Source organism: Nerophis ophidion, linkage group LG10 (genome assembly GCF_033978795.1).
Source record: "Nerophis ophidion isolate RoL-2023_Sa linkage group LG10, RoL_Noph_v1.0, whole genome shotgun sequence".
Lineage (NCBI taxonomy): Eukaryota > Metazoa > Chordata > Actinopteri > Syngnathiformes > Syngnathidae > Nerophis > Nerophis ophidion.
This window is the reverse complement of record NC_084620.1, coordinates 38,747,667-38,881,536: the sequence shown is the minus strand read 5'-3', so window position 1 is coordinate 38,881,536 and position 133,870 is coordinate 38,747,667. Positions and strand designations below refer to the sequence as shown.

Below are 133,870 nucleotides of genomic sequence, written 5' to 3'. Positions count from 1 at the left end.
GGGCTGTCTCCGTAGAGTGATTTGCCCTGAAACCGGATTGAAAGGTTTCACATAGATTGTAAGACGCTAAGTGTTCATTTAGCTACTCTGCAACAATTTTTTCGAGGATTTTTGAAATAAAGGGAAGGTGAGACACCGGTCGGTAGTTTACCATGAGGTCAGGATCGAGGTTAGGTCTTTTAAGGAGAGGATGAATAAGCGCTTTTTTGAATGCTAGGGGAACAGTGCCAGAGGAAAGTGATACGTTTATAATATTCAGCACTGATGGACCTAATAATACAAAGAGCTCCTTGATAAGTTTCCAGGAAGTGGGTCAAGTAAACATGTTGTTTGTTTTATTCCATTTACACATTGTAACAATTCTTATAATGTTATTTCATCAAAAAGAGAGAAACTTTTTTGACAGCAGTATCCGCCGTATATACAGTCATATCTGTGTTAATAGAACCCAGTTGTAGCTAGGACGCTTTGTCTTTATTCTGTTGGGATGTCGCATGGCTGCAGTTGTGTGACCTCAAGTATGCAAAAATCCAGGAGAGCAGAAAGCAGGTAAGATGATTTTAATTTCATCAAAGTAAAAGATATAAACAGAAAGCAGTCTTGCATGGAGATGTTCCCAACATAGGTTTAACTTCGAGCACTGAGGAGTGCTCGAGTGAAACATAAATAGACCTGTTGATTGACCGCAGCTGAGGACCGCTGCCAATCAACGGCGAGTGTGACAAAAACAGTGCTCAGCGGAGTAAACAGGAAGTATGACAAAATAAGAGCACTGAACAGGAAACAAAGTACAAAACACGAAAAACTATCAGAAAGTAAGTGACAGATCGTTACAGGACCTCCCCCTCAAGGAACAGATACCAGATGTTCCCTGGAAAAGAAAAATGGAAAAAAATGTCCACAAAGTAAGGGAGGATGGAAGGAGGATTTGGTGGAAGGTCGCCAAACCTCGTGTCCCCGCAGCCAGCGAGGGAAAGTCAGGTGGCGACGGCGCGTAGAGCGCCGCTGGAACTGGCGGGGCGGGCGGCCACGGAACAGCCACATCATTGGCCGAAAAAGAGACGAGTGCATCGCGCGAGGAGGACGCCCAGGGCACGGCCACCTCCGCGGCTGACGTGGAGGCGGGCGCGCTGAAGCAGGCCCGGAGACAGCAGACAAAGCGGCGGGGGCTGCAGCCAAAACAGATACCTCTGCAGGAGGCGGCTGAGGAGCCGATGTTGGTGCCGGCGTGGAAGCGGCAGACGTCATCAACGGCGTGGAAGCGGCAGACGTCATCAACGGCGTGGAAGCGGCAGACGTCATCGGCGGCGTGGAAGCGGCAGACGTCATCGGCGGCGTGGAAGCGGCAGACGTCATCGGCGGCGTGGAAGCGGCAGACGTCATCGGCGGCGTGGAAGCGGCAGACGTCATCGGCGGCGTGGAAGCGGCAGACGTCATCGGCGGCGTGGAAGCGGCAGACGTCATCGGCGGCGTGGAAGCGGCAGACGTCATCGGCGGCGTGGAAGCGGCAGACGTCATCGGCGGCGTGAAAGCGGCAGACGTCATCGGCGGCGTGAAAGCGGCAGACGTCATCGGCGGCGTGAAAGCGGCAGACGTCATCGGCGGCGTGAAAGCGGCAGACGTCATCGGCGGCGTGAAAGCGGCAGACGTCATCGGCGGCGTGAAAGCGGCAGACGTCATCGGCGGCGTGAAAGCGGCAGACGTCATCGGCGGCGTGAAAGCGGCAGACGTCATCGGCGGCGTGAAAGCGGCAGACGTCATCGGCGGCGTTGAAGCGGCAGGCGTCATCGGAGGCGTGATTGTTGCAGATGTCATCGGCGGCGTGAAAGCGGCAGATGACGCCGGGCGAGGAGCAGCAAATGCTGGCCGAGGAATAGCGGATGCCGGCGGTGACGAAGCCCGGCGTGGTGCTGCTCTTGGCGGCGTTGGGGCTCGGCGTGGAGCCGGCGTTGGGGCTCGGCGTGGAGCCGGCGTTGGGGCTCGGCGTGGAGCCGGCGTTGGGGCTCGGCGTGGAGCCGGCGTTGGGGCTCGGCGTGGAGCCGGCGTTGGGGCTAGGCGAAAGCCCGCCAGGGACGTAGATGTCTCCGTGGAAGGAGACGCTGGCGGGGATGACAGCGGTGTGTGCCTGGCTGCACCGCAGTGTATAGTGGGCCCCCCTCCACTAGGTGGCTGCCAGACACCGTTCACACATGCGGGAAAACGTGCCTGCTCGTCGGAGTCCCCCGGTGCGAAAACCAGGGACGGGCGGGAGGGGACCAGGAGGAGGGACGAAGACACGTCCCGTGCCGAGTCCCAGCAGGAGGACAAAAGCGACCTCACTGTGGGCTCCACTGGAGCTCTCGGCGAACCAAAAAAGAGAGCGGGAGCTGGCAAAAAGAGCAGCCGGGGAGCAGCCGCTGGAAGCTGCGTAGGAGCAGGGAGAAGCAGCTCAGCAGACGACGGGAAGGATGGCGGCGGCGGACGTGCCGGTCGGAGAGCCGCAGTCGGCGACGGAGCCGCAGGAGCCGCGAGACGTGAAGGAGGAGGCGGGCGCGCCGGTCGGTGAGCCGTAGCCGGCAGTGTTGCCGAGAGGAAGGATGGCGGCGGAGGACGCGCCGGTCGGAGAGCCGTAGCCGGTAGCGTTGCCGCGGGAGCCGCGAGGCATGCAGGAAGTGGCGGACGTGCTGGTCGGAGAGCCGTAGCCAGCCGTTGAGCCGAGAGGAAAGATGGCGGCGGGGGACGCGCCGGTCGGAGAGCCGAAGCCGGTGGCGTTGCCGCGGGGAGAGGGTCCGCGTCTGTAGGCTGGGACCGCACAAACCTGGCCTTCAAGTCCTCCAGGAATTGTGCGGTCCAGAACGTCGGCTGAGGATTGCCGACAGGGATTCTCGCGAGGTCACAATTTTCTGGCTCGAAGTTACTGTTGGGATGTCGCATGGCTGCAGTTGTGTGACCTCAAGTATGCAAAAATCCAGGAGAGCAGAAAGCAGGTAAGATGATTTTAATTTCATCAAAGTAAAAGATATAAACAGAAAGCAGTCTTGCATGGAGATGTTCCCAACATAGGTTTAACTTCGAGCACTGAGGAGTGCTCGAGTGAAACATAAATAGACCTGTTGATTGACCGCAGCTGAGGACCGCTGCCAATCAACGGCGAGTGTGACAAAAACAGTGCTCAGCGGAGTAAACAGGAAGTATGACAAAATAAGAGCACTGAACAGGAAACAAAGTACAAAACACGAAAAACTATCAGAAAGTAAGTGACAGATCGTTACATATTCTCCTTTTTAATGAGTTCAAGTTTCTTATTAAAGAAATTTATAAAGTCATCTGCCGAGTGGGTGAAGCTCCTGGAAGGAGTCACTTGTTGGGTTAGCGATGCTACTGTACTAAACAAAAATTTAGGATCATTTTTATTAAGGTGGATGAGATTTGAGTAATATTTAGCTTTAGCTAAGGTAAGCATGCGTTTATAAGTTATTAAACTATCACTCCATGCTTGATGGAAAACCTCAAGTTTAGTCGCGCGCTATTTGCGATCCAGCTTTCTACATGATAATTTATGAGCTCTAGTTTCTTCTATAAACCATGGGGTACTCCTTTTTGGAGCCTTTTTTTAACTTCAGTGGTGCTATATTATCAATGGTTTCGCGCAGGGCGTCGTTAAAGTTGTTAGTGAGGCTATCAATAGAGCCCACATACTTTGGGAATGGTGCCATTACCGAGGGGAGTAGGTCAGCAAGAGTTGTCGTTGTGGCCGTATTAATGTTGCGGCTGCTATAGCAGTTATTATTATTATTAGCCTCGAATTTTATAAGGTAATGATCGGACATTACTTAAATATACGGGAGTATCATAACTTTAGAAACGGTGATAGCCCTGAAAAGCACTAGGTCTATCGTATTACCGTTGCGATGCGTGGGTTCATTTATTATTTGTGTAAGACCACAGCTATCAAATATAGTCTGGAGCGCCACGCACAGTGGGTCTGATGAGGTATTCATATGGATATTAAAGTCCACCATTATAATTATATTATCGGCTTGTGTCACTAGATCAGTAACAAACTCTGAGAATTCACTGATAAAGCCAAATAGGGCCCTGGGGGTCGGTGGATAACAGCAAGGTATAGAGACAGCGGTGTGACAGACCTCATAGTAAGCACCTCAAAACGATTTATATTTATTATTTAGGTTAGGACTAAGGTCAAAGTTTTCGTTGTAAATTAGAGCGACCCCTCCACTTCTTTTAAGGGGACGGGCAATATGTATAGAGGTATAGAGACAGCGGTGTGACAGACCTCATAGTAAGCACCTCAAACGATTTATATTTATTATTTAGGTTAGGACTAAGGTTAAAGTTTTCGTTGTAAATTAGAGCGACCCCTCCACTTCTTTTAAGGGGACGGGCAATATGTGCATTGGTATAGTTAGGAGGAGATGCCTCATTTAGGGCAAAAAAATCGTCTGGTCTAAGCCAGGTTTTGCTGAGACCGATGACGTTAAGATTGTTGTCTCTAATGACCTCATTAACTAATGACATTTTGGGAGACAATGATCTTATGTTTAAAAAGCCCATATTATAGGTAGTGGGCTGTTTTAAGGAGTTTTTGATAAAATTATCCGTAGTAGCAATATTAATAATGTTGCATTTATTATGCGTAGTGCACTTAAAATAATTACGACCATATTGAGGAATTGATATGACGTGAATATTCAGATTGTTTGCTTGGTGCTGCGATAAACTGAATGCATCAATATTTGCCACCTCAGTAGAATGCATGTCCAACTCTGACACAGTCATAGCAGAAAAAACACTATGTGAGTTGTGTATTGTTCTATAAAAATTGCTATGTGTGCAGGGATTATCCAGCCTGGCGCTGGCTAGTTCTAACTTAACTGACTCCTCACCCATACTAGCAGGCTATGTAATTGCCTGTGACCAGGCTTGCTCTAGTGCAGTTAGTCCAGGGGTCGCGAACCTTTTTGGCTGAGAGACCCATACAAGCCAAGTATTTTTAAAAGTATTTCCGTGAGAGCCATATAATTTATTTATTTTTAACACTGAATACAACTATAAGCGTGCATTTTTAAGAAAGACCAACATTTTTAGAGTATAATAAGTCTCTTATTCTTTTTAATAACACTGTTTTTCTGAGGCTAACCAAAAATAAATAAAATACTTCTTACCATTAATGCGACTTCTTGAACAGGTGCGGTAGAACCGGATGGATGGATGAAAATGCATGACAATGTTTTATATTTTGAACGTTATTTTTGACACTGTGATTACCAGCGGAATTATTCATTACTTATCGTGTTAAGCAATGTCAGCTAAGATTTATCTGAGAGCCAGGTGCAGTCATCTAAAGAGCCACATCTGGCTCTAGAGCCATAGGTTCCCTACCCCTGAGTTAGTCAACTGTGACTCAAACAGAAATCTATGTTCCTAGGCGAGATGATAGAGCCTTCCTGGTTAGGGTGAAGGCCGTCTCTCATCAGCAAGCCAGGTTTGCCCATGAAAGAAAGCCAATTATTAATATACGTTAGTCCCTGTTGTCTACAGAAGCTAGCCAGCCATCTATTAAGCGAGACTAATCTGCTATATCTTTCAAAATTGCCTCTCGCAGGCATGGGGCCAGAGACAATTACTTGATGCCTGGACATCTTTCTAGCGAGATCACAAGTCCTGGCTATGTTTCTCTTTGTAATCTCTGACTGTCTCATCCTAGCGTCGTTGGATCCAACGTGTATAACTATGTTCGCATAACTAGTGGTGCGTGATGTGTGTGTGATGTGATTTGAAATGTGAGTTATTTTACATTCAGAGCTGCATTCAAGACATGTACTGCTGTGCTAAATTAAACATAGCTCAGCTAAACTAAGTTATGCTCCAGTGCCATGATATGCTGGTGTGGGTTGCAGCGTGATCACTAAGCTGATTTGGTCTTATATGTCTCTCCTGATTCGAATTCGGTACTTTTAAAAGGTACCGACCCAAGTCCGTCTATACTACCGGGTACTGATTCACGTACAATCAAATGGTGCCATACTTCAATACCTTTGTTGCACGTGATGTCACATCCGGTTGCAGACTCGGTCAAGCATTTGGCCGGGAAATAACCAATCAAGCACTAAAATCTGACTCAGCCGTACTGCATATAAGTACCGTAAATTCTGAACGACTTTTTTCCTACATTTCCTCTGCGGTTTATAAAATTGTGCGGCTTATTTTATTGTTGTTTTCTTCTCTGATGGCCATAATGCAAATAGTTTTCATTAACCACATGCAAAACACTGGACTGGTGTGTTGTTATTAGTGCTATGGCGCCATCTTTTGGCTGAGTTTGCTCACTTCAGGTTCTGCTGAGTGAACGCCTATAGTATTTCCTCTGCCTGCTGCTTAAAGCTTTGAACCAGCAGTACAAGTACCGTTCCATCTTTTTGATCGTCCAAAGCATTTCCACTCGTATGGAGTCTTCATTCATCACTCCAAGCAATGTAAGTACGTTTTATAGTATACCTAAAACAATTCTTACTTACTGAACCGTCCCATGTTTGATGTCTGTAGGAGTGTTTCCGTGCCATCATAATGTAATAAATGTAGCGTCTTTAGCCTTAGCTAATATGATAATACGTGTGTCCGCCCTGAGATCGGTAGGTTGTGAGTTTGAACCCCGGCTGAGTCATATTGAAGACTATAAAAATGGGACCCATTACCTCCCTGTTTGGCACTTAGCATCAAGGGTTGGAATCGGGGGTTAAATCACCTAAAATGATTCCCGGGCGTGGCACCGCTGGTGCCCACTGCTCCCCTCACCTCCCAGGGGATAATCAAGGGGATGGGTCGAATGCAGAAGACTGATTTCACCACACCTAGTGTGTTTGTGACAATCATTGTTACTTTAACTTTAAACTTTTTACGAGTGTCTGTTAGTATTACCAACTTACAATGGCATTTTTTTGTATTGTTTCAGTTTCACAAATTCCTCAGTAAATCCACCAAAATGTCACTGTAAAGTTATTGAGTCTGTTTAGCTGATTAGAGAACAGCTACGTTGTGTTTGATCAGCTGTTTTACCTCATTGTTACAGACACCTTTTGGAAATAATTATGGTAAATATGTAAATAAACATTTAGAAATTATTTTTGTGTAAATAATTCATTTCAACAACGTTTACATCTGGGCTACCCTGCTTTGGCTGTTGCCCCCGCGACCCAACCTCGGATAAGCGAAATAAGATGGTTAGATGGATGATTATATCGCGGTTTGTAGTCCGGTGCGGCTAAAATATGCTTTTTGTTGTTGTTGTTGTTGTTTTTAAAGTTAGTGGGTGCGGCCGATATACCGGTTCATTCTATAGCAGGGGTAGGGAACCTATGGCTCTAGAGCCAGATGTAGCTCTTTTGATGAGTGCGTCTGGCTCTCAGCTAAATCGGAGCTGTCATTGCTTAACACGATAAGTAATGAATAATTACACTTGTAATCACAGTGTTAAATATAATGTTCAAAATATAAAACATTCTCATGCATTTTTAATCCATCCATCCGTTTTCTACTGCACTTGTTTAAGAAGTTGCGTTAATGGTAGGAAGTTATTTATTTACTATTGGTTAGTGTGGGGCTTGCCCTCCTGGGGGTTCTTCAGACCACCAAGCACCAACATGAGAGCCTGTTTCAGGGTTACAATATTGTTTTATTTTTCAATAAGTCTCTCAGTTGCTTACAAGCAATTGTTTTTTTGTCCTTCGTCCTCGCTTGTGCTTTGGCTCCAGCTCCAACCCCGTCTCTCCTCCTGGCTGTTGCTTATAACCGAGCGGCAGGTGATTAGATAACAAGGCCCAGATGGGCCATCTACGCACCTGTCGCTGATTTCGAGGCTGATCCTGGCAACACCCCGCTTCGCTGCAGGCCCGCAGGCCACGCCCCCCTCCACAGTTAGCTTCAGAATAACAATGTTATTACAAAAAATATTGTATGGCTCTTACAGAAATACATTTTAAAATATTTGGCTTCTTGGCTCTCTCAGCCAAAAAGGTTCCCGACCCCTGTTCTATAGTCTGGAAGATACCTAATTTTACAATGTTAAATGCCAAAAAAGTAAGAAGGCGCTCAAAAGACTCCACTTTTCAAAATGCACTGGCTCAGTGTGAATTTACATTGAACATGCCATAGACATGCTACCGATTAGCAACAGCGATCTAAAATGTCGATTTCAACCCCTCCATATTTGGTAATAAAAACTACGTTTGTACAACTAAGCTGCACAATACAATCAAACAGCTGGTGTGCGATAAATACAATTTTTTACAGTTTAAACACTCAACTCACTCAATTGAAGGATAGACTCGTACATTCAACCTATTGGCAAAGACTACTTCCTAAATATGGCAAAACACCTTAGTCTATAAACTAACGTCTTGGAAATTGCAACTGCATGCAAAATCTACTAAATAGTACTTGCAAATGAGACACAGAAGTTTCGGAAAAGATAATTGACCAGCCCAGCTCAGTGTTGAATGTTTTAAAAAAAATTTAAACATAACAATTAACATGTAATAACATATTTGGAAATAGACAATCCCTACTCCTGATTGTGTGCTCCGGAATGTAGAAAACAACTTATTGCGCATCGAAGGGCGACCACTGTGTGCCAAACCAGTCTGAAAATTTTCCACAATGCACTCTAGATACAAGAGAATAAAATGTGAAATATTGTATCTGTACAAGCTTGTAAAGAAATATCAGAACATCATTGTTGACAGTAGAGAACATCCTCAGCACATTTTTGTGAAAAGCTTATCAACTCTTTTCACTGGCAATTACTAGAAGATTCTATCAGTTTAATTGGATCGTCATGCTGGTGTGACCCAGAAGGGCATCCATACATGGAATGTATTAAACAAAAGTCATGCGTCCGATTATGTCATTAGACTCTAGTCTTGAGTAAGCTGCGGTCAGTGTTTTTAATTCCAAAAAGTTATTGAAGTAGTAATGACATTACTCCTTAAAGGAGAACTGTACTTATTATGGAATTTTTTTGTCACGGCGCGGATTTCAAACCCAAGATTCTCCTGCAGCAAGATCTCACACTCTGTCTGGCAGCATGCCAGGACACGCCCCCGCACGCTTCGAGCGCCTCATGCCCACCCTTCGCCACAGCTGCAGGCTGTCAGTTATTAGCGCACATGGCAGAAATCAGGAGGACAGCAGAAGAAGCAGTCACTCTTTGGAACTTACGCCGGAACGTCGTCAACTCTCGTAGTAAGCATTCAAGTCTCTAGCTTCTCTCTCGTTGTCCTCGCCTCTTTGTTCTTTGTGCCCCGTTTTTGTCTTGTTGACTCATGTCCCTTGTCCTCCATGCTGCGCCCGTTTTGTCCCTTGTGTTCGAGCATTGTAACTCGACCTCCATCCGGATTTTGGACTGCCTCCCTCAATCCTCGATCTCTTGCCTGGACTCGGCCTTTGCTGCTTGCCTTCTGCCCTCGACCTCCTGCTGTCACCTGACTTCCCTTGTGCCTATCCTCTTGGTCTGACGAAGATTTCATCCACAACGTATATACAACATCCTCTTGTATTGTTTACAAGTTTAATTTTACACTTAATCCTGCATCCAAAACAGTGTAGCATACACATCCCACACTATCATCAAAGGTTACAATAAACCCGGTAACCTGAGTTCCTTCGTGGTGTCGTTTCCTTTGACAAGAACACAAATGTCTTTCTTTTTTCATGCATTCTAACAATTCTAGCAATAGCAGCTAACAATGCAGGTAATCGGGATTCGATCTTGTCCACCTATAAAGCGCTTTGTAAAACATCCAAAATCCATCAACATTTTATATGCATACTATCGGTAAATATGTAATGCAGTAACAGGCAAATTCCTAATACCATATAGTCCACCGCTTGTCCCTTTCGTGGTCGCGTGGGGGGGTGCTGGAGCCTATCTCAGCTGCATTTGGGCGGAAGGCGGTGTACACCTTGGACAAGTCGCCACCTCATCACAGGGCCAACACAGATAGACAGACAACATTCACACTCACATTCACGCACTAGGGCCAAATGAGTGTTGCCAATCAACCTATCCCCAGGTGCATGTTTTTGGTGGTGGGAGGAAGCCAGAGTACCCGAAGGGAACCTACGCAGTCACGGGGAAAACGTGCAAACTCCATACAGAAAGATCCTGAGCCCGGGATTGAACCGAGGACTACTCAGGACCTTCGTATTGTAGTATTTACGTAATTTGCTTATTTTAAGCATTAAAATCATCGCAGACTTCATGTGAGAAAACAATGACTACTTTGGGATAAAGTGTGATCCAGAACCATATATATATGAATATACAGTGGACAAGATACAAGTTTTAGAAGCTAAATGATAAGCAGATCCAGTAAGTACCACTATTGCCATGTGCTGAACAAGAAGTACAAACTAGGAACATAACCAATCACCTAATGTACAATGTCTACTCTCTTTGGGTTAGGGTTAGGGTTAGACTGATGGGATGTTTATATTTGTCACCCCGATTAGATGATCATCATAATCCTCATCATTTTCTTGGTGTAACTCTAATGTTTTGATTTATTGCCACAACATTCTACTACACAGGTGAAAGGCACGATTTATGATCTAGTACAAACTTTTACCAACTCAGAGGTGATGCAGCAGCTCACCGGCTCAGTATGGCAGTAGCCGCAGTCGCTAGTTAGTTACTTCTGTGATCAAGGCTATGCTAAAAGTAGTTCCTTGGCTTTAGAATACGATAGAATAGAATAGAATAAAATAGAATAGAATAGAATAGAATGTACTTTACTGATCCCTGGGGGAAATTCAGCAACTCAGTTTGCTCACAATAAACAATGATAATAATAAATAATATAATATATTATATACATAATATATAATATATCAATAATGTAAATATATTCGGCATATATTCTACATTTAAGTGCAGTCAAGAAGGAACATATGCATTATACAGTCCCTACAAAATCAAAATGTTGCTAATATTTGGTTAACATGTAAGTCACGACATGTAAATGGAGTATTGTGGTGGTTTGCCATAGAAAAACTACCAAACAGCGTGACGATTTAAACATCTCCATATTTGGTCATCAGAATGAAATTTATTGGCCAAATAATGTTTAAAGGGAAACTGTACTTTTTTGGAATTTTGCCTATCAATCAATGAGGGACAAGAACTCACACATCCTTAATCTTTTTAGGATTCTAGAGATGATTAAAAACAATGCCTTTCAAAATGCGGCTAATGGGAGTCACCGTTGTAAAACAACTTCAAAACCCTCCAACACTGTTTTATATATACAATGCAAGTATATATATATATATAGTACTAACAGACATGTTCATGACAATATTATTATAACCAACAGTTCATCCTCTGTATATTCATGTTCAAAAAGATAAGGTTGTAAATCCTGTTCAATATTTATCGTATTTTGGTCATTTTATATTAACGGAACTTCTTTCAGCACATTTCTGGCTTCCGGCAACAAATGTGTGTTCCTACTTCCGGAAACAAACGAGAATGTGTTGTAATCTTGCAGACTTAAGGATAAGGAAAAATTACTATCCATCCAGGGCGGAAGGCGGGGCACACCCTGGATATATTTGTGGACAAATGAGGATTTACAACCTTATTTTTTTTAACATGAATGTACAGAGGATGAACTGTTTGTTATAAAAGCTAGCACAAAGAGAGAGTGGAAAATGGAGCAGACGAAAGCCGAGAAAATGAGGTCGTCCTGACCTGCTGCTAGTGCTGGGCGATATGGATGAAAAGGTATATCTCGATATGTTTTTGGTTAAACTCTATATTCAATATATATCTCTAAATATTTTTCCGTGAAAGTATACGTATAAAGATATTCATTTTTGAACGAGATTCACTGAAATTGAAGTGAATGACAACTGTACTGTAAACAGTCAGTGGCACTTTTATTAACCCAGTTTGTCAAGATGGGTATTAACACACACACTTTAGTTGCAAAGATAAAACAGTTCTGTGTTGTAACCAGTTGGGTGTTATAACAATGCTGAAAGATGATTACTGTGACAGGGGGAAACTCACCAATTGCAAGATGCAGACAATGGCCAAAACACAGTAGACGTGTCCACTGGTTGAGGTTCACAGCTTTGACAATGTTAGCTCCATTATCCGTGGTGATGCACACCTGGAAAGCTTCCTTTTAAGTTCCATGACATCAGAGCATCTTGCAGGCCTTTGTGAGATGATGCCGCCTGTGTTGTCCTCGGGAAGAAAGCTCGTCTGAAGGCACTTGTTTTTCAACTCCCAATTGTTGATGTAGTGAACCGTCAAACTGAGGTGTGGCTCACACGTTAGGCTGCTCCGTATGTCGTTTTTCTGTTCAACATCTTCCCGCTTGAAGCCAAACCACCACCAGACGATGGACCCAATGCTGTTTTTCTCGGGAATAAATTCTTCTTCCTCCATTTGTTAAGAGATTTGCACCTTCTCTCTCTCTACTTGGTGAGTGACGTCAAGACAAACACAAGATGGCGGCAACTCTGTCAAATACAAAGGAAAGGCGTGGGAAGCATCGACGCACTTTTTGTCATGCCTCCTCCAAAAAAGAGCGCACAGATGGAGAATGATATTGAGGAAATACGCAAGTCGTTGAACTTCATTTCAGGTGACCTGGCTAGCGTCTCCCAACAGCTAAGCAAGCTAACAGAGCTTGTAGATGAAGTGATGAAACTCAAATAAATAATTCGACAAAAAGACAAGACAATAACTGATCTTGAAAGGAGAGTTGAAAACTTGGAGCAGTACACGAGGTCTGGAGATGTCATCATTATGGGACTAAACATCAGACCGCGCTCATATGCCCGAACTGCTGCAGCGGGCAGGAATGTTGCAGAGGACGCAGAGACAGAGGATCTGCAAACTCTGGAGGACCAAATTTTGCACTTTTTTAAAGGAAAAGACATACGCGCAGATGCAAACAACATCTCCGTGTGTCATACGCTGCCTTTCAGAGACAAAGCAAAGCCTGCAGTTCTTGTGCGCTTTGTAAACTGGAGACACAAAACGGAACTTCTGAGACAAGGAAGAAAGTTGAAGGGATCTGCGTTGTATGTCAATGACCATCTGACCAAAAAAATATCAAACATAGCACGGGAAGCACGGATCCTGAGGAAAAACAACAAGATTGGAGCCACATGTACAAGAAACTGCAAGGTTTTCATTCAAGCAAAGGTGATACTGGTAAGAGAACTTGCAGACCTTGAAGAGTTCAGATAATGTCCATTGTTCCATTTTTTGGACAGTTACAATTGCACTCTTGTCGAGGTCATTTTTCGATCGTTCCATTTTTGATGAGGACAGCTACAGTGAGATTTTTGATGAGCTTATTTTTGGAATGCTCAGACCATTTTTGTTTTTTTTTAACTTTTTCTTACCTTGGATCATAAAGACATATGCTCATCACCACGTATAAACTCTGACTTAATACCAGATAAAAACTTGTTTTCTCTTGTACTGCTTTGGGACACTCATAAAAGAGTAAAAGTCTTGTCAATTGTGTGTGTGTGTGTGTGTGTGTGTGTGTGTGTGTGTGTGTGTGTGTGTGTGTGTGCGTTTCACTGGAGGTGGACAAAAATGTGTTATCTGTACAAAGAAAAAAGAAAAAACTAAAATATTACTTATCACCAATGTTGGTGATAAGGAATTAGAATATCAAACTACTGATAATAATAATAGTGGTAAACTGTATACTAATTCTAATCACATCCAACTAGACTGCAATGACAACATCAATTACAACTGCAATTCAAATGAGTTTGGCAGTGACATAGATCCGGATGATATTACCAGAACCTGTGAGTACGACACGGTTGAACAATTTAAATGTTTGAATGCGGACAAATCATTTACCGTAATACATTTTCATAGCCTAAGCCTGTATAAAAGTAATGAAAATATAAGAGAATATTTGAGCCAGTTCAACAAATTTAGTGTTGTTGCAGTCTCAGAGACTTGGCTCGATGAGAACAAGTCTTGTGAAATGAGATTGGAAGGTTATGAATTATTCACCACAAACAGAGTTGGAAAAAGGGGAGGAGGAGTAGCAATTTTTTTGTTAATCGAGATTTAAACTGTTGGAAGATTGACAGCAAATCAACTGCTATAACTGGACTTTTTGAATGTATACCTGTAGAAATTGAAGTAGAAAAATCCCCCAAAATAAATGTCAGATGTGTTTATAGAACGCCTGGATCATGTCTTGACACATTCAATCAAAAATGGGATTATTTGTTTAGTGGGTCAAACAAGATCCATATTGTGTGCGGTGATTTTAATATTACTCTTCTGAACCCCATGGACAGTACCGAAACAACAGGATTGTACAGCAATAATTTATTTCCCCTTGTCACAAAACCAACCAGAATAACAGTAGACTTTGCCAGACTGATAGATAACATTTTTACCAATCCACCGGAGAATCAAATAACAGCAGGACTACTATTCAATGACATATGTGATCATCTACCTGTATTCAGCATTTTCCACAATTTCTTTGATAAGAAAAAAAACAAAAAAGCAGTTCAATATAGATTTGTCAGACACCAAACACCAGAAACTATGGCAGCATTCAAGTCTGAGTTATGTGCTCAAGTGGGAGGTTTATACCTCCACAGACTTGAATGAGGAATATGACACTTTTCTTAATATTTTCATGAAACTGTAGGATAAGCACTGTCCAATTCAAAAACATCACATTTAGGACAGCACCGTTAAGGACAAACCGTGGATCACAAAGGGAATATTGAAGTCCTGCAAAAAGAAAAATTATCTTTACAGAAAACTTTTAAAGCACAGAACCAGAGAAACTGCACACAAATATAAAACGTACAAAAATAAGTTAACACAAATAATAAAGCACAGCAAAAGAACATATTTCTATAACCTATTAAAACAACAAAAATAGGATCCAGGGTACGTGGAAAGTTTTAAATGGTATCATTAAAAAAAAACCATGAAAAATAAGGAACATCCAAGCTATTTCATAGAAAATAATCAAACAATAAATGACCCTAAGGAGAAAACGGACACCTTCTTTGTGAATGTTGACCCAATTTAGCAAATTAAATTGTACAACCCGAAAACAGTGTCACATTTAATAAACAAACCATTCAAAGCAACTTAGAAAGGTTTTTGTTTTTTCTCCCGTTCATGAAAGCCTAATCGCAGAAATTGTAAATTTTCAGAAAAACAAGAAGTCAACAGACTGCTGTGACTTGGACATTTCTCTGATTAAAGAAATTGTTGATTTTTTAGCTGTTCCCTTTACTTATAAATGTAATATTTCTTTTATAAAAGGTGTCTTCCCATTGAAAATGAAAACGGCAAAAGTTATTCCCATCTTCAAAAGTGGAGAAGAGCAACAGTTCACCAACTATAGGCCTATTTCTTTACTCTCACAATTTTCAAAAGTCCTTAAAAAAATTATTTTTATCAAGATTAGACAGTTTTATGGATTGCATCACTTGCTAAGTGAACACCAATACGGTTTCCGATCAAACAGATCCACTCCGATGGCAGTGGTGGAATTAGTTAATTCATAAGGGGGAGTTTACAGTTGCCGTTTTTATTGACCTAAGCAAGGCCTTTGACACCATCGATCACACATTACTTTTAAACAAAATCTATCTTGGTGGCAGAGAACAGTATGTGCATAAGAACAATGTAGATTCATATAAAAAGATTATAACGCATGGGGTATACCAAGGTTCTCTACTGGGACCAAAATTGTTTTTTATTTTATATTAATGATATCTGTAAAATCTTAAAAAAACTCAACTGTAATCTCTTTGCTGATGATACAAGCCTGTACTGTTATGGACAAGACCTTGGTCAGCTCCTAGAGACTGTAGACTAGAGAGTGAACTCCACATACTAAAGCAATGGTTTTGTCATGTCCTGGTGATCATGTTTAGTTTGGCTATGTTCTGTTTGATTTTTGGATTTTGTCAGTTCCTGCCTTTTCACTCCCTGTTGTTTCTTTTTCATGACAACCCATGAAAACCCTGTTCTCATGTCACGCACCCGATTCGTTTGGACTCATGCATCTGTTGTTAATCACGTCACCACTATTTAAGCCTGTAGTTGCCAGGCAATCAGCCTGGCGACACCATATTCATGCTCTGCACTCTTGACACTCTGAGTACCCTGTCCAGGTCCTAATTCATGCTGCTCTTTTCTTGCCACATAAGTTTTTTTTTGTTTACTCAAGCCACAATTTAGTGAGTTTTTTAGTTCATGTTTTCATGTCCATAGTTTACATTATAGTATTGTTTTTTGTTTTCTTAGCCAAGTTTTGTAGTTTTGCTGTGAGCGCCTTTTGTTTTCACTTTTTGATAAATTAATTAAAAGATGTCATTACCTTCACGTCGTGTCTGGTTCAGTTGCTTTGCACCACGGGAAAACAAACCGCACCACAGTCCACGTCATGACAGGTTGGATGCCAATAAACTATCAATCAACCTAAATAAAACAAAATATATCCATCCATCCATTTTCTACCGCTTATTCCCTTTCGGGGTCGCGGGGGGCGCTGGCGCCTATCTCAGCTACAATCGGGCGGAAGGCAGGGTACACCCTGGACAAGTCGCCACTTCATCACAGGGCCAACACAGATAGACAGACAACATTCACACTCACATTCACACACTAGGGCCAATTTAGTGTTGCCAATCAACCTATCCCCAGGTGCATGTCTTTGGAAGTGGGAGGAAGCCGGAGTACCCGGAGGGAACCCACGCATTCAACGGGAGAACATGCAAACTCCACACAGAAAGATCCCGAGCCTGGATTTGAACTAACCCCTCTGCCACCGTGAAGCCTATATTTGGAAATAGGAAAAATAATATACAGTGTCATATGACAATTGATGATATGGAGATAGAAAGGGTGTATTCAACAAAATGTTTGGGAATCTAAACAGATGATAAATTAAATTGGAATTGTATATAAATATACTCAGGACAAATATGGCAAAAAATTATTGCTATGTTACATGAAATTAAAAAGTCTGTAAATCAAAAGGCTCTTAACACTTTATAGAATTATTTCGTACTCCCATATTTTAATTATTGTGTTAAAATCTGGGGCCGTACTCTGTCTCCCACGCACACTGGGAGTCAAATACATTTGTCATGATCCACGTCTTGGATCATGGCATATTCTGGTTTTGGTTCTGTCTATCACATTCTGTCTAGTATTTTTCTTCCTCAGTTCTTTGTGGCACATCCTGGTTTTGTTTCCGTTGTCATAGTTACCCATTTAGTGTCACCTGTCTCTGCTTTGATTACGCACACCTGCCCTTGATTATTTATCTCCCTATATATGCCCGCCTTTGTTTGACATTCAGTCTTGGACTCTTGTTTGCTCCCACGCAACAGATGACGTCGCATTCCAGAATTGTGGTAACTATTAGCGCTCGATTAGCTTCCACGCTATTTTGTTTGTTCTTTTCCCTAATTCTCACGCTAGCGCTTTCTGTTCTTTCTAGCTTCCACGCTAGTTCTGTTGTTTTGTTTGTTATTGCCTTCATGCAAAGTGTTTTGTTTCCTAGTCTGTTTTATAGTGTTCTTTAGTGTGTAAATAAATCATTATCCTTACCCTCACGCTGTGTTCCATCTTTGCTGCACCCACGAGAGAACAACTCGTCACCACAATGCCACCGAGACGTCACAGAAGAGTCCAAGCATGTAAACGTTCTCTCGCAGCCGAAATAGAGGCTTTTGATGAGTTCACTGGGCGGATAGCCCAAGCAATGGAGGCCGGGACTTTTCAGCACACGCCAGACTGGATCTGGAAGCCCGGACGTCTCCAGGCTTCTCCTGACACCTCTCGACTCGATGTGGTCCCGCCTCGCCCGGCTCGCACGCGTCATCAAGGGCGGAAGTCTAGAGGAAAGGCTTTTCGCCATCACTGCCTCATGGACACAGCCAGTTCCAACCCGTCTAGGACTCACCCTACATGTCTGGTAATCCTTTTTTTGTCCTTCCTTTCAATCCTCCGGCTGGCCTGTCAGTCACAGTTACTCCAGCCGTGACGTCACTCCTCCAACGTCTCCTGAGGTTAGTGGAGATGAGGAATTTTTTTTTAAACATGCACTCCCTCAGTCGTCCACAGGGGATGTAAATGAAGCCATCACACTTCTTAAGGACATTTGTTTTGAGTCCCAATATAAATCTTTATTTTCTGGAACCCCACCACCTGTGACTTGGCCCCCTCCCCCAGTGACTGTTCCTTCCTCCCTGTCTACCTCTTTCTGTTCCTCCCCCCACCGACCCCTAGGGGTAGTTTTAGACCATAGGGAGCGCGTCTGGCATCCTCTTGTGGAAGGGGGGCTCGTGCTGGTAGCTGTGCTACGGAGGTAGCACAGCAGCGTTCAGCCAAGCCTCTTCCTCCACAAAGACCTCCTCCACCGGTCTTTCGTCCCGCCAGGCCGCAACCTCCTGTACGTCCTCCTCCACCGGTATGCCGGTTAGCTCCTCCTAGGCCGCCTCCACTGGCACCACGGCTAGCTGTAGTTAGCCATAGCCCTAGTCCTTGCCCAAGCCCTAGTATGAATGTTAGTCCTAGTCCTTGCCCAAGCCCTAGTATGACTGTTAGCCCCAGTCCTAGCCCAAGTCCTAGCCCAAGTCACAGTCACAATTCTAGCCATAGTTCGAGTCCTGGTCCCTGTCCCTGTTCTAGTCATAGTCATAGTTATAGTCTTAGTATTAGTCATAGTCCCAGTTCTAGTCATAGTCCCACTTCTAGTCATAGTCTTAGTCTTAGTCATAGTCATCATCCGAGTCTGTGTCATAGTCCTAGTCCAGGTCTGGATCCCACTCCAGCACCTAACTTTTTGCTGGATTCCACTCCAGCACCGGACTCTGTGCTGGATCCCATTCCAGCACCAGACACTGTGCTGGATCCCACTCCAGCACTGGACTCAGTGCTGGATTCCGCTCCAGTACCTACTCCTTGGCTGGCGTCAGTGCCAGCACCGCGGCGGATACCAGTGGCAGCACCGTGGCGGATACCAGTGCCAGCACCGCGGCGGATACCAGTGCCAGCACCGCGGCTGAGACCACTGCCTGCTCCTCGGCTGACGCTCCAAGCTCCAGCGCTGGTTTCGTCTGCTGTTTCAGCGCCCGTCTCCTCGACGACGCCGCCCGTCTCCTCGACGACGCCGCCCGTCTCCATGACGACGCCGCCGACGCCACCTGCTTCAGCTGCAGCAACTGCACCGTCTTCGCCTGCTGCACTCGGGCCTGCTTTGGCTACAGTACCCGCACCCTCGTCTGCAGTTTCCAAGCTCGCCATGACGACATCTCTCTTCCCTTTCATCTTTCGGTATTCCTTTTTTTCTTTTTTCTTTTTTTAATTTATTTTTGTAGTGATCATTATGTATACGTATTGTTGCATTTGAACAACTGTATTGTTGATAATAGAGGTAAACTATTGGTATTGTTCATGATCAATAGCCCTTTTTCTATTGTTATTTGTATTGCTCCAGTTGTAGTGTAAAAATGCTCATTGTCATTTCTATATTATTATTTATTTCACTAACTGCTTCTTTGCTTTTACTTTTATGATCATATTTGTACATATCGTATGTGCTGGTGTTTTTCTGTTGTTGTTTTTGTTGTTATTATTGTGTTTACTGTTGTTGTTTTTGTCTCTCTGTCTAATCCCCCTCTTATCCCCACAATTCCCCCCTCTGTCTTCCTTTTTTTCTCTTTCTATCCCCTCCTGCTCCGGCCCGGCTGCATCAAATGATAATATAAATACATTTAATAAAGTCAAATTCAAATAAGGCAACAAGAAAAGTATCCTACACTTCTCTTTTGTAAAGTAAATCTGAACAGCCGATATGGGCATCTACATCAACTATATGATTTGCCTGAGAAGTTGGACAGGACAAAAATAAATTAAAAATAATAATCTGGGGTAACACTTACAAATCAAACATCAACTCTGTTCTTACTTCAAAAGAAAGCAATTAGAATTGTAAATTATGCGGCTTATCATGACCATACCAATGTTCTGTTTATTAAATTAAAAACATTAAAACTGCACAATCTTGTTGACCTCAACACTGCTATTGTGACGTACAAAGCTCATAACCACATGCTGCCTGGGTGTCTACATGAGATGTTCAAACCTAGGAAGAGTCCCTATGACGTCAGAGGTTCAGCTGTCTTTAAGAAAGCAAACATAAGAACGAGCTTAAAAAGTAGATGTATTTCTGTCAGGGGGTTCATCTGTAGAACAGCTTGGATGATCCCTTAAAATGTTCCAGTTCCATTCACACATTTAAAAACACTTTAAGACCAATGTCTTAATACAATATATCACTCTTGAATCAACACAGTAGTTAATACTATGATCAATGTTAATTAAAAACTAAATGTGGTATATCTATAATAGAAGTATAAATGTTTGTATATACAAACGTAGTATATAATTGGTTTAACACGTGTACAAGGATATTTCACATGCTTTTAGTGCGTATGTAATTGAACAGTTTTTTTGTTGTGTACAAGGTGCATTTATAATATGTTGTGCAAAGGAAATGTCATAATTTTTGGAAGCTCATCTTGTGTTTGACATTGTTTATAGGGTTAGGCGCAATAAGTGTTCAACTTCAGCCTAAACCCTTTCGGTTTGCAACATTTTCAATTCATGAATGTACAACTGTTTGTTCACGGAAAACTTTTAGTTTATTTTGTTGACCACTGACCGAAAAAATAATGAACTAAACTATTACCACTCGCACCGCTTCAATTGCAACCCCTGCCACTGCTAACCTTACCCATGCCGCTACCTCTCTGATCAGCGAGGGCGTATGACGTAGCAAGGTGCGCCTGTTTTATCTCCCTGTGAGAAGGAGGGACAAGAAAGAGTGAGAAAAGCCTGTAGTGTAATGCCCGCAGCTAAAAGCAACTGCATGAGAACGTATACTTGAATACTCACTTAATAGTAATTTCATACATCGCACAGAGACAAACCCTGTGATACATCAAGTATATTTGATACATCAAGTATATTTGATGTATCGCCCAGTCCTACTTGCCGCTGTGAATGTGAAAATTGGAGCCAAGCTATGGAGTCATAAATGGAGTGCTTACCCAAAATCAACTTGAAAACATTTCCCTGGCCAGCTGGACCAAACAGACAACTGTCAATCGAGTGAGTAGCAATAATATTGATCATGACATATGCAGTGCACCATGCCTGTTATTTCAATTACATATGCTGTCGAGCGAGCTGTGTAAACAAAACATGAAATATGGGCTAATACTTTACAGATACTGTAATATGAATGTTCTTTATTTTCGTCAGTACAGATTGTTGTTCTGTCGCATTGTGTTGTGCATTACAAACTCAAAAGCCATTCAGCTGCTGATGCAAAATCTAGCTTACCTCTTACCGTATCTTGCTTACAGATAGTTGCCGTCTCTAGATAAGCAGTTTCTTCAGTGTTCACTCTTACAAAAACAATGTCCCTACTGCTTGTTTACTATACAGGTTACGAAACGTAAATTAAGTATTGTTGGCGGTTTTTTAATGCATTTTTAAGGTGATTTCGAGGCAGACTGGATTAGCTGCATTGCCGGCCACCAAGAATGAGATGATTTTTACAAATTAGAATGCAAAAAAAAACAACAAAAAACTGTTGTCTTCTTGTCTCTCAATAATATTGAGAACAATAAACAAAATACATTTAAAAAAGTAAAGTTCTTTTTTAACACACAAGATATTTGACATGGTAGACGGCTCTCTTTAATCAATGCATAAAATAAGGAAATACTAACAACTTTGATTGAGTCACAGTACTTTACTCTCTCGTAGTTCTAAATGCATATAACAAAGGAAGGACATTGTACCAAGTCAAATTCCATGTGTGTTAAACATACCTGGTCAATAAGTCTGATTCTTATTCTGATTCTCAAAATTACAACTAACATTATAATCAAACAGCTGGTTTTAGGTATCGTGATGCACGGACCCCAAATGCAAGGCAGATAGGTTGACCAATGTGATTGACAGTTTATTCCACAGCAGCAGAAAAGACAATAATTAGCAACAGAAACAAAAACCAAAAACTAGAAACAAAATAGATGGCGGCGCCCGGACGGGCTGCGGCGTGGAGGAGCTCTTGGTAGAAATGGAACATTTGGCAAAAATACCGGACAATTTTGCAAATTTCATGGCTGGCTTACAGCGTGGTCACTTACGACCGCCAGACAATTCTGGATGTGGATAGATCGGGCCGTTTTGGACTGAAAGACGCGTGTTTGTTTGACCTACTAACCAGCATGGGAATACTTTGCCGGCTACATCCAGCGGCCTGTGAAGCAGCGGAGTATAGTACCAGCAGGGGCCGTCGACGAAAGACACGCAAGCGGTGTGATCGAAAGCAGAAACGCGGATGTCGAGCGGGGCTAACAACAAAGCAAAAGGCTATTCCCCACAGACACCGCTTCCCTCCATCCTGAATCCGGATTGAAATGGAAGACAAGAACCTACTGGTCTAGGTAAGGAGTCAGTTAAGTTAGAACAAGTTTTTTCTGCTATGACTGTTTCAGAGTTGGACATGCGTTCTACTGAGGTGGCAAATTATGATGGGTTCAGTTTATCAAAGCACCAGGCAAACAATTGGAAAATTCCCGTCATATAAATTCCTAGATATGGTCGTAATTATTTTAAGTGCACTACGCATAATAAACGCAACATTATTAATATTGCTACTACGGATAATTTGATCAAAAACTCCTTAAAACAGCCCACTACCTATAATATGGGCTTTTTAAACATAAGATCATTGTCTCCCAAAACATTTTTAGTTAATGAGGTCATCCGAGACAGCACTCTTAACGGCATCGGTCTCAGCGAAACCTGGCTTAAACCAGACAACTTTTTTGCGCTGAATGAGGCATCTCCTCGTAACCATACGAATGCGCATATTGCCCGTCCCCTTAAAAGGGGGTGGGGGGGTTGCACTAATATACAACGAAAACTTTAACCTTAGTCCTAACATAAATAATAAATATAAATCGTTTGAGGTGCTTACTTTGAGGTCTAATACACCGGTGCCTCTATACCGGGCTGTTATCTACCGTCCCCCAGGGCCCTATTCGGACTTTCTCAATGAATCCTCAGAGTTCGTTGCTGAACTACTGACTCACGCCGATAAAATAATTATAGTGGTGGACTTTAATATCCATATGAATACCCCATCAGACCCACCGTGCGTGCCGCTCCAGACTATAATTGATAGTGGTGGTCTTACACAAATAATAAATGAACCCACACATCGCAACGGTAATACGATAGACCTAGTCCTTGTCAGGGGTATGACCGTTTTCAAAGTTATGATACTCCCGTATACTAAAGTAATGTCCGATCATTACCTTATAAAATTCGAGGTTCAGACTCATGTTCGGCAAGCTAATGTTAATAATAACTGCTATAGCAGCCGCAAAATTGATGCTGCCACAACGAAAACTCTTGCTGACCTACTGCCCTCGTTAATGGCACCATACCCAAAGTATGTGGGCTCTATTGATAACCTCACTAACAACTTTAACGACGCCCTGCGCGAAACCATTGATAGTATAGCACCGCTGAAGTTAAAAAAGGCTCCAAAAACGAATACCCCATTGTTTACAGAAGAAACTAGAGCCCAGAAATGATTATGTAGAAAGCTGGAACGCAAATGGCGCATGACTAAACTTGAGGTGCACCATCAAGCATGGAGTGATAGTTAAATAACTTATAAACGCATGCTTACCTTAGCTAAAGCTGAATATTACTCATATCTCATACACCTAAATAAAAACGATCCTAAATTTTTGTTTAGTATAGTAGCATCGCTAACCCAACAAGGGACTCCTTCCAGTGGCTCCATCCATTCAGCAGAGGATTTTATGAAATTATTTATTAAGAAAATTGAACTCATTAGAAAGGAGATTAAAGACAATGCGTCCCAGCTACAACCGGGTTCTATTAACACTGATACGACTGTGTGTACGGCGGATACTGCCCTCCAAAATAGTTTCTCTCGTTTTGAGGAAATAACATTAGAAGAATTGTTACAACGTGTAAATGGAATAAAACAAACATGTTTACTTGACCCACTTCCCGGGAAACATATCAAGGAGCTATTTGTATTATTAGGTCCATTAGTGCTAAATATCATAAACTTATCACTTTCCTCTGGCACTGTTCCCCTAGTATTCAAAAAAGCGGTTATTCAACCTCTCCTTAAAAGACCTAACCTCGATCCTGTCCTCATGGTAAACTACAGACCGGTGTCTCACCTTCCCTTTATTTCAAAAATCCTCGAAAAATTGTTGCTGAGCAGCTAAATGAACACTTAGCGTCTAACAATCTATGTGAAACCTTTCAATCCGGTTTAAGGGCAAATCACTCTACGGAGACAGCCCTCGCAAAAATTACTAATGATCTATTGCTAACGATGGATTCTGATGCGTCATCTATATTCTGCTCCTCGATATCAGTGCTGCTTTCAATACCGTCGATCATAATATTTTATTACAGCGTATCAAAACACGAATTGGTATGTCAGACCTAGCCCTGTCTTGGTTTAACGCCTATCTTACTGACAGGATGCAGTGCGTCTCCTATAACAATGTGACCTCGGACTATGTTAAGGTAACGCGTGGCGTTCCCCAGGGTTCGGTCCTTGGCCCTGCACTCTTCAGCATCTACATGCTGCCGCTAGGTGACATCATACGCAAATACGGTGTTAGCTTTCACTGTTATGCTGAAGACACCCAACTCTACATGCCCCTAAAGCTGACCAACACGCCGGATTGTAGTCAGCTGGAGGCATGTCTTAATGAAATTAAACAATGGATGTCCGCTAACTTTTTGCAACTCAACGCCAAAAAAACGGAAATGCTGATTATCTGTCCAACTAGACACCGAACTCTATTTAATAATACAACTTTAACATTTGACAACCAAACAATTAAACAAGGTGACTCGGTAAAGAATCTGGGTATTATCTTCGACCAACTCTCTCCTTTGAGTCACACATTAAAAGCATTACTAAAACGACCTTCTCTCATCCCTGTAATATCGCTAAAATTCACTCCATTTTGTCCACTAACGAGGCTGAGATCATTATCCATGTGTTTGTTACGTCTCGCCTCGATTACTGTAACGTATTATTTTCGGGTCTACCCATGTCTAGCATTAAAATATTACAGTTGGTACAAAATGCGGCTGCTAGACTTTTGACGAGAACAAGAAAGTTGGATCATGTTACGCCTGTACTGGCTCACCTGCACTGGCTTCCTGTGCACTTAAGATGTGACTTTAAGGTTTTACTACTTACGTATAAAATACTACACGGTCTAGTTCCAACCTATCTTGCCGATTGTATTGTACCATATGTCCCGGCAAGAAATCTGCGTTCAAATGATTCCGGCTTATTAGTGATTCCCAAAGCCCAAAAAATGTCTGTGGGCTATAGAGTGTTTTCCGTTCGGACTCCAGTACTCTGGAATGCCCTCCCGGTAACAGTTCGAGATGCCACCTCAGTAGAAGCATTTAAGTCTCACCTGAAAACTCATTTTTATACTCTAGCCCCCTTTTGAGACCAGTTGAATTGCCGTTTCTTTTCTTTTTCTCCTCTGTCCCACTCTCCCTTGTGGAGGGGTCCGGTCTGATGGGCATGAATGAAGTACTGTCTCGTCCAGAGTCGGGACCCAGGATGGACCGCTGGCCTGTGTATCGGCTGGGGACATCTCTGTGCTGCTGATCCGCCTCCGCTTGGGATGGTTTCCTGTTGGCTCCACTGTGGACGGGATTCTCGCTGCTGTGTTGGATCCGCTTTGGACTGGACTCTCGCGGCTGTGTTGGATCCACTATGGATTAAACGTTCACAATATCTTGTTAGACCCGCTCGACATCCATTGCTTTCGACCCCCTGGGGGGGTTGCCCACATATGCGGTCCTCTCCAAGGTTTCTCATAGTCTTCATTTTCACCGACGTCCCACTGGGTGTGAGTTTTCCTTGCCTTTATGTGGGCCCTACCAAGGATGTCGTAGTGGTTTGTGTTGTGGTTTGTGCAGCCCTTTGAGACACTAGTGATTTAGGGCTATATAAATAATCATTGATTGATTGATTGATTGATAGATGTGGGCGCAAGTTGCCAGGAGTAAAAAGACATCTAACTCAAATATGCAAATCCAGCAGGAAATGCGTGTGAATGCCTTATGTGAGCAAGTCGCTGATGCCCAAAAGTGGAACTGAAATGTTTGATTGGCGAGGATGGAGTGGAGTGTGTGAAGTGTGTGGGTGTTGGAACGGTTTGAATGGGACGAGAAATGTGTGATATGAAGAGGTTTGTATATTGCAGTTCTTTTTCAATGAGGGATAATTCCTGGAAATTATTGGTATTTGGGTACATTTTGGAACCTGGAGACTATTTAGCTTGAATCTCGAGGGTGAGTGGAGTGTGTGGAGGGTGGAGCCGATCAAAGTAAGTGAGAAATCTGGGGGCTGTGCAAGTTTGAAAGTTGGCCCAAAACATTTCCTGGAAAACACGGAAGTCTAGAAAATTAGGGATTTTTAGGAAGATGAAATTTTGGTTGCCAATGATTCCCGGTTCAATACCTGAATGGTAGGTGTCAGATTCTTGTGTGCAGACAAAGTTTTCTGTGAGAGATGTCTCTTAGCTTCTAACAGACACTGGCTCTCTCTTTTTCTCTCGCTCGCTTTCTCTCTCTTGCATAGTTTTTCCTATTGCCCATGCCCATCCTCATTGTTCATGAACCCGGATCGCCAGCATAAGAGGCAAGCTTGCTAAAATCCTGGCATGTTGTCAGGGAGTGAGGTTTACCCTGCCACACTGGCATGCCTACGTTACACTAGCTTTCAGGTGTGAAGTGTCTTAAAAACCACTGACCAGACCGAGAGACTTTCAAATAAAGTTCCTGTTATGTACGTGAGGGGTGGAAGAAGACGACACCAGGAAGAAACTCAGGTTACCAAGTTTATTGTAACCTTTGATGATTGTGTGGGAGGTGTATGCTACTCTGCGTGTTGGTTGCAGGACTAAGTGTGGAATTAACCATGTAAATAAGACGGTGCGTGATGAATGAATTCTTAGGCAGTCCAAGAGGGCGAGGCACAAAGGAAGGTGGTTGAGGGCAGGAGAGAAGCGACAAGGTCCGTGTCCAGGCAAGAATCTGGATGGAAGTCAAGGTACAGAGCCCGAGCACACGGTACAAGACGGGTACTGCAAGGGAGACAACGGACATGAGTCAAAAAGACAAAAGGACAAAGAGAACAAGGACGAGGACAACAATAGGGAAGCCAGAGACGTAATGCTTGCTACTGAGAATTAACAACGTTTCGGCGTAGATTCCAAGGAGTGACTGGTCTTTATGCTGTCCTCCCGATTTCCTTCAGGTGCGCTGATTGCTGACAGTCTGCAGCTGCGGCGAAGCGTGGGCGTGAAGGGATCGGCGCGTACGGGGGCAAGTCCTGGCATGCTGCCAGACAGAGTGTTGGATCTTGCTGCGGTAGAATTGTGGGCTCGAAGCCGTGCCTTGACAGTTCTCTGACCAGGCTATATCTGTTCACCGCCCTGGTGTCGCCGATGAATGACAGCGTCCCAGAAAAAACTTTGTCTGCACAAAAGAATCTTACACCTAACTATTACAGAAGACATGACGAACGCAATTGATTTATTTTTAGTTTTTGTGCATGTGGAAGCACGTACACGGCCAAATTGGAGAGGCAAGAAACCCTACGCCTGTTCCTGTTTACGCAGACATTACAGGTCACCACTTCTCACTGCTATAGCCCGTTTCATTTGACGCCCTTTACAAGTTCTTCTTTTGCTGAGCAGTAACACAGTGCCCCGCTAACCAACTAGTTTTTGCAGTATGTCCTTAAAAACAGCAGAGCGCTCCATTTGTATAGACAGGGCTTTTTGGTGTGAATTTAGTAACAGAGACAACAAAAATACACAAAAATAACATTTTCACTGCAGAGGATACTGGTTGTTAGGAATATACAAAAAATACTATTAAAGAAAGGAGTCCAGTCCCTTGTCCTTATTTTTCTTGAAATGTGGCCCCCAAACAATTTAGGGTACCAGCGTCTTTTTTCTTTTATAAACCAGCCCCGACTCGTCATGGTGATCTGAGCACAACAGCTTTTATTGTCTGATTATCAAAAATAGAGATGTCCGATAATATCGGACTTTATCGGCCGATAAATGCTTTAAAATGTAATATCATAAATTATCGGTATTGGTTTCAAAATTATCAGTATTGTTTTCAAAATTATCGGTATCGATATGACTTTTTACAACGCCGCTGTACGTAGGTACACGGACGTAGAATGTAGTACAGAGTGCCAATAAACTTTAAGGGCACTGCCTTTGCGTGCCGGTCCAATCACATAATATCTTCGGCTTTTCACTCACACAAGTAAGTGCAATTGCATACTTGGTCAACAGCCATACAGGTCACACTGCGGGTGGCCGTACAAACAACTTTAACAGTGTTACAAATACGGGCCACACTGTGAACCCACACCAAACACATTTCGGGGGAACATCCGCACCGTAACACAACATGCACACAACAGAACAAATTCCCAGAACTTCTTGTAGAACTAACTCTTCCGGGACGCTACAATATACACCCCCCTGGACTCTTTGGTTGGTCCAATCTAAGTCTTAGACTACATCCGACCAATCCAAGTCTATAAGCATGACCTCATGAAGCCCACTTGGAAGAGAGGCGAAATGTTGTCTAGGGCAAACCAAACAGTCCAGATGGGATCGATTGAATGCCCTGACACTATTATTTTGTAACAGTGTTATTCCTAACACTGGTTGTGGTTAAGGGGTTACAAATGTGGCCTTTGACCAAAACTCTAAGGTATGATGTTTAGGTTAGGCCCTGAATTACTGTACTTGTTTTTGACCCAGAAATGATACGGCATCACCTGGCTTGGAGGTTATCAGGTCTGCACAGGAAAGATGAGCTGGGACAATGGGACTGCACCTGGAGACATGAGTCATTGACTTCTTTGGAGCTAGCACCTGTGATTGAGTGGTTCGAAATGGAGGCTTTTGACCAGAAGACCCACGGTTTAAGTTATAGTTACAGCACCTCATTCCAGGTTTTTGACCTTCAAGTGATCTCTTAGCCGCCCAGCCTGGCCGGTTGACAAACCCATGAGTAGGTGAGATTTAAGTGGGCTGCATTCCAGCCACAGCGGGGCCTCCATTTGGAGGGCAAAATTGTTAAACGTTTTTTATCAGCTGAGGTTAAGTGGCGCCAAACGTAGCCTTTGACCAGAAAGGTTGAAGGTTTGAGTTCCAGGTTATTGTGTATTTGGTACACATTGTCACGAGACCTAATACAGTAGCTGTGTCACAATCTCCCATTTCAAAGACATTCTCCCGCAGAAGTAGAAAAGTATATAGGGGATTAAAAGGAAGGAGAGGGTAGAAGCATGTGGGGGATTGAAAAGGAGAAGACGTGACATGCTTAGTTTAGACAGGGAACGTATGTGCACTGAGGGCAAAGCGAGAGTGAGACATCATCCTCATCACTTTGTGGCTATCATTAGCCAGTGTGCATGGACTTTTGCCCTGTAACAATTACACAGCATCCAGGCCGGGGGTCAGTCAGCAACCCGCGGCTCTAGAGCTGCATCTTTATTGGCTCCCTGGAGCTTTTTCAAAAATGAATGGAAATGGAAGAAGCTGATATGGGTGTTTTGATGTGGTTTCTCTAGGACAGGGGTCGGCAACCCGCGGCTCGTTAGCGCCGCCCTTCTGGCTCCCTGGAGCTTTTTCAAAAATATAAAAAGATGGGGGGAAAATATATTTGTTGTTTTAATAATGTTTATGTCGGAGGACACACAACACAAACCTTCCTAATTGTTAGAAAGGCCACTGTTTAGTATGTTTGTGTTTATGCTTCACTGATAACAGTATTCGGCCAGCGCCGTTTTGTCCTAGTAATTTTGGCGAACTCACCGTTGTTTGTTTATAGCTACAACTTTCTCCGTCACTGCCACAGAAAGACGTGTTTCATGCCACTCCTTCTTTGTCTCATTTTGTCCACCAAAGGTTTTATGCTGTAAACAGAGCTGAGCTTTGTTGATGTTATTGACTTGCGTGGAATGCTGATAATCCATGCTAACATGCTATTTAGGCTAGCTGTGTGTACACATTGTATCATTATGCCTCGTTTGTAGGTATATTTGAGCTCATTTACTTTCCTTTACTTACGTCCTCTGTGGATTTAGTTTATATTTGCATGTGTCATGAGACATTATCTGTATGCGATATTGGTTGCATTTCTGATCGTGTGCCATGTTGTTCCAGACCACAGCAAACATTACCCAGTTTGCAAAGTTGTCATAAATCCATTAAAAGAAGACAGTTCATTCCTTTACTTTGGGCACACACATCTATACCTTTGGCAGTTTTAAAGGCCTACTGAAACCTACTACTACCCACCACGCAGTCTGATAGTTTATATATCAATGATGAAATATTAACATTGCAACACATACCAATACGGCCTTTTTAGTTTACTAAATTGCAATTTTAAATTTCCCGGGACTTTTTTCTTGAAAACATCGCGTAATGATGATGTGTACGCTTGACGTCACGGGCTGTTGTGAAAAGGAGCACTGCACACACACACAGCTAAAAGTCGTCTCCTTTAACGGCATAATTACACAGTATTTTGGACATCTGTGTTGCTGAATCTTTTGCAATTTGTTCAATTAATATTGGAGAAGTCAAAGTAGAAAAATGGAGTTGGGAATCTTTAGCCTTTAGCCACACAAACACACGGTGATTCCTTGTTTAAAATTCACGGAGTTGAAACTTTACTATGGATCACAGCGGACATGGATCCCGACCACTTGTCAACCAGCAGGTTTGGAATGGAGAAAATTGTGGTTAAAAAGTCGCCACTTACCGGATATCAGCTGAGCTTGCGCCTACCGTACAGCTGCCGTCGACTTCCCCGAGACACTGCGCGTCACCATACGGGCCGTGGACGTACACTTCCGACTATCAGGTACTGTTAAACTCACTAAAACATTAGCAACACAATAGAAAGATAAGGGATTTCCCAGAATTATCCTAGTAAATGTCTCTAAAAACATATGAATCTGGCTCAATGCAACGCGATTGCAATCGCGTTTTTTTTTTTTATTGTTTTATTTGTTTTGTTTCTTTTCTAGTCCGTCGCTATCAATATCCTCAAACACAAATCTTTCATCCTCGCTCAAATTAATGGGAAAATTGTCGTTTTCTCGGTCCGAATAGCTATTTTTGTTGGAGGCTTCCATTAAAATCAATGTGAATATATGAGGAGCCATCAACATGTGACGTCATCTTCTGCGACTTCCGGTAGAGGCAGGGCTTTTCTCTTAGCACCGAAAGTTGCGAACTTTATCGTCAGCAAAAATAGGGCAATATCGAGAAATGATCAAGTATGACACATAGAATGGACCTGCTATCCCCGTTTAAATAAGAAAATCTAATTTCAGTAGCCAGTCATCTAACCCTCTGAGACACTTAATTAATGTGTTGCCTTCATTATAACACTTACAGTACATTAGGCTCTTAACTTTTTGCGGCTCCAGACAGATTAGTTTTTTGTATTTTTGGTCATGTTGGGTTGCCGACCCCTGCTCTAGGAAAAACATGACCCAAACTTTCAAAGGTGTTTGAAATCCCACCGTTTATATCAGACCTTGGCAAATTAAGGTCCAAGGGCTACATATGGCCCGTTAAGCTTTTCTCTCTGGCCCGCCGGACATTTCCAAATCCTTTTTTGGATCTTTAAGATGGTAACTGTAGCTGCCATTATGATGTGCAGTCATGTTTTCTATTGACCGTAGAACCGTCTTGAACTATGCAAAGTATTTCAATGGTTGGAATCTGCGCTTTTGCATGACATACTAGTTACTATGGTATTCTAACGAGTTAGTATGGTTTGATTGATTGACTGATTGATTGAGAAGTTTATTGACATCTTAAATAATGTAATCTATGTAATGCTTTAAAAAGGCAAAGGGATGGCATTGTGGTCCATGGCAGGGGCGTCGCCAGACAGATTTCACTGGGGCACATGCCCCAGTGTTGATCTGCAGTGCCCCAGTAAAAATTTCACCAATAAAAAAAAAACGCTTCAGAGTTTTAAGTCTACATAACATAGACAACAGCGCACATACTACTTAGTATGGTAGTTGATTGCTACGGTATTCACTCATCATAACAATGAGCACATGGCTAATTAATATGGTAATTTATTCACGTGTGGATCGAGACTTCAGTTGAGAGAGAGCGAGAGAGAGAGAGAGAGAGAGAGAGAGAGAGAGAGAGAGAGAGAGAGAGAGAGAAAGAGAGAGAGCGAGAGAGAAAGAGAGAGAGGGAGGATGCAAATCACTGCTGAGGTAGGTAACGTTAGCCAAAAACAATTTGTTAATTATATTATTTTGATTTGGATTTGACTCAAACTGTAACTCCTAGATGGATATCAGAAAGTTATTCGCCCGCAGCAGGGAAGAAGCAGCAGGAATGAGAAATGTAAGTGAAGTCCAAGCTAGCTAGGCAACATCATTGTCTTAAGTTGATGCTAAGTTAGCTAACGTTATTCCTTGTATGAAGACAAACATATTCATTTGCTGTACGAGCTGTCTGGGGAATTTCCAATGAACATGAAACATAATGTTAGTTATTGTCTGCTGGTTCTGCATCAATGATGATTTGGAGTAAGCATGTGTGAGTTGAGTGCTTCTCAAATGGTTTATCTTCAGGAAGAAAAACATTTTTCCATATCATCAAGTCGTGAGCCAAATTTTTGAATCATTCAAGTTTATTTCACAAAAAATAGCACAGTAGACTTGTCTTGTTAATCGGTGTGACTTTGACTAAAATAATCTTGTTTTGTCACCAGAAAAATGGCTACAGCTAAAGCATCTGGTTTTGTTTCCAGAAAAAATGGTAACATTTCTGTATTTGTTTTCAGAAAGATGGCTGAAAATATCGGGTTTTGTTGCCCCATTTAGATTAAAAAAAAATATATTTCCATGTCTGTCCTGAGTCCTCCTCCAACTTGTTAGTTGGTTTGCCTTTTGCTAAAATACTCACTAATAGTCACTAGAAAAATGGCTAAAAATATCTGGTTTTGTTGCCACAATTTGATTTTTTTCTCCCTAAACTTTTATTTTTTCATGCACACGTCTGACTGCGACACACTGAAAATGACACACAATCCACTTTTATGTCACGACCCACCAGTTGGGAACCACTGGTCAACTGTATAACAGTTACTGTAATATTTCCATGTCTGTCCAGAGTGATTGACCACTTTGCAAAAATGAAAAGGAGACGTTATAGTTTACTTCTCAGAAAATGATTCCCTGAACAGACACACAACAGTTGTTCATTTATTCTACTACTGTGGTTTTTTTGTTTTGTGTATATTTTATAGTTTTGTGTATCTGAAATAGGATTAGCCACTTTGCCATAAATGGAAATTAAATAATATAAAAGAGATGTAGGGGTGCTTTATTTTTTGTTTTACTTTTGTAGATGTTACATTTGCAGATGATTACTCCAATATATATTTCAAAAAGATTCATTGCTCTTCCTTTTTGCTTTTACCAGTAGCAGTTTAGAAGTCTGGAGTAAAAAAGTGCACAAGTAGGTCAAATGCATTAGTTAATTTCAGGTGGTTAATCAAAGATCCATACAACATAATCTGATATGATTTCATAGTTTAAAGCACTATTTATGTATTTTTTATGATAAATAAGTGCTAAAAATGTTTTTGCTTGCGCGCTTTGCACGCTCACATGAATTATTTGTGCCCCAGGTGTGCCCCAGTACAGTATTAGGTCTAGTGACGCCCCTGGTCCATGGTAATCTAAGTCACAGCAACTCAGACGAGGCACCAAGCAGTGTGGGTGGGGAGCGTTTCCACAGAGTGTTTACAGAGCGGCCAGCCTGAAATGCGGGTGTCAGGGACAGACGAGGAAGGACATTTTTACAACAAAGTTTTAAAGCTTAGTGATATATCACATATATCAGATTATAGGTGGGGATTAAAGCCCTTCGCTTTGATGTGTTTGTTGCATTTTTGTTGCATTTCGCTTGATTGTAAAATACTGTATGTCAATGGAGAGGGTGTGTGACGTTCATATGTTGTCAATATCCACTGTTTTATCGTTCATAGTTAATATTGTAAATCCCACATATTTTTTTTGCACGTATATTCTGGGTGTCTCATTCAGTAAAAAAAATTTAAAACTCCATTCCGTTTTTATAAGGCGGTCTGTCATAATGTTTTTAGCATTCAATCAGACATTATTGGGAGTTTTTGTACTAGTGTTCCTAAAAATCAGATATACCGGCCCCAGACACATTTTTTTCTCTAAATTTGGCCCCCGAGTCAAAATAATTGCCCAGGCCTGGTTTATATTAAATATGCTTCGGCGAGCGGCGTTTTGTCCAACAAATTTAGGCCATCCTTGGTTGTTTGGATGGATAACTTTTTCCGATGCTGCCACAGAAAGATGTGTTGTATGCCATTCCTGTTTTGTCTCATTTTGTACACCAAACTTTGATGCTCTGTGTAAATGCACAGTAGTGAGCTTTGTTCATGTTGTTGACTTGTGTGGAGTGCTAATCAGGCATATTTGGTCAGTGCATTACTGCAGGCTAATCGATGCTAACATGCTATTTAGGCTTTAGGCTAGCTGTGTGTATATATATTATCATTATGTCTTGTTTGTAGCCATATTTTTGCTCATTTAATTTACTTGACTTATTTCCTCTGTGTATTTAATTTATATTTGCATGTGTGGATGTTTCTCCCTCCCAGGTTCTTGGGACCACCAAGCACGGACATTCCTTTCAGGGTTGAGAACACTGTTTTATTTTGCAATAAATTGTCTCTAGTGTGCTTTTCAGCTATTGTCTCTGCGATGGTCTGTCTCGCTCTCGCTCATGCTCCAACTCCACCTCCTCTCTCCTCCCCGGCTGCTGCCTTTTAACAGAGGGACAGGTGGTTAGATAAGCAGGCCCAGGTGGACCCTCTACGCACCTGTCGCTGATCTCGAAGCCGGTCCTGGCACACACCGCTGTGCTGCAGGTCCGCAGGCCACGCCTCCCCTCCACAGCATGTCTCATGACACATTATCATTATGTAATATTGGCTGAATTTCTGATAGTTGCTTGTGTGCCATGTTGTTCCAGACCAGAGCAAACATTACCCAGCTTGCAAAGATTTTAATAAATCCATTAGAAGAAGACAGCTGGCCGTTTTCTATAACGTGAACGCACACAATTTTATACTTTTGACCATATTAAGCCAGTAATTTCCACAAGTTATCTCACCCTCTAAGAAGCTTGTAAACATGTGTAGAATAAATATTACATTTCAACATCTCTGTCAACAACGATTTTCGTCAGCCTGCGACACATAGTCATTTTGACAGTAGGCTAATATAGACACTTACACCATGTGTTGCCTTCATTATAACACCTACATACCGCTTTTAATTTTTTGCAGCTCCAGGTAGATTGGCTTTTTGTATTTTTGGTCCAATATGGATGGCTCTTTCAACATTTTGGTTCGCCAACCCCTGATCTAGTCTCTCTCTCTCTCTCTCTCTGTCTCTGTCTCTGTCTCTGTCTCTCTCTCTCTCTTTCTCTCTCTCTCTCTCTCTCTCTCTCCCTCTCTCTCTCTCTCTCTCTCTCTCTCTCTCTCTCTCTCTCTCTCTCTCTCTCTCTCTCTCCTTTTCATCAGTCCATGACCTCACCAGCCTTTCTTACTCTACCTCACTGCTTGAGAAGGTTTGTTTCGTTCTACCAAAAACATCACCTGCGTGAGGTGAGATGCACCTCCGGGGGCTTCAAAGCAATTTAATTCCTAAAGTACTTCTTATGAAATGCCATTTTAAGCTATTTACTTCACATATTCCCAGTTCGCTTGCTTTAATCTACGAACTTTATACTTTCAGAGGTGGAAAAAGCAAATATTTCATTAAAAAATATTTTTCTTGCCTGGTTTGATAATTTGTATTTTATATTTATTATTATTTGAGTGTGCTTTATTCAGTATTTGCAACATGAACTCAAGAGCCACACTCCAGTTGTGAGGTTTTTTGTGTTTTCATTGAAGAAGCACATTACCACCTAGTGGCTTCTGAAGGAGTTACCGCTTCGGCTCATGTGCAGTTTAAGAGGTTTTATGGTATTAATAATTACAATTATTCCATCATTCATCCATCCATTTACTACCGCTTGTCCCTTGCGGGGTCTGGGTTTGGAGCCTATCCCAGCTGCAATGAAAAGCCCCTGGCTGCAGCCTGCGTATCGGGGTGTGCCTTTACGTTGATCCACACCCACATTGAGCCACACCCACAACCGAGAAACCGATACAAACTTGTGTGTTTACTCCCTTTTACATACAGTTTATGACAGGCCTGGTGGGGCAAATTTTGAGAAAAAAATGTGTCTGGGGCCCGGTATAGCTATCTATCGATGTAGAGATATACACTATATTTCCAAAAGTATTTGGCCACCTGCCTTTACTCACATATGAACTTGAAGTGCCATCCCATGGAATTGTCCAAAATGTTTTGGTATCCTTGAGCTTTCAAAGTTCATTTCACTGGAACTAAAAGACCAAGCCCAACCCATAAAAAAACTACTCCACACAATAATAAGCCGGCAGACCGTCAGCCATCCTGTTCTGTCTCCCTGTAATGTTCTTGTTGCCTCTTTCTTGCACTGCTCTCCAAATCTAAACATTGGAACTATTTAACTGGCCTCAACAAAATTGACGAGATCTTGGGTCTGGGGGAACCTGCTGTCGTGACGAAGAGGTTGTTGCTGGACACACGAGAGACTCTTGGGAGAAGGAGGAGTGCCGCGTGCCTGGCGACCTTTTTCTGTCAACGACGTGAAGATACCCACCTATTCGGAATTATGACAACAACATCTGCTGTTTGGAGTAAGCGTTGCTCTGGTTTGTCGACAAATTGTAAGTTGCTGGCAGTCTTCAAAGTACTCCAAAGCTGCCACAAATGATTGGAGGATGCGGGAAGAACTGTTGATTACATCGGACTCTCTACCCCCTAGTTTTGAGGACCAGTCATAGACAATTTTAGAGTGAAAAGCCAATTTTATTTTCATCCATCCATCTTCTTCCGCTTATCCGAGGTCGGGTCGCGGGGGCAACAACCTAAGTAGGGAAACCCAGACTTCCCTTTCCCCAGCCACTTCGTCCAGCTCTTCCCGGGGGATCCCGAGGCGTTCCCAGGCCAGCCGGGAGACATAGTCTTCCCAACGTGTCCTGGGTCTTCCCCGTGGCCTCCTACCGGTTGGACGCGCCCTAAACACCTCCCTAAGGAGGCGTTCGGGTGGCATCCTGACAAGATGCCTGAACCACCTCATCTGGCTCCTCTCGATGTGAAGGGGCAGCGGCTTTACTTTGAGTTCCTCCCGGATGGCAGAGCTTCTCACCCTATCTCTAAGGGAGAGCCCCGCCACACGGCGGAGGAAACTCATTTCGGCCGCTTGTACCCGTGATCTTATCCTTTCGGTCATGACCCAAAGCTCATGACCATAGGTGAGGATGGGAACATAGATCGACCGGTAAATTGAGAGCTTTGCCTTCCGGCTCAGCTCCTTCTTCACCACAACGGATCGGTACAACGTCCCCATTACTGAAGACGCCGCACCGATCCGCCTGTCGATCTCAGTATCCACTCTTCCCTCACTCGTGAACAAGACTGCTAGGTACTTGAACTCCTCCACTTGGGGCAGGGTCTCCTCCCCAACCCGGAGATGGCATTCCACCCTTTTGCGGGCGAGAACCATGGACTCGGACTTGGAGGTGCTGATTCTCATTCCGGTCGCTTCACACTCGGCTGCAAACCGATCAAGTAAGAGCTGAAGATCCCGGTCAGATGAAGCCATCAGGACCACATCATCTGCAAAAAGCAGAGACCTAATCCTGCGGTCACCAAACCGGAACCCCTCAACGCCTTGACTGCGCCTAGAAATTCTGTCCATAAAAATTATGAACAGAATCGGTGACAAAGGACAGCCTTGGCGAAGTTCAACTCTCACTGGAAATGTGTTCGACTTACTGCCGGCAATGCGGACCAAGCTCTAGCACTGATCGTACAGGGAGCGGACCGCCACAATAAGACAGTCCGATACCCCATACTCTCTGAGCACACCCCACAGGACTTCCCGAGGGACACGGTCGAATGCCTTCTCCAAGTCCACAAAGCACATGTAGACTGGTTGGGCAAACTCCCATGCACCCTCAAGAACCCTGCCGAGAGTATAGAGCTGGTCCACAGTTCCACGACCAGGACGAAAACCACACTGTTCCTCCTGAATCCGAGGTTCGACTATCCGGCGTAGCCTCCTCTCCAGTACACCTGAATAAACCTTACCGGGAAGGCTGAGGAGTGTGATCCCACGATAGTTGGAACACACCCTCCGGTCCCCCTTCTTAAAGAGAGGAACCACCACCCCGGTCTGCCAATCCAGAGGTACCGCCCCCGCTGTCCACGCGATGCTGCAGAGTCTTGTCAACCAAGACAGCCCCAGAGCATCCAGAGCCTTAAGGAACTCCGGGCGGGTCTCGTCCACCCCCGGGGCATTGCCACCGAGGAGCTTTTTAACTACTTCAGCGACCTCAGCCCCAGAAATAGGAGAGTCCACCACAGATTCCCCAGGCACTGCTTCCTCATAGGAAGACATGTTGGTGGGATTGAGGAAATCTTCGAAGTATTCCTTCCACCTATCCACAACATCTGCAGTTGAGGTCAGCAGAACACCATCCGCACCATACACGGTGTTGATAGTGCACTGCTTCCCCTTCCTGAGGCGGCGGACGGTGGTCCAGAATCGCTTCTAAGCCGTCCGGAAGTCGTTTTCCATGGCTTCCCCGAACTCCTCCCATGTCCGAGATTTTGCCTCAGCGACCGCTGAAGCCGCACACCGCTTGGCCTGTCGGTACCTGTCCACTGCCTCCGGAGTGTCCTATGAGCCAAAAGGACCCGATAGGACTCCTTCTTCAGCTTGACGGCATCCCTCACCGCTCGTGTCCACCAAGGGGTTTTAGGATTGCCGCCTCGACAGGCACCAACTACCTTGCGGCCACAGCTCCGATCAGCCGCCTCGACAATAGACTCAATGTCCAGCACCTGCCTCGTGACATGTTCGAAGTTCTTCCGGAGGTGGGAATTGAAACTTTCTCTGACAGGAGACTCTGCCAGACGTTCCCAGCAGACCCTCACAATGCGTTTGGGCCTGCCAGGTCTGTCCGGCATCCTCCCCCACCATCGCAGCCAACTCACCACCAGGTGATGATCGGTAGAAAGCTCCGCCCCTCTCTTCACCCGAGTGTCCAAAACATAAGGCCGCAAATCTGATGACACAACTACAAAGTCGATCATGGAACTGCGGCCTAGGGCGTCCTGGTGCCAAGTGCACATATGGACACCCTTATGTTTGAACATGGTGTTTGTAATGGACAAACTGTGACGAGCACAAAAGTCCAATAACAAAACACCACTCGGGTTCAGATCCGGGCGGCCATTCTTCCCAATCACGCCTCTCCAGGTTTCACTGTCGTTGCCAACATGAGCGTTGAAGTCCCCCAGTAGGACAAGGTAATCACCCGGGGGAGCACTTTCCAGTACTCCCTCGAGTGTACCCAAAAAGGGTGGGTACTCTGAACTGCTGTTTGGTGCGTAAGCACAAACAACAGTCAGGACCCGTGCCCCCACCCGAAGGCGGAGGGAGGCTACCCTTTCGTCCACTGGGTTGAACTCCAACGTGCAGGCTTTAAGCCGGGGGGCAACCAGAATTGCCACCCCAGCCCGTCGCCTCTCACTGTCGGCAACGCCAGAGTGGAAGAGGGTCCAGTCCCTCTCGAGAGAAGTGGTTGCAGAGCCCTTGCTGTGCGTCGAAGTGAGTCCGACTATATCCAGCCGGAACTTCTCCACTTCGCGCACTAGCTCAGGCTCTTTCCCCCCCAGTGAGGTGACGTTCCACGTCCCAAGAGCTAGCTTCTGTAGCCGAGGATCGGACCGCCAAGTGCCCTGCCTTCGGCTACCGCCCAGCTCACATTGCACCCGACCTCTATGGCCCCTGCTATGGGTGGTGAGCCCATTGGAGGGGTGACCCACTTTGCCTCTTCGGGCTGTGCCCAGCCGAAACCCATGGGAACAGGCCCGGCCACCAGGCGCTCGCCATCGTGCCCCACCTCCGGGCCTGGCTCCAGAAGGGGGCCCCGGTGACCCGCGTCCGGGCGAGGGAAATCTGGGTCCATGTTTTGTCTTCTTCATAGAGGTCTTCGAGCTGCTCTTTGTCTGATCCCTCACCTAGAACCTGTTTGCCTTGGGAGACCCTACCAGGGGGCATAAAGCCCCCGGACAACATAGCTCCTAGGATCATTGGGACACGCAAACTCCTCTACCACGATAAGGTGGCAGCTGTTTATTTTCACTCGCATACAAATCATTTTAACATGGATTGTTTCCCTGGTTTCGAGATTCTCCCGAAGATCGCTGCAGCGAAGACACAACAAACTCCCTTTTTTGTTTTTCATGGACACACACCTGTTGTTGTGAACTTTGGACTAGCGACGGCAAATACATCAATGCCGCGGAACAGAGACACACTATGGGCTTATATACACACACACACACACACACACACATCCACAAAAAATATATACGCCACACATACACCCCCCTGTCCCCTTAATCCAATGCCCTCGACGCAAATCCCGAAGGGATGATGAATGGATGGTCAGTGCCTGAGAACTGCGACCTACCACCATGACCTTGAACTACCTTCCCTCTGTTGCTAGATATCTCGAGATGTATGTTGTAATATGTATATGTGCTTTGCTATGGATGTTTTTTCTCACTCCAAACTGGGCCCCCTTAGGAGCCCAGTCTGGATTGTATTTTTTTACTCATCCTTCCCCAGCGTTTACCTTTTTCCCATCTTTTACGGGGCGCCTTATGGCGACCCATCAGCGTTCTTGTTCTGTAACCCTGTCCACTGTTTGTTTGTCTAATCTTGAATAAGTTTGTGCTGAAAACAAAGTTTCGTTGTACTTGTTGCAATGACAATAAAGACCTACCTACTTACCTACCTACCTATCTTGAATGGGATTGTGCTGAAACTTTTAATTTTCCTGAAGGAACACTCCTGACGGAATAAATAAAGTACTATTTTATCTAATCTAATCCATCTAATTCCTCCTCCACCAAATTTCACACTCGGCACAATGCAGTCCGAAATGTAGCGTTCTCCGGGCAACCTCCAAGCCAAGACTAGTCCATCAGATTGCCAGATGGAAAAGTGTGATTCATCAGTCCAGAGAACGTGTCTCCGCTGCTCTAGAATCCAGTGGCGACATGCTTTAACCACTGCATCCGACGCTTTGCATTGGACTTGGTGATGTATTGCTTAGATGCAGCAGTTCGGCCATGGGAACCCAATCCATGAAGCTCGCTGCCTACTGTACGTGGGCTAATTGGAAGGGCACATGAAGTTTGGACCTCTGTAGCAACTGACTCTGCAGAAAGTCTTTGCACTCTGCTCTTCAGCATCGGCTGACCCCTGTCTGTCAGTTTACGTGGCCTACCACTTTGTGGCTGAGTTGCTGTTGTTCCCAAACTCTTCACTTTTCTTATAATAAAGTTGACTTTGGAATACTTAGGAGCAAGGACATTTTACAACTGGATTTGTTGCACAGGTGGTCTCCTATGACAGCTCCAAGCTGGAAATCACTGAGAGCGGCCCATTCTTTCACAAATGTTTGTAGAAACAGTCTCCATTCCTAAGCGCTTGATTTTATACACTGGGCCAATTAGGACACCTGATTCTCATCATTTGGATGGGTGGCCAAATACTTTTGGCAATATAGTGTAGATATATATATATATATGTATTTATATGTAAGCTGTGAGAATCTGTTGTACAGTATATGTGCTTGGGTCCTATTTTTAGGAACACTAATACAAAACCTCACAATAATGTCTGATTGAAAGCTAAAAACGTTATGACAGACCACCTTAAAAAACAAAATGGAATTTAATTTTTTTTTTACTGAATGAGATATATTTTACAATATTAACTACGAACGATAAATCACTGAATATTGACAACATATGAACATCACACCTCTTCTCAATCGACATATTTTACAATCAAGCAAAACTGTTATGATCTGCTGCCCGGACCATAGTTTATTTATGTTCACTTGTGTTTTCAGCACTTTTTGAGTTTGTGTGTCTCGGTTGTAATGACGGCAAATTACATTCACCTGCCTCTCGTTAGTGTTTGGGACGCACACCGGTTGCCCGGGCACTAATCAGAGGGCTATTTAGTCCTTGCCCTGGCCTCACTCGGTCTGGCTTCCTAGTTTGTTTCATACAACAGATGACGACGTTGGTTTCCTGCTCTGTACTTGCTAGCTTCCACGCTGGGTTCTTTTTACCTTTTAGCTCCCACGCTAACTCCTTTAGTTTTTGCCGTAAGTGCAATGAGCACCTTTTCTTTGTTACCGTCTGGTTTATTTTTAAATAAATAATTTGTTTCTACCTGCACGCTATGTCCGAAGCCCGATCTGCATTCCTGGAAAAACGAACCCCGCATCACGATGCGACCCGGTCGTCACAAAAACGCAACAAAAATGCAAGAAACACAGCAAAATACAAATGCGAAGGGTAAAAAAAAAACTCACCTACAATCTGATATACTATTACTTTTCTTGCAGAACTTTGTTGTAAAAATATTTTCCGCCTTTTCCCTGACATCCACAATTAAGACTGGCCAATCTAGAAACACTCTGTGGAAACAAACCACGCCCACACTGATTGGTGCCTAGTCTGAGCTGCTGTGACTTAGATTACCATAGTAACTAGTACATCATGCAAAAGCGCAGATTCCAACCATCTAAATACTTTATATAGTTCAAGACTTACGGTCATTTGAAAACATCACTGCACATCATAATGGCAGCTACACTTTCCATCTTAAAGATCTAAAAAAATTATTTGGGAATGTCCAGCGGGCCAGCTTGAAAAGCTTAACGGGCCTTATTTTGTCCAGGTCTGGTCTGTGGTTTACTTGCCGGCCTCCTCACCATGAAAATCACAACTACCACAACAGACATTTTAAACGTTGAATATGTGCTCCAAATTATACAAACGTTTCCATATGAGTTGGGAAATTGTGTTAGATGTAAATATAAACAGAATACAAGTTGAGGAATGCTCATCAAACACTTATTTGGAACATCCCACAGGTGTGCAGGCTAATTGGGAACAGATGGGTGCCATGATTGGGTATAAAAACAGCTTCCCAAAACATGCTCAGTCTTTCACAGGAAAAGATGGGGCGAGGTACACCCCTTTGTCCACAACTGCGTGAGCAAATAGTCAAACAGTTTAAGAACAACGTTTCTCAGAGTGCAATTGCAAGAAATTTAAGGATTTCAACATCTACGATCCATAATATCATCAAAAGGTTGGAAAAGTCATTCCACGTAAGCGGCATGGCCTGAAACCAACATTGAATGACCGTGACCTTCGATCCCTCAGACGGCACTGTATCAAAAACCGACATCAATCTCTAAAGGATATCACCACATGGGCTCAGGAACACTTCAGAAAACCACTGTCCCTAAATACAGTTGGTCGCTACATCTGTAAGTGCAAGTTAAAGCTCTACTATACAAAGCAAAAGTCATTTATCAACAACACCCAGAAACGCCGCCAGCTTCGCTGGGCCTAAGCTCATCTAAGATGGACTGATGCAAAGTGAAAAAGTGTTCTGTGGTCTGACGAGTCCACATTTCAATTTTAGGGGGAAAACTGTGGATGTTGTGTCCTCCGGATTGAAGAGGAAAAGAACCATCCGGATTGTTCTAGGAATAAAAAGGTAAAGGTAAAAGGTGCAAAGATGAAAAGCCAGCATGTGTGATGGAATGGGGGTGTATTAGTGGCCAAAGCATGGATAACTTAGACATCTGTGAAGGCACCATTAATGCTGGAAGGTACATACAGGTTTTGGAGCAACATATGTTGTCATCCAAGCAACGTTATCAGGGACGCCCCTGCTTATTTCAGCATGAAAATACCAAGCTACGTGTTACAACAGTGTGGCTTCGTAGTAAAAGAGTGCGGGTACTAAACTAGCCTGCCTGCAGTCCAGACCTGTCTCCCATCGAAAATGTGTGGCACATTATGAAGCGTAAAATACGACAGCCGAGACTGTTGAACGACTGAAGCTCTACATAAAAAAAGAATGGGAATGAATTCCACTTTCAATGCTTCAACAATTAGTTTCCTCAGTTCCCAAACGTTAATTGAGTGTTGTTAAAAGAAAAGGTGATGCAACACAGTGGTAAACATGCCCTTGCCCAACTACTTTGGCACGTGTTGCAGCTATGAAATTTGTAGTTAATTATTATTTGCAAAAAAAAATAAAGTTTATGAGTTTGAACATCAAATATGTTGTCTTTGTAGTGCATTCAACTGAATATGGGTTGAAAATGATTTGCAAATCATTGTATTCCGTTTATATTTACATCTAACGCAATTACCCAACTCATATGGAAATGGGATCTGTAATATGATGGTAAATGGTTGTATTTGTATAGCGCTTTTCTACCCCTGGGAGCTGCAATGCAAGGCGTTAACCAGGGCCCATCAGGAGCAAGGGTGAAGTGGCTTGCTCAAGGGCACAACGGACGTGACTAAGATGGTAGAAGATGGGGATTGAACCAGTAACCCTCAGATTGCTGGCACAGCCACTCTGCCAACTTCGCCCTGCCACCCCTAATGATACAATGAATGATCAAGTTGCTAATCCCCCTCAGGACTGCAGCAAATTGAGGCTTGCTGTTCCTTTTTCTCCTCCTGCGGCTATTATAAGACAATTAGTATTTGCCAACGTTTCTTCTAATCGTTTTACCATGACAGCATTGTTCCCTAATGCACCTTTTGTTTTTTTGTTCCAGCCTATCATGCTGCAGCATGCAAATTGAGATAAAACAAAAGTATGAATATTTAATGTGATTGAAGCCCGACAATGTTGGTGGTGAAAAACAAACATGTTGCAGTGAAAGTGAAAACGTGGACGTGAACAATTGTCGTCCAAAGTAATGTCAAACTGACGATAAGGATGATGATGATGACGATGGAGCTGCCTTTTGTAGCTGCATGTGGGCATGCCTTAGAACAGGGGTGTCAAATGTACGGCCCGTGGGCCGGATCAGGCCCGCGAACAGTTTTTATCCGTCCCGCGGGATGAGTTTGCTGAGTATACAAATTAACCTGAAATTTTTGTATGAAAGAAACAGCTCTTCTACATGTGTCTACTGGATGTTGCAATAGCAATTCTTTGTATCTCTGTAGATCAGGGGTCGGCAACCCGCGGCTCCAGAGCCTGGATCACTGTGATGTGGCTCAGCTGCATACTTGCCGACCCCCCTATTTTACTGGGAGGTTTTCCAAATTTCATTGCCTCTCTCAGAAGTCTCCCCAGGATAATACTCTCAGATTTTCACCCAGACAACAATATTGGGGGCGTGCCGTGATGGCAATGCCTCAATCGTCCTTTCGACCATGTCGTAACATTCGCTTTAATACTATGCTATCTGAGTGCCGGCTGGCCACATCTAGTGTGCAGCTGCTGATTCAATGCACAAGCGACTGCAAGGCATACTTGTTTAACAGCCATACAGGTTACACTGAGGGTTGTGAGATAAACAACTTTAGCACTCTTACTAATATGCGCCACACTGTGAACCCACAGCAAACAAGAATGACAAACACATTTTGGGCGAACATCCGCACTGTAACACATTATAAACGCAACATAACAAATACCCAGAATCCCATGCATCCCTGACTATTCCGGGCACAATTATACAGCCCCCCACCCTCTCCATGCGTCAGTTGAGGTGGGCGGGGTGTATAATGGAGCCTGAAAGAGTCAGGGATGCATGGGATTCCAGGTATTTGTTATGTTGCGTTTATAATGTGTTACAGTGTAGATGTTCTCCCGAAACGTGTTTGTCATTCTTGTTTGGTGTGGGTTCACAGTGTGGCGCATATTAGTAAGAATGTCAAAGTTGTTTATATCACAACTCTCAGTGTAACCTGTATGGCTGTTGAGTAAGTATGCGTTGCAGTCACTTATGTGTGTCTGCAGAAGCCTCATACAACATGCGAAAGGGCTGGTAAGCTGTTCGTTACGGTTGTAGAGGGCGCTAAATGCATTGTCATCATAGCACGCCCTTATTATTATTATTTGGGTGAAAACTAACAGACAGTCGAGAGAAAGGTTGCTCTGAAACTCGGGTGTCTCACGGAAAAATTGAGATGGTTGGTAAATGTGCTGTTGTCAAGCGGCATTCAAATAAAACTCGCACTAATATAAAATGTTCATATTAAGGTGCGGGCCGTGTGTCTGAGAACCCTGAGTAATACATAGCACAAAGCAAAACAAAACTTTGTACACTGTGTTATTTCATTTTTAATTTCAAACGAGTCTTGTGGCTCCCATAGTTTTCTTTATATTGTGATACGGGTCAAAATGGCTCTTTGAGTGGTAAAGGTTGGCGACCCCTGCTGTAGATGATGGTACATATGTACAAAATAAACCACTTGATATTAGTACATCAATCGAGGAAAATGATCAAACTACATACATAGCATACTGTTATTTGATTTTGATATTTTTTTATCTTGATAGATTGAAAATGAACACCATTGAGTTGACTGATGAACATTATCACATCATTCATTCAGAAAATATAAATAACGACGAATAAAAATAGAATACTATTAACCGCATCATGTAAGTGTAAAAAAACAACAACATTATGATTTATACATTTTCAGAATGTCCATCCATCCATCCATCTTCTTCCGCTTATCCGAGGTCGGGTCGCGGGGCCAGCAGCCTAAGCAGGGAAGGCCAGACCTTCCTCTCCCCAGCCACTTCGTCCAGCTCCTCCCGGGGGATCCCGAGGCGTTCCCAGGCCAGCCGGGAGACATAGTCTTCCCAACATGTCCTGGGTCTTCCCCGTGGCCTCCTACCGGTCGGACGTGCCCGAAACACCTCCCTCGGGAGGCGTTCGGGTGGCATCCTGACTAGATGCCCGAACCACCTCATCTGGCTCCTCTTGATGTGGAGGAGCAGCGGCTTTACTTTGAGCTCCTCTTCTATTTTCAAACACAGAAAACAATCTGAAGGTGTCTTTATTTTTAAGTTACTGTGCAGGGATTTTACCAGTCCGGCCCACTTGGGAGTAGATTTTTCCGTACGTGGCCCCCGATCTAAAATGAGTTTGACACCCCTGCCTTAGAATATTTTGAATGTCTCAGGATATACCCATATTACAAAACCCAAAACAAGTGTAATTCATCAATAAAAACAGAATACAATGATTTGCAAATCCTTTTTCAAACTGAGAAAGTTTTTTTTTTTTTTTTTTTTGCAAATAATCATTAACTTGGAATTTAATGGCAGGAACACATTGCAAGAAAAGTATGCACAGAGGAATGTTTACCACTGTTACATGGCCTTTCCTTTTAACAACACTATGTAAACGTTTGGGAACTGAGGAGACCATTTTTTTAAGCTTTTCAGATGGAATTCTTTCCCATTCTTGCTTAATGTACAGCTTAAGTTGATCAACATCTCCGTTGTGGTATTTTAGGCGTCATATTGCGGCACACATTTTCAATGGGAGACAGGTCTGGACTACAGACAGGCCAGTCTAGTACCCGCATTCTTTTACTATGAAGCCACACTGTTGTAACACGTAGCTTGGCATTGTTTTGATTAAATAAGCCATGGCGTCCATGATAACGTTGCTTGGATGACAACATATGTTGCTCCAAAACCTGTATGCACCTTTCAGCATTAATGGTGCCTTCACGGATGTGTAAGTTATCCATGTATTGGGCACCAATACACCCCCATACCATCACAGATGCTGGCTTTTTAACTTTGCGCTTAAAACAATCGGGATGGTTCTTTTCCTCTTTGGTCCGGAGGACAAGACGTCCAGGATTCCCAAAAACTATTTGAAATGTGGACTCGTCAGACCACAGAACACTTTTCCACTTTGCATCAGTTGATCTTAGATGAGCTCAGCCCCAGCGAAGCTGGCTGCATTTCTGGGTGTCTTTGATAAATGGCTTTTGCTTTGCATACTCGAGTTTCAGCTTGCACTTACAGATGTAGCGGCCAAGTGTAGTTACTGACAGTGATTTTCTGAAGAGTTCCTGAGACCATGTGGTGATATCCTTTACACGCTGATGTCGCTTTTGGATGAGGGATCCAAGGTCGATTATATAATCTCTTACGTGCAGTGATTTCTCCAGATTCTCTGAACCTTTTGATGATAGTACGGACCGTAGATGGAGAAATCTCTAAATTCCTTGCAGTAGCTCATATAGAACTGTTGTTCTTTACTGTTGGGACAATTTGCTCACACATTTGTTCACAAAGTGGTGACCCTCGCGCCATCATTGTTTGTGAATGACCGAGCATTTTATTGAAGCTGCTTTTATACCTAATCATGGTACCCACCTGTTCCCAAATAAGTGCTGGAAGAGCATTCCTCAACTTTCTCAGTCTTTTTTGTCACTTGTGCCAGCTTTTTTTCAACATGTTGCAGGCATCAAAATGAGATAATATTACCAAAAAATAACAGGGTTTTCCCTTTCTGTCACGCCTGTAAGTTTGTTTTGGGTTTTGGTCAGGTTATGTTTAGTTTTTTGGACATTTGAGTTCTGTCTTGGCACTTCCTGGTTTGTTTTCGTCTCCATGCAAACTCATTAGTTTTCACCTGTCATGTCATGTCCCTGTCCTCAGCCTCACACCTGTTTTCACTAATTATCATAGCTACTTAGTCATTCTTTTTTTTGTCTTCATTCTGGGATCTTCACAGACGCTACCCATGCTGCACCTCCTTCATGCCATCGTCCATAGTTCCATGCCGTGTAAGTTTTTGTATTTATGCCATTGTGCTAGTTTTGTTTATAGTTTATTAATATTCATGCCAATCGAGCAAGTGTTTTTGTTTCATGTTTGTAGTTTGCAGCATTTATGCTAGTCTGTTGTTTGTTCATAGCCAAGTGTCTGTACCTCCTTGTGAGCGCCCTTAGTTTGTTTATTTTTTATTATAGTGTTTAAATAAACAACGATGTACTCACAGTCACGTCTCGCCCGTGCAAATCATTCTCTGCATCGAAGAAACAACTTTAATCCAAGCCCAGTTGTGACGATTTCAAACGTTACATATATTTTCTTTCCAGTCTATTTAATTGAATATAGGTTGAAAAGGATTTGCAAACCATTGTATTTTGTTTTTATTTACTATATACACAACGGGCCAACTTCACTGGTTTTGGGGTTTGTATTTCTCGCGCATGCTGTAAAAACACATAATTTACATGATGTGCATAGGCACATGATTATTTGTCTACTTAGAGGCAACTGAAGAATTATAGTTAGCCTACAGCACTATTTTATTTTACAATTGCAAGCAAAGTGAAATACATTCAGCTTTATAAAGACAGAATTGTTTGCACATAACAATGAAATATAACAACTCTACTGAATCATTACAACAATTATTAAGGTTATAATAAAACATTAGATAGTCATTAACAGTATGGATATTGCCAGTCATCCAGGTCACTGTATTCTCAGGGCTTTCTATTGATCATAACTGCACTGTTCAGTATTACAATAAATTTAAAAAAAACATCAAAAAGATACAAATAATATTAATACATATTACATACAATAAAAAACAAAATACATATGTATACACACACACACACACACACATATATATATATATATATATATATATATATATATATATATATATATATATATATATATATATATATTTTATGAAATAGAAGAAAGTAGGAACACCCAAGGTTGGTTTACGAAGCAGATTGACTTTATTTGCATTTTTCACAACTGTCATCATCATCACTCGACAAACAGCATTATGTGACCACCTGCGCTGCTTCTTAATGAACCAAACAAGCCCTGAAAACTGACAGTGAGTATCTGCTAAAATACTTAAGTGGCATATTATGTAGTCATCGTGTGTCACAGATGACAAAATCCATTCAGACTGTAAAGATGAAGTGATGCTGAGGATTCTTGTTGCCATGGCGACCATACAGATTAGTACTTTTATATTGCTGTCGCCCTCCGGTCGGTTAAAAACAGGGTTTGTCCTTGCATCAGTCACATGGCGGCATCAACAGTGGACAGTCTCATTCAGTAGTACAAAATAAAAGAAACAAAGCTGCATCATGTGACTGTTTTCATTCCTTTTTTTTTTTTTTTACAATACTTTAGCTGCAGATGGTGTTTTTTTTTTTCATTTGAAAGACAAGGTAGCTTGTATTGAGCACACAGAAAAGGTAATATATTTAGTCAATGGAGGCTAATTGTCTTCACTTATTGCCTGTTCATTCAGAAAGTCGCCCGGCATTACACCGGGGCACATTATTCTAAGTTATTCTGCAGTTATGTCACTAAATTTTTATGTTAATCAGCATCCTGGTAAATAAGTCATCACTTCTAAGCAGATGGTTTGGATGCTTTCTACCCTGTCCCTCTGTGGGCTTCCCCTACAAAGTGCTTTGCTGCCATCTGGCGGCCAAAAGGTTAACTCAGCTTGTGCGCTATTTATTCAACCATACTTTTCCCCGGGTGAGCTGGAGCCTATCCCAGCTAACTTCGGGCAAGAGGCACCCTGGAGTGCATGGTCACCAGCTTGTGCACATCGACAAATATTTGTATTATTTGTCCCCATGTCAATGTTTGTGTGTGTGTGCTGTTGTTTTTTTTAGAAGATGCTCATGCATGCGAGTGTGTACACTTGGCTTTAAGCGTGTCAACAATTGAAGCAGATGTTGCAAAAAGTTTTCAACTCAAAATCCTGAGATACAAGAGTGGACGGACACGAAGGCAACGTATGGAGGACATTTCCATGCTTATTGGACAGTGCATGTGTGAAGGCCTACTTTGTGTTCTACATTTTTTTTGGCCACACCATTGGTTGACACTAGGGGTGTAACGGTACGTGCATTTGTATTGAACCTTTTTGGTACGGGGGTTTTGGTTCGGTTTGGAGGTGTACCGAACGAGTTTCCACACGGACATATTAGGTAGCGCACCGCAGGATGTGTAAACAATGCAGAGCGAGGCACAACACACGGCAGGCTAGCAGCGACCGGGCTAGGACAACATGCAGAAGCCAGAGCTGGAAGACCCTCCTGCCTCGTTAACGTCTCCCGTTTGGGAACACTTTGGCTGCGCGGTGCGATACAACAATGGAGGACGGAGGTTTGCCGACATTGTTCAGCAGCAGTAGGGTATGCTTCTGCCAACACGTCAAACATGCTAACTCCTTTGAAGCGTCACCACCGCATTCAAGCAGCCTCTCCTCGGCGAGTCTGGCCGGGCTGAAGCAATAACAATTTTTTTTATAATAGCAGATTTAAAACCATCCATCCATACATTTTCTACCGCTTGTCCCGTTCGGGGTCGCAGGGGTTGCTGTATTGCATTAAAAACTAGATTTTGACCCACTTCTATGGTGGATGAACAATAAGCCCATATATCCTCTTACTGCCAGGTTAGCCAGGCTGGGGTCGGAGGGGTTGATCAATGTGGACCCTGACTCAAACAAGTTGAAAAACTTATTGAGGTGTTTGCATTCAGTGGTCCTTTGTACGGAGTATGTACTGTACTGTGCAATGTACTAATAACAGTCTCAATCAGTCAATCAAAAAAAGCTATTTATATAATAATGATAATAATGGATTAGATTTATATCGCGCTTTTCTATTGTTAGATACTCAAAGCGCTCACAGAGAAGTGGGAACCCATCATTCATTCACACCTGGTGGTGGTAAGCTACATCTGTAGCCACAGCTGCCCTGGGGTAGACTGACGGAAGTGTGGCTGCCAGTTTGCGCCTACGGCCCCTCCGACCACCACCAATCATTCATTCATCATTCATTCACCAGTGTGAGCGGCACCGGGGGCAAGGGAGAAGTGTCCTGCCAGAGGACACAACGGCAGAGATTTGGATGTTAATAGGTGGGAAGCGAACCTGCAACCCTCAGGTTTCTGGCACGGCCGCTCTACCCACTACACCATTCCGCCATGTTTGTAAAAAGGTTTTGTTAAGAAACTATTCTGAGCCTTATCTTATTTAGTTTTTATTTTATTTATGTTGACCACATTAACCTTGGCAATGGACACTGTGTGTATTGTATGTTATGCCGTTGTTTACAAATGTGTTAAATAAATAACCAAAAAATTTATATTTTGTTGTTTTCTTACTGTACCGAAAATTAACCGAACCGTGATCTCTAATTTGAGGTATGTACCGAACCGAAATTTTTGTGTACCATTACACCCCTAGTTGACACACGTAAAAACATTTGTGACGCCGACTAAAGGCATTTTGAACTTCGTTCAAAACTGCAAACAAACACAAAAGCTGAAATGTTGCATGTTTTGTAGCTTTTGCAAGCGTTCAAGTGGCTATAGCACACGATTGACATATACTGAAAGTGCGTCCCATCGTTACAATCCAAACAAATCATAACATAGAATGACACAAATGTGTGTTCAGTGCGCATTAGTGCTTGATTTTGCTCATACGAGGACTATCTGAGTCATGATTAACAGCATAAAAAATCTCTATAAATGTTCTCTATTGTATGTCTTTGAGAGTTTCTATACAGAATGTGTGTGTGTGTGTGTGTGTGTGTGTGTGTGTGTGTGTGTGTGTGTGTGTGTCTGTGTGTGTGTGTGTGTGTGTGTGTGTGTGTGTGTGTGTGTGTGTGTCTGTGTGTCTGTGTGTGTGTGTGTGCTTTCCATACTTGTGGAGCACGGGGAGAACCAGGCTTTCATCGTCTCGAGGGAGCCTGTGTCATGTTCAAATGTGCAAGGAAGGAAGGCCAAGACGTGTTCATCCAAAGTGTGCTTTGGAAAGTGTTGCTGCTGTAGGACTTGAAACTTCTGCCGCTCCCTCAGTGTGTATCCTCATCCAATTTTTAGGAAGTGGGCCAGAGAGTCCAAACCTGACTCTCGCCAGATCCTTGTAGTTCGCTGAGCTCCACACAAGGATCTGGGCTCGAGGGCAATGCAAACTCCTTCAAGATAGCAAGAAAGAATGAACCAATCAGGATCGCCAGGCAGGATTTCATAGATGTGACGTAGCGCCGAAGCGACTGTTTCGCTCAGTCGTTATCCAATATGTCGGCTGTTCTGTTTTGGATTTCCCAGCGTCGCTCTCATCAGCGTCACGGCTTGATTTCGATGTGAGTGGTTGACATAGCACGTCATTCGAGATAACGGACAAGTGGTTTATCCAATCACATGCAATGATTTTTTTTACATGAAAATACATCTCCTATTGAAAAGTCCCAGATCCTTGTGAGGAGCTCAGCGAACTACAAGGATCTGGCGAGAGTCAGGTGAAGAGAGTCCAGGTTGAGTTCTAGTAGGACTCTTCCACGTTTAAATTTTAGTTGATGGATTATGAAATACTTCGATGGGGGCAAAGCCTGCTCCGGATGAGCCACTTTTTTTGTGCGTCTAAAATATCTGGCAGATGGCTTACCTTCAGAAGGAGGGGGGGGAGCAGCTCTTTAGCGTTGTTTTGTTTTGCGCAAAAGCTCTCGAAAAGTCTCCTCAACATGTTTCTGAAAGAAATCCATCCATCCGCTTTCAACCGCATGTCCCTTTCGGGGTTACGGGGGGTGCTGGAGCCTATCTCAGCTGCAGTCGGGGGGAAGGCGGTGTACACCCTGGACAAGTCGCTACCTCATCGCAGGCCCAACACAGATAGACAGACAACATTCATACTCACATTCACACACTAGGGCCAATTTAGTGTTGTCAATCAACCTATCCCCAGGTCTGAATCAAATTGTACTTTCTGGTGAACAAAATGTGCCATCACTTGTCATCACTTATTGTGTTTTACGACTGAATGTCCATGAAGACGTCTTCTATGTTGTTTTTGAGGGCCGCATGACTAATACCGGTGTGAGCGTGAGTGCATCACTAATGGCGAGGAGAGGACCGCGTCAGCACGGAGGAAACGGCAAGCGAATCGATGTTCCTCCTCCTTTGCTGGCACCGTGTCGGCTCGTGGTCAGCTGCTGATCCAATTCTCCTTCCGGAAGGCATGAACAAAGGTCCTGGGTCACACTTTTTCATCTTAATGAACATGTGCTTCCAACTTTGTGCAACGACAGTTTGTTCCATCAGCAAGGTTCTTAAATACTTGCTTGGATCAGTTTAGAGTGGAAGACCTTGACCGGGTGTGCCAGTACTTTTGTCTAATAGTCTTTGTGTTCTTAGACTGGTTCTCCGCCTGCTCCTGCTCTTGCATAGATTTATGTTTTCTTGTCCCTCCAGCATGACCAACCACTAATGGTTTGCCTCTTGTCATAGTGGAGACGTTCAGAGGCGGTCTCCAGCATGGCAACTCTCATCTCCGTGTATTATGAGGACAGGGAAGAAGAAGGCATCCTGGTAAGATGGTGGACGTTCCCTCTCGCCCTCCCTCCTACTTCCTCCTCCTCCTCCATCCTGCTCCGCCTCTTCATCCCTGTCTCTCCCCACATCCTCCCGCCTCCTCTCCTCCTCCTCCATCACCTCGTGCCCCTCTTCCTCTTCATCCCCCTCTCCCTCCAGCACACCTCTGGTCTCCTCATTGTCCTGCCTGGAGCCTAAGCCCAGGAATCCTGCTCCCCCTCCTCCACTTCCTGCTCCATCTTCTCGACTCCCTCCCAGCTCTCCCCCCATGCTGCGTGAATGGAACAGGCTGTTCTGCCTCCCGCCGCTCAGCCTTCCCAATGAGAATCCGCTTCGACTGAGAACCAGCCTGCCTCCGATCCCCCCTCCGCTGTGCCCAGCCGCCCTCAAGCCCGCCACGGTGGCATTAAGCAGGGCGGTGGTTCCCATGGGTGCCCTCAGACGAGAGGGCAGGCTGGAGCTAGATGTGGTTCGCCGGCATCGGGGGCAGCTCTGGAGGAGGTACGTGGAGTTGAACACCACAGGCAGGGCCAAAGGAGGCCGGGTCCCCTCCAGGTTGGGGGTGGTGCCTGGGGGCCCGGAGATGGGCGTGGAAGCAGTGGGGTTCGTCCCACTGCTACTGTCCAATTCCATGAGGAGAGCCTCAGAGTAGCTGGGAACCATTTGTTGGTTGCAGCGAATGTGCCACTCTAGCTCTGTCATGTCCACTGTGTTGAGTCGCGAGATGGCTCTATAGCTCGACCCGTTAGGACCCATTCCGATTCCTCCCGGATGGATGCCGTTTTCAGTCCCACCCTCGCCCCCGCTGCCTCTTCCAACCCCTCCCGGCCCGCCTACCCCGCTGACATCCTCATCTTCGCCAAACAGCTTTTCCACGTGGTAGTGCACGTAGGCCGTACGGTACTCAGACACCACCCTCAGCGGCCATGACAGAAGGAAAGCGGAGGCCAGCCAGAAGACTCTGTGCCTGGAAAACCACGGCTGGTGAGCGGGATCCGGGAACGCCAGGATGTGTTCGCGGAAATCCACGTTCTTCAGGTGCATGCCCTCCCTGGCCTCCATGTAGTCGTCCAGGCCCTCGTTCTCACCGAAGAAGCGAGCTCGCTGGGCAGAGGAAACGCACAATGAGTAGAATCGTCGATCTTACGTTAGATGCGTCACTGGATGACTTACTTGGGTGAGGTAGGCTGCTTCAGCACGTGCACTGGAGAAGCTAAGGATGACAAAAGTAGATCCATTTAAACAATGTTGCTAGTTGACATCACAGCAATTTCGAATAGCATCTGAGTGCGGCCTTGAGTAGCCCACCTGAAGCACTTGGTGAAGCGGAGGCGAACTGCAGACTGCAGCTGGAGGTCAAACAGCTCCTTAGACACATCTTTTACACCGTAGCGAGCATAGTCAAACTCTGAGCTGGAGGCGTGTGTGTTGACACGCTCGTGGTAGACCTGTGCAGGCACATGAGCAACATTTTTAGGTCCAAAATGAATGGAGCCCTATTCAATCAGGTTTCTAACTTGGTGTTTTTCCACATTGACCCTGGCCATAAAGTCCAACCTCTAATGTACAAACCCCGTTTCCATATGAGTTGGGAAATTGAATTAGAGGTAAATAAAAACAGAATACAATGAATTGCAAATCCTTTTCAACCCATATTCAATTGAATGCACGACAAAGACAAGATATTTGATGTTAAAACTCATAAACTTTTTTTTTTTTTTGGAAATAATAATTAACTGCAACACTTGCCAAAGTAGTTGGGAAAGGGTATGTTCACCACAGTGTTACATCACCTTTTCTTTTAACAACACTCAATAAACATTTGGGAACTGAGGAAACTAATTGTTGAAGCTTTGAAAGTGGAATTCTTTCCCATTCTTGTTTTATGTAGAGCTTTAGTCGTTCAACAGTCCGAGGTCTCCACTGTCGTATTTTACGCTTCATAATGCGCCACACATTTTCGATGGAAGACAGGTCTGGACTGCAGGCGGGCCAGGAAAGTACCCGCATTCTTTTTTTACGAAGCCACGCTGTTCTAACACGTGCTGAATGTGGCTTGGCATTGTCTTGCTGAAATAAGCAGGGGCGTCCATGAAAAAGACGGCGCTTAGATGGCAGCATATGTTGTTCCAAAACCTGTATGTACCTTTTAGCATTAATGGTGCCTTCACAGATGTGTAAGTTACCCATGCCTTGGGAACTAATGCACCCCCATACCATCACAGATGCTGACTTTTGAACTTTGCGTCGATAACAGTCCGGAGGGTTCGCTTCCCCTTTGGTCCGGATGACAAGATGTCGAATATTTCCCAAAAATAATTTCAAATGTGGACTCGTCAGACCACAGAACAATTTTCCACTTTGCATCAGTCCATCTTAGATGATCTCGGGCCCAAAGAAGCCGGCGGCGTTTCTGGATGTTGTTGATAGATGGCTTTCCCTTAGCATAGTAGAGCTTTAACTTGCACTTACAGATGTAGCGACGAACTGTATTTAGTGACAGTGGTTTTCTGAAGTGTTCCTGAGCCCATCTGGTGAAATCATTTAGAGTTTGATGTCGGTTTTTCATACAGTGCCGTTTGAGGGATCGAAGTTCATGGTCATTCAATGTTGGTTTCTGGCCGTGCCGCTTACGTGGAGTGATTTACGTAGAGCTTCAGTCGTTCAACAGTCTCCGCTATCGTATTTTACGCTTCATAATGGGGCACACATTTTCGATGGGAGACAGTCCAGTCTAGTACCCGCACTCTTTTACTACGAAGCCCACTATTGTAACACGTAGCTTGGTGTTTTCGTGCTGAAATAAGCAGGGGCGTCCATAATAACGTTGCTTGGATGGCAACATATGTTGCTCCAAAGCCTGTATGTACCTTTCAGCATTAATGGTGCCTTCACAGATGTGTAAGTTATCCATGCCTTGGCCACTAATACACCCCCATTCCATCACACATGCTGGCTTCTCATCTTTGCGCCTTTTAGCTTTACCATTTACACCTAGAACAATCCGGATGGTTCTTTTCCTCTTCAATCCGGAGGACACAACGTCCATGATTTCCCCAAAAAAATGTAAATGTGGACTCGTCAGACCACATAACACTTTTCCACTTTGCATCAGTCCATTTTAGATGAGCTTAGGCCCAGCGAAGCTGGCGGCATTTCTAGGTGTTGTTGATAAATTACTTTTGCTTTGTATAGTAGAGCTTTAACTTGCAGTTACAGATGTAGCGACCAACTGTATTTAGTGACAATGGTTTTCTGAAGTGTTCCTGAGCCCATGTGGTGATATCCTTTAGAGATTGATGTCAGTTTTTGACACAGTGCCGTCTGAGGGATCGAAGGTTATGGTCATTCAATGTTGGTTGGACCGTAGATGTTGAAATCCCTAAATATCTTGCAATTGCACTTTGAGAAACGTTCTTAAACTGTTTGAGTATTTGCTCACGCAGTTGTGGACAAAGGGGTGTACCTCGCCCCATCTTTTCTTGTGAAAGACTGAGCATTTTTTGGGAAGCTGTTTTCATACCCAATCATGGCACCCACCTGTTCCCAATTAGCCTGCATACCTGTGGGATTTTCCAAATAAGTGTTTAATGAGCATTCCTCAACTCTGTCAGTATTTATTACCACCTTTCCCAACTTCTTTGTCACGTGTCGCTGGCATCAAATCCTAAAGTTAATGATTATTTGCCCAAAAAAATTGTTATCATTTTGAACATCAAATATGTTGTCTTTGTAGCATATTCAAATGAATATGGGTTGAAAATGATTTGCAAATCATTGTATTGCGTTTATATTTACATATAACACAATTTCCCAACTCATATGGTAACGGGGTTTGTACTTAACCCAAGTCCAGGTGCCAATGCACTCTTAATGAAGATAAGGTCGCCTGTTAGAAATTGACAGTGGTTTCTCTCACCTGTGTTGTTGTGTATGCGTCTCCATTGCGGTATCTTGTCACCTGCCTGGTCCTCCTCACGTAATGGTAGCTGATGGCCTTCCACCAAATACAGGGTGTGGCCTGTTGGAGCCTCTGCACGCGCTCGTACACTTCCTGAGAAGACACCAACTCGGTTAGTCAAAGTACATAATCTGCTGCAAGATACAACGATTACGCCATTGAGTGAAAACAGCCCTGATATTTCAGCAGGCAAAGTAAACTTGTATACTTTAGAGTAGTCTGTGTACAGCTTGCATAGCAGTACAGACCCAATTAAAATGAGTCAACACACATTTAATATTGTCTCAATAGCTGGCAGCACATGTTAGTTCACCTCACATTGAACGTATCAAAGTTGTGTCCTTGGTCTGAATATTTTCTGTGATCACACTGCAAAAACTGAAATCTAAGTAAGATGAAATATCTCAAATAAGGGCGATATATGCTTATTTTTTGTCTGATAAGTTCATTTTTCTCACTAAGCAGATTTTATGTTCGAGTGTTTTACTTGTTTTAAGGGCTTTGGTCCTAAATGATTTCAGTAAGATCTTACTGCTTGTTGCTCAGTTTTTATGACCTATATTGAGTAAAACATGCTTGAAACTAGAATATCAACTGTTGCAAAGCTGTGTCATCAACACTCAAAAGTATAAAACTACTTTTTTAAAGTAATAATTTCTTATTTCAAGCATGATAAAAAAAAAAATCATGAATTCGACACAATTGTGTCTCATATTGAAACAGACGACAGCCAAATGGACTTTGCTGTTTTATTTTCAATGAAACAATAGAAAATACGTCCTCGTATAGTAGTACAGTTGTTATTAATGATAATATACTTATTTTGAGGTATTTTTGGGTTCATTGAGGTTAGCTAATTTTTACTTGTTTTGAAAAGTCTTGACAAGCCACATATTCTCGTTCTATTGGGAGATAATTTTGCTTAGTTCAAATAAAGTACCCCTCATTTTTGTATTTTTTTTTTTCTTGTTTTTGAACACTGACTTTTTGCAGTGCACCATTGTTATTTAGCGCTTGACTCACCAGAACTGCACATTTTGTAACTGGAATCTTCTTTCACTCCACCGTAACGACAGCACTGGGGAATGTTAGACCCCTTGCATTGCGCTACCTTTTTACATTCTGCTTAAGTGTTCAGGTCTGGTGGAGTCATACTTGTCCACCCCATCATCTTTATCTTCCTCCACATAGCACTTGTCATCTTGGAAGTGTGTTAGTGCTCCTGTTGGACCACGGCTGTGTGTTGTGGGGAAGAAGGAGCTGAGCCGGAAGGCAAAGCTCTCAATTTAGTGGTCGATCTACGTTCCCATCCTCACCTATGGTCATGAGCCTTGGGTTACGACTGAAAGGACAAGATCACTGGTACAAGCGGCCGAAATTAGTTACCTCGGCCGGGTGGCAGGGCTCTCCCTTAGAGATAGGGTGAGAAGCGCTGCCATCCGGGAGGAGCTTAAAGTAAAGCCGCTGCTCCTCCGATCGAGAGGAGCCAGATGAGATGGTTCGGTCATTTGGTCAGGATGCCACCCGAACGCCTCCCTAGGGAGGTGTTTAGGGCACTTCCAACCGGTAGGAGGCCACGGGGAAGACCCAGGACACGTTGGGAAGACTATGTCTCCCGGCTGGCCTGGGAACGCCTCAGGATCCCCCGGGAGGAGCTGGACGAAGTGGCTGTGGAGGGGAAAGTCTGGGCCTCTCCCATGTTTCCCCTCCGACTGCACACACATGATTTTACCACACGCAGTCTGCATTTCCCTCCTCTGCGGGACCATCCCGAGGATCCGCTGACAGCGCGTTCAGACACGCCCCTGCCTCGCATTGGGAACAGCACGCCCAAGCAGCTACAAGCCTGGAGACGATCAGACAATCTGCACACCTGTGACTGATGAGGGCGAGCTAAATAAAGGACCAGTGGACCCAAGGATCGGCGCGGAAACTTAGTAGTTTTCATGGTGTACCGTAAGCAACTGCTTTATGCTCTATTCTTGTTTTCCTCTCCGTGACTTGACTTGTCCCCTTGTCTTCTCCCGTGTACCAGCAGTACCCTCCGTCGCCTGGTAAGTGAGCTGTGCGTCTCACTTTTCCCTGAATCTCCTTCTGTCCTCTGACTGCCTCCCACGTTCCTCGACTTCTCGCTCGCCCCTGGACTCGGACGCCTCTCTCTCGCCCCTGATCATCTGCCTGCCCCATAGACTGCTTCGTTCCTTCGCTCTCGTCAACACTTGGTAACACACACTTCAGTTAATCTACACACATAGTAACACACATAGGCACTTGGGTTTGACACACTCCAATTCCTTAGTTTATTTAGTAGTATTGTTGGGTATTATTATATATACATTGACTTTATATATAATACATTTTACTTTACCGCTCTCTGGTGTCAGTCTGCCGCCATCTCCCCTAGTCAAAACATAACAACGTGCTTGTATTGCTATCGACTTGTATTGCCAAATATTAAAAGAGTAATTCATTTATTTTCAGTGGATAGGAAATCTATACTGCCATACAGTACCAACTGTACACTGACTGACTACTTTATGTTGTATTGTCCTATGACAAAAATGATTCCTCTGTGAGGGCTGTTGTCAATTTATTAGATGGACAGTGTTCCCACCTGGAACTCGGCGTGAGCCAACATGGCTGTCTTGGAGAAGCAGTGCCAGCACTCCACCAGGTAGACCACGTAGAGCATGGCCAGGAAAGCCAGCGGAATGTAGAGGTAGCCGCTGGAGCACGGACTCTCCAAGCGCTGCACGTCATTGTAGTAGGCCGCCGAGGTGGCGTTGTCGCCGGCGGCCACGCGCACGGGCGAAGAGCTTAGCACGGGCACGCGGCACAGGGCGCACCAGGTGAGCGTGGCGAAGCAGCCATACATGAGGAGAGTCAGGAGTAGGCACTTCCAGTGGGACTCCCGGCACAGGGACGAGGCTAGAGACTGCTGGACCGGCCGTTGCTGAGGAGGTGAGGAGATAACGTTATAATATCTTTATTCGTATTTCACTTGACTAGGTCACAACATTAGGAACAGCTCTTGGTATAGGGGTGTAACGGTATGAGTATTTGTATCGAACCGTTTCGGTACGAGGGTTTCGGTTCGGTACGGGGGGTACCGAACGAGTTTCTAAGCTAAAGTCTTAACAAGCTGCTTTGCTTCTTCTGCCTCTGTCAGCACCCAGCATTGTCTCACCCACACAACTATCTGATTGGTTACATATATAGCGGTAACAGCCAATCAGCAGTGCGTATTCAGAGCGCATGTAGTAAATGCTTCAGCGTCGAGTAGATAGGTGTTTAGCAGGTGAGCATAAGGCAGCGTACTCTCCCCAAATGATAAGAAAACACCTCCCAGTCAACTATTACTAACATCTCTATGAGCCCATTGACCTTCTAGAAACTTAAACTGCAGCTCAGCTCGCTCGCCTGCGTGCGTTCGTGCGTGCGTGGGTGTGTGCGTGTGTGTGTGCATGTGTGTGTGTGTGCGTGTGTGCATGCGTGTGTGCGTGTGAATATGTGTTTTACGGACAGAAAAGCTTTGAATGGCAGGGTCCCTGCTATCACATGTTGATAAAAATATAACATTCCATAACAAAAATCAACTACAGGCTTCCCAAATGCTGTGATAAATTAAGCATGATGAGTTGACCTGAAAATGTTTAATGTTGCACTTTTTATATGTAGAAGAAAGGTTGTGTCATCTTATTAAATGTGGGTTAACGTGGGCAGAATTATTATAGTGGCTTAGTGGTTAGAGTGTCCGCCCTGAGATCGGTAGGTCGTGAGTTCAAATCCCGGCGGAGTCATACCAAAGACTATAAAAATGGGACCCATTACCTCCCTGCTTGGCAGTCAGCATTAAGGGTTGGAATTGGGGGTTAAAGCACCATAAATGATTCCCGGGCGCGGCACCGTTGCTGCCTACTGCTTCCCTCACCTCCCAGGGGGTGATCAAGGTTGATGGGTCAAATGCAGAGAATAATTTCGCCACATCTAGCATGTGTGTGACAATCATTGGTACTTTAACTTTAACTTTATAGTGTTCCCAATGTTAAAAGGATAAAGCCATTGTTTACAAATTTGGTAAATAAATAACCCAAAAAGTTATATTGTTGTTTTTTTACTGTGCCGAAAATGAACCGAACCGTGACCTCTAAACCGAGGTACGTACCGAACCGAAATTTTTGTGTACCCTTACACTCAGTATGATAACAAAACAACCATTTTAAGATTGTGACCTACCTGCTTGTTAAAGGGTGGCATGTGTAAGTTTGTGGTCATGACCAACCGAGATGCATTACCACCGTGAATGCATCACACACACACACACACACACACACACACACACACAGTTAATGCCCGAGTTAAGTGCATGCAGCCTCACTTGCACTGTGAGGACATCATATTACAGCCCGCCGCCATGCCCCCTTCCTTAGTCTGTCTCTCAGACTGCCGGTACGCACATTCAAGCCCAGCCTTGCAATGTAGCCAACGGAGGCTAACATTTCAATAATTTAGTTGTTAAGGATACTTCTCATCTCAAGCATCATATCAACGTGAGCGGATGCCAGACTGTCATCATGTCAGATGACCAGCGCAGTCCTCTTTCTCTCTCCGCTGGCATCTGTGGATGGATGGGGCTGCATTTTACGATTGCACTTGAAGGGCACATTGTGAAAGAGAAGGACACCTTCCCTTCACCCATCTATCATGTCCCTGCAAAGGCCCATAAAAAAACATTGAGCAGGACTCCTGAGGCCTAAAGATCCAGCTATCATGTCGCGTATCTCCACATCCTCCTACCTTTGCTTATGTAATCATTCTTCTTCTCCTTCCCTGAATCCTCCATCCTGCTCCCTCGCCGACGCCGCCCCCCACCCAATGTCTCCACTGTTACATCCTGAAAGTCTATCTCTAAGTGTGTTGATTGCACTAAAAGAGCAAAGTGGGAGTTTCACAGACGGGGAACACACAAGAATGTTCATGTACTTTTCATGAGGAGACGTTCACAATACTAAATGCAAATAAATTCTTTAACCCCAATTATTCAAGGATGCATTGGAAGATCTCAGGTCTATCACTGAAACCTCAAAACGAGACATAAAAAGCTTAAGGGTTCCCGGATCACATCTCTAGTCTATGTTTGAATCCCTTTTTGTGTTTTGATTATTTCTGGTCTCTTCCGATCCCTTTGTTTGAGCACTTCCTTGTTTTTATTTGTCACCATGGCGACTTAATTTGCTCCTCCTGCACTGGCTCCTGTCGCACACCTCTTTGTGATTATTGTTTTAGTATTTAAACCGGCCTGCTACCTGAGTTCTGTCTGGATGTTTTGTTTGCTCTATGCAACAGTTGTGTAGGTTATTCTACATTGTATTTAATCTGCTAAATCTCGCCTTAGCTTCGCGTGCGCTCTGCACGTCGTTCCCTATTTGACACTCTGAACTCGACTCTTGCTAACATTAGCATTTAGCTTCCTGTGCATTGGCACAACGTTTCTTTACCTTTTGTCAAGTGTTATTTTATCATTTTTGTATATTAAAACAAGCTCCTACCTGCAATCCTGCCTGATCCAAATCCTGTAGCATCTGGGGTTGACAACTCGCGCATTTAAAATGCGTCCAAAACGCAACAAAGGGTGCTTTATATAACAGGGGTAGCTGAAGCTTGTATGCTAAAGTAATGTGTAATTTACCAAACTTTCATACCATATTATTTTGAATTATATTAATCATTGCTTTGATTCAATACAAGGACACAATACAGAACAATAATTTGAATTATCTTCTTTTTCATACCACCACTTTGCAGTATGACAAATACAATGCAATATATAAGTGGAATTCATTCATGTCAATGTGTGATGGGGCGGTATAGCTCGGTTGCTTCTGCCAACCTAGTCACTGCCGTTGTGTCCTTGGGCAACAAACTTTACCCACCTGCTCCCAGTGCCACCCACACTGGTTTAAAAATGTAACTTAGATGCGTGGGTTCCCTCCGGGTACTCCGGCTTCCTCACACTTCCAAAGACATGCACCTGGGGATAGGTTGATTGGCAACACTAAATTGGCCCTAGTGTGTGAATGTGAGTGTGAATGTTGTCTGTCTATCTGTGTTGGCCCTGTGATGAGGTGGCGACTTGTCCAGGGTGTACACCGCCTTCCGCCCGAATGCAGCTTAGATAGGCTCCAGCGACACCCCGCGTGACCCAGAATGGGACAAGCGGTAGAAAATGGGTGGATATTGGGTATCACAATGTAAAGCACTTTGAGTCACTAGAGCAGGGGTCGGGAACGTTTTTGGCTGAGAGAGCCATGAAAGCCAAATATTTTAAAATGTATTTCCGTGAGAGCCATATCATATTTTTTAACACTGAATACAACTAAATGCGTGCATTTTTTAAGTCAGACCAATATTTTTAGAGTATAATAATATAGAGTATAATAAGGGACGGCGTGGCGCAGTGGGAGAGTGGCCGTGCGCAATCCCCACCTAGTACCAACCTCGTCACGTCCGTTGTGTCCTTGAGCAAGACACTTCACCCTTACTCCTGATGGGTGCTGGTTAGCGCCTTGCATGGCAGCTCCCTCCATCAGTGTGTGAATGTGTGTGTGAATGGGTAAATGTGGAAGTAGTGTCAAAGCGCTTTGAGTACCTTGAAGGTAGAAAAGCGCTATACAAGTACAACCCATTTATCATTTATTATTATAATAAGTCTCTAATTCTTTTTAACAGCATTATTTCTTGAACAGGTGCGGTATAAAACGGATGGATGGATTAAAATGCATGAGAATGTTTTATATTTTGAACGTTATTTTTAACATCGTGATTACCAACGGAATTATTCATTACTTATCGAGTTAAGCAATGTCATTTATCTGAGAGCCAGATGCAGTCATAAAAAGAGCCCCATCTGGCTCGAGAGCCATAGGTTCCCTACCCATGCACTAGAGAAAAGCGCTCTCTCTCTCTCTCTCTCTCTCTCTCTCTATATATATATATATATATATATATATTGCTATATATATATATATATATATATATATATATTGATATATATATATCAATATACATATATATATATAGTATATATATATATATAATTCACTTCACTTCACAATGAAGTCACCAAAAAAAACTGGCTCAAAAACATTTTTTAATAATAATACACAGCCTATAAGTAAGAATGATGTAGGGCACCACCTTAACATTTGACAACCAATCACACAAAGCGTCTCGGTAAAGAATCTGGGTTCTCTCTCCGTCCCAACTACCTTGTTTGAGTCACACATTAGGAGTGATACTAAAACAGCCTTCTTACATCTCCGTAATATCGCAAAAATGTGTCCCATTTCATCCGTTACCGACGCTGAGAGCATTTTACCTGCGTCCTTTCCCAGACTTATGCTGTCTTCTAATTAAAGCGGAGTTGTAGTTAGTTTGATGATGCAATAAATTGAATGATTCAGACATGTTTTTAGTGGATGTGTTTTAATGCACTTCAGCCTTGGAGACTTTGTAAGCAATACGCAACTATAGTTATTTGATACATGTTTATATTGACAGATGTCATGTATATTTTTTGTATATTATTTCACTAAAATACAAGAAAAGACACAGCTTGTGAGTTCATTAGAGGACATTTTGTTATGATCCGCTGCCCGGATCATATTATGGTTTAGATTTTTGAGTCTTTTTGTGTTTTCTGTTGGTTTTGGACTCATTCGGTTCCGGTTTGTGCACCTCTCAGTTTTTTTCCATGGTAACTCATTATTTTTCACCTGCCGCTTGCTCCTGACACGCACCTGTTTTGTGATTACTGTCATTATTTAGCCTAACTTCTCCTGTCAGTGTGTCTTTCTTTCTAATTTTCTACATGCAACAAGTGACAACTTTGGTTCCCAGTTCTGTTTATGCTAGCTTCCATGCTAAGGCCATTTGTGTTTTCTAGCTCCCATGCTAGCACTTTTGTTTTTTGTCAAAGTCTGTTTTATTCTGAAATAGATCATTTTCTACCTGCAGCCTGTGTCCGAAGCCCGTCTGCATCCTTGGGAGAACGAAACCGGCATCACCGTGCGTCCAACGCGTTCCACATTTAGCGAAATGTGGTATGTGGTATAAAGCGCTGCAGGACTGCTGGTATTGGTGCTTATAATGAAGTTTTGTTCTTTGCTGACGATGGACAGATATCAATTTTGGATCGGAACAGCCCTCCTTTTTGTGTCTGCTGGCTCCAAATCAGCCGTTAAGTCATTCATCAGCTCAAAGATGGAATTGAAATATTATAGCTAATATTTCAATACTGAGAGAAATATGTCGTGCACAGAATACTTTTCTGACTCATCACACTGATCAACGCCTCCTGACTGTTCAGTTCAGTTTAGTTCAGTTTCAGTTTGTTTCGAACATGCATACGATACAATGTAATGCATCCCACAATTCCGGTTGTTTCATTACAGCACGTCCGAAAAGGGAGTAGGAAGAAGCAGAGCTTATTTGATCCTATCCCTTTTCATATCATAGCAATTTTATCCAATTTCTTTGTTCTCTGTAACAGAATAGTGAACAAATAAATAATAAATAAATATTATACCAAAGTAAGCAAAAAAATATTAAATACATAAATAATATTTGTCTTAATTCAAAAAAAGTAATGTGGCGAGGCAATTTGTGGGTAACTTGTGCTAAATATACATGCAAAACAGCGGCCACTAAAATTTGTCAGTGTTGATAAATCACATTGCGTGCCCTAAACGATTACTTTTGCGTAGCCTCCCCTTCCTATTGTGTTATAATCATCTGCATATATTCTGCTTACGGCAAAAATGGTCCTGGGATCCATTCCAGGGCCCGGGGTCTTTGTGCGTGGAGTTTGCATGTTCTCCCCATGACTGCGTGGGTTCCCTAGGGGTACTCCGGCTTCCTTCCACCTCCAAAGACATGCACCTGTTGATAAGTTGATTGGCAACACTAAATAGTCCCTAATGTGTGAATGTGAGTGTGAATGTTGTCTGTCTATCTGTGTTGGCCCTGCGATGAAGTGGCGACTTGTCCAGGGTGTACCCCGAATGCAGCTGGGATAGGCTTCAGCACCCGCGCGACCTCGAGAGGATGGATGGAAAAAGAAAATATGCTTTGTGTGCTCTAATGTGTCGACAAGTGTGTGCTGCCACCTATTGACAGAGTGTGGCCATACTTTAAAACAGGTGTATCAAACCTACGGCCCGCGTGATGAGTTTGCCAAGTATTTAAATGAGCTGCTACACAAAAGCAACTGCTGTTTTAAATGTGTCCACTGGATGTCACAATAGCAATTCTGTTAGGCAAGCAAACGGTTTATACCGTACACAGAGACACAGTAAAGAGTGACTGTGGCTCCTCCTCCTCCTCAACCCACATGAAACTTAAAAACTGCCGTTTTATGTCTTCTGCTTCAAACACATCGCCATATCAAGCAGGAGAAAATTAACTTAACCCTTTTAAATAGTTTTTACCTCTGTTTCTTACAGTTTGTTGGGTTGCTTCTGGATTGAAACGTGGACATGATAAAGGAAGTAGTTGTTACCTAGAAGAGTTTACATGTTGTGTGTGGGGAGGCGTGGCAGATAGACCGACAGCGAGGTGATGGCGGCGAGGAGGCGTGGCCGTCGGGCCAGCAGCGAGGCTGTGCGCACCGGGATCGACGCCGTAAACAAGATCAGGTGCGTGGATCGCCCAGCTGGACACAATCATCTAATCTCGCAATGTGTAAAAGGGCAGTAGCAGAGAACGGGGTGAGGAGAGCTGGAGAGGCCGAAGCACATGCAGCACACGAGAGACAGAGAGCAAGAAGCAGACGAAAACGCGGCCAACTGAAAAGCGGACCGAAGAGCGAGCAGTGAAGAAGGAAGGAGCTGAAAAGCGACCCGACCTGCACGAAAGTTTATTTGAAAAAATACACAAAAGTCACAAACCGCTCGAAGTCATGTCCCTATTTGGTGGTCAGTGGAACCCGGACAGCTTGAGTCTGTCACATTGTGTTTTTTGTTCAATCCCAGAAAGACTGTGACTCAAAGTTTAATCCTGGCTTTGTAGACACACTGAGACCAAGTCTAAGCTCATTGTGTTTTTGAAACTGCACCAATTTTCCTTTGCAATTTTCAACAAACTTGATTATTTGGATTATTTGTGATTTGTACGTTTTCATCATGTGCTTGTTCTATTTTTGGCCAAAGTGAAACAAAATAATCAACCTGGAGTTGTCTTTATTTTTAAGTTATCATGCCATGATTTCACCATTCCGGCCCACTTGGGAATCGATTTTCCTCCATGTGGCCCCTGAGCTAAAATTAGTTTGACACCCCTGACTTTAAAATGACGGTAAAGCCGACACGCTACTTGTCTCCTGATAAAGGTTTTCTAAGTGAGTCATCAAAAATACTCTACACATAGTAGCCAGTGTCCCAATAATATATGATTAAAATGTGGCACGCTATGTTTTTTACTCTGCAATTGTAATTACCTCATAGAAAACATCCCCCTCTCCATCAACTCGGTGTGGGCTGCTTATTAGGTGTGACTGGAGCCGCTATAATTAGCAATGGTGGCATGTGGGTGGATGTGAAGATTGGATAAATGGGCTGATGCTGAGGAAGCCCGCGCAGCATGGCGGCTGACGCTCAGTCAAACACTGCTTCTTTTTATACTTCTTGTTAAACACCGTGTTGTAGGCACCTGCATGTGTTTGACCGTTTATACTGAATGCTGTCTTTTGAATGCTTTTATACTAATGCTCCAAACTACAGTTGCAAAATGTTAAATTAATGACTCCACTGTACTTCCTGGACCCGGTTGACAAAAGTGAAACGGGATACCGTATGCTGTAAGTGGCTGAGTAGGAGGTTGGAAAGATGAAGCCGTGTATACGCCACGGTGGGCCGATCTAAAACAGGAAGGCCACAGTAATAGTGAGTGAGCGTAATGGTGGCACTCTCAATACAATGCATTACTCCTGCAGCCATAAAGAGCCAGGAGTGCTGGTATTGAGTGAGAAGTAGCATTTAACAGGCTTTGCACTGATATGTGTTCCAAATTAAGACTAGGAACAGGACGTGCAAGATATCATAATTTCATGGCCGTGCAGGCAGTATCTCTTGAAAGACTTTAAATGAAACAGGCCATCTTAATGGGAAATATCATAGAATTGTTGAAATGTAGCAATCAATTGGGTTTCCCCGCCCTTCCTCTAGGACAGTGGTTCTCAAACTTTTAAGCAACACCTCGGAAAAAACCTTACCACCATTATGACCAACGTCAAAATACTGTAGCTTAGTAGGCCTAAGTATTTATTAAAACAAAGCTGTTTTTTCGTTTAACATGTATATTTAATAATTTTAGCCACTGTAACATTACACACAGTGTAAACAGTAACACTGTATTTGAATATAGCATATCAAAACAGTATACTTTAATCAAGTCATTATTTGGCGTTGGTATAGATCAAGACTGGGCAATTATTTTGACTCGAGGGGCCAAACTAAGAGAAGAAAATGTGTCCGGGGGCCTGTATATCTATTTTTAGGAACATTAATACAAAACCTTACAAAAATGTCTGATTTAATCCTAAAAACGTTATGACAGACCGTCTTAAACGGAATGGAATCTTACATTTTTTTTATTGAATGAGACACCCACAATATGTACATGAAAATAAAGAGTGAGGGATTTACAATATTAGCTACATATGAACGTCACACCACCTCTCGATCGACATTGTCACGACGTGGTTTTCGCAGCTTACTGCGAGGTTTGTTTTCCCGGGATGCAAACGGACTATTCCGGACAAGGCTTGCAGATAGGAACATATTTAATAATCTTCACTCAAAAAAAAGGTACAAAAACAGAAAACAAGGCTGTTCGCACTTGGAGTTGAAGCAAATACTTGGCATAGACTATGAACATAAAGAACTTATAAAACTGTGGCATGAAACAAACGCGACTTACATAGTCCAGGCATGAGACAAAAAAAACTTACAGAGACACGGCATAAAGCGAATAACTATCATAAATTATGGCAAGGAGAGAAACAAACAGCATGAACTATGGTATTGCATGAAACAAGCATGAAACGGTGGCATGAAACAACTAGCATAAACTATGGCATAGCAAGACACAAACATGAAACTGTGGCATGAAACAACTAGCAGAAACTATGGAATCAGACCTGAAACAAGCAATAACGCCAGGCTAACTGACTGGCATAGGCGATTTGAATAGTCTCTTGATTAGAGCCACGTGAGCGTCCGAACACCAGCGGCAGGTGAAAATCATATGCAACCATGGCAACCAAAACAAACAAAAGTGCACAAAAAACAGGAACTAATGGAGTTAAACTAACAGAACATAGCAAAAAAATGATCTGGACCACAGATCATGACAGACATATTTGTTACAATCAAGTGAAACACAACCAAAATGCAACAAACACAGCGAAATATGAACGCAAAAGGTAATCTGATATACTTATAAGCTTTATAACTTTGTTGTAAAAATCTCCTTCCGTTTCTGTCCCTGACACCCGCATTTCAGGCATACCACTCTGGAAACACTCTGTGGAAACACTCCCCACCCACACTGATTGTTGCCCCATCTGAGCTGCTGTGACTTAGATTACCCTAGTAACTAGTACATCATGCAAGAGCGCAGATTCCAACCATTGAAATACTTTGTATAGTTCAAGACTTACGGTCATTTGAAAACATCACTGCACATCATATTGGCGGCGACAGTTTCGATCTTAAACATCTAAAAAAAATATTTGGGAAAGTCGGGCGGGCCAGATTGAAAAGCTTGATGGGTCTTAATTTGCCTAGGTCTGGTATAGATGAAACCCGTGTACCACTAGACCACAGTTTAAGAATCACTGCTCTTGTCATGTCTTTGTGATCATGTTTTGTTTAGTTGTGTTAGATTACTTCAAGACTCCAGTTCCTGTTTTTTCACTCCATTGTTTTGTTTCCGTGCCTACCAATCAGTTCACCTGTCCTCACGACTCACGCACCTGATTCATTTGAACTCACGCGCCTGTTTTCAAGCACCACACCACTATTTAAGCCTGTAGTTGCCAGGCAGTCAGCCTGGAGACATCACCTCCTACACACCCATGTTATCCATGCCGATGATCCATGCTCTTTCTGTGTCACAGTAAATGTTTTCGTTTTGGTTGTTCATAGTTCTGCCATTGTGAATTTTTTTGTTTTCAGAGCCAAGTTTTGGTACCTTTTTTGAGTTATTAATCAAAAGATGTCATTACCTTCACGCCATGTCCGGTCCAGTCGCTTTGCACCACGGGAAAACAAACCGCACCATAGTCCAAGTCATGACAGCTCTAGGAGGTTCTAGTTCAGTCGACAGTCACTACGTTTCCATGCACTAAATCAGTCTGAATTCTCAAATAGTTAGTTTTTTTGTATTTCCGACTCCCTACTACAAATGGGACGCACCATAAAAGTCCAGACGGCAAATGATTTGCGTCAGAGTCTCCAAAACACAAAAAGTCTTCAAGACACAAAAAAGTCTCCGATATTATCGAGGAAAAGTCACTGGATTTGTTGCTAGAAGCTGTTCACAAGAAAATGTCGCCAAGATGATTGGAATGTCGCCAGATTTAGCGACAAAGACCCCAAGAGGGGCTACACTAAAAAAAACAGCTCTGTTGAAACCCTCAAAGACGTCACTATGCAACAGGCCTTGCCTTTTAAAAGCACTTTGGTCTTATATCAAACATCTCTCGAATGCATAGTTTTTTTAAGGTGCCATTACGTAGTTATATGGCCAGAAAAACTATTGCAATCATGGTCAAAATTCTGTAGTCCACCCACTCTCCATAACTGAGGTTGCCAGATATGCAGTCGAATCCCAATCCTACTCTAAGGATCTTCAAATGGCAATCGACGAGTCCTACGCTGAAGGTTTCTCTTGTTTATGCTTCTTGCAAGATGGTTTACTAAGTAATGATTCCACATTTTACCGATGTCGATTAGCCAAATCTATTTGTAAATTTACGCAGCAATATTTTTGGCAGGAGACGAGACAGATTGTTGGCATTACCCTGCTAAAATGTCTGGTTTGACCGCACGGACCACCATCGAAATAATTACATATAATAATATATAACATTATATATCGCATAGGCCTGCTTTGATATCAAGCCAAGGCCAACACTAAAATTATCCAATCCAATCCAATCCACTTTATTTATACAGCACATTTAAACAACAACATGTTTACAAAGTGCTGCACAACAATATTAAAAACAACATTCAAATAATATCCTGAGCTCCACCAATGACTGAATAAAAACAAAAAATTTAAATAAATACATATAAAACCATTATAAAAAAATATAAAATAAATATGATTAAAAAAGACTTTAAGGGTGAAACACATTAAAAAAGTAAATAGAAATCTAAATTTTCAAACACAGAGGGCAACAGAGGACCACACAACTCACGTAGTGTTAAAAGCCAGAATGGGTCTTAAGACGAGACTTAAAACACTCCACTGTGGGAGCAGTTCGAATATGGAGGGGCAGAGTGTTCCAGAGCTTAGGGCCGACCACAGAGAAGGCCCTGTTTCCCCTAGTTTTAAGTCTGGTCTTGGGCACCATAAGCTGGAGCTGGCTCTCGGACCTCAGAGCGCGCGCAGGATTGTAAGTATGGATGAGGTCCGAGATATAATGAGGTGCCAGTCCATGTACAGCTTTAAACACAAAGAGCATGGTTTTAAAATCAATTCTAAAATGCACAGGGAGTCAGTGCAAACTCTCAAGGATTGGGGTTATATGCTGGCGTTTTCTAGCCCCTGTCTAAAGTTGTGCTGCCGCGTTCTGGAGAGAGCTTTTTGGCTAATGCCAGCATAAAGTGCATTGCAGTAGTCCAGGCGACTTGAAATAAAAGCATGCACGAATTGTTAAAAAAAGTTAAAAGATAAAAACGGTTTTACCTTTGCTAAAAGACGAAGATGATAAAAACACGATTTTAAAACGCCATTGACTTGTTTGTCAAGTTTAAAATCACTGTCTATAGTGAGGCCAAGGCTGGTGACCTTGGGACGCACAGAATTTTGCAATGGTCACAAGTCAGTGAGGGCTGAACCGAAAACTAAAATTTCAGTTTTTCCCTCATACATTATTAAAAAATTATGGGCTAACCAAGCCCAGACAGTATAGACAGTTGAGATGGGGTGTCAGGGGGCCGTGGCCTTTTGAAATCGGCATATAAATTTGGCAGTCATCCGCATAAAAGTGATAAGACACTCCATGCCTTTTAAAAATCTCTCCTAGAGGGAGGAGATATAGAGCGAACAGGATGGTGCCTAGAATAGATCCCTGGGGGACACCACAGTAAAACGGAGCAGAAGAAGAGGTGGCGTCCCCCAGCCTGACAGGGAAGGATCTTTCTGGCAGGTAGGATCTGAACCACTCTAATGCAGTCCCCCTAATGCCCACACAGTCTCTCAAGCACTCTAAAAGAATTGTGTGGTCGACCGTGTCAAAGGCAGCTGTAAGATCTAAAAGTACTAAAATGGCAGAGCTGCCAGAATCAGACATTAAAAGCAAATCATTAAAAACCTTTAAAAGTGCAGATTCAGTACTAAGCAAAGCTTTGTATCCAGTTTGTATTCAAATTACCGACACATTTCATCCATCCATCCATTTCTACAGCTTGTCCCTTTCGAGGCCGCAGGGGGTGCTGGAGCCTATCTCGCTGCATTCGGGCGGAAGGCCACCTCATCACAGGGCCCAACACAGATAGACAGACAACATCCACACTCACATTCACACACTAGGGCCAATTTAGTGTTGCCAATCAACCTATTCCCAGGTGCATGTCTTTGGAAGTGGGAGGAAGCCGGAGTACCCGGAGGGAACCCACACAGTCACGGGGAGAACATGCAAACTCCACACAGAAAGATCCTGAGCCTGGGATTGAACTCAGGACTACTCAGGACCTTAGTATTGTGAGGCACATGCACTAACCCCTGTCCCACCTGACTGAGAGGACTTACTTGAATACGAATGGTGTGATGGAGGTGTGTGGACGGAGGGGACTTACTTAGACATAAATGGTGTCGAAGTACATTTTGTTCAGCATAATGCCATGTTGCATCCAACCTGACGCACTGCATTCTCTCCCATGGACGGACATCACCATCTTTCAGTGCGGAGTGCAATTCAATGAGCCAGCCCACGTTACGCAAAAACCATGTTACGCATAAGTCATATAATCTATTACCATGTCAATACACAAATAAGAAAATAATTACATGTAATGCATTATTATGTGCCAAGCAAATACCACCACATTTGTGCCTGATGCACATACAGTACCATTAGCCGTGCTAATACTGGAACACATTTCCTCAGTGTATCGGCATATTGGGAACAAAATAGGCACTGACACTACCCATACCTACAAAGGTTTTATTTGTCAAAAATTGGTGTTGCCCTGTCAGTTGGATGACACATCGACATACTGGCTGGCGGGCATATATTTCCCCCGTTAGCTTATATGTTGATGTGTCATTGAGCGGGCTAGCATGCTAATAAGCATTACACTAGTGTGATGGTGCTTTGCTCCTAAACATTCGTTGTACGAACATACTAGCTTTGTGACATAAAGTGGGAGTTTCCACAGCTTACTGCAGGGTTTGTTCTCCCAGGATACAAACGGACTATTCCGGACCAGGCGTGAAGGTAAGAACATATTTATTTTCTCAAGAAAAGCGTGCCGTTCACACGAGAAGCTAACAAACTAAAAAACCCAACATCGAAACATTAAAGCTAAACACTTAACATGGACTGTGGCATGGAACAAACAAGACTTACTGAGGCATGGAAACGAGCAGCATGAACTATGGCACGAAACAATCAATACAGAGCAGCGTAAACTAAGCATGAAAGGAGCAGCAAAAACTATTGTATCGTATGAAAACTAGCAATTTAGCCAGGACGATTAACTGGCAAAACAGGCTTAAATAATAGTCTCTGATAAGAGCAGGTGCATGATCCCAACACGTGAGGCAGGTGGAACTAATGAGTCTTCATGGTAACTAAACAAGGGAGCGTAAACAGGAACTAAAAGAGTCCAAAACTAACAGAAAAAAAACAAACAACATGATCCAGGCCACAGATCATGACACTTTGTTAGACAAGACTGTATTGGACAATATAGTTTACATACGAAATCTTCATTTCCATTTATTACAAGTAATAAGAAAAAGGTAAATGCCTTACATACCTATCTAGGAGGAAATTAACAAGTTTGTCGTCAGAAGAAAAATTATTCTCCGCTTTCAATTGTCTCCCTCTTTCAAAAGGCATCCCCGATGCAAATCCTCGTTTTGTTCCTGGCTTTGTCATGAATAAGTTGAGAATGGTAACGACGCCTTTTAGATTTACTAAGGTCTGACATGTTTAGTAACTTTAGCAGTGGCAGTAGCCAGACGAAGGTGGCGTCGCTTAACTGGCAACCTGGATGTGACACACTCACAGACTTTCTAATTGGTCAAACGGTGGAGGGCGGGGCATCGAAATGAAAACAACTTTGAAATTTTGAAATGATCTACTGTTATCAGTTATAGAGGTATCTGAAAAGAACATGATTTATTAATGCCTTTTGACATATCAGGGTCATTTAATGATGACTTGACATGAAATTATTACATATGGCACCTTTATGTAACGTATAAATGACTTTCTCTAGTAAATAATTACATTTATTAAAGAGTAATTCCGTTAATAATTCAACCCCCGACCCCGTCCCTGAAAGGGACAAGCGGTAGAAAATGGATGGAATGGAAATTAAAGGATGTTATTTATGTAGTTTGCTCATTTTCCTCCAGTGGTCCAGGGTGTACCCCATCTCCCGCCCGAATGCAGCTGAGATAGGCTCCAGCGACCCCAAAAAGGGACAAGATGGATGGATAGATGGATGGATGGATGGATGGATGGATGGATGGATGGATGGATGGATGGATGGATGATCCTATAAGGCTTGGATGTCAGCTGACAAATTAAAGGCCTACTGAAATGAAATGTTCTTATTCAAACAGGGACAGCTGGTCCATTCTGTGTCATACTTGATCGTTTCACAATATTGCCATATTTTTGCTGAAAGGATTTAGTAGAGAACATCGACAAAAAAGTTTGCAACTTTTGGTGCTGATAAAAAAGCCTTGCCTTTATCGGAAGTCGCAGAAAATGACGCCACAAGGGTGAGGGCTCCTCACGTCCTCACATTGTTTATAATGGGAACCTCCAGCAGCAAGAGCTATTCGGACCGAAAAAACGACAATTTCCCCATTAATTTGAGCGAGAATGAAAGATTTGTGGATGATGATATTGATAGCGAAGGACTAGAAACATTTTTTTATTTTTTTTAAAACAAAGTTAAAAAAAAGGCGATTGCATTGGGACGGATTAGGATGTTTTTGGACACATTTACTAGGATAATACTGGGAAATCCCTTATCTTTCTATTGTGTTGCTAGTGTTTTAGTGAGATTAAATAGTACCTGATAGTCGGAGGGGTGTGTCCACGGGTGTCTTGAGGCCAGTGTCTGAGGGAAGTCACGGCAGATAAAAGGACGGCCCAAACTCCACAAATCTCCGGGTAGAGGCGACTTTTTAACACAATTTTCTCACCGAAACCTGCCTATGTTCGCTTGACCGCTATGATCCATAGTAAAGCTTCACCTCCGGGAATTTTAAACAAGGAATCACCGTGTGTTTGTGTGGCTAAAGGCTAAAGCTTCCCAACTCCATCTTTCTACTTTGACTTCTAACTTATTATTTGAACATATTGCAAAAGGTTCAACAACACAGATGTCCAGAATACTGTTTAATTGCGCGATGAAAAGAGACGACTTTTAGCCGTAAGTGCTGCTGCGCTAAAATTTCCTGACGGTCCGTGACGTCACGCGCACGCGTCATCATTCCGCGACGTTTTCAACAAGAAACTCCGCGGGAAATTTAAAATTGCAATTTAGTAAACTAAAAAGGCCGTATTGGCATGTGTTGCAATGTTAATATTTCATCATTGATATATAAACTATCAGACTGCGTGGTCGGTAGTAGTGGGTTTCAGTAGGCCTTTAATAATTCAACCCCTGGCCCGACTCTGAAAGGGACAAGATAGGCTCCAGCGACCCCAAAAAGGGACAAGCGGTAGAAGATGGACAGATGAATACAAGCGGTAGAAAATTGATAGATGGATGGATGATTCTATAAGGCTTGGATGTCAGGTGACAAAGTAATAAACACACACAATGCATGTTGCAGTACACAGGATGACAAATCAAAATAGGATATGTTCAAACACACACATTGCGCGCGCAATGCATGACGCAGTATAGACACAACCTGTAGTTTTTAGTGTTGTTTACTCATAGACTGCGTCCTCAAACATTCAGCCAGTAGTGTCCAATGTGTCCTTGGTCTGCACTCAACCCTCGACCAAGTCATGACAGCGTCTTTTTTTTTTGTTTCCTTATGAACTACTTCCGAACGCCTCAATGACATAATGTCCACTGCAGACGTTCGGCGAGGACAGATTTAGTGCGCGCAACTTTACGCAGAGCAGTCCCCGCCGCGTCCTTACCTGCTCTCGTCCTGACCCTTCGTCCAAAATGGGCTCTTCTGCGGCGGCCCTCTCCTCCTCCGTCCGCATCTTCCTTCCTGCCTCCTCCCCCCTCTACAACCGGGCGCAGGCGGCTCCTACCCCGGCAACGTCCGAAGCGAGGGACCTCCCCGGCGGAGCAGCGCGCTCGGTCACCCCATCCGCCGCACGTCGGTGTCCGGTTTCACAATGACGGGGCCTGCGGCAAATGCGCATCCTCTCGTCCAGCTAGAAGAGCATCTTCCCAGCTCCTTGGCGGCTCTCTCCCCATGCCGCGCTGTGTTCTTCCGCCGGCGGAGCTAAAAATAAAACTAGAGCCAGCTTCCAAAGTCAAGCAGCATCGGCCGCGCCGTTGTTGTTGGAGACGGTGAAGATGCAGAGCTCCTTGCGTGACGTCATTGCCGACACCTATTTACACACGGAGGGGGACGGCACCGCGTGATTTGCCTGCACGTGTAGTGATATGGTAATGACCTCTGCAAAGGTTACCTCACTGGAGGCCAGTTTTAGACTTCCTAAGCCCCCCTATAATATAAAATATATTTTCCATGTAAGAAATGAGTTGAAGCATGATGCACCATAATGGGGAAATTCACTGTTTCATCATCGATTGTGGCATACTTGCCAACCCTCCTGGATTTTCCGGGAGACTCCCGAAATTCCGCGCCTCTCCCGAAAACCTCCCGTGACAAATTTTCTCCCGAAAATCTCCCTGAATTCAGGCGAAGCTGTAGGCCACGCCCCCCTAGCTCCATGAGGACCTGAGTGACGTTATAACTGTAGAACAGTGGTTCTTAACCTGGGTTCGATCGAACCCTAGGGGTTCAGTGAGTCGGGCTCAGGGGTTCGGCACACCCGACTCATTGTGTAAATAAAAATTTTTCCCTATCGGCGTATTACAGATACGGCAACAGCAGAAGTCACACTGATTTGCAGGTGTGTAATTTGTTGTGAGTTTATGCACTGTGTTGGTTTTGTTCTTTGAACAATGTGATGTTCATGCACGGTCAGAGGTGGGTAGTAACGCGCTACATTTACTCCGTTACCTTTACTTGAGTAACTTTTGGGATGAATTGTACTTCTACGAGTAGTTTTTATGCAACATACTTTTACTTTTAGTTGAGTATATTTATAGAGAAGAAACGCTACTTTTACTCCGCTCCATTTATCTACATTCAGCTTGCTACTCGCTACTTTTTTTTTATCGATCTGTTAATGTTTGTTTTGGTTTTTCAAGGTAGGATCTACGCATGCCTGCGTTTCACCAATCACATGCAGTCACTGGTGACGTTGGACCAATCAAACAGAGCCAGGCGGTCACATGACCCGACTTAAACAAGTTGAAAAACTTATTGGTGCTTTACCATTTAGTGGTCAATTGTACGGAATATGTACTGTACTGTGCAATCTAATAATAAAAGTTTCAATCAATCAATCAATCAAAAGTGTAAAGGAAAAAAGACACTTTTTATTTCAACCGTATTTCCCGTCAAAAGCCTAAAGACTGATCACACAGTTCCTGTCTTCACAATAAAAGTGCCGCTCCATCGCGCCTGCGTTAACAAAATAAGAGTCTCCGAAAGCCAGCGCAAACAAGCTAGCAAGATACGGAGTTTGCCGCCAATGTGTTTCTTGTAAAGTGTTTAAAAACGAATATGGAGGCTGGACAAATAAGATGCCAAAAACCAATGACTTTCATGTGGTATTAGACGGAAAAGAGGAACTTTTTTCTCCTCCATTTGAAAACGTGGACGTTATCAGCACTGTCTGATTCCAATCAATGCAAGTCATCAGAATCAGGTAATACACCAACTTATATTCCTGTCTTCATGAAAGATAGGAATCTATATGTTAAACATGCATGTATATTCATTAAAACACCTTTTCCATGTCAACAAAAACGGCAAAATAAATAAATATAAATTATATACTGTACATATAAATGTATGTATGTATATGTATATATATATACATATATAATATATATATATATATATATATATATATATATATATATATATATATACATATGATATGTGTGTGTATGTATATGTATATATGAGGTAGATCACCTCGACTAGGTCATTTATTAAGTAATTGATAAACGTTGAAAAACTTATTGGGGTGTTACCATTTAGTGGTCAATTGTACGGAATATGTACTGTACTGTGCAATCTACTATTACATGTTTCAATCAATCAATCAATCAATCAATCAATCAATCAATCAATCAATCAATGCCTACTGAGCCTATGGTGCTTTTAATTTATTGTGGCTAAATGTGCCTTATTTTAATGTACTATTATTTAATATATATCATTGTTTTAGTTAGTTAAGAGATATTCCTGGCTCTGAATTTGCTCATTGCTATTTTTATGTTTTCTTACATTATTTGTTGCCGTAATCATTAAACAATCAAGTTACTCGTCAGTTACTCAGTACTTGAGTAGTTTTTTAACAACATACTTTTTACTTTTACTCAAGTAAATATTTGGGTGACTACTCCTTACTTTTACTTGAGTAATAAATCTCTAAAGTAACAGTACTCTTACTTGAGTACAATTTCTGGCTACTCTACCCACCTCTGTGCACGGTTCATTTTGTGCACCAGTAAAAAAACATGGTAACACTTAAGTATGGGGAACATATTCACCATTAATTAGTTGCTTATTAACATGCAAATTAGTAACATATTGGCTCTTAACTAGTCATTATAGAGTACTTATTAATGCCTTATTCGACATGGGCTTATTATAACCCTAGCCCTCTAACCCTAACCCTAACCAAATAACTCTAAATTAAGTTCTTGTTACTTACAATATGTTCCCTTCGTGTCGTAAAAACTCTAAATTAAGTCTTTGTTACTTAAAATATGTTCCCCATACTAAAGTGTTACCAAAAACATACAACTTTGTCTTGTAATTGAATTCAAATCCAACATTTTATTTTTCACTTAAGAATGGTTCGGTGAATGCGCATATGAAACTGGTGGGGTTCGGTACCTCCAATAAGGTTAAAAAACACTGCTGTAGAATGATCGAGGGCGAGTTCTTTGTTTCTTATGTGGGTTTATTGTTAGGCAGTTTCATTAACGTCCACCCAGCGCAGTAACAACACACAACAACAGCAGTCACGTTTACGTCTAACACGCTACCGTAAGGCAGTTCGTCTGCCGTAAACAGCATTTGACACTCTTAAACAGGACAATACTGCCATCTACTGTACATGCACCACAACACCTCCAGGCAACTTCAACCCTTTAATCCTCCTCCATTCACATCCCATCTCCCCGGATTGTAAATAACCTAATGTAAATAATCGATTGTATTTCTAATGTATATACTTGTTCTTATGCTATCTGAACTCACTATGTTCTCTGCTGGCTGTATATATCCTACTAAGTAAGACCTACACTGTTTCAATGTCCATTTCTCTGTTGATGCAATTGTTGATGACTGAAGTACTGATATCAACCAAAGCTCCTCATCCCACCCCCGGATTTTAAATAATTCACTGTATATACTATGATGATTAACTTGTGTGGTGACTGTATTATGCTGATAGTATATATTTGTACCATGATTTGAGTAACGTGGACCCCGACTTAAACTAGTTGAAAAACTTATTGCGGTGTTACCATTTAGTGGTCAATTGTACGGAATATGTACTGTACTGTGCAATCTGCTAATAAAAGTTTCAATCAATCAATCATGCATTTGTGACAATAACTTCTACTTTAGAAAGTGCAGTGCACAACTGCACACAACAGCTGTAAATATACTACTCCCCTCTTAACCACGCCCGGCCGTGACTGTACACCTACTTTGAGACAAGAGCTATGGTGATGCATGCTTGGTTATGGTTGGAATTTATATCCAACAATTGCCAGAACAACTTTTTACTGTCAATATCGACTGCTGAGTTTAATTTGTTTATGTTATCTGCCAGTGGTGTGCCTCGGGATTTTTCCAATGAAAAAAATGTGCCTTTGTTTAAAAAAGGTTGAAAAACACTGGTGTAGCAAGCAGCCCGCAAACTTTCTGAGTATGCAAGGGGCCTAGATCTTCCTGCAGAAAGTAGATAAAATAAAAAAAAATGTAACTATGCGATGGAAAAGATCCCCGTACTTCATTAAAAAAAAAGAGATTTGTCGAGTGACATCAAGGATTATTATCAAAGTGTATATGTCGTACAAGATATTGTGCACCAGACCTCTACACTACAAAACAGGGGGAAACTTTTTCTGTGTCTGGGTAGAGGAAATTGGTATAAAGACTCTCCCTGATAAATATGCATCGTTTTTGCAGAGGTAAGGTTTCATTTCCTGATTCAACTTTGCGTCTGTCATGACGTGGACTATGGTGAGGTTTGTTTTCCCCGTGGTGCAAAGCGACTGGACCGGACATGGCGTGAAGGTAATGACATCTTTTAATTTTAACACTCAAAAGTACTACAAAAACAAAGGGTATAAACAAAAACTTGCACAAAGGCAGAACTATGGACATAAAACAAAACTTTCAAACTATGGCTACTCAGTGACCTAGTCGGTAGAGTGTCCATCCTGAGATCGGTAGGTTGGGAGTTCAAACCCCTGCCGAGTCATACAAAAGACTATAAAAATGTGACCCATTACTTCTCTGCTTGGCACTCAGCATCAAGGGTTGGAATTGGGGGTTGAATCACCAAATTTCGCCACACCTAGTGTGTGTGTGACAATCATTGGTACTTTAACTTTAACTTTAATGAATAAAGAAAACTTACTTGGAACGAGAAAAGAGCATAAAAAAGAGCAGCATGTATCATCAGCATGAATAACAAGGGTGTATAGAGGGTGATGTCCCCTGGCTTAAATAGTGATGTGGTGATTAATAGGTGCATGAGTCCAAATGAATCAGGTGCGTGACATGAGGACAGGTGAAAACTAATGGGCTGGCATGGAAACAAAGCAGGGAGTGAAAAAACAGGAACTGACAGAGTGCAAAAACCAAACAGAACATAGCCAAACTAAACATGATCAAGACATGACAGCGTCTTGCGTACTGTGACAACAAGCACAAATGGGTGCTAAACGTGAAATTTTAGTCCCACTTTTCGAGCAGATTAATTTTTTTCACGATTAACTTTTCTCACATTTAACACACTTTTCTCACGTTTAGCTCATTTGTATTACATTTAAGATTAAACTAAATGTTGACTCTAAATGTAAATCTAAATGTCAAATGTAAACCTATATTTAAATCTGAGAGTTAAGTCTAAACCTAAATGGTAAATCTAAACCTGAATGATAAATCAGCTGCATTCGAGCGGAAGAAGGGGTACACCCTTGACAAGTCTCCACCTCATCACAGGGCCAACACAGATAGACAGACAACATTCACACTCACATTCAGACACTAGGGACCATTCGGTGTTGCCAATCCACCTATCCCCAGGTGCATGTCTTTGGAGGAAGCCGTAGTACCCAAGCAGTAACAGGGAGAACATGCAAACTCCACACAGAAAGACCCCGAGGCCAGGGATCGAACCCAGGACCTTCTTATTGTGAGGCACCAGCAATAACCCTTTCCACCCTGCTGTCTGTTCTAAAGAATAGTGTGTTAATTGTGAGCTAAATGGTAAAAACATGACCATTTTGAGTGTGAAGTCGTGCTTTGGTCAGGGGTTCGTATCCGGTGCCGCCAGGACTACACAAAAGACAGCACCGCTGTTTGAGTGGTGGGCGTGTCCATTACATTCAGCGCCCGCATAGGGTTGTACGGTACACCGGTATTAGTACAGTACCACAACACTAATGAATCATATTCGGTACTATACCGCCTCTGAAAAGTATCGATTGATACCCAAATTGGTGGTATCATCCAAAACTAATGTAAAGCATCCAAACAGAAGAATAAGTGATTATAACATTTTAACAGAAGTGTAGATAGAACATGTTAAAAGAGAAAGTAAGCAGATATTAACAGTAAATGAACAAGTATATTAATATTTCATTTTCTACCACTTGTCCTTAATGTTTTGGACACAATAATAGAATGGAAAATGACACAATATGTTACTGCATATGTCAGCAGACTAATTAGGATCCTTTGTTTGTTTACTTACGACTAAAAGACAAGTTGTCTTGTATGTTCACTATTTTATTTAAGGACAAACTGCAATAAGAAACATACTGTATGTTTAATGTACCGTAACATTTTTTGTTAAAATAAAGCCAATAATGCAATTTTTTATGGTCCCCTTTTATTTAGAAAAGTACCGAAAAATATAAAAAAAATGTTGGTACCGGTACCAAATTATTGGTATCGGGACAAAACTGTCCAAAGACATGCACCTGGGGATAGGTTGATTGACAACACTAAATGGTCCCTAGTGTGTGAATGTGAGTGTGAATGTTGTCTGTCTTTCTGTGTTGGCCCTGGGATGAGGTGGCGACTTGTCCAGGGTGTACCCCGCCTTCCGCCCGATTGTAGCTGAGATAGGCGCCAGCGCCCCCCGCGACCCCGAAAGGGAATAAGCGGTAGAAAATGGATGGATGGATGGATGTTGGTACCGGTACCAAATTATTGGTATCGGGACAAAACTGTCCAAAGACATGCACCTGGGGATAGGTTGATTGACAACACTAAATGGTCCCTAGTGTGTGAATGTGAGTGTGAATGTTGTCTGTCTATCTGTGTTGGCCCTGCGATGAGTTGGCGACTTGTCCAGGGATTACCCCGCCTTCCGCCCGATTGTAGCTGAGATAGTTGCCAGCGCCCCCCGCAACCCCAAAAGGGAATAAGCAGTAGAAAATGGATGGATGGATGGATGGAACACAACTGGAGCTTCACGGTGGAAGAGGGGTTAGTGCGTTTGGCTCACAATACGAAGGTCCTGAAGAGGTTGGGGTTCAATCCCGGCCTCGGGATCTTTCTGTGTGGAGTTTGTATGTCCTCCCCGTGAATGCGTGGGTTCCCTCCGGGTACTCCGGCTTCCTCCCAAAAAAGACATTCACCTGAGGATAGGTTGATTGGCAACAGTAAATTGGGTCTAGTGTGTGAATGTGAGTGTGAATGTTGTCCGTCTATCTGTGTTGGCCCTGCAATGAGGTGGTGACTTGTCCAGGGTGTACACCGCCTTCCGCCCGATTATAGCTGAGATAGGCACCAGCGAGCCCCGCTACCCCAAAGGGAATAAGTGGTCGAAAATGGATGGAGAAAACTGGTGCATATCCGTTTAACAAACTAACAACTATTGAATCATCTCCATATTTGATTGTTGTCCTGTTGTAATATGTACTCTGACACATTTGTGTACAAAATCAACAAGAGGGGAAACGTAGAGCTACATTTCCTGACAAAATATCATTGACCCTGACTTTCTGGTTTCTGTTTGTTAAAAATGAAAATACAAACAATATCAAGATAATACTTCAATGGGAAATACTACATGAGTAAAGTACATAAAAAATATATCAAACAAACCTTTCACAAAGTGGTTTTAGCAAAGCCGTGCGTTCTTTGACTTTGCTCTCGAAGTGTGCTATTTTTCGTAAAATGTTGCACTCCTGCATCTTCTTGATTACTTCTCAAGGAACCCTGAAGAAGCATTTATCCTTTCCGCAATTTGAACGATTCGTGCTGCCGAAAACAACGCAAGCAAAGGGCAATTTTCTTTGGAAAGTCTAAATGAGCAAGTCAGCATATTTTTAGTTTTTTGTGCGGCAGTGATTTTGCCACCATCCTCAAAGTCATTAAGTGCCAGTGAAAGTGATACAAGTCTGGGCTTCCCTGCTTAGGCTGCTGCCCCCGCGACCCGACCTCGGATAAGCGGGAGAAGATGGATGGATGGATGGAACCTGGTGGAGTTTCATTTTTTTTTAACATTTTCTGCTGGTGGTGTGCCTCCATATTTTTGTTATGAAAAAAATGTGCCTTGACTCAAAAAAGGTAGAAAAACACTGCTCTAGCATCCTTCTTCTTTCTGCTGCTCAAAGAAGAGTAGATGACCGGTTCAAGATGGCGGCCAAATTTCCTGCGCCCCATCACCCACTGCGGCGTCTATTCATGTACGACATCCGAAGCGTTGAACAAGACACACCGGAAGTGTTCCACGTCGGACACTTCAGTCACGGACCAGTCCATGGCCAACTAGTAATTCTTCGCAGAAAAACAACAATAAGTATACTCTATTTCGAAGATGTATGCGTGTTTTCTGCATAGAAGACATGCTCTCAGGTGCGTAACTTGGTCACGTTGGAGGTCGAGCTTGTCCGCAAACACCAAGCGTGTCACGGACGACTGTGGCGGGACAAAGTCGGTCCGGATCGGCTGCGCCTCCGGGTTCTGGGGAGACACGACCACTTCAGGTACACACTGCCACCCACACAAATTCTAAGGTAGTGTCACGCCAAATTTCTTATTGATGTATGCTGTATATTGATGTATGCGCAGTGCCTCAGCTGATCCACGGCGGGAGACTGGACTTCTTGGTGTTTGACTACCTGAGTGAGATCACAATGTCTCTGCTCACAGCTGCCAAGGCCAAGATGCCTGCAAGTTAAATATGGATGTATGTGCGTGCCTCCACGTGTTCGTCAATCATGCCTTCTCTCATAGAATCTGGGTTATGCTCCAGACTTCGTCCAGGCAGCCATGGCCCCATTTATCCACGACATCCACAGGAAAGGTGAGTGGGCTGTTACATCGGTGGCGTGCCCCTGTTCCCATGACAACATTGGTCCTCCTAGGTGTCCGCGTGGTCAGCAACGCAGGCGGCGTCAACCCGCTCGCTTGCGCCGCAGCCATACAGGAAGTCATCAAAAAGGCTGGCCTGGACCTCAAGGTCGCAGTGGTGACCGGTGACGACCTCATGCCCCATGTGAGGACCCTCCTCTTAAAGGCCTACTGAAATGAGATTTTCTTATTTAAACGGGAATAGCAGGTCCATTATATGTGTCATACTTGATCATATCGCGATATTGCCATATTTTTGCTGAAAGGATTTAGTAGAGAACATCCACGATAAAGTTTGCAACTTCCGGTGCTAAGAGAAAAACCCTGCCTCTACCGGAAGTCGCAGACGATGACGTCACATGTTTGATGGCTCCTCACATATTCACATTGTTTTTAATGGGAGCCTCCACCAAAAACAGCTAATCGGACGGAGAAAACGACAATTTCCCCATTAATTTGAGCGAGGATGAAAGATTCGTGTTTGAGGATATTGATAGCGACGGACTAGGGAAAAAAAAAAACGCGATTGCATTGGGACGGATTCCGATGTTTTTAGACACATTTACTAGGTTAATTCTGGGAAATCCCTTATCTTTCTATTGTGTTGCTGGTGTTTTAGTGAGTTTAATATTACCTGATAGTCGGAAGGGTGTCTCCACGGGTGTCTTGACGCGCAGTGTCTCAGGGGAGTCGACGGCAGCTATGGGCGGCACAAGCTCAGCTTTTCTCCGGTAAGAACTGACTTTTTAAACACAATTTTCTCACCGAAACCTGCTGGTTGACATGTGGTCGGGATCCATGTTCTCTTGACCGCGCTCTGATCTATAGGAAGGTTTCACCTCCAGGAATTTTAAACAAGGAATCACCGTGTGTTTGTGTGGCTAAAGGCTAAAGCTTCCCAACTCCATCTTTCTACTGTGACTTCTCCAATATTAATTGAACAAATTGCAAAAGATTCAGCAACACAGATGTCCAAAAAACTGTGTAATTATGCCATTAAAGCAGACAACATTTAGCTGTGTGTGTGCGCAGCGCTCATACTTCCTAAAAACCTGTGACGTCTTGCGTACACGTCATCATTACACGACGTTTCGAAGACGAAACTCCCGGGAAAATCAAAATTGTAATTCAGTTAACTAAAAAGGCCGCATTGGCATGTGTTGCAATGTTAATATTTCATCGTTGATATATAAACTATCAGACTGTGTGATGGGTAGTACTGGGTTTCAGTAGGCCTTTAAAGGCCTACTGAGATGAGATTTTCTTATTTAAACGGGAATAGCAGGTCCATTCTATGTGTCATACTTGATCATTTCGCGATATCGCCATATTTTTGCTGAAAGGATTTAGTAGAGAACATCGACGATAAAGTTTGCAACTTATGGTCGCTAATCGAAAAGCCCTGCCTTTACCGGAAGTATGTGGGCGTGACGTCACGAGTTGCAGGGCTCCACATATATTCACATTGTTTATAATGGGAGCCACCAGCAGTAAGAGCAATTCGGACCGAGAAAGCGACAATTTTCCCATTAATTTGAGCGAGGATGAAAGATTCGTGAATAAGAATATTGATAGCAAGATGGCGGCGCCCGGACGGGCTGCGACACTGCGGTGCTCTTGCTAAAGATGGAACATTTGGCGGAAATGCCGGACAGTTCTGCAGACTTCATGGCTGGCTCGCATCGTGGTCACTCCGTGATCACGTACGACCGCCAGACACTTCTGGATATGGACATATCGGGCCGTTTTGGACTGATAGACGCGTGCGTGCTAAACATGCTAACTAGCATGGGAATACGTCGGCGGCTACATCCAGCGGCCTGTGAAGCAGGGGAGTCTAGTAGCAGCGGGGGCCGTCTACGGAGCAGACGCCAGCGGTGTGATCGGAAACGCGGATGTCGAGCGGGGCTTAAAACAAAGCAGAAGGCTAATCCCCACAGAACACCACTTCCCTCCATCCTGAAGACGGATTTAGATGAAAGATGCGAGACTACTGGTCTGGGTAAGGAGTCTGTTAAATTAGAACAAGTTTTTTCTGCTTTGAGTGTTTCAGAGTTGGACATGTGTTTTACCGAGGTGGCAAACTATGATGTGTGCAGTTTATCAAAGCAACAAACAAACAATCGAAAAATCCCCGTTACTGAGGTGGCTAACTATGATGCGTGCAGTTTATCAAAGCAACAAACAAACAATCGGAAAATCCCCGTTACTGAGGAGGCTAACCATGATGCGTGCAGTTTATCAAAGCAACAATCAAACAATCGGAACATCCCCGTCGTATCAATTCCTAGATATGGTCGTAATTATACTGAATGCACTGGGCATAATAAACACAACATTATTAATATTGCTACTACGGATAATTTGATCAAAAATTCCCTAAAACAGCCCACTACCTATAATATAGGTTTTTTAAACATAAGATCATTGTCTCCCAAAACGTTGTTAGTTAATGATATCATCAGAGACAACAATCTTAACGTCATCGGTCTCAGTGAAACCTGGCTTAAACCAAACGACTTTTTTGCGCTAAATGAGGCATGTCCTCCTAACTTTACACATGCGCATATTGCCCGTCCGCTTAAAAGGGGTGGGGAGGTCGCACTAATATACAACGAAAACTTTAACCTTAGTCCTAACATAAATAATAAATATAAATCGTTTGAGGTGCTTACTATGAGGTCTGTCACACCGCTGCCTCTACACCTGGCTGTTATCTACCGCCCCCCAGGGCCCTATTCGGACTTTATCAATGAATTCTCAGAGTTCGTTGCTGATCTAGTGACACACGCCGATAATATAATCATAATGGGGGACTTTAATATCCATATGAATACCCCATCGGACCCACTGTGCGTAGCGCTCCAGACTATAATTGATAGCTGTGGTCTCACACAAATAATAAATGAACCCACGCATCGCAACGGTAATACGATAGACCTAGTGCTTGTCAGGGGTATCACCGCTTCCAAAGTTACGATACTCCCGTATACTAAAGTATTGTCCGATCATTACCTTATAAAATTCGAGGTTCAGACGCATGTTCATCAAACTAATAATAATAATAACTGCTAAAGCAGCCGCAACATTAATACGGCCACAACGACAACTCTTGCTGACCTACTGCCCTCGGTAATGGCACCATTCCCAAAATATGTGGGCTCTATTGATAACCTCACTAACAACTTTAACGACGCATTGCGCGAAACCATTGATAACATAGCACCGCTAAAGTTAAAAAAGGCTCCAAAAAAGCGCACCCCGTGGTTTACAGAAGAAACTAGAGCTCAGAAATTATTATGCAGAAAGCTGGAACGCAAATGGCGCACGACTAAACTTGAGGTGCACCATCAAGCATGGAGTGATGGTTTAATAACTTATAAACGCATGCTTACCTTAGCTAAAGCTAATTATTACTCAAATCTCATCCACCGTAATAAAAACGATCCTAAATTTTTGTTTAGTACGGTAGCATCGCTAACCCAACAAGGGACTCCTTCCAGTAGCTCCACCCACTCAGCTGATGACTTTATGCAATTCTTTAGTAAGAAAATTGAAGTCATTAGAAAGGAGATTAAAGACAATGCGTCCCAGCTACAACGGGGTTCTATTAACACTGACACGATTGTATATACGGCGGATACTGCCCTCCAAAATAGTTTCTCTCGTTTTGAGGAAATAACATTAGAGGAATTGTTACAACGTGTAAATGGAATAAAACAAACAACATGTTTACTTGACCCTCTTCCTGGGAAACTGATCAAGGAGCTCTTTGTATTATTAGGTCCATCAGTGCTAAATATTATAAACTTATCACTTTCCTCGGGCACTGTTCCCCTAGCATTCAAAAAAGCGGTTATTCATCCTCTTCTTAAAAGACCTAACCTCGATCCTGACCTCATGGTAAACTACCGACCGGTGTCTCACCTTCCCTTTATTTCAAAAATCCTCGAAAAAATTGTTGCGGAGCAGTTAAATGAACACTTAGCGTCTAACAATCTATGTGAAACCTTTCAATCCGGTTTCAGGGCAAATCACTCGACGGAGACAGCCCTCGCAAAAATGACTAATGATCTATTGCTAACGATGGATTCTGATGCGTCATCTATGTTGCTGCTCCTCGATCTTAGCGCTGCTTTCGATACTGTCGATCATAATATTTTATTAGAACGTATCAAAACACGAATTGGTATGTCAGACTTAGCCCTGTCTTGGTTTAACTCTTATCTTACTGATAGGATGCAGTGTGTCTCCCATAACAATGTGACCTCGGACTACGTTAAGGTAACGTGTGGAGTTCCCCAGGGTTCGGTCCTTGGCCCTGCACTCTTCAGCATCTACATGCTGCCGCTAGGTGACATCATACGCAAATACGGTGTTAGCTTTCACTGTTATGCTGATGACACCCAACTCTACATGCCCCTAAAGCTGACCAACATGCCGGATTGTAGTCAGCTGGAGGCGTGTCTTAATGAAATTAAACAATGGATGTCCGCTAACTTTTTGCAACTCAACGCCAAAAAAACGGAAATGCTGATTATCGGTCCTGCTAGACACCGAACTCTATTTAATAATACAACTCTAACATTTGACAACCAAACAATTAAACAAGGCGACACGGTAAAGAATCTGGGTATTATCTTCGACCCAACTCTCTCCTTTGAGGCACACATTAAAAGCGTTACTAAAACGGCCTTCTTTCATCTCCGCAATATCGCTAAAATTCGCTCCATTCTGTCCACTAAAGACGCTGAGATCATTATCCATGCGTTTGTTACGTCTCGCCTCGACTACTGTAACGTATTATTTTCGGGTCTCCCCATGTCTAGCATTAAAAGTACAAAATGCGGCTGCTAGACTTTTGACAAGAACAAGAAAGTTTGATCACATTACGCCTGTACTGGCTCACCTGCACTGGCTTCCTGTGCACTTAAGATGTGACTTTAAGGTTTTACTACTTACGTATAAAATACTACACGGTCTAGTTCCATCCTATCTTGCCGATTGTATTGTACCATATGTCCCGGGAAGAAATCTGCGTTCAAAGGACTCCGGCTTATTAGTGATCCCCAAAGCCCAAAAAAAGTCTGCGGGCAGTAGAGCTTTTTCATTTCGGGCTCCAGTACTCTGGAATGCCCTCCCGGTAACAGTTCGAGATGCCACCTCAGTAGAAGCATTTAAGTCTCACCTTAAAACTCATTTGTATACTCTAGCCTTTAAATAGACTCCCTTTTTAGACCAGTTGATCTGCCGTTTCTCTTCTTTTTCTTCTATGTCCCACTCTCCTTTGTGGAGGGAGTCCGGTCCGATCCGGTGGCCATGTACTGCTCGCCTGTGTATCGGCTGGGGACATCTCTGCGCTGCTGATCAGCCTCCGCTTGGGATGGTTTCCTACTGGCTCCGCTGGGAACGGGACTCTCGCTGCTGTGTTGGATCCGCTTTGGACTGGACTCTCGCGACTGTGTTGGATCCATTATGGATTGATCTTTCACAGTATCATGTTCTCATATGTTCTCATAGTCATCAGTATCACAGTATCATGTTCTCATAGTCATCATTGTCACCGACGTCCCACTGGGTCATTATTGTCACCGATGTCCCACTGGGTGTGAGTTTTCCTTGCCCTTATGTGGGCCTACTGAGGATGTCGTAGTGGTTTGTGCAGCCCTTTGAGACACTAGTGATTTAGGGCTATATAAGTAAACATTGATTGATTGATTGATTGATTGATGATTGATAGTGAAGGACTAGAAAAAAAAAAAAAAAAAAGCGACAGCTCCGGGCGGCGACAGTGTGAGCGTTTCAGATGTAATTAGACACTTTTACTAGGATAATTCTGGTAGATCCCTTATCAGCTTGTTGTTTTAATAGTGTTTTAGTGAGATTTTAAAGATTGTAAAGACATACCTCGAGGTCGGATGGCTGCGATGAACACGCAGTGTCTCAGAGAGAAGCCGAGGAGCCAAGCTCACAACTGCTGCAGGACGAAAAATAATCCACTGATGTCTCCGGTATAATATAAATCACAATGTCCCCATCCAAAAACATGCTGGTTGACGTAGAAAACATGTTCGCTTGACCGCTCTGTGTTAAAGCTTCACAACAAACAAAGAAACACCGGCTGTATCTTGGTGCTAAAGACAGCTGCAGTGCACCGCTTTCCACCAACAGCATTGTTCTTTATAGTCTCCATTAATAAATGAACAAATTGCAAAAGATTCAGCAACACAGATGTCCAAAATACTGTAATTATGCGGTTAAAGCAGACGACTTTTAGCCGCGAGTGGTGCAGCATTAATATTTCCTAACAGTCCGTGACGTCACGCGTACGTGTCATCATTCCGCGACGTTTTCAACAAGAAACTCGCGGGAATTTTAAAATTGCAATTTAGTAAACTAAAAAGGCCATATTGGCATGTGTTGCAATGTTAATATTTCATCATTATTAATAAACAATCAGACTGCGTGGTCGGTAGTAGTGGGTTTCAGTAGGCCTTTAATTCCTCCTTTGTGCCCTGTTGACGTCTCTCGTCGTCTCTCCTCAGAGAAACATTTTCGGTGAGGTCAAATTGGCGGCCGACAGCAGCAAAAACGTGTTACCCCAAACGCTGCACAGTATGAACGCCTACCTCGGGTACGTGGACACTGACCAACATATCTTGGCTCGAGGCACGCTAACAGATGTGTGTCTGCAGGGCACTGCCCATCCGCCGCTGTCTGGATCTGGGTGCAGATGTGGTGGTGACGGGACGATGCGTGGACAGCGCCCTTGCTCTTGGCCCGCTTATGCATTCTGTATGTCTTACATTTCCATTTCTTTTTTTTTTCCATATATCCATTGATAGCCTAACTTTATACAACTATCAATACTGCTACCTATAAATGATCTAAATCTCTCTCTCTATAGAGTTTTGTAGATCTGTGGTTCTCAAATGGGCGTACGCGTACCCCTGGGGGTACTTGAAGGTATGCCAAGGGGTACGTGAGATTTTTTAAAAATAACAAAAATTCTAAAATCTTTATAAATATAATTATTGAATAATACTTCAACAAAATATGAATGTAAATTCATAAATTGTGAAAAGAAAATGCAACAATGCCATATTTTGTGTTGACAGCTAGATTTTTTGTAAACATATTCCATAAATATTGATGTTAAAGATTTCTTTTTTTTGTGAAGAAATGTTTAGAATTAAGTTCATGAATCCAGATGGATCTGTATTACAATCTCCAAAGAGGGCACTTTAAGTTGATGATTACTTCTTTGTGTAGAAATCTTTATTTAAAATTGAATCACTTGTTTATTTTTCAACAAGTTTTTAGTTATTTTTATATATTTTTTTCCAAATAGTTCAAGAAAGACCACTACAAATGAGCAATATTTTGCACTGTTATACAATTTAATAAATCAGAAACTGATGACATAGTGCTGTATTTTACGTTATCTCTTTTTTTTCAACCAAAAATGTTTTGCTCTGATTAGGGGGTACTTGAATTAAAAAAATGTTCACAGGGGGTACATTACTGAAAAAATGTTGACAACCACTAATGTAGATGATATCTTTATTATGTATGTACTGTATATGTGTACAATATGTATGAATACAAATATGTATGTATATATATTTATATGTACAGTACAGACCAACAGTTTGGACATACCTCATTCAATGGGTTTTCTTTATTTTCATGACCATTTACTTTGTAGATTGTCACTGAAGTCATCACAACTATGAATGAACACATGTGAAGTTATGTACTCAACAAAAAATTGTGAAATTTCTGAATTTTTTTTTTATATTCTAGTTTCTTCCAAATAGCCACGCTTTGCTCTGATTACTGTTTTGCACACTCTTGGCATTTTCTCAAACCTGAAATTTTTTTTTATATTCTAGTTTCTTCCAAATAGCCACGCTTTGCTCTGATTACTGTTTTGCACACTCTTGGCATTTTCTCAAACCTGAAAGGGTTTTCACTTCACAGGTGTCAAAGTTTGATGTCTTTAATGACAAACTACAATGTAAATAGTCATGAAAATAAAAAAAATGCATTGAAATGAGAAGGACTGTCCAAAGTTTTGGCCTGTGTGTGTGTGTGTGTGTGTGTGTGTGTGTGTGTGTGTGTGTGTGTGTGTGTGTGTGTGTGTGTGTGTGTGTGTGTGTGTGTGTGTGTGTGTGTGTGTGTGTGTGTGTGTGTGTGTGTGTGTGCGTGTGTATATATATATGTGTATATATTAGGGGTGGGCAAATTAGTGCGTTAATTATGAGTTAACTCATCAATCTATTAACGCCTTTTATTTTGTTAACGCCTTTTCTTAACAAGATGGCATCGCCCGGCGTCGAGGGGCTCTTGGTAAAGATGGAACATTTGGCAAAAATACCGGACAATTCTGCAAATTTCATGGCTGGCTTACAGCGTGGTCACTCCGGGATCACTTACCCGCCAGACAATTTTGAATGTGTATAGATCGGGCCGTTTTGGACTGAATGACGCGTGCTTGCTAGACCGGCTAGCTAGCATGGGAATACTTTGCCGGCTACATCCAGCGGCCTGTGAAGCAGCGGAGTATATGTGTTGTCTGTCTATTTATGAATAATGCAGACGAGGCGTATTGGCTGAGTTCTTAACGTTTACTTTCAGAGCGTGCATATCACAACATACAAGATGCCGTCATGGCGACACAACCTATACCGGGCTACCGCGTATGCTCGTCACTCCTGTTGCATGCTGGGTAGGGTAGTTCTTTTATTCCCTGGCTCATAACATCACAAATAGTACCATGTACATGCGTTCAGTTTTATCAAAGCACCAAGCAAACAATTGGAAAATTCCCATCATATCAATTCCTAGATATGGTCATAATTATTTTAAGTGCACTACGCAGAATAAACACAACATTATTAATATTGCTACTACGGATAATTTGATCAAAAATTCCCTAAAACAGCCCATTACCTATAATATAGGTTTTTTAAACATAAGATCCCTGATAAAAAAAAATGTTTCTGCTGTTACCTCAGAAATTGCCTGTTCAGATGTTATGATTGTGGCTCAGAGATTTGTATGTAGATTATATTTATTTTCCAAAACAAACAGGATAACTTAAATACCCTGGCAGTGGTAGTAATAAGCTTAAATGTTTGTATATAAATTTTTTGAGTTGATTTTCATAAAATATGCTATTAAACTGCTACTGTTTAACAAGGACTGATTTAAATTGTCTTTGCACAACAAATGTTTTGGCGCTTTTGTTCATGTGGGAGAATATTCCAATAAAGGTGCACTACACACTACTTTTGAATTCATTATTGGGCTTTGCGTATACAATGCAGTTAATCACGATTAATCAGAGAAATAGTGCGATTAACTTCGATTAAAATTTTTAATCGTTGCCCAGCCCTAGTATATATATATATATATATATATATATATATTGTGTGTGTGTATATATATATATGTATGTGTGTGTGCGTATATATATATATATATGTATGTGTGTATATATATGTATGTGTGTATATATATATGTATGTGTGTATGTATATATATATGTGTGTGTATGTATTTATATGTATATATATATATGTATGTGTGTCTGTATATATATATGTATATATACATGTATATGTGTATAATATGTGTTTGTGAGTGTATATATATATGTATAATGTGCGTTTGTACACACACACACACACACATATATATATATATATATATATATATATAATGACGCATAGGTGGTTAGTGCTGGTGCCTCACAATATGAAGGTCCTGGGTTCAGGGTCTTTTTGTGTGAAGTTTGCAAGTTCTCCTTGTGACTTAGTGGGTTCCCTCCAGGTACTCCATATACAAATATATATATATATGTAAATGTACATACATTATATAAAAATGTACATATACATAGGCAGTACGGTGGAACAGGGGTTAGTGCATGCGCCTCACTATACGAAGGTCCTGGGTTCGGAGTTGTTATCCCCGTGACTGAGTGGGTTCCCTCCGGGTACTCCGGCTTCCTCCCAGGAAAGACATGCACTTAGGGATAGATTGATTGGCAACACTAAATGGTCCCCAGTGTGTGAATGTGAGTGTGAATGTTGTCTGTCTATCTGTGTTGGCCCTGTTATGAGGTGGCGACTTGTCCAGTGTATACCCCGCCTTCCGACCGAATGCAGCTGGGATAGGCCCCAGCCACCCTCGTTACCCCGAGAGGGACAAGAAAATGGATGTGTGGTATATAAATATCTTTTTATACCTGTGTGCATCTTGTGTTGCAGTTTGGATGGGGTAAGTGTGACTTGGACCTTCTGGCAGCCGGCAGGTAAGAAATCGTTGTCTCACTGACTCGTTGAGAATTTGACTCGTAGGTTGTGCTTTTAAGTCTGGCAGGTCACCTGATTGAGTGCGGCGCTCAGAGCACCGGAGGTATCTTCACAGACTGGCACCACGTCCCCGACTGGTAGAAACAAATAACCTCTTCCGACCTTCTCTCACCTTTACTGATCCCTGCTGATGTCTGGCAGGGACAACATTGGCTTCCCGGTGGTGGAGTGTTCCGCTGATGGCTCCTTCATTCTCTCCAAACCGCCCAAAACGGGCGGCTTGGTCTCTTTCGGCACGGCGGCCGAGCAGCTGGTTTATGAACTTGGCGATCCGCAGCGTTATATGCTGCCTGACGTTGTCTGCGACTTCAGCCATGTGCACATCCAAGAAGTTTCTGGTAGGTGCACAAGCAAAAAGTGCCAATGATTCCCAGTCATGTGCACGTGCGTTTGCAGGTGTCGAGGGCGGCGCCGTCAGGGTCAGCGGCGCCAAAGGCTCGGCTCCATCAGGTGATTACAAGGTGAGGAACATTTGGGCCCGGGTGGGGGAGTGGTTGTTTGGGGCTGCACGAGTCCAAACCATTCCTGTTGCATGTGCAGGTGTGCGCCACCTACATGGATGGCTTCCGTGCCACTGCTGTGTGCCCGCTCGCTGGTCCGAGAGCATCAGAAAAAGCCCGCAGGACCGGCGACAGCGTTATCAAAAGGTGAGCATGTAAAAAAAAAAAAAAAAGACAGAATGTATCACTAGAATGTGTGTGCATGTGCAGGACACGCCGCATGTTTAAGCATTTGGGTATGGACGACTTCACATCCATCAACATCCAAGTCCTGGGAGCAGAGGACACGTACGGCGCCAATGCTTGCAACAAAGTGAGGCATTGACTTTTCACGTAATACTGCTAACAACTTGGACTGTCTTCAAATTGTCAGAAGATTTGATGGATAGTAACCCCATTATCCCCTTATAAATGGGGGGAGGTGAGTTGAGTACCTGCTTAGGCCCCCCATCGTACAGTTAGTCTGCCTGGAGGAGAGACCGATTGCTTTCATGATTTCTTCTTTAAAGGCCTACTGAAAGGAGATTTTCTTATTTAAACGGGGATAGCAGGTCCATTCTATGTGTACTACTTGATCATTTCGCGATATTGCCATATTTTTGCTGAAAGGATTTAGTAGAGAACATCGATGATAAAGTTCGCAACTTTTGGTTGCTAATAAAAAAGCCTTGCCTGTACCGGAAGTAGCAGACGATGTTCGCGTGATGTCACCGGTGTGAGGGCTCCTCACATCCTCACATTGTTTATAATGTGAGCCACCAGCAGTAAGAGCAATTCGGACCGAGAAAGCGACGATTTCCCCATTAATTTGAGCAAGGATGAAAGATCCGTGGATAAGGAAAGTTAATAAATAAATGATAAATGGGTTGTACTTGTATAGCGCTTTTCTACCTTCAAGGTACTCAAAGCGCTTTGACACTACTTCCACATTTACCCATTCACACACACATTCACACACTGATGGAGGGAGCTGCCATGCAAGGCGCCAACCAGGACCCATCAGGAGCAAGGGTGAAGTGTCTTGCTCAGAACACAACGGACGTGACGAGGTTGGTACTAGGTGGGATTTGAACCAGGGACCCTCGGGTTGCGCACGGCCACTCTCCCACTGCGCCACGCCGTCCCTGGTCCAAGTTAGAGTGAAGCACAAAAAAAAAGGCGAAGGCTCCAGGCGGCGGAAGTGGGAGAGTTTCAGATGTAATTAGACACATTTACTGGGATAATTCTGGAAAATCCCTTATCTGCTTATTGTGTTAATAGCATTTTAGTGAGATTATGAAGTCATACCTGAAAGTCGGATGGCTTCTGAGCGAAGCCGAGAAGCCAAGATCACAGCGGCCTTTTTGAGCTGCAGGATGAGGTCGCGTAATCCACTGAAGTCTCCGGTAAGAGACGACTTAATGTCACAATTTTGCCATCCAAAAATTTCCTGGTTGACGTTGAGAAACATGTTCGCTTGACCGCTCTGTGTTAAAGCTTCACAACAAACAAAGGAACACCGGCTGTTTTTCGGTGCTAAAGGCAGCTGCAATCCACCCCTTTCCACCAACAGCATTCTTATTTGACGTCTCCATTATTAATTGAACAAATTGCAAAAGATTCAGCAACACAGATGTCCAAAATACTGTGTAATTGCGAGATGAAAAGAGACGACTTTTAGCCGTAAGTGGTGCTGGGCTAATATGTCCCCTACAACCAATAACTTCACAAACACGCGTCATCATTCCGCGACGTTTTCAACAGGAAACTCCGCGGTAAATTTAAAATTGTAATTTAGTAAACTAAACCGGCTGTATTAGCATGTGTTGCAATGTTAATATTTCATCATTGATAAATACACTATCAGACTGCGTGGTCGGTAGTAGTGGGTTTCAGTAGGCCTTTAAATATTAGCTAAAGATGCTTGTGTCCAGACAAATACTTTTTAACGAGTGAGGCAGGTGGGAACTTAGCAAGTCTAAAATCCAATGATTTAAATTTAAGATCTTAAAGTGTCTGAAATACAACCTTGACAGGTCTTAAAATGCTACAAACACCTGCACAACTGTACAAGGATTGACGTAGGTGAATGTCAACTTGTCATGCTAAAGTAATGACTGTCCATCCTTCAGTACATTTACTACCACTTGTCCCTTTTTGGGTTTGCGGAGGTTGTTGGAGCCTATCTCAGCTGCATTCGGGCGGAAGGCGTCGTACACACTGGACAAGTCGCCACCTCATCACATGGCCAACAAAGATAAACAATCAACATTCACATACTAGGGCCAATTTAGTGTTGTCAACCTATCCCCAGGTGCATGTCTTTGGAGTGGGAGGAAGCCGGAGTACCCGGAGAGAACCCACGCAGTCACGAGAGAACATGCAATCTCCACACAGAAAGATCCCGAGCCCAGGATCGAACTAGTCTTTGTTTATTATAATTGTATTTGCAAACGATTCACTAAAAGCAGGGGGAAAAGGCACTCTTTTTTTTTTTTCCCACAACTTTGTGCAGACAGTATTATTGTAAATGTCTTACTCTTTTTGCTCAATTCTGCCAGCTGTTAACACTGTAAAAGTTAGCCATTAAGCTTTTTCAGGTATGGTATTTTTCACAGACAATTGTACTTTCCTCCATCGTGGCCGACTTGCAGGTGGTTGTTGCTCCATGAAAACCCTAAATATGAAGCACACTGGACCTTTTGCAAGAAAACACATTTTTAGCAAATCTGTAAAATGGCCGTTGCAATATTTTTCCAATTAGTTTACAATAGAAAGGCTTCTGCTGTTTTTAGTTTGTTTAACCATTTTGTTTTCCAGCAGTAAATTAATTTACATTGAGGAGTTACAATTAATTCTAGGCCTCTGATTTTCCTTCAGGTCTTTGTACTTTTATGTCTGTATGGATGTGAAACGGCCATAAATTGTAGTCATCATGGTCTTAAAGTCTTTAAAAGTCTTGAAATTGTTTGTCTGCTTCTTGTGTCTGAAAACCGCTGACCATGTTTTGACCTCCCCCATCTCTTACTCCATAAAATGTATTTGTCTGCACAAAAGAATCTTTATTGAAAGTATTGGGTGGATATTCGAAGCGCCGCTTCAGACATGGAGCTCACCGTTCCATCGCACGCCTCCAAATTCCGTTTTCATATGTGACAATACCAACATATCTGTTTATTTCTGTCTTTAAAAATAAAGGTGGAAAAAAAAACTGCATAGATTTGACTGATCAGCAACTATCGGCAAAATCTAACAAATCACATTTGAATATGAAAATCCTTTTTTTGAAGACAGCCCTACTAACAATGCTAACTGTGCAGGACGCCAGGGAGGCGGTTTTGTGGATGGCGGTCCACCACAAAAACAAGAAGGCGCTGGAAGTATTCTCGAGAGAGGTCGCTCCCGCTGGGACCGGCATGGGTATGACACACACACCTCTATTTTCATCTCCATTTTATTACAGGAGTGAACCGGCTCCCCCAAAGACGGTCACATTTATTTTAATTTAATAATTTATTAATTTAAATCATTTGCAACGGTATATATAAATACATTTTACTAAACAAGTAAAATACTCCTATTCCCTGTTATATCCTTATCTTGTTTACATGAATGCCATTTCTGTCTTCATGGTTTACGATTTTTCATCTCTCCTGTTCCTTTTGTCTTTGCTATATTGCTTTCTATAATGAAAGTCTGTGCTATGTGGAGGAGCAATTGGAATGCAGTCTGCTTTAGGTTTTGTGCGTGCATGTAAGCTTGTGTATCCGTTTGTCAGCAGCAACAATGTATACTGTTTAAAGGGCCTCTGCTAGAAGCTTGTTATTGATAAGGTGCCTAAACCAGGGGTCGGGAACCTTTTTGGCTGAGAGAGCCATGAAAGCCAAATATTTTAAAAACGTATTTCCGTGAGAGCTATATTATATTTTGGTAATACTTTGATATGGGGAACATATTCACCATTAATTAGTTGCTTATTAACATGCAAATTCGTAACATATTGGCTCTTAATTAGTCATTTTTAAGTACTTATTAATGCCTTTTTCTGCATGGCCTTATTTTACAAGCAGTAAGCCATTAACTAAGAGTCTTCCCTTATAACCTCAGAATTATTGCTTGTTAGTAACCCTAACCCTTATAAGGTCCCCTAGTGTCCAAATAACTCTTAATTAAGTCTTTGTTACTTAGAATATGTTCGTCATACTAAAGTGTTACCAATATTTTTTAACACTGAATACAACTAAATGTGCGCAATTTTAAGTTAGACTAACAGTTTTAGAGGATGATAAGTCTCTTATTCTTTTTAATAACATTGTTATTCCGAAACTAACAAATAATAAATGAAATACTTCTTACCATTAATGCGACTTCTTGGATTGATGGAATAAAATGCATGAGAATGTTTTTAATTTTGAACGTTATTTTTAACCCTGTGATTACCAGCGGAATCATTTATTACTTATCGTGTTAAGCAATGTCAGCTAAGATTTATCTGAGAGCCAGATGCAGTCATCAAAAGAGGCACAGGTTCCCTACCCCTGGCCTAAACCATAATTTATGGGTTATACAGGCATGTGATTTTTCCGTCTAAAGTCGGAATTCCGTCTTTTTTGATCTCGGGGGGGAAAAAAGTGTGGACCAATCAACTACGGCGTGGTATAATATTACGCCGTAGTTGATTGGTCGATATGTTCCTTGTGACCAATCAGGACATCTGTTATGAATGATGACGTTATTACCGCCATTTATCAAATATAAACAATGTCGGTTCTCGAGAGAAAGGATGCTTCATGAGTAAAATAAATTGATAAACATGTCAAAAATAAGTTTTGAGGGGACTGGATGGAAAGGAAAATCACTGATATTGTTGGGAAGAAGGAAGTTACGACTTTGTTCGGCGATTTTATTCGGAAAATCGATCGTCCCGGCAAAGTTTTGTGCATGTGGTGTTATGATAATATTGACTATGGATCACAAGGTTTCAAGGCTTTGGAAGTACATGCGAAACGTGAAAACGTATGAAACAACTTGAAGCAAGGAAAACAAACTTTTCACTAGCTGGTACTTTTGGATGTCAACCGAAAGTGAGCAAACCTTACGGACTTCATCCTTTGTTTACATCGACAACTGCCGTAGACATCGAGAGGAAAGATCCACCCAAACAACCCACTTCAGTAGCAGACAGGGTAGTTAATAATGAGGTAAGCTAAAAAATATTTGCTTGCGAAATACACATGTTTGTTTTAAATATTATCCAATTATTGCTTTGCGAAATATAAATGGGTTTTTCTAAAAATAAAAAGCCACGTGAAAATATATTATGAAATTACAGAAATTCAAAGAGTCGCATTATTGATTCCTGTTAACAATTTATTTCAAATAAATTTGCATATAATACTAGAGGCAGAAGTTGGCAGTGAAATCCAAAAAAGAAGCTACAAAAGCAGAGACCCAAATGAAAATGCAGGCTGTTTAGAAATTTGCAAGGAAAGCTCATGTTAGGGCTCTCTGAGCAAGTAAATGTGTGAAGTGAACTGAAGTAACGTGGTATTACTGTAAATAAACCGTGGATAATAACACTGATATATGTGACACCTGTGGATGTGAAATGAACACAAGATGTAAATATTAGTGACGAAATACTGTTGGGACTGAACCATATACAGTGATTCATTAGGATAATTGGGGTATGTATGTTCTATTAATGATGTTTTCACGTCTTTAAACACTAAAATATTTTCTCCAAATGCTGCTGTCTGGACCTGGCTGGGGGCCTTCGTCCCCCAGTCCTCCGGAAATTGCTTCAGTCTGTTTCATTGTGGTCAAATCCCATGCCTGGTAATAGAATATATGCCCGAGTACAATTTACAATTTGCTGTTTTTTCACTGCTCTTTAAAAACAAGATCTATAAGATGGTGGGGTGTCATGTGACTCATGTCCTAACTTGCAGCTCCTGGACTGTGCGGCATCGTAGGCGGGCGTCCTCGAGTGTGAGTGTGACCGACACTGTGGCGCCTCCATATTGTCTGCATTTTAGCCTCGCGTGACCTTGTCATTTGCTCCCGGTCAAGTTCACCTGTGCTGAAGCCGCTCTTCTTCTTCCACCCCAAATGTCAAGTCAAGGTGAGACAGCCTGACCCCTGACCTGCCTGTCAACACCATAATTTCTAAATATTCCCTCAAGGTGGACATCCACCTGGATGGACAACTGATGGAGTCCTTCTTGGAGACGGGGCCCGAGGCCGGCGAGCTTGAAGCCCCTCCCACCTGGACAGAAGACACACCTCCTACAGGTTTGATTGATGTGTCATCATTTTCCTTTTTGAACCTGAATATTCGTTTTGTGATTTGCAGAGCTGCCTGCTGGCTCTCACTGCTACAGACTGGAAGAACTGGCCTTCGCCAGAAGCGGAGACAAAGGAGACTCCGCCAACATCGGTGAGCAACTGGCCACTTGCTAATTAACTTAGCATCCAACATCCTGTGCTATCTTTTCATCTTTGTGTAGGAGTCATCGCTCGCCACGGCCTCATCTTCCCCTACCTGAAGAAACACCTGACTTCTTTTGTAGTGGAGGAGTACCTGGCCCATGTCTTCCCGCCTGGCCTCAGCGGCGCCGTCACACGGTGATCATGCTTATATAACACAATGTGGTTGGTGTTGAAGCCACGCCCCCCGCGGTCATTAGGGAGAGAAAACCATCAATACTAAGTGCGTTATGACTCCGACAAAGCTTTCTGGCAGCCTAAGTAGTCCAAAAATTCTTTACTGCCGCACACAACCTCTGAGCGCCGCCAAAATCCTGTGCTAGGTATCGAGTCACATGTTAGCTGGTCGCTTAATAAAAGGACTGTTTAACACAGGGGTCAATTGTGACCCCTGTGTTAAGTTAATTAAAGTTAATCTCCAATGATTGTCACACACACACACTAGGTGTGGCGAAATTATTCTCTGCATTTGACCCATCACCCTTGATCACCCACTGGGAGGTGAGGGGAACAGTAAGCAGCAGTGGTGGCTGCGCCCGGGAATAGTTTTTGGTGATATTACCCCCAATTCCAACTGAGGGCCAAGCATGCCTTCGTCCTGGCTCCCTTTGGCTTTGGGGCATTGACTATTTAGGACAAGCGATAGGAAATGGATGGATGAATAGCTTATTTTAATGTAACAGTTGTTATTTTGGAGAGTTTGCTAATCTTTTGATATATAATTACAAAACCCAACACCAGTGAAGTTGGCACGTTGTTTAAATCGTAAATAAAAACAGAACATAATGATTTGCAAATCCTTTTCAACTTATATTCAATTGAATAGACTGCAAAGACAAGATATTTAATGTTCGAACTGAGAAACTTCTTTTATATTTTTTTGCAAATAATCATTAACTCAGAACATAACGGCAGCAACACGTTGCAATACAGTTGGCACAGGGGCATTTTTACCACTGTGTTACATGGTCTTTCCTTTGAACAGCACTATGTAAACGTTTGGGAACTGAGGAGACCAATTTTTGAAGCTTTTCAGGTAGAATTATTTCCCATTTTTGCTTGATGTACAGCTTAAGTTGCTCAACAGTCCGAGTTTGCCATTGTGGTATTTTAGGATTAATATTGCGCCACACATTTTCAATGGGAGACAAGTCTGGACTAAAGGCAGGCCAGTCTAGTACCCGCACTCTTTTACTACAAAGCCACGCAGTTATAGCTTGTGGCTTGGCATTGTCTTGCTGAAATAAGCAGGGGCGTCCATGATACAGTAACATTGCTTGGATGGCAACATATGTTGCTCCAAAAGATGAATGTACCTTTCAGCATTAATGGTGCCTTCACAGATGTGTAAGTTACCCATACCTTGGGAACTAATACACCCCTATACCATCACAGATGCTGGCTTTTCAACTTTGCGCCTATAACAATCTGGATGATTCTTTTCCTCTTTGTTCCGGAGGACACGACGTACACCGTATCCAAAAACAATTTGAAATGTGGAGTCGTCAGACCACCGAACACTTTTCCACTTTGCATCAAATTCCAATTACCTAATATTTGCATAATGTATCAATGATTCCAGTTTGAACGTTAAATAACTTGTCTTTGCAGTCTATTCCATTAAATATAGGTTGAAAAGGATTAGCAAATCATTGTATTCTATTTTTTATCTACGATTTACATAACGTGCCAACTTTACTGGTTTTGGGTCTTGTATTTAGTTAGCTTATTTTAATGTAACAGTTGTTATTTTGGAGAGTTTACTGATCTTCTGATATATAATTCAAATGTATTTTAATGGCTTGCATCATCTTTTGCTGCCAAGCAATGGTATTGTTTTTAGCGGTCAACACCTGGTAAGCTAGCAAAGGACAGGTTAAAAAAAGAAACATTTCTAATGAAAATATAACATTTATTTCTTCATGGATAGATTAATCTGCTTTCACTGTTGAGGATGTTGGTTCACCTGTGTGCTTAATAAGTGCAGAGAAAAAAGCAAACGGCAAAACAAAAATCAAATGATGAAAGACATTTCTAGAACATCCACACAGCATTCGTGCAAAACTACCCAGCTGGAAATGACCCAAAAAGGGCAATTTTGGAACTGCTGCGGAAATCAGATCAGAGCAAAAATATTTTTAAGAGGTAAATGACGTTTACAAATTCAAGTTTGTGAGCCAGTTTATAGCAGCTCAGGAGCATGGGAAAATGTGAGTCGTTTTCTGTCTAGTGTTTGATTTCATAAATGCTATAGAACAGGGGTGTCAAACGTAGGGACAGAACAGTTTGCGGCTCTAGGTGGGTTTTATTTGTTGGGAAATGGCCTCAAACGGCTTGTTGCATGCTCAAGGATGCCCATAATACAGTGTGTGTGTGTGTGTGTGTGTGTGTGTGTGTGTGTGTGTGTGTGTGTGTGTGTGTGTGTGTGTGTGTGTGTGTGTGTGTGTGTGTGTGTGTGTGTGTGTGTGTGTGTGTGTGTGTGTGTGTGCGTGCGTGCGTGCGTGCGTGCGTGCGTGCGTGCGTGCGTGCGTGCGTGCGTGCGTGCGTGCGTGCGTGCGTGCGTGCGTGCGTGCGTGCGTGCGTGCGTGCGTGCGTGCGTGCGTGCGTGCGTGCGTGCGTGCGTGCGTGCGTGCGTGCGTGCGTGCGTGCGTGCGTGCGTGCGTGCGTGCGTGCGTGCGTGCGTGCGTGCGTGCGTGCGTGCGTGCGTGCGTGCGTGCGTGCGTGCGTGCGTGCGTGCGTGCGTGCGTGCGTGCGTGCGTGCGTGCGTGCGTGCGTGCGTGCGTGCGTGCGTGCGTGCGTGCGTGCGTGCGTGCGTGCGTGCGTGCGTGCGTGCGTGCGTGCGTGCGTGCGTGCGTGCGTGCGTGCGTGCGTGCGTGCGTGCGTGCGTGCGTGCGTGCGTGCGTGCGTGCGTGCGTGCGTGCGTGCGTGCGTGCGTGCGTGCGTGCGTGCGTGCGTGCGTGCGTGCGTGCGTGCGTGCGTGCGTGCGTGCGTGCGTGCGTGCGTGCGTGCGTGCGTGCGTGCGTGCGTGCGTGCGTGCGTGCGTGCGTGCGTGCGTGCGTGCGTGCGTGACATAGATACACTCTGCCAGGCATCAACGCTCTCAACTTTGTCCTTAAAAATTCTCTTGGCGGGGGAGGAGTGGCATCCCTGCGCAGTGATCCCCAGGTAAAGTGCACACACACACACACACACAAGGTGATTGTCATGTGTGTGGACCTCCTGCAGGGAAAAGCCTTTGCTCAGATGTTGCTGGACTTAAAACTCAGTGGACTTCCTGACTTCAAGTCCCTGCTCTGCTGACAACACACACGGCTCTAATTGACTCGTTTAAAAAAATAAAAAAAATAAAAAACTAGAGCGAAGAGCTTACAAGGAAGACCCACAACCCCCATAATGTGACTTAATTGAAAGAAGGGTGTCACCATGTCAAACACCTTTATGTTGGTCTCCTGTGTGTGAGAACGCAGAATGTTATCAAACATGTCCTCACTTATTGGGAGGAAGTAGATGACTGTTATACGTCTTTGATGATGGTGTATCAACTTGATATGAAGTCCCTTTATTGTGAAAGGACAAGGCTGCTAGCACAGCATGTTGGCATCCACACACCTGGCCAGCTTTAGTGCCTTTGTGTACTACTTATGTGTTCAAATGTGGTTGAAATTTTACAGAAATAAACAAAGCGCTGTTTTATTGACATGTCTTTTTTTTCTTTGTTTTTGCGATGTAATTCACTTTGTGGACGAACTCAGAGAAGCTCTCTACTGAATTTTGAAGTTTTGGATTGCTTTAGCCCTTTTCTTGACCACAGGTTTTGACCAAATTTATAGACATGTTTACTCATCACTGGCTTGAGTGCCAACTGGTGTGAAGATCTACAAAACCTAAAACTAGTGAAGTTGGCGCCTCGTGTAAATTGTAAATAAAAATAAAAATACAATGATGAAGTTGAAATTCCTTTTCAGTTTATATTCAATTGAATAGACTGCAAAAACAAGATATTTAATGTTCGTACTGAGAAACGTAATTTTTTTTGGCAAATAATCATTAACTTAGAATTTAATGGCAGCAACACGTGGCAAAAAAGTTGGCAGGGGCATTTTTACCACTGTGTTACATGGCCTTTCCTTTTAACAACAACACTCAGTAGTTGCAGGTATACCGCTCAGTGGCCTAGTGGTTAGAGTTTCCGCCCTGAGATCGGTAGGTTGGGAGTTCAAACCCCGGCCGAGTCGTACCAAAGACTATAAATTTGGGACCCATTTCCTCCCTGCTTGGCACTCAGCATCAAGAGTTGGAATTGGGGGTTAAATCATAAATGATTCCCGGGTGTGGCACCGCTGCTGCTCACTGCTCCCCTCACCTCCCAGGGGGTGATCAAGGGGATGGGTTAAATGCAGAGGATAAATTTCACCACACCTAGTGTGTGTGTGACAATCATTGGTACTTTAACTTTAACTTTAAACATTTGGGAACTGAGGATACCAATTTTTAAAGCTTTTTAGGTGGATTTTTTTCCCCATTCTTGCTTGATGTACAGCTTAAGTTGTTCAACAGTCCAGTCTCAGTGGTCGTATTTTAGGCTTCATATTGCGCCACACATTTTCAATGGTAGACAGGTCTGGACTACAGGCAGGCCAGACCAGTACCCACACTTTTACTATGAAGCCACGCTGCTGTAACACGTGGCTTGGCATTGTCTTGCTGAAATAAGCAGGGGCGTCCATGATAACGTTGCTTGGATGGCAACATATCTTGCTCCAAAACCTGTATGTACAGTCAAGAAAATAAGTATTTGAACACCCTGCTATTTTGCAAGTTCTCCCACTTAGAAATCATGGTGTCTGAAATTTTCACAGTAGGTGCATCTCCACTGTATGAGAGATAACCTAAAAAGAAAAATCCAGAAATCACAATATATGATTTTTCAACAATTTATTCGTGTGATACAGCTGAAAATACGTATTTGAACACCTGTCTTTCAGCTAGAATTCTGACCCTCAAAAACCTGTTAGTCCGCCTTTAAAAGTCCTCCATTCCACTGTATTATCGTGAATCATATGAACCTGTGTGAGGTCGTTAGCTGCATAAAGGCACCTGTCCACCTCATAAAATCAGTAAGACCCAAACATTCAGCATGGCTAAGAGCAAAGAGCTGTCCAAAGACACCAGAGACAAAATTGTACAACTCCACAAGGATGGAAAGGGCTCTGGAGAAATTGCCAAGCAGCTTGAGGAAAAAAGGTCCACTGTTGGAGCAATCATTAGAAAATGGAAGAAGCTAATCATGACGTTCAATCTCAACGGGAGTGGAGCCTCATGCAAGATATCACCTGGTGGGGTCTCAATGATGCTAAGAAAGGTGAGGAATCAGCCCAGGACTACACGGCAGGACTTTGTCAATGACCTGAAAAGAGCTGGGACCACTGTTTCCATGGTGACTGTTGGTAATACACTAATACGTCATGGTTTGAAATCATGCATGGCACGGAAAGTTCCCCTACTTAAACCAGCACATGTTAAGGCCCGTCTTAAGTTTGCCAATGACCATTTGGATGATCCAGAGGAGTCATGGGAGAAAGCCATGTGGACAGATGAGACCAAAATTGACCTTTTTGGTCATGAATCCACTATGCGTGTTTGGAGGAAGAAGAATGATGCGTACCATCCCAAGAACACCATCCTACTGTGAAGCATGGGGGTGGTAGCATCATGCTTTGGGGTTGTTTTTCTGCTCATGGGACAGGATGACTGTACTGTATTAAGGAGAGGATGACTGCAGCCATGTATTATGAGATTTTGGCCAAAAACCTCCTTCCCTCAGTCAGATCATTGAAGATGAGTCGTGGCTGGATCTTCCAACATGATAATGACCCAAAGCACACAGCCAGGAAAACCAAGAAGTGCCTTCATAAGAACCATATCAAGGTTACGGAGTGGCCTAGCCAGTCTCCAGACCTAAATCCAATTGAAAATCTTTGAAGGGAGCTGAAAGTCTGTGTTACTCAGAGACAGCCCAGAAACCTGACTGATCTAGAAAAGATCTGTGTGGAGGAGTGGGCAAAAATCCCTCCTGCAGTCTGTGCAAACCTGGTACAGAATTACAGGAAACCTTTGACCTCTGTAATTGCAAACAAAGGCTACTCTACCAAATATTAATGTTGGTGTTCAAATACTTATTTTCATCTTCATCACACAAATAAATTGTTAAAAAATCATAGATTGTGATTTCTGGATTTTTCTTTTTAGGTTATCTCTCATACAGTAGACATGCACCTACCGTGAACATTTCAGACCCTCCATGATTTATAAGTGGGAGAATTTGCAGAATAGCAGGGTGTTCAAATACTTATTTTCTTGACTGTACCTTTCAGCATTAATAGTGCCTTCACAGATGTGTAAGTTACCCATGTTTTAGGCCAGGGGTGTCCAAACTTTTTCCGCTGAGGGCCGCACACGGAAAAATAAACCATGCAGGGGCCATTTTGATATTTTTCATTTCGAAACCATGACAAAATATACGGATTTTTTTATTTTTACTTTTAAGGCTCCCGGGCACCATAAAGGGTCTCAGTCAGATTAAATGTTAAAAACAAGTCAAATTATATTTTTCTTTTAATTTAATGTTTACACTAAATCTCTATATCAACTTCAGGTGGATATAAAGTAAAAAAAAAAAAAAAAAGCCTTTTCTGTCAAAGACAACTTTGTTTTTTATAGTAAAACTTAAATATGCAGTATTTCCCCCACCGCCCAAAACGTACAAAAAGCAATGTTTGATGTGAGGTAATAGGAGCCCTAAAAAAATCAATAATGCAAGACACCATCGTTTTTAATTAATTATTATTTTTGAGTAATAACAGAGAAAAGATAAATAAAATCCCACTAAATATTTTTGGGATCCAAATGGTCCCCCACTCATGAATTGATACATTTTTCAATCAATAAATCAATCAATGTTTACTTATATAGCCCTAAATCACTAGTGTCTCAAAGGGCTGCACAAACCACAACACAAACCACTACGACATCCTCGGTAGGCCCACATAAGGACAAGGAAAACTCACACCCAGTGGGACGTCGGTGACAATGATGACTATGAGAACCTTGGAGAGGACCACATATGTGGATCCAACACAGCAGCCGATACAAATTATTATTATTATTATTTTATATATATATATATATATATATATATATACTGTATATAAAAAATGGGTATTTCTGTCATTCCGTCGTACATTTTTTTTCCTTTACAGAAGGTTTTTTGTAGAGAATAATGATGAAAAAAACACTTAATTGAACAGTTTAAAAGAGGAGAAAACAGGAAAAAAAATGAAAATTTAATTTTGAAACATAGTTTATCTTCAATTTTGACTCTTTAAAATTCAAAATTCAACCGAAAAAAATTAAGAGAAAAACTAGCTAATTTGAATCTTTCTGAAAAAATAAAAAAAAGAATTTATGAGCATCATTAGTAATTTTTCCTGATTAAGATTATTTTTTAGAATTTTGATGTCATGTTTTAAATAGGTTGAAATCCAATCTGCACTTTGTTAGAATATATAACAAATTGGACCAAGCTATATTTCTAACAAAGACAAATCATTATTTCTATTAGATTTTCCAGAACAAAAATTTTAAAAGAAATTCAAAGGACTTGGAAATAAGATTTAAATTTGATTCTACAGATTTTCTAGATTTGCCAGAATAATTTTTTTGAATGTTAATCATAATAAGGTTGAAGAAATATTTCACAAATATTATTCGTTGAAAAAACAGAACCTAAAATGAAGAATTAAATAAAAATTTATTTATTATTCATTACAATAAAAAAAAAATATTTCAACATTGATTTAAATTATCAGGAAAGAAGAGGAAATAATTTAAAAGGTAAAAAGGTATATGTGTATAAAAATCCTGGAATCATTTTTAAGGTTGTATTTTTTCTCTAAAATTGTCTTTCTGAAAGTTATAAGAAGCAAAGTAAAAAAGAATAAATTAATTTATTCAAACAAGTAAAAACCAAGTCTTTAAAATATTTTCTTGGATTTTCAAATTCTATTTGAGTTTTGTGTCTCTTAGAATTAAAAATGTCGAGCAAAGCGAGACCAGCTTGCTAGTAAATAAATAAAATGTAAAAAATAGAGGCAGCTCACTGGTAAGTGCTGCTATTTGAGCTATTTTTAGAAAAGGCCAGCGGGCGACTCATCTGGTCCTTACGGCAGGGGCGTCACTAGACCTAATACTGTACTGGGGCACAAATAATTTATGTGAGCGTGCAAAGCGCGCAAGTAAAAACATTTTTAGAACTTATTTGTCATAAAAAAATACATAAATAGTGCTTTAAACTATGAAATCATATCAGATTATGTTGTATGGATCTTTGATTAACCACCTGAAATTAACTAATGCATTTGACCTACTAGTGCACTTTTTTTACTCCAGACTTCTAAACTGCTACTGGTAAAAGCAAAAAGGAAGAGCAATGAATATTTTTGAAATATATATTGCAGTAATCATCTGCAAATTTAACATCTACAAAAGTAAAACAAAAAATAAAGCACCCCTACATCTCTGAGTTCTTTTATATTATTTAATTTCCATTTATGGCAATGTGGCTAATCCTATTTCAGATACACAAAACTATAAAATATACACAAAACAATAAAGCCACAGTAGTAGAATAAATGAACAACTGTTGTGTGTCTGTTCAGGGAATCATTTTCTGAGAAGTAAACTGTAACGTCTCCTTTTCATTTTTGCAAAGTGGTCAATCACTCTGGACAGACATGGAAATATTACAGTAACTGTTATACAGTTGACCAGGGGTTCCCAACTGCTGGGTCGTGACATAAAAGTGGATTGTGTGTCATTTTCAGTGAGTCGCAGTCAGATATGTGCATGAAAAAAAAAAGTTTAGGGAGAAAAAAATCAAATTGTGGCAACAAAAACAGATATTTTTAGCCATTTTTCTTGTGACTTTTAGTGAGTATTTTAGCAAAAGGCAAACCGACTAACAAGTTGGAGGAGGACTCAGGACAGACATGGAAATATATATTTTTTTAAATCTAAATGGGGCAACAAAACCCGATATTTTCAGCCATCTTTCTGAAAACAAATACAGAAATGTTACAATTTTTTCTGGAAACAAAACCAGATGCTTTGGCTGTAGCCATTTTTCTGGTGACAAAACAAGATTATTTTAGTCAAAGTCACACCCATTAACAAGACAAGTCTACTATGCTATCTTTTGTGAAATAAACTTGAATGATTTAAAAATTTGGCTCACGACTTGATGATATGGAAAAATGTTTTTCTTCCTGAAGATAAGCCATTTGAGAAGCACTCAACTCACACATGCTTACTCCAAATCATCATTGATGCAGAACCAGCAGACAATAACCAACATTATGTTTCATGTTCGTTGGAAATTCCCCCGACAGCTCGTACAGCAAATTAATATGTTTGTCTTCATACAAGGAATAACGTTAGCTAACTTAGCATCAACTTAAGACAATGATGTTGCCTAGCTAGCTAGGACTTCACTTACGTCTCTCATTCCTGCTGCTTCTTCTCTGCTGCGGGCGAATAACTTTCTTAAATCCAGTTTGAGTCAAATCAAAATCAAAATAATGTAATTCACAAATTGTTGTTGGCTAACGTTACCTTCCTCTATCAGTGATTCTCATCCTCTCGCTCTCTCTCTCTCTCTCTCTCTCTCTCTCTCTCTCTCTCTCTCTCTCTCTCTCAATCGAAGTCTCGATCCACACGTGAATAAATTACCATATTAATTAGCCATGTGCTCATTGTTACGTGGAGTGAATACATCCATTTCCATCCATTTCCTACCGCTTATTCCCTTTTGGGGTCGCGGGGGGCGCTGGCGCCTATCACAGCTACAATCGGGCGGAAGGAGCAATCAATTACCATACTAAGTAGTATGTGCGCTGTTGTCTATGTTATGTAGACTTAAAACTCTGAAGTGTTTTTTTTTTATTGGTGAAATTTTTACTGGGGCACTGCAGATCAACAGTGGGGCACGTGCCCCAGTGAAATCTGTCTGGCGACGCCCCTGCCTTACGGGCTACCTAGTGCCCGCGGGCACCGCGTTGGTGACCCCTGCCTTACGACATTTTAGTGGGAAAAAGTTTTGGAAGACTTCAGCTCCAGAATTCTTCTGTTTGAGATTGTGAATGTGAGTGTGAATGTTGTCTGTGTTGGCCCTGTGATGAGGGGGCGACTTGTCCAGAGTGTATTCCGCCTTCCACCCGAATGCAGCTGAGATAGGCTCCATAACCCTCCGCACCCCCAAAAGGGACAAGCGGTAAAAAATGGATGGAATCGATGGATGGTCGTTACTGCCACAAGTGGTGGGAAAGTGTATTACAACTAAGTAGCGCTGCGGCCCATACAGACCTCAGCTAGGAAACAGATATTTTTGGGCGGCTCTCTCGTAGGCGCTCTGGGCCCTATAGTTAAGAATCACTGAGGCCCCTTAATGACGTCACCAGGCTGCCTCAAGTAGTGCACAATGCTCATGTTCCAAAATGTGTAACAATGTGTTTGCGTGACTAATAAACTGGATTTCAATGTGGGGGTGTGCGTCCCGGCAGGGATGTTGCAATGTTGCAATGTTGAAAAGGTCACATGACTCCACGGCCTCACATTTACCGTCAGTGTCCCCAGGACAGGCCGGCGTGTGTTGATGTTTGAGTTCAAAGTGCAGGTTGGCGCCCCATCAGCCAGCCGGGTTTACTCAACTCCGCAGGACTTGAAAAGCAACGACCTCCTCCTCCGACGGAACATTCAACAACGATCAAGATGGAAAGAGTCAGCTTGCTGGTGTTCGTATGCGCCGCCGCCTCATTGGTGAGTACCGGTCTTTCTGTACATACATCTTCTGTTCTCACTTATGACAAGACCCTATTCAGGCTAGCGCGCTGGACCCCAGAGGAACACGGCCCATGGAGCCAAGTACCCGCTCCGACAAGTGCGCCACCCAGAAGGAGTGGCCGTTCTGCACTGACGACGACTGGGTACGCTAAGCTCACATGCGTAATATCGGCCTTTTGAGCAAACCTATTTCTTTCACCAGGGTCCCAAGTGCCCGTCGGGCTGCAGGATCCAAGGACTGATGGACTACCGAGACCACAGCCTGCTGAAGAAGATCGAGAAGATCCGCAGCCTGCTGGAGAACAACCAACAAAGGCAGAGGTCAGCGGATCAAGTGACGAAGCAGACATACGAATACCTGAAGGAAAGACTGAACCTCAACACCGGTCAGTCCCCTTACACCTTGTCCCCTGCTGTCCAGCACTTGGTGGTGCCACTCATCACCTGATATGTCCTCTTCCCACAGGTCACGACGGCCGCTACTACGACTTGGCGCAGAACCTTCGCCAGAGGATCGGGGACATGAAGGTGAAGATCGACAGGCAGCTCAGGGTGCTAGCGGCACTCAGGGATCGGGTCGCTGACCAGGCCGCCGCCATGCAGATGTTAGAGGTGAGCATGATTGCGCAATACCATAACTAAAACCAGGAAGCAGGTTTGAGGGTTTCGGCCTCCTCCCGCCAGGTGGACATCGACATCAAGCTGCGATCTTGCAAAGGTTCCTGTAAAACTTACTCCGAGTACCAGGTGGACCGCGACAGCTACGTGACGCTGGACAAACAGGTCAGCCGGCTTCTGAGGAACAGAGACAACAGCAACATCGCATTCTTTTTTGAAAATGTGCCTTCCCCAGGTCAACCAACTTCAGTCGCAAGAGTTGCAGCGCGTCGATTCCGTGAGAACGCTGAAAGTGTTGAAGAGCACGGAGCTGCACAACATACTTCAGGATAACGTGTTCAAGTCCAAAGACCTCGGGGACCACAGTGGACAGCAGAGACAAGACATGTTCCGTGAGGTCAGAATGTGCCTTGCTAGCTATCTGTAATCTGAAGCTATTATGCCACTAACATGTAGGCTTCAGAGCACTCACATTACGCATTCAGGCTATCACGCAGCTACATATAGCATTTAAACACTACTCGCTATTATGTTGCCACCATGTTGCAATCAGAACAATAATGTAATAATTAGGCATTAGCATGTGGCTAACATGTAGCATTCGGAGCACTAACATAGAATTTAGGCATTAAAAAATGTGGCTAACATGTAGCATTCAGAGCAATAAAATAATATTTAGACATTAGCATGTGGGTAACATGTAACATTTAGAGCTCTAACGTAGTATTCAGGCGTTAGCCTGTGGTTAAAATGTAGCATTTAGAGCACTAACATAGTATTTAGGCATTAGATTGTGGTTAAAATGTAGCATTTAGAGCTTTAATGTAGTATTTAGGTGTTAGCATGTGGTTAAAATGTAGCATTTAGAGCACTAACCTAGTATTTAGGCATTAGAATGTGGTTAAAATTGAGCATTTAGAGCAATAATGTAGAATTTAGGTGGTATCATGCGGTTGAAATGTAGCATTTAGAGCACTAATAGGCATTAGAATGTGGTTAAAATTCAGCATTTAGAGAACTAATGTAAAATTTAGACATTAGCATGTGGTTAAAATGTAGCATTTAGAGCACTAATATAGTATTTAGGCATTAGAATGTTGTTAAAATTTAGCATTTAGAGCACTAATGTAGTATTTAGGCGTTAGCATGTGGTTAAAATGTAGCATTTAGAGCACTAACCTAGTATTTAGGCATTAGAATGTTGTTCAAATGCAGACTTTAGAGCACTAATGTAGTATTTAGACGTTAGCATGTGGTTAAAATGTAGTATTTAGAGCACTAATATAGTATTTAGGCATTAGAATGTGGTTAAAATTCAGCATTTAGAGCACTAATGCAGTATTTAGGCATTAGCATGTGCTTAAAATGTAGCATTTAGAGCACTAATGTAGTATTTAGGCATTAGCATGTGCTTAAAATGTAGCATTTAGAGCACTTATGTAGTATTTAGGCATTAGCATGTGCTTAAAATGTAGCATTTAGAGCACTAACGTAGTATTTAGGCATTAGAATGTGGTTAAAATGTAGCATTTTAAGCACTAATATATCATTAGGCATTAGAATGTGGTTAAAATGTAGCTTTTAAAGCTCTAATGTAGTATTTAGGCATTAGCATGCGGTTAAAATGTAGCATTTAAAGCACTAATATATCATTAAGGCATTAGAATGTGGTTAAAATGTAGCGTTTAAAGCTCTAATGTAGTATTTAGGCATTAGCATGCGGTTATAATGTAGCATTTAGAGCACTACTGTAGGATTTAGGCATTACAATGTGGTTAAAAGTCAGCATTTAGAGCATTAATGTAGTATTTAGGCGTTAGCATGTGGTTAAAATGGAGCATTTAGAGCACTAACCTAATATTTAGGCATTAGAATGTTGTTAAAATGCAGACTTTAGAGCACTAATGTAGTATTTAGGCATTAGCATGTGCTTAAAATGTAGCATTTAGAGCACTTATGTAGTATTTAGGCATTAGCATGTGCTTAAAATGTAGCATTTAGAGCACTAACGTAGTATTTAGGCATTAGAATGTGGTTAAAATGTAGCATTTTAAGCACTAATATATCATTAGGCATTAGAATGTGGTTAAAATGTAGCTTTTAAAGCTCTAATGTAGTATTTAGGCATTAGCATGCGGTTAAAATGTAGCATTTAAAGCACTAATATATCATTAAGGCATTAGAATGTGGTTAAAATGTAGCTTTTAAAGCTCTAATGTAGTATTTAGGCATTAGCATGCGGTTATAATGTAGCATTTAGAGCACTACTGTAGGATTTAGGCATTACAATGTGGTTAAAAGTCAGCATTTAGAGCATTAATGTAGTATTTAGGCGTTAGCATGTGGTTAAAATGGAGCATTTAGAGCACTAACCTAATATTTAGGCATTAGAATGTTGTTAAAATGCAGACTTTAGAGCACTAATGTAGTATTTAGACATTAGCATGTGGTTAAAATGTAGTATTTAGAGCACTAATATAGTATTTAGGCATTAGAATGTGGTTAAAATTCAGCATTTAGAGCACTAATGTAGTATTTAGGCATTAGCATGTGCTTATAATGTAGCATTTAGAGCACTAATGTAGTATTTAGGCATTAGAATGTGGTTAAAATATAGCATTTTAAGCACTAATATATCATTAGGCATTAGAATGTGGTTAAAATGTAGCTTTTAAAGCTCTAATGTAGTATTTAGGCATTAGCATTTGGTTAAAATGTAGCATTTAAATCACTAATATCATTAAGGCATTAGAATGTGGTTAAATGTAGCTTTTAAAGCTCTAATGTAGTGTTTAGGCATTAGCATGCGGTTAAAATGTAGCATTTAGAGCACTACTGTAGTACTTAGGCATTACAATGTGGTTAAAATTCAGCATTTAGCGCACTAATGTAGTATTTAGACATTAGCACGTGGTTAAAATTCAGCATTTAGAGCACTAACATAGTATTTAGGCATTAGATTGTGGTTAAAATGTAGCATTTAGAGCACTAACATAGTATTTAGGCATTACAATGTGGTTAAAATTCAGCATTTAGCGCACTAATGTAGTATTTAGACATTAGCACGTGGTTAAAATTCAGCATTTAAAGCACTAACATAGTATTTTGGCATTAGATTGTGGTTAAAATGTAGCATTTAGAGCACTAACGTAGTATTTAGGCATTAGAATGTGGTTAAAATATAGCAATTCAAGCACTAATATAGTATTAAGGCATTAGAATGTGGTTAAAATGTAGCATTTAAAGCTCTAATGTAGTATTTAGGCATTAGTATGTGGTTAAAATGTAGCATTTAGAGCACTAATGTAGTATTTAGGCATTAGTATGTGCTTAAAATGTAGCATTTAGAGCACTAACATAGTATTTAGGCGTTAGAATGTAGTTAAAATGCTTATTTAGAGCCCTAGTGTAGTATTTAGGCATTAGCATGTGGCTAACACATAGCTTTCAGAGAACTAACATACTACTTAGGCATTAGAATGTGGTTAACGAAAAGCATTTGGAGCACTAACATAATATTTAGGCTGTCAGCATGTGACTAACATGTCGCATTCAGAGCACTAACTTGGTTTTTAAGCTTCTAGCATGTCGATAACATCTAGTATTCAGTGTACAAACTTTGAGCATTCAGATGGAGGGCCTTTAGCTAACATATCGCATTAACATGTAGCTGTCAGATGTGTATACTCATCTCGATCCCCACTTGTCAGGTAAAAACTCTCCAGTTGACACTGGAGGAGGAAGGTTCCAGCTCCTACCCGGCAACCATCTCCAAAGTTCCAAGTACTTCGTCCTCCTCCTCTGGTTCCTCCACTGGCTCCTCCACGACGTCAAAGTCCATAACTGAGCTCGTAGGAAGCAGCAATGGTGACTTTGGGACGACGTTTGGTGGCGGTGGTGTGGACAAGGTGTATCACACCACGACCGACACAAGCCGCTGCGTTAAGACCGTCAAGCGCACCACGGTGATGACTGCGGACGGCCCAGTGGAAAAAGTAGTGGAGACAACTGAGGACGGCTGTCACGACATCAAGGGAGGGCTGGACTCCTTCTTCCCCGGTGTAAGCCACGCCTCCTCCACCATCAAGACCGTTCATATGGGCGGGGCCAAAGATGGCCACTCGAGCGTCAAAATGAGCACGTCACCCCTGTTCCCAGATGTGGGCTATGACCTGGGAAAGTTCTTTGGTGACCACACGGAAGACGACGTTCCTGACGTGGATGCTCGCAGCGTAAAGACCACACACGTTGCACGCCAAAGTGATTACACAGGAAAAGGTACCGCCACCTCTGATCTGGAATAGCACCGCCCACCTGTGCCCGCGCCAGCATTGGCATTAGCATTAGTATTAGATTGCCAGCTATACCAGCAAAAGTAGAAAGTGATTATGTTTAGCTTTGTTAGCGTCGTGTTGAATTTCCTGGAAATAAATGTGGACTGTGAAACAACTGATGTGTTGCAGATTGTGTCGAAATCTTCCACAAGCACACCCAGGGGGAAACCAGCGGCGTGTTTAACGTCAAACCTGCCGCTGCCGCCGCCACTGTGGCAGTCTACTGCCAGCAGGAGGGGCTGATGCCGGGCTGGTTGTTAGTCCAGCAGCGAGAGAGCGGTGGGCTCAACTTCAACCGAACTTGGGACGAGTACCGCCGCGGCTTTGGCGGTGTGGACGCACAGGGGAGGGGGGAGGTATGGCTGGGCAACCAAAACCTCCACTTGTTGACCAATCAGGGTGAGAACCTGCTGAGGGTGGAGCTGCAGGACGAGGATGGCGGCGTGACCAGTGCGGAATACGTTGTGAGCGTGGGTCCCGAGGAGGAGGGTTACCGCTTAAGCCTTTCTGGCTACAGTGGTGATGCCGGCGACGCATTGACGGCCGCTCACCACGGGGCGAAGTTCAGCACATGGGACACGGACAACGACAGCACGGCGCTAAATTGTGCAGCAACACGTGGCGGCGGCTGGTGGTACGACCAGTGCCAGTCGGCCAACCTCAACGCCATTTACCAAGGGGGCGTGGTGTGGTCCAATCGCAGCCTCAAGAGAGTACGCATGTTTGTTCGACCTGCAACCTTCTGATGTCACCATCTCCTTTCGTTTCCAGAACTTTCTGCACTGATGTCAATAAAGTCATGTTCACCTAAATTACTGTGTTGTGTGTGTTTGTGTGTGTGTGTGTGTGTGTGTGTGTGTGTGTGTGTGTGTGTGTGTGTGTGTGTGTGTGTGTGTGTGTGTGTGTGTGTGCGCGCGCGTGTGTGTGTGTGTGGAGGGGGGGGGGGGGGGTATATGGCCGACTCACAGAAATTATTACCATGTGTGTGTACTGTCAAATCTACCTCGCGACAGCGGTCGGTCCTCACAACTACCGAAGTATTTTTTTTTACTTTGGGTGTTTTGCTTTCTGGAGTGAGGTTGCAACTCTCTACTCCCATCTAGTGTTGGATGTATTTTTTTTTATCATTCTAGCTATAGTGGAAAGGGGGGTCCTCACAACCGACTGACCAAACGTGGGTCCACACAAAGTAGGCAAAACATGCATGTGTATGTGTGTGTTCTTGTAATTCTACCCTTCTTGAAACATCAACAAGGAAAAGTGCTGTCCATATGAGGACCAGTGAACATGTTTGGACATCAAGCATGGTCCCAATATGGAAAACCATTGCATCTAATAGAGAATGTCTCATTTGCACCCCTGCTGGTGAAATCTATCAAAATGAGGATGGTCCCAAAAATCAATCAATCAATCAATGTTTACTTATATAGCCCTAAATCACTAGTGTCTCAAAGGGCTGCACAAACCACAACACAATATATATGTATATAAAAGGAGGGATTTTTCAAATGGACTGTGTGTCGGTTTTAAAAGTGCACCCCTCTGGCCAACATATGAAATAACAAATGTGTGTAAAAATTTAAATTCGTCCCCTTTTAGCCAAAATGTATTTAAAAAAAAATCTATAAATAGTAAATAGAGACGTATTGTAATAACTTGAAGTATACAACGAAGATTAAAAAACAATTAAAAACAAAAAATTACCCAAGAAATAAATTAACTAAAAACTTTTTCTCACAATGTGTCAACTTTTTTGTTTATAAAATTGGGAACTATTTCTCATATTCTTTCTGTTTCTGTAATATTGCAATATTTTCTCGTAAAATTATAACTTTTTTAATGTAAAATTATTAGTTATTAATGCAAAATTCTGACTCATCACAACATTGTCAATTTTTTTTGTTGTTCTTGTAAAATTGTGACATTTTGTGTGTAAAATTATGATTTTTGTCGTGATTTTGCCAAGCAAAATTACGATTATTATTACAATGTTGCCAAAATGTTTAAGTTTTGTTATAAAATTGTGACTGTTACTGAGTGAAATTCCAATGTTTATCACAATATTGCACCAATGTTCCGTTTTTCTTGTAAAATTTTGACTCACGTTGGGTAAAATGACGACTTTTATTACAATACTGCCGAAGTTCAAAGTTTTTCTTGTGAAATTGTGACCTTTTTTTGTGAAATTCGAACTCATTTTTCACAAAAAGTTTTTTCTATTTGCATAGTATGTATATGTTTTTAAAGTTGTCAATGCAAATGTTTATATATCTGGAAAGAGTGGTCCTAAAGAGGTAGGGCATTTTTCGGAAGTCCTAAAAAGGCAAAAAAATTTGTGTGCGTGTGTGTACAGGAAGGTCAAGGGTTGATAAACACGAGTGCTTTGCGGGACAAAGTCAACAAACACGGTGTCCTTGGACATAACTACCACAGTATGCTCCCTTTAGGCCTTAAAAAGTTGCACAATTACGCAGAGTCTAGCAGCGCAGCATTCCCATACTGGACTTTAGTGCGTCACTGCGCACCTTCATCCACGATGAAGATTTTGGATGGAGCAACCCTCAAATGTTCAAATCTGTCACTCTGCTATTCTCCCATCGATTTATGTACTTTAATTCTGACACACCATTGACGCTGGAGTAAGTCCAACGCCCCTGGAAAGTGAAACATTATATTGCATTTGAGGTTTTGGATGTATACTACACGTGATAAAATGATAAAAGAATCTTTCAGAAAACTATCAGATCTATTCTGATCACTTCAAATGAGACACCTGCCAGCATCCATTGAAATGTTTCAACTATCAAGAATCCAAATGCACATCGTTTAAATTGGACATCCTGTTTGGGCACTCTTGTTTAATGATGACTTTGGCTGCACTGTCATTGAACTTTGACTGTATCGCAATGTAGCTGATTATAGGTAAGAAGAGTTCAGGACATCCCACTCATGTTCAGCTGTGAGTAGCTCGAGATCAGGGACGTCCAACTGGTTTTCATTGAGGGCCACGTGGACGTTATGGCTGCCATCAGAAGGCCGCCTGTAACAGTGAATAATGTATGAATTTGCCTCTGGATTTCATGATTAATTAATACATTGTCTTAAGTAGACTCTCAATTTTACAGTAAAAACTTAACATTTACAAAATTTTGGTAAAAAAAAACATAGTTTTTTTTTTCTTACAACATTTCACATTTTACCACTTTTTTTAAATTATTTGGGTTTAAGGGAAAAGCTGGCATCTTCGTTGCCAGGATTTTACTAATAAATTGTCATTGTTTTTTTTACAACATTACATTGTGAATGGAAAAACAGGACAAGTTATTTTTTTTTTATTCTGGCAACTTAGCTGCCAGTTTTTCTACCGTAAAAACAAACTTTTTTTTCCATTCACAGTAATAGATTTTACAGTCAAAAACTGGCAGCTCAGTCAAAAGAATTTTTAACGCAAAATGTTTTTATTTCTTTTCAATTTACAGTGACATACTCTAAAAATAGTGCACAATTTGTTGTCATTTTTATTAATTTGGTGGTTAGTTTGCTGTAAAGTTAAGTATTTTTATTTAGACAAAGACATGTTTGGACAGTACGATAATATACTGCAATATTTATTGCAATATTGGATACGATTAAAGTTGAACAGGTATGCAATTTCAAGCAGTACATAATATTTTCTCTATTCAAACTGAAAAAATCTATTACATTTTGTGAGACAATATCGAGTACTTTATTGACACAGGTGTTTGCGGGTCAGATAAAATGATGTGGCCCCCGGGCCTTGAGTTTGACACCTGTGCTCTAAATAATTTACACCAGTGTTTTTTAACTCTCAATTGGCCACTAACGCCCCCTAGAGGAGCACCAAAAAATATATGTTTTGTTCCTGTAATCTGTTCTCAAATGTAATACACCTTTTCACCACTTGTGGCAGTAATGACAATATCAAACCAGAGTCATGTACTGTATAAAGAGAATATGGCATGTGTCTGGATCATAATCGCCAACCCTCCCGGAATTCAGCGCCTCTCCCGAAAACCTACCGGAAGAAATTTTCTCCCGAAATTCACGCCCCCTCCAGCTCCATGCGGACATGAGTGGGGACAGCCTGTTTTCACGTCCGCTTTCCTGTTATATAAAGAGCTTGCCTGCCCAATCACGTTACAACATCTACGGATTTTAATAAAAAACTGCACACACAAGGAGACAAAGCAGAAGAACGAGGAAGTTACAGCCATGGCGACGCCGTCTGTAATAGAGTGATTCTATGCTGTCTGTTGCTATCTCCTGGTGAATGTTGGCTGCAGCATTATGGGGTTGCTTTTTGATTGGCCACTGATTTACGTGGTGTTGCGCACCTAACGGCAAGTGACTCTCGCCAGTAAGCAAATGGCAGAAAAAAGGTTACTCAAATAGTGAAAGGTAAGTGTTGTTGTTTTTTTTTTTAGTAACCAGCAAGAACAGTACAGTTAGTAGAACAACAGTGTTTTTATCACTGTGTATTTCTTATATATATATATATATATATATATATATATATATATATATATATATATATATATACATATATATATATATATATATATATATATATATATACATATATATATATATATATATATATATATATATACATATATATATATATATATATATATATATATATGTATATATATATATATATATATATATATATATATATATATATATATATATATATATGTGTAGGTGTGGGAAAAAAATCACAAGACTACTTCATCTCTACAGATCTGTTTCATGAGGGGTTCCCTCCCTCAATCATCAGGAGATTTTAATGGAAGCATTCACATACAATGGTTTATATAGAGCACAGAGTGGGTGGGTACAGGCAGGCGTAGGGTGTAGTGATTGGCTCATGTGTTACCTAGGAGGTGTTTCCGTCTGTGGCGGCATGTTGAAATGATTTCACTGCGCTTGTTGAGGGATGATAGATCTGGATGGTATATAATAAACAGTTTCTCTTTTAAGCATAGGTTGCAACTTTTATTACCACTGTTGTAAGGTGTGCTGGATGCAAGAATTTGCCATGTTATTGAATATTCAACATTATTGTCTTTGAGGTTCCAAATGTGTTTGCTGAGTTCTGTAGAATTCTGCAAAGTCTGGTTTCTAAAGGAGGCGTTGTGATTATTCCATCTTGTTTTGAACGCTCCTTCGGTTAATCCTACGTATGTGTCGGATGTGTTAATGTCCTTGCGTGTTACCTTTGCTTGGTAAACGACTGATGTCTGTAAGCACCTTCCGTTGAGAGGGCAATCAGGTTTCTTGCGACAGTTACATTCATTATTGGTTTCAGAGTCGTTTGGTCTGGGGGTGGGCAGTCCTTTTGCAATTGCTTTGTTGTGGTTTGAAATGATTTGTTGCATGTTATTCATACAGCTGTAGCTCAATTTAATGTTGTTCTTGTTGAATATTTTTCTTAGGGTGTTGCCTTTGGGGAAGTGTTTGTCAATCAGAGTGAGGAACTTGCGGCCGATGTTGGTTGAGATGTCTTTGCTGAATGGGGGATTGTACCAGATGATGTTGTTTCGTTTTCTGCTCTTTTTTGGTTGGTTTCCTGGAGTGGGTTCATAGGTGAGGGTGAAGTTGTATCTGCTTTCATCAAGTGCTTTCTGGTACGGGGGGGTTGCTTGGTCGAATTCAGCTTTGCTGGATGACAGCATCGATAGCCTTTTATTAATTCCGGTAGGTATTCTTTTCGTGGTGGTGGGTGGGTGGTTGCTGTCATGGTGCACGTATTGGAGTGTTGTGTTGGGTTTCGTGAATGGTTGGTAGCTGTTATTTCTCAGGTTGAAAGTGACGTCGAGGAAGTTGACGGTTTGCTTGTTGGCTTCAATCGTGATCCGTAGGCCGTTTTCTTTGAAGATTTGGCATATGTTGGGAGTTTCCTCCTCTCCCAGCTTGCTAGCCTCAACCTGAACCTTGGTATTTACCGTGATGACGGACTGGCAGTGTGCCGCGCCTCGCCAAGGAGCAGCGAGAACACCAAGAGTCTCCCTCGTGACATGTTCAAAGTTCTCCCGGAGGTGTGAATTGAAACTCTCTCTGACAGGAGACTCTGCCAGACGTTCCCAGCAGACCCTCACAATGCGCTTGGGCCTGCCAGGTCTGTCCGGCATCCTCCCCCCACCATCGCAGCCAACTCACCACCAGGTGGTGATCGGTAGAAAGCTCCGCCCCTCTCTTCACCCGAGTGTCCAAAACATGAGGCCGCAAATCCGATGACACAACTACAAAGTCGATCATGGAATTGCGGCCTAGGGTGTCCTGGTGCCAAGTGCACATATGGACACCCTTATGTTTGAACATGGTGTTTGTTATGGACAATCCGTGACGAGCACAAAAGTCCAATAACAAAACACCACTCGGGTTTAGATCCGGGCGACCATTCTTCCCAATCACGCCTCTCCAGGTTTCACTGTCGTTGCCAACATGAGCGTTGAAGTCCCCCAGTAGAACAAGGGAATCACCCGGAGGAGCACTTTCCAGTACTCCCTCGAGTGTACCCAAAAAGGGTGGGTATTCTGAACTGCTGTTTGGTGCGTAAGCACAAACAACAGTCAGGACCCGTCCCCCCACCCGAAGGCGAAGGGAAGCTACGCTCTCGTCCACTGGGTTGAACTCAAACGTGCAGGCTTTGAGCCGGGGGGCAACGAGAATTGCCACCCCAGCCCGTCGCCTCTCACTGCCGGCAACGCCAGAGTGGAAGAGGGTCCAGTGAGGTGACGTTCCACGTCCCAAGAGCTAGCCTCTGTAGCCGAGGATCGGACCGCCAAGTGTCCTGCCTTCGGCTGCCGCCCAGCTCACAATGCACCCGACCTCTATGGCCCCTCCTATGAGTGGTGAGCCCATTGGAGGACTGCCGAGATTGCCTTTTCAAATTGAAATTGTTATCTTTTTATGGATGTCAATGACATTCACGAGTGTGAAACTCCATGTTTCATGATTTTCTCTCTGAAACCGTTTTAAATCAACCAATAGTGTAGGTTGGACTCAGTTTGTTCAAACGTCCTATCTGGAATACCCTCCAGGTCTAAGGTCAACATTTGTGTGTGTTGTTGTTTTTAATAACTAAAAGGAAGTTGATTGACAAGTGGACGTGTTTTTTATTTTTCTTCCATGTCCCGCGTTCACATTGTCGTCTCGGTGTGTGACGAGTGCGGTCACGACTGGGCGAAGTAAGGGCGGATCTTCATGCTGATGGTTTTGAGCGAGTACCAGCTGCCCATCCAGTTCATCCACACCACACCGTCGTCTGTGCCGTGTTTGGCCATCTGGCGGGTGTATGCTCCGCCTATGTAGTATCGTCCATTGGGATTAGCCGAGTGGCAACGGTTGTACCACCAGCCGCCTCCGTCTTCCTTGGAGCACTGCTTGGAGGGGTCGCCGGGGTTCCTGGGAGGAGAGGAGCAGAAGATAGGCAGTTTGACAGGAATTCGGTTATTTGAACATAATTTGTAACCACACCCACCAGTTATCGTTGTCTCGGTCATACGTGCTGAACATGGCGCCGTTGTGCCGGGTCATGGTGCGGTTTTCCCCCGACAGCGCCTGCGCCCCATCCATGAGACAGTTCCCGGCGTTGCCGGAGTACGAGTCCACCGCTAGCACGTAGTTGGACGACTCGGACTGCACGGTGAACTGGTGATACTGAGCGTGGACCTAAACGCAACACTCGTGCTAAACATGGTAAAGGGAGCCAGGTGTGGTCACGCTCACCTTGGCCCCTGTCCAGTCCTCCATCTCCACAAGAAGCTCGGTGGGGCCCATCTTGGTCAGCTGACTGATGTGCTCATTGCCCAGCCAGTATTCACCTGTCACATGACAGACCGTGAGCACGCCCTAGTGCCACTGAGAGAACAAAGCAAAAAAACTGACCTGGGGTGTTGCAGTGACCCTTGCCCACGTCAAGCGCAATGTTCCCGAAGCCGCGTCGATACTCGTCCCAACGTCGGCCGAAGTCCACACTGCCGTCCAGTCTGTTCTGGATGAGGAGCCAACCTGAGAGACCATGTTAGTGTTTGTCAGCGTTCCTCACCACACTTCTCATGGACCCTCCTCACCCACCTCCGTTCTGGGTGGTCTGGTCACAGAAGACCCTGTACGGCGGGAAGAAGTTGTCTGGTTGGATTAGGTACATCTGCGAGTCTTTTCCTCCACGGCGGTATATGTCCTCACAATCCTTTCCTGCATCACACAGGAGGTCATTCAGACCGGGGGAAGAGTGAGCGTGTCTCTCTGCACTCACCAGTCACCACAGGGATGGGACAGGTGGTCTGGCACGGCTCCTTGCACTCCTCCCTTTGGGTCTGGATGGCCTTCTCCAGCTTCTGGATCTTCTGGCGGATCTTGTCCACGACGCCCTGCAAAGCAAAACGTTTGAGGACCACGACAACGTTGGTCTTCCTCTAACACCTGACCCACCTGCAGCACTCGAATGGAGGAGGGGAAGATCGTGTCCACGGTCTCCTTGATAAAGGCGTGCTGCTCCTCCACCCGCCCCGAGAACTCACTCACAACCCGATCGTTGCCTGCGGGTACAGGACGCACAGGTGAGGACCGTCGCTGGGCAACGAGGCAATGACGATTCGCACCTGTAATTATTCGCTGGCGTTCCCTTAACGAGGTAGACATGGCGGTGGCGTAGTTATAGATAGTGTTGGACGAGTGCAACAGCTGGTCCACTTGAGGCTTCATCTCGTTTATGCTCTGTTACAAACAGGAAGTTGGTCGAGAGAGCGCTCGGAGGCTCCACCCACTACAAAGTTAGTGTGGACGTACCACCATGACGCTCCTCTCTTGCTTGACCAACGCCGTCTTCAGCTCGCAGCCGTTTGGACACAGCACGCCCTAACGAAAGGTTCAAGGGTCACTTGGTTCCGAGACACATCGATGAAATGAAGAAAGTCAAGAAAACGTACTAATTCCTCAAAGCCGTACGAGCATCCTCCCGACTCCGGGTGCGACTTCTTCTCTTCTACTTCGTGTCCTTTGGGAGGTTCGGTGGTGGGGCGTCCGCGGTACCTGCTCAAAAGCCCAGTCACCATCAGTGTGTGTGTGTGTGTGTGTGTGTGTGTGTGTGTGTGTGTGTGTGTGTGTGTGTGTGTGTGTGTGTGTGTGTGTGTGTGTGTGTGTGTGTGTGTGTGCGAGACAGACCTGCTGCCGCCACTAATAGGTGGCGGAGAATAGCTGTTGGGTCTGTAGGAGTCCCGGCCTCGGGTCAATGGGCGATGGCCGCGGGCACCCGGCCCGGTTTCAGTCTGTGGACAGACAAGAAGAGGATGCTGAGAACTTGTTTTTTACTTAGTCGACGAGGAGACGGACGTACTGTTGTGTTGGTCTTCGACGGGCTCTGTGCATCCTGTACGCAAAAACACTAACAGTCAGCAGCCATCTTGAACACGCGCTCTACAGAATCCGACCTGTTCACCTACCTCCTCAAAGTCGTCGTAGTCCAGGTCGTCCTGAGGAACGACGGCGCTCACACACAGGAAGAGCAGCAGTAGCGAGGTCTTCGTCTTCATCTCGGCTTTTCCCGCCCAAGACGGTGGGAAAGACTTTATAAGCTGGCCGACTCCGCCCCTTTTTTCCTATTGGTGGATTGGGCAGGTCGACGGCCGGGCGGACGCAGACTCGGCAAACAAATGACTAACAACTGATGGTCCACTGTCAGGAATCGTTGGGACATTGGAGTCCAAAAGGACACTTGACAAATTTGTCAGCTGACCTGTGATGGATGATTTGATTTGATTTGTGCGTCATGTAAAGCAGAGTAATGTCTTGTACTGACTTAATGACAACAATGCTACTTCATACTAATTACTGCTAACATGACTAAATCTTGACTTTGTTACTCATGCTGATATTTGGACACCAAGTGAATTTATATCCATCCATCCATCCATCTTTTTCTACCGCTTATTCCCTTTGGGGTTGCGGGGGGCGCTGGTGCCTATCTCAGCTACAATCGGGCGGAAGGCGGGGTACACCCTGAAAGAAACTTTATTAATACAGTATTTTTATTAGTTTGACACTGAATCGCCTGATTATAGCTGAGATAGGCGCCCGCCACCCCCGCGACCCCAATAGGGAATAAGCGGTAGGAAATGAATGGATGGATGGATGAACCAAAGCGAAATGACCGCAGAACGTCAAATGCAGAAAAAAATGACTTAAGCAGTTTTATCCCTCAAGACAGTGGTTCTCAAATAGGGGTACGCAGACCCCTGGGCGTACTTGAAGGTATGCAAAGGGGTACTTGAAATTTTTTTTTTTATATTTTAAAAATAGCAACAATTCAAAAATCCTTTATAAATATATTTATTGAATGATACTTCAACAAAATATGAATGTAAGTTCATAAACTGTGAAAAGAAATGCAAAAATGCAATATTCAGTGTTGACAGCTAGATTTTTTGTGGACATGTTCCATAAATATTGATGTTAAAGATTTATTTTTTGTGAAGAAATGTATAGATTTATGTTCATATATCCAGATGGATCTCTATTAAAATCCCCAAAGAGGGCACTTTAAGTTGATTACTTCTATGTGTAAAAATCTTTATTTAAAATTGAATCACTTGTTTATTTTTCAACAATTTTTTTGTTATTTTTATCTTTTTTTCCAAATAGTTCAAGAAAGACCACTACAAATGAGCAATATTTTGCACTGTTATACAATTTAATAAAACAGAAACTGGTGACATAGTGCTGTACTTTACTTCTTTATCTTTTTTTCAACCAAAAATGCTTTGCTGTGATTAGGGGGTACTTGAATTAAAAAAATGTCCACAGGGGGTACATCACTGAAAAAAGGTTGAGAACCACTGCCTCAAGAGACAAAATCTGTGTTTTTGTCCTTTCAATAAATTGTTGCCTTATATTTGGCCATCATTTTCCTTTTGTCCTACTCATTGGTCCGTGTACCATCCATTCATTCCATTTCAAATTATTAAATGCAGATCAAAAAGCGAATTTCGGGCCTTTTTTTTTTAATTTTCATTTCTGAAGCAAAATTTGTGTCACTGTTTTTAATGACACTTTTTTAAAAACGACAATAGGACGTCTGCTGAACATAAATGTTAATGTTATGCTAAAAACAGGCTAAACACAAAGGAAAGTCTAATATACTGCTTCCGGTTCAATTTGTCATCACACAGATAAACACGCATTTTTGCATTTTGTTTTTCGATTTTTGTGTTTATCTGGAAAAAATAAAATCCATAAAAGGAAAAAGAGCACCAAATCCAATTTGATGGCAATATTTTAAAGAAAATACATTCTTTTTTTGTTTGTTTTAAAATCTGACATATATAATAAAAATTGAAAAATGTCCTTCCATTTTGTTTTTTGATTTGCGTTTCAGAATTGGAAATAAATGAATGGAAGGTACACAGACCCTCGTTATACATGGTTTTTCCAAAGAGATTTTTTCCATGTTAAATAAATAAAAATTCAATTTTTAATTCTTCCACAGGTCTATATGTATATACACTGGCAGTTTTTAACAGTACCTTCCATTGATTCTATTTCCAATTCTGAAACACAAATCAAGAAACATAATGTTGGCCGTTTTTTGATTTTTATCATATATGGCAGATTTTAAACAAACAAAAAAGGGTTTATTTTCATCAAAATATTGCCATAAAATTTGATTAGGTGCTGTTTTCCTTTTATGGATTTTTATTTTTCCAGATAAACACAAAAACCCAATTCATGTTTATCTTAAATGCAAAAATGCATGTTGATCTGTGTGATGATGACATATTGAACCGTAAGCAATATTTTAGCTTTTTCTTCACGTTTAGCATGTTTTTAGCATAACGGTAACACCCAGTGGTGTGCCGTCAGGCCCAGCAAGGTCTTCTCTCCTGGCCTAACATAACCAGAAATCATGATCATAATTAAAGACAAAAATATTTTTTTATTTACTTTGCCTAAATATCTAAAAGTATTCATATCCACATGTAATGTTATGCTCCTTTCAATGCTGTTGTTTTTAGGTTATAGAGTTTTTATCCAATCAGAATTCAGCTAACTTATGTTGCCATGCTGTACCAAATCTGCCACAGGACTTCAGAATCAACAACGCGGGCCTCTGTGAAAAGACACAAATATTTGAAATGTATTACCCAGCATGCCACAGCAGTGAAGGCAATGCGCTGTAGCCCCGTTGCATGCAGCTTGATGTTTTTGATGAGCACGCTGTGGAGTAAACTTTAAGAACTCAGCCAACACGCCCCGTCTGCATCTTTTATGATTAGACAAGACAACACAAATATTTGCAAGGCCATTTTCAAGAAGGACATTTAAAGAGAAACTACAAACCCCGTTTCCATATGAGTTGGGAAATTGTGTTAGATGTAAATATAAACGGAATACAATAATTTGCAAATCATGTTCAACCCATATTCAGTTGAATATGCTACAAAACGACAACATATTTGATGTTCAAACTGATAAAAAAAATTTTTTTTTGCAAATAATCATTAACTTTAGAATTTGATGCCAGCAACACGTGACAAAGAAGTTGGGAAAGTTGGCAATAAATACTGATAAAGTTGAGGAATGCTCATCAAACACTTATATGGAACATCCAACAGGCTAATTGGGAACATTCACTCTACGGGGGGGCCACTGGATGTAGGAACTTGGTGAAAAGTGGGTTCACCTTCTATGAATGGCTATCCCGTCCGTCCTAACAACATACTTACCGATCCTACCAATTTTACCGAGAGACTTTTGGTGACCCTCTCGCAGGATTGACCCGATGTTTGCCCGGTAAAATATTTCACTGCCGTACCGTGACCGCACTTTGACGCCCTCTGCTTTCGCTCATTTACCGAACCATCGGCGTGCCGACTTAGACGCGTGATGAGTATGGCTTTGACAGACATATGATAGTGACTGCAAGACATACTTGCTCAACAGCCATACAGGTCACACTGAGGGTGGCGGTACAAACAACTTTAACATTGTTACAAATATGTGCCACACTGTGAACCCACATCAAACAAAAATGATAAACATGTACATTTCAGGAAAACATCCTCACTGTAACACAACATAAACACAACATAACAAATACCCAGAATCCCATGCAGCGCTGACTCTTCCGCCCCCCTCTGTGCGTCGGTTGAGGTGGGCGGGGTTTGGTGGTGGGGGTGTATATTGTAACACATGGGATTCAGGGTATTTTTTCTGTTGTGTTTATGTTGTGTTACGGTGAAGATGTTCTCCTGAAATGTGTTTGTCATTCTTGTTTGATGTGGCTCCACAGTGTCGCGCATATTTTTAACAGTGTTAAATTTGTTCGTTCGGCCACCGTCAGTGTGACCTGTATGGCTGTTGGCTGTTGATCAAGTATATCTTGCAGTCACCAACGTATGTCATATTACAGAGAAAAATGTTACATTGTTAGTAAGAGCATAAACCTTTATATAAGAGGCTACATAAATTTTTCGACTTGAATGTAAAAATATACATAAATATTTAAAAAAACAAGATTTACCTTAAAATTACTGTTAGATTGTTAGTATGGACATATACTTTTATATAACAAGCTACATATTTAATGAAAGTTAATTAGTGTAA

General features: G+C 42.6%; 4 protein-coding genes across 5 annotated transcripts; 2 read left to right on the top strand and 2 right to left on the bottom strand.

The window, feature by feature from the left end:
* Window positions 1-50,076: 50,076 nt before the first annotated feature.
* On the bottom strand, window positions 50,077-78,687 carry LOC133560787 (transmembrane protein 151A). The gene is made up of 6 exons (XM_061913715.1): window positions 78,312-78,687; window positions 61,293-61,631; window positions 58,637-58,771; window positions 56,026-56,165; window positions 55,891-55,930; window positions 50,077-55,821 (listed from the first exon to the last, which is right to left on the bottom strand). The coding sequence occupies exons 1-6, from the start codon at window positions 78,378-78,380 to the stop codon at window positions 54,643-54,645; spliced, it is 1,902 nt and encodes a 633-aa protein (XP_061769699.1). The 5' UTR covers window positions 78,381-78,687; the 3' UTR covers window positions 50,077-54,642.
* A 7,711-nt stretch (window positions 78,688-86,398) lies between these two features.
* Window positions 86,399-108,090, top strand: lratb.1 (lecithin retinol acyltransferase b, tandem duplicate 1). Of its 2 annotated transcripts, XM_061913713.1 has the most exons (20): window positions 86,399-86,676; window positions 86,762-86,862; window positions 86,927-86,996; window positions 87,058-87,188; window positions 93,589-93,677; window positions 93,739-93,838; window positions 97,321-97,364; window positions 97,425-97,502; window positions 97,567-97,763; window positions 97,822-97,886; window positions 97,966-98,072; window positions 98,136-98,238; window positions 101,225-101,324; window positions 103,856-103,895; window positions 103,977-104,028; window positions 104,090-104,198; window positions 104,260-104,343; window positions 104,414-104,531; window positions 107,468-107,558; window positions 107,619-108,090. In XM_061913713.1, exons 1-20 carry the CDS (start codon window positions 86,508-86,510, stop codon window positions 107,691-107,693), a joined length of 1,923 nt encoding a protein of 640 aa, XP_061769697.1. In that variant the 5' UTR covers window positions 86,399-86,507; the 3' UTR covers window positions 107,694-108,090. The 2 variants fall into 2 exon arrangements, with proteins under 2 accessions (XP_061769697.1, XP_061769698.1); XM_061913714.1 differs by lacking the exon at window positions 86,399-86,676 and having other exon boundaries at window positions 86,779-86,879; window positions 86,946-86,996.
* A 7,015-nt stretch (window positions 108,091-115,105) lies between these two features.
* On the top strand, window positions 115,106-121,047 carry fga (fibrinogen alpha chain). Its single transcript, XM_061913712.1, has 8 exons — window positions 115,106-115,265; window positions 115,328-115,432; window positions 115,492-115,675; window positions 115,756-115,901; window positions 115,974-116,072; window positions 116,143-116,304; window positions 119,618-120,185; window positions 120,371-121,047. Exons 1-8 carry the CDS (start codon window positions 115,218-115,220, stop codon window positions 120,985-120,987), a joined length of 1,929 nt encoding a protein of 642 aa, XP_061769696.1. The 5' UTR covers window positions 115,106-115,217; the 3' UTR covers window positions 120,988-121,047.
* Window positions 121,048-127,359: 6,312 nt separating this feature from the next.
* On the bottom strand, window positions 127,360-129,835 carry fgb (fibrinogen beta chain). Its single transcript, XM_061913709.1, has 13 exons — window positions 129,712-129,835; window positions 129,606-129,638; window positions 129,434-129,537; window positions 129,199-129,301; window positions 129,059-129,127; window positions 128,872-128,986; window positions 128,702-128,808; window positions 128,526-128,640; window positions 128,345-128,464; window positions 128,156-128,278; window positions 127,997-128,091; window positions 127,749-127,939; window positions 127,360-127,672 (listed from the first exon to the last, which is right to left on the bottom strand). Exons 1-13 carry the CDS (start codon window positions 129,799-129,801, stop codon window positions 127,441-127,443), a joined length of 1,497 nt encoding a protein of 498 aa, XP_061769693.1. The 5' UTR covers window positions 129,802-129,835; the 3' UTR covers window positions 127,360-127,440.
* Window positions 129,836-133,870: the final 4,035 nt, after the last annotated feature.

Excerpts from the sequence above, each read along its gene's own strand:
- lratb.1 (XM_061913713.1), top strand. The coding sequence starts at position 86,508 with ATGTATGCGTGTTTTCTGCATAGAAGACATGCTCTCAGGTGCGTAACT. Across the intron at positions 97,887-97,965 it reads CTCCATCAGGTGATTACAAG|GTGTGCGCCACCTACATGGA; the intron begins GTGAGGAACATT and ends TTGCATGTGCAG. Across the intron at positions 107,559-107,618 it reads CCCTGCGCAGTGATCCCCAG|GGAAAAGCCTTTGCTCAGAT; the intron begins GTAAAGTGCACA and ends GACCTCCTGCAG.
- fgb (XM_061913709.1), bottom strand. The coding sequence starts at position 129,801 with ATGAAGACGAAGACCTCGCTACTGCTGCTCTTCCTGTGTGTGAGCGCC. Across the intron at positions 129,128-129,198 it reads CGTACGGCTTTGAGGAATTA|GGCGTGCTGTGTCCAAACGG; the intron begins GTACGTTTTCTT and ends ACCTTTCGTTAG. Across the intron at positions 128,987-129,058 it reads AAGAGAGGAGCGTCATGGTG|AGCATAAACGAGATGAAGCC; the intron begins GTACGTCCACAC and ends TGTTTGTAACAG.
- fga (XM_061913712.1), top strand. The coding sequence starts at position 115,218 with ATGGAAAGAGTCAGCTTGCTGGTGTTCGTATGCGCCGCCGCCTCATTG. Across the intron at positions 115,676-115,755 it reads AAGACTGAACCTCAACACCG|GTCACGACGGCCGCTACTAC; the intron begins GTCAGTCCCCTT and ends CTCTTCCCACAG. Across the intron at positions 115,902-115,973 it reads CCGCCATGCAGATGTTAGAG|GTGGACATCGACATCAAGCT; the intron begins GTGAGCATGATT and ends TCCTCCCGCCAG.
- LOC133560787 (XM_061913715.1), bottom strand. The coding sequence starts at position 78,380 with ATGCGGACGGAGGAGGAGAGGGCCGCCGCAGAAGAGCCCATTTTGGAC. Across the intron at positions 61,632-78,311 it reads AAGGGTCAGGACGAGAGCAG|CAACGGCCGGTCCAGCAGTC; the intron begins GTAAGGACGCGG and ends TCACCTCCTCAG. Across the intron at positions 56,166-58,636 it reads ACGCATACACAACAACACAG|GTCTACCACGAGCGTGTCAA; the intron begins GTGAGAGAAACC and ends GTGCCTGCACAG.